The 113,420-nt window shown below is 43.9% G+C and overlaps 1 protein-coding gene across 3 annotated transcripts; it reads left to right on the forward strand.

The window, feature by feature from the left end:
* Positions 1–26,209: 26,209 nt before the first annotated feature.
* Positions 26,210–93,991, forward strand: LOC127567720 (calcium-activated chloride channel regulator 1-like). 3 transcript variants are annotated; one of them, XM_052010688.1, is made up of 15 exons: positions 26,210–26,313; positions 30,608–30,824; positions 31,003–31,146; positions 38,735–38,885; positions 39,305–39,413; positions 40,387–40,552; positions 61,385–61,606; positions 71,491–71,715; positions 71,797–71,974; positions 74,215–74,321; positions 74,409–74,630; positions 77,086–77,347; positions 79,070–79,237; positions 81,157–81,384; positions 93,213–93,991. In XM_052010688.1, coding segments are annotated over exons 1-15 (2,823 nt in total). In that variant the 5' UTR covers positions 26,210–26,311; the 3' UTR covers positions 93,635–93,991. The 3 variants fall into 3 exon arrangements, with proteins under 3 accessions (XP_051866648.1, XP_051866649.1, XP_051866647.1); XM_052010687.1 differs by lacking the exon at positions 26,210–26,313 and adding an exon at positions 26,936–26,988; XM_052010689.1 differs by lacking the exon at positions 30,608–30,824.
* The last annotated feature ends 19,429 nt before the right edge of the window (positions 93,992–113,420 follow it).

The following is a 113,420-nucleotide window of genomic DNA, read 5'->3' on the forward strand; positions in this document are numbered from 1 at the left end:
AAGGAGTTTATACGTTCTCCCTGTGTCTGCGTGGGTTTCCTCTGGGTGCTCGGGTTTCCTCCCACATTCCAAAGACGTACAGGTTAGGAAGTTATGGGCATGCTATGTTGGCACTGGAAGTGTGGCGACACTTGTGGCCTGCCCCCCCCAAAAATCACTATGCAAAAGATATATTTCACTGTGTTTTGATGTACATGACTAATAAACATCTATCTTATCCTGGAGTGGAAAGCCTCATCATGGGAGCAGATAAGCAGAGGCAGAGAAATTGAGAAAAAGGGATCACATCCTTGCAAGAGACAGGGTGGGAGGAGCTGTAATCAAGGTAGCTGTGGGTGTCAGTGGGTTTGTAGAAGATGTCAGTGGATAAGGAATCTCCCGAGATGGAGATGGAAAGATCAAGGAAGGAGAGCAAGGTGTTAGAGATTGTCCAAGTGAATTGGAGAGCAGGGTGAAAATTTGTGGCAAAATTTATGAAACTGTCAAGTTCCACACGGGTCCAAGAGGTGGCACCAATGCAGTCATCGATATAGTGGAGAAAGAGTTGAGGAATGGGGCCGGAGTAGGTTTGGAACAGAGACTGTTCAACATAGCCAACGAAGAGGCAGGCATAGCTGGGGCCCAAGGGAGTGCCCATAGCTATGCCCTTGGTCTGTAGAAAGTGAGAGGAATCAAAAGTGAGGCTATACTGGATCTTGTACTGGAGAATGAGCCTGACCAGGTGACTGACCTTTCAGTGAGTGAACTCTTAGGAAACAGTGATCACAACTCCTTAAACTTCAAGATAGCTGTGAACAAGGATAAGAGTGGACCTTGCAGGAAAGTATTTAAATTGGGGGAGGGCAAATTATGAGGGCATCAGACAGGAGCTGGGGAGAGTTAATTGGGAAGATACATTCTTGGGCAAATCTGGCATGTGGAGTTTATTTAAAGACCAGCTGCACAGAGTTCAGGACTGGTTTATTCCAGTAAGGACAAGGATGGCGAGGTATGGGAACTTTGTATGACAAGAGAAGTAGTTAACTTAAGTCAAGAAAAGAAAGGAAGCATATGCAAGGCTTCAGGCACTTAAGGACCATAAAGGAGCCATAAGGGAACTCAAGAAGGGACTTAGGAGAGTTAGAAGGGGTCATGAAAAGTCCTTGCCAAGTATGATTAAAGAGAATCCCAAGACATTCAACATGTACATCAAGAGCAAGAAGATAACTAGGGAGAGGGTAGGACTGCTCATGGATAAAGGAGGGAACTTGTGCTGAGGCGTAGGATGTATACGAGTTCCTAAATGTGTATTTTGCATCAATATTTGCTGAGGAGAAGGATATAGAGGATAGTGAGATCAGAGTGGAGAATGCCAAGATGCTGGGGCATTTTGATATTAGGAAAGAGATAGCGTTAAGTCTCTTGAAAAACATTTAAGTTGGATAAGTCCCCAGGGCCTGATGGGATATACCTCAGATTATTGAGAGAGGCAAGAGATGAGATTGCTGGGGCCTTGACCAAGATCTTTGTATCTTTGCTAGGCACAGGTGTGGTGCTGACAGGTAGCTAGTGTTATTCCTTTGTTCAAGAAGGGAAATAGAGATAATCCTGGAAATTATAGACCGGTGAACTCATGTCAGTGGTAGGGAAACTAATGGAGAGGATTCTTAGGGATAGGATTTATGAGCATTTGGAGAAGTATGGTCTAATTAGGGACAGTCAGCATTGCTTTGTGCGGGGCAGGTTATGTCTGACTAATCTGAGCTTTTCCGGAGGTGACAAAGGTGATTAATGAAGTAGAGCTGTGGATGTTTTATACATGGATTTTAGTAAGGCATTCAACAAGGTCCCACATGGTAGGTTCATCCAGATGCATGGGATCCATGGTGACTTGGCTGATTGGATCCAAAATTGGCCTGCCCATAGAAGACAGAGGGTAGTAGTGGATGGAGGTCTGTGACTAGTGGTGTTCCACAGGGAGATGAAAATATGGTCGGGTGGGTAAGTTTGCAGACTACACAAAGATTGATGGCATTGTGGATTTCATAGAAGATTGCCAAAGGATCTAGCAAGGTATAGATCAGTTGCAGATATGGGTGGAGAAGTGGCAGATGGAGTTTAATCCAGGCAAGTGTGAGGTGCTGCACTTTCGGAGATCCAACATAAAGGGAGAGTACATAGCTAATGGCAGGATCCTTAACAGCATTGGTGAGCAGAGGGATCTTGGGGTCCAGGTACATGGCTCCCTAGAAGTGGCTGCACAGGGCGACATGCTCGCCTTTCTTAGTCGAGGCACCGAGTTCAAGAGTCAAGTAGTTATGTTGTAGCTTCATAAAACTCTGGTTAGGCTGCATCTGGAGTATTAGATTCAATTCTGGCTGCCTCATTATAGGAAGGATGTGGAGGCTTTGGAGAGGGTGCAGAGGAGGTTTAGCAGGATGCTGCCTGGTTTGGTGGACACGTGCTATGAGAGGTTGGACAAGCTGGGCTGTTTTCTCAAGAGCAGTGGAGGCTTAGGGGAGATTTGATAGATGTTTATAAAATTATGCAAGGCATAGACAGAGTAGACAGCCAGTATCTTTTTCCCCCAGGATTGAAATGTCCAGTACTTGAAGGTACGTATTTAATGCAAAAGGAGGAAAGTACAAAGGAGATGTGTGAGGCAAGCTTTTTTTAAAAACACAGTGGTGGGGGTCTGGAATGTACTGCCAGGGGTGGTGGTAGAGGCAGATAGCATAGGAGCACTTGAGAGTCTTAGATAGGCACATGAATATGCAGAGAAGGGAGGGGTATGTTCAATATGTGGGGAAGATATTAGATTAATTTGGAAACATTGGTTTAATTAGTTCAACACAACATCATGGGCTGAAGGGCCTGTGCTATGCTATGCAGTTCTATGTTTAAGGTGAGAGGGAGGAGGTTTGAAGGGGATCCGAGGGGTACGTTTTCCCCACAGAGCTGTTGGTATTTGGAGAGGAGGTTGTGGAGGCAGGAACAGTAACATTTAAGAGGTATCTGGACAGGTTTTTGAATGAGCAGGGCATAGAGGGGTATGGAATTAATGCAGGCAAATGTGATTAGAATGGATTAGACATGATGGTCAGCATAGAAGTGGTTGACTGAAAGTTCTGTTTCTATGCTGTACAACTGTACGACTCTAATGTGTGGTTTGAGGTTATGGGAGAGGTGAGCAGCAGGAGCAATGTGCAGAAAGCAATTTGCTGACTTTCTCCCATCAGATTATAACTTCATGGCTAAATCATACAAATTCTTCTGTCCTTCAGGCACTTCATGTGTTGAGAATTGTCACAGGACATGCATGAAGGCAATCCTTCTGTGGAACTCTCCCCTACATAAGCACTATCACAAGACGTGAACATACATGCATCCTGGTGGGACTGTTGCAAGAGTCAGGTTCTTGTCTGCTGCCTCAAGCCAGGAGTGAGCAGAAGTAGACACTAGAAGTAGGAAGATCCTGAGAGGCAGGATTTATGAACATTCGGGGAGGTATAATATGACTAGGAATAGTCAGCATGGCCTTGTCAAGGGCAGGTCCTGCCTGGAGTCTGATTGAGTTTTTTTTTTTGAGGATATGACTAAACACATCGATGAAGGGAGAGCAGTAGATGTAGTGTATATGGATTTCAGCAAGGCATTTGGTAAGGTTCCCTATGCAAGGCTTATTGAGAAAGTAAGGAGGCATGGGATCTAAGGGGACATTGCAATGTGGATCCAGAACTGGCTGGCCCACAGAAGGCAAAGAGTGGTTGTTGAAGGGTCATATTCTGCATGGAGGTGGGTGACCAGTGGTGTGCCTCAGGGATCTGTTCTGGGACCCTTACTCTGTGATTTTTATAAAGACCTGGATGAGGAAGTGGAGGGATAGGTTAGTTAGTTTGCAGATGACAAAGGTTGGAGGTGTTGTGGATAGTGTTGCAGGCTGTCAGAGGTTACAGTGGGACATAGATAGGATGCAAAACTGGGCTGAGAAGTGGCAGATGCAGTTCAACCCAGATAAGTGTGAAGTGGTTCATTTTGGTAGGTCAAATATGATGGCAGAACATAGTATTAATGTTAAGACTCTTGGCAGTGTGGAGGATCAGAGGGATCTTGGGGTCTGAGTCCATAGGACACTTAAAGCGGCTGCACAGGTTGACTCTGTGGTTAAGGTGGCATATGGTGTATTGTCCTTCATCAATCAGGGAATTGAATTTAGGAGCCGGGAGGTATTGTTGCAACTGTATTGGTCCCTGGTCAGACCCCACTTGGAGTACTGTGCTCAGTTCTGTTCACCTCACTATAGGAAGGATGTGGAAGCCATAGAAAGGGTGCAGAGGAGATTTACAAGGATGCTGCCTGGAATGCAGAGCATGCCTTATGAAAGCAGGTTGCGGGAACACAGCCTTTTCTCCTTGAAGCAAGAGAGGACGAGGGGGGACTGATGGAGGTGTATAAGATGAGAAGCATTGATTGGGTGGATAGTCAGAGGCTTTTCCCAGGGCTGAAATAGTGGCCACAAGAGGACATAGGTTTAAGGTGCTGGGGGGTAAGTATAGAGGAGATGTCGGGTTAAGTTTGTTTTTATTTACTCAAAGTGGTGAGTGTGTGGAATGGGCTGCCAGCAACAGTGGTGGAGGCAGATATGATAGGGTCTTTTAAGAGACTGTTAGATAGGTACATGAAGCTGAGAAAAATAGAGGGCTATGGGTAAGCCTAGTAATTTCTAGGGGTAGGGACATGTTCGGCACAGCTTTGTGGGCCAAAGGGCCTGAATTGTGCTGTAGGTTTTTCTATGTTTTGTTCTAAGAACTGGAAAGCACATTGAGGCAAGGGATGGGTTGGCTATAAAAACAGAAAAAAGTAGAGATTGAGGCAGTTACTCTGAGTGGCAAGTGATGGTCTGCAAATGGTACACAGAGAAGGGTGTTGGGACCATGATTGTTCACTATTTATAACATAATTTGGGCATATACTTGCTACTTGGGAGGACTGTCACAAAATCAATATATTTGTAGATGTGGAAAAGATAATTGGCAGATAATTCAGTATTGATAGATATGCATCTGATTGTAAGTAAAGAGGCCAAGTACTTCTGGGAGAATAAATGAAAGAAATTCATCTAATTATCACTAACAGGCACAGTTGATACAGTACAAGATGCTTGTTGTCCTCACCTTCTCATATTTGGTTCCATTGACTTCAATGACCAAGAGGTGGGGATTTGTGGAGGTTATAGGGTAAAAGTAGAACACCCCAACACCACAGAACAAAAGTTGGTCCCATTGATTCTGGATCAGGGAGCTTTCTGCCAAAATCTTTACCCTTCATATTTACAGCAGATCTGATACTCAGGTGAGCTCCACTTCCACTGGTTGTCAGGTAGAGAAACCTGGTCAAAGTAGATGCAGTTCCACCAATATTATACCAGTTTGTGACAGAACTGAAACAGAGGGATTCCAAATGTATGTGAAGTCACCGTCCCTCAGTCTGACCCAAAGTCAATGGTTTGATGGAGTCAGGGGCAAATTCTAGCCTCAGGAGACCAACTTTTACTGGCTTGGCAATCAAAATGCTAAGAGCTTTCATGTCATTAATCCCCTCATTGCAATCATTTATATACTTGTGGAAAGGAAGCTCAAATGAGACATACCTACATTTCTAATAAGTAGAATAGAACTACACATTCAGAGGAACATTTAACATATCCTGCTTTACCCATCATCAGAAAGCTTCGGTTCAATCAGAGGACAAGGCATGGTTAGCAAGTTTGCAGATGACACTAAAATAGGTGTCATTTACAATGAAGATGGTTATCAGAGTTACAGAGGAATCAACTGGGTAAGTGGGCCAAGGAATGGCAAATGGAGTTCAATTCAGATAAGTGAGAGGCGTTGCATTTTAGGAAGACAAATGAGGTAGGGCTTTCAGTGATTGGTAGGGAACCATGTAATGTACTTTAGGTCCCTTAAGGGACCTAAAGTACATTACATGGTTCCCTGAAAGTAGTGTCACAGGTAGAAAGGGTGGTGAAGGTGGCTTTTGGCACGCTGGCCTTCAGTCAGGGAATTGAGTGTAGAAGTTGAGATATGTTGCAGTTGTACAAGATGTTGGTGAGGCTGCACTTGGAATATTGTGTTCCGTTTTGGTCACTCTTCTATAGGAAAGGTGCCTATAAGCAGGAAAGAGTGCAGAGGAGATTTACGAGGATGTTGCCGGGACTTGAGAGACTGGGTAAAAGAGATGTTGAGCACCATTGGGACTTTTTTCATTGGAGCATAGGAGAATGATGGGTGATCTTATAGAGATGTGTAAAATCATGAGGGGCATAGATAGGGCCAATGTGCAAGTCTTTTTCCCCATGGTTGGGGAATCAAGAACCAGAGGGCATAGGGTTAAGGTCAGAAGGGAGAGATTTAAATAGGAACTTGGGGGGCAACTTTTCAGCCAGAGGGTGGTCAGTATATAGAATGAGCTGCAAGGAGAACTGGTTGAGGCAGGTACATTGACAACTTAAGGTACTTGGATAGGAAAGGTTTTGAAGGATGTGGGCCAAACACAGGCATAGCATGGATGGGAATCTTGGTCAGCATGGACCAGTTGGGCTGAAAGGCCATTTCCATGCCCTATAAATCACTAGGACATTCAATAATAGCCATCACATTTGAAGTGTCACAAGAAATAATAGGGCTAGTGAACTCCTTTCTGCTGATTTACCTTTGATTAGCAGAACTTTTGCTTCTGCTGCTCAGGATGCTATGATGATTGTTATAACTTCTTTGGTTCCAGGATTCAGAATGCTGCAAATCCAACTTGTAGTCTAGACAAAGAGTCAATGTTATATTTATGACATATAGGAGCTTCCTCAATGACTTGTTTTATATAGTTCAGCAGAGTCCAAATGTTAGGAATAACCAACTGAACTGATCTTAGCCAAGACTCTAAATGTAATCTCGTTGTTACTTGCTGGGCTTTAAAGGAATAACACTTACTCCTGACTGCTGTCCAGCCAACATCACTAGAAATGTTTCACTGTGAAATCAGGTGAACTCAGGAATACTCTTCAAGGCTGAAGACCCATGGCATCATCAAGATGGAATAAAAGTAGCCTTGATCATAGCTAACCTTCAGGGTGCTATCATTCAAAATTAATAATCTTTGCAGCATGAAAAAGGCAAGAAAAAAACAACTGAACAATGTTTTTGTCCATTTACAGGATCTGGCATCACTGGCAAGGTTGACATGTATTTCCTATCCCTGGCTACCCGAGAGAAGGTGATAATGTGCTGTTTCCTTAAACTTTGCAGCATTTCTGTTGGAGATCTTCCAACAGTATACTAAATAAAGTGCCAGGATATAGACTCAATGACAAAGAAGGAATGGTAATATATTTCCAACAAGTCAGGACGTGAGAGACTTGGAGGGAAAACCATAAACTTCCTTTTGTTGATAATATATAAAAAAAACATCTGAAACATTCAACAGGTCACACACCATCTGTGGAAAAAGTTAATGTTTTAGGTCCTTCTTGGTAATAGAGGGTTGCAGATCTGGAGGGCATGGTGATGTCTAGATAGTCTTCACCATCCTAACCCTGCCTCAATGGGACAAACCTATTCAAAACCCTATGCAAGTATTCCTTAAACAACCTCCACATTTCCACTGTGCACTTCCCCCAAGAACATCTGTTCCCAATTTACACTCCCAAGTTCCTGCCTAAAAGCACCATACTTCCCCCTCCTGCAGTTAAATACTTTCCCATATCATCTGCTCCTATCCCTCTCCAAGGCTATGATAAAGGTCAAGGGGTTACCGTCACAATCTTCAAAATGCTCCACCACCAAGAGATCTGAAACCTGATTAGGCTCATTGCCTAGTACCAGGTCTAGTATGGCCTCTCTGCCAGTCAGCCTGTCCACATACTGTGTCAGGAATCCTTCCTGGACACCTAAAATTCTATCCCATTTATCTCCTTTAAACTAAGGAGGTGCCAATCAATATTAAGGAAGTTGAAGTCACCCATGACAACAACCCTGTTATTTTTGCCCCTCTCCGAAATCTGCCTCCTTAGCATCTCTGCTTCTATTGGGGGATCTGTAGAATACTCCCAATAGAGTGATTGCTCCTTTCCTGTTTCTGACTTCTACCCACACTGACTCAGTGGACAATCCCTCCAGGATAGCCTCCCTTTCTACAGCTGTGACACTGTCCCTGATCAGCAAAGCCACTCCCCCACCTCTTTTACCTCCTTCCTGTCCCTTTTGAAACATCTGAAGCCTGGAATATCCAGCAGCCATTCCTACCCTTGCAACAGTCAAGTCTCTATAATGGCCACCACATCATAGTTCCACGCACTTACCTATGCTCTAAGTTCATCAGCCTTGTTCAGGATACTGCCCGCGTTAAAGTAGATACACTTTAGCCCATCTAACTGACTGCAATTTTGTCCTTTCAACTGCCTATCCTTCCTCAGTCTTTCTACACTCTGCATCTACTTGTACACTAGATGAACCTACCTTTGACCTATCACTCTGGTTCTCATCACCCTGCCAAACTAGTTTAAACTCTCCCCAACAGTTCTAGCAAACCTGCCCACAAGAATATTGGTTCCCCCTCCAGTTCAGATGTAACCTGTCCCTTTTGTACAGGTCATTACCTTCCCCAGAAGAGATCCCAATGATCAACAAATCTGAAACCCTGCCCCAATTTCTCAGCCACATATTTATCTGCCAAGTCATCCTATTCTTACCCTCACTGGCAAGTGGCACAGGCAGAAATCCAGAGATTACTACCCTCAAGGTCCTGCTTTTCAGCTTCCTACTTAACTCCCTATATTCCTTCTTCAGGATCTCATATCTTTTCCTACCTACATCATTGGTACTAATATGTACCATGACCTCTGGCTGTTCACCCTCCCCCGTCAGAATGCTGTGTACCCGATCTGAGATGTCCCTGACACCAGAGAGGCAACATACCGTCCGGGAGTGTCTTTCACAGCCACAGAATCTCCTGTCTGCCCCCCTTACTATGGAATCCCCTATCACTACCACCCTCCTCTTCTCCCTCCCCCACCACCACCTTCTGCACCACACAACCTGTTATTGAGGAGAACAGCTACAGGGGTACTCTGCACTACCTGCCTATTCTCAGTCCTCCTCCTAACAGTCACCCAGCTACCTGCCTCCTGCAGCTTCAGAGTGATTGCCCCCCTGTAGCTCTTTATCTATGTACTCCTCATTATCCTGTAGGAGCCAAAGGTCATCCAACTGCATCTCCAGTTCCCTAACATGGTCTGTAAGGAGCTGCAGCTGGATGCACTGCATAAAGATGTAGTTATTAGGGAGACTGGATATCTCCCAGAACTCCCACATCTCACAAGCTGAATGTACCACTGACCCTGGAGCCATTCTCACTACTCTGTCCTGGCACTAAAGGGAACACCAAAGCAAAGAAAGAAAGAAAGGAAGGAAGGAAGGAAGGAACATACCTTCACCTCTTCTCACAGCAGCCTCTTGAACCAAAACCTCAGCTCCCCACTGGCCACCCACACAATGGCCACACTACTTATACCTGCCTTACCTTTATTTGCTGCTGTTAATGAGCCAATCAACTGGTAACAATTTGCAAATGTGCCTTGTTTAAACTCTTGCAAGGTGAAACTCACAAGCTCAGGCACAGAGACTCACCTCTTTTCAAAGGTCCCACTCCAAATCTTTCTTTGAGATACAGCCCACTATGATGGTATGATCTGCAAACTTGTAGATGGAGTTAGGGCAGAATCTGGCTACGTAGTCATGGGTGTATAAGGAGTAGAGTAGGGGGTTGAGGACACAGCCTTGTGGGGTACCAGTGTTGAGAACAGTCTCGCTGGAGGTGTTGCTGCCTATCCTCACTGATTGCCGTCTGTTGGTCAGAAAGTCAAGGATCCAGTTGCAGAGGGAGGTGTTGAGTCCCAGAGTTTGGTGATGAGTTTTCTTGGAATTATAGTATTGAAGGTGGAGCTGTAGTCAATAAACAATAGTCTAACGTAGGTGTCTTTACTGTCCAGATGCTCCACAAATGAGTATGGGGCCAGGGAGATGGTGTCCAATGTAGGCCTGTTTCAGCGGTAGGTGAATTGTAGTGGGTCGAGGTTTTCCAGGAGGATGGAGTTAATGCGTGCCAATGACCAGCCTCCCGAAGCACTTCATGATGGTGGATGTCAGAGCCACCGGTCGGTAGGCATTAAAGCATGTTACCTTGTTTTTCTTAGGTACCGGGATGATAATGGTCTTCTTAAAACGTGTAGGAACCTCAGATTGAAGCAGGGAGAGGTTAAATAAATCTGCAAATACCCCCGCCAGCTGATCAGCACAGTATCTGAGGACACGACCAAGGACACCATCTGGGCCAGATGCTTTCCACAGATTCACTCTCTCGAAGACTAATCTTACGTCCTCAGTGGTGACCACAGGTTGAGGTAAATTGGAGGCTGTCAGGGTAGGTGGTGACAAACCAATCCCCTTCTGTTCAAAACGTGCATAGAATGCTTTAAGCTCATTGGGAAGGGATGCACTGTTGTTTGCGATGCTGCCTGACTTTGTTTTGTAGCCCATTATAGCATGTAAGCCCTCCACAACTGACAGCTGGTCTGGGACTTGATTTTGGATTGGTATTGTCTCTTGGCATCTCTGATAGCTTTCTGGAGGTCGTATCTCAGTTTCATGTAAAGGTCAAGGTCACCTGATTTCAATGCTGCAGTCCTCGACTTCAGTAGGGAGTGGATCTCCCGGTTCATCCATGGTTTCCAGTTTGGGAACACCCGTTTTGTCCTCTTTGGTACACAGTCCTCAACACACTTACTGATGAATGACGTGATGGCGATGACATACTCATCTTAGCTGGCAGCTGACTCTTTGAACATGGATCAGTCCACTGACTCAAAGCATTCTCGTAGAAGCTCATCTGTTTCCTCAGACCAGCACTGTACAATTTTCTGTACTGGTTCCTCCCGTTTCAGCTTCTGTTTGTATGCAGGGAGAAAGAGCACAGCCTGGTGGTCTGATTTCCCAAAGTGAGGGCGGGGAGTGGCTTGGAAGGCAACTTTAATGGTTGTATAGCAACGGTCAAGGGTGTTAGGGCCCCTGGTGGGACAGGAGACGTGCTGGTAATATTCTAGTAACACACTGTTGAGGTTGGCTTGGTTGAAGTCACCAGCAATAATGAAGAGGGCCTCAGGGTATCCTGTTTCAAGGCTGTTGACTACAGAATGTAGTTCATTGAGTGCTGTCTTCATGTCCGTCTGGGGTGGGATGTAGACTACCATCAGGATAGTTGAGGTGAAGTCCCATGGCAGGTAGTATGGGTGACACTTCACCATTAGATATTCCATGCTGGCTAAGCAGGAGCTCGCCAGGACTGTCACATCCGAGCACCACAAGTTATTGATTAAGAAGCAGACCCCTCCACCTCTAACTTTGCCCAAGGACACTGTATGGTTCATTCGGTGGATTAAGAAACCCTTAGGTTGTATGGTGCAGTCAGGTGAAGCAGATGTAAACCACATTTCAGTGAGCATAGCACACAGCAGTCCCTCAGTTCTCTTTGGTCAGTCAATCTTTTCCTGAGTTCATCAACTTTGTCCTCAATGGCCTGGATGTTAGCTAGTAGTATGCTGGGGTGGGGGGTCTTGTACCCACGCTGTTTCAGCCTCACCTGCAACCCAGCCCTCTTACCACGCTTCTGAGGTAAGGGGCTGTGATTCGTCGATCATAGAAATCCTGGAGTGGAGCCACCTGGTAAGTAATTGCTTAAGGACAGACTTGGAAGACCTGGAGTGGACTCCCCCAGACTGGAAGGTAAGCGACTCCTTGAGAACAGACTTGGAAGACCTCACCTGGCCTGTGAGGTAATTTGTTGTTCCTATACAAATCTGAAGGTCCTGAAGAGGAGTGGGCTGCCCCATCAGGTAAGTGGGGGCACCTAGGGGAACCTTGGTGTCGGGACTTGGCTCCAATGCACTGTATGGTCGGGCTTCCAATCCAGAGGGGTTCTGGTGTCGGGCCCCAGCATCGGACGTCCCCACAGGTCAGGCATCGGGGCGGGTCGGGCCTTGGAATTTGGCCTCCGCTGGCCTCCTGCATGGTCTCTAGCTTCTAGAGTGTTGTTCTACCTGCATCCATCCAAGCAAGTGAGGACAATTCCATCATTCTCCTTACTTGTACCTTACAGATGGTGGAAAGGATCTGGGAGTCAGGAGGTGCATTGTGTGCTCAGCGGTTCAAAAACACAAAGTCTGCTGTATAGAATGGAGACATATCTGAATAGAGAATGGATGAGAATGACTTAGGCAATGTAGCCAGAGAAAAAGGTTTGACTGTTGGGTGATAGAATGGTCAGGACACTTGCTGATTTCTATCCAGCCAACATCACTAAACTCCAACCCCATTGCAATGTACCATTTACCTTCTTAATCATTTTCTGCACCTACCTACTGACTTTTTGTGATTTTTGCACAAGAACACACCTAGATCTGTTTTTACATTGCATCTGCAATCTTTCTCCATTTGGATAATAGTCTGCCTTTAGTTCCTTTTATGGAAGTGCAAAACATCGCACTTTCACATATTTAACTCCATAAGCCAAGTTATCACTCACTCCCTCAACTTTTCCATATCCATTTGCAGAATCCTAATATCCTCATTGCAACATGCTCTTCCACCTATTTCCACGTCATCGGCACACTTGGATACCTTACACCCTGCCCCTTCTTCCAAGTCATATTAATATAAATCGTAAATAATTGAGGACCCAGAACTGATTCTTGGGCACACCACTAGTTACATTCTATCAGCCTGAAAAAGACCCATTTATTCCAAATCTGCCTTCTATGCAATAACCAATCTTCAGTCCATGCTAGAGACACAAGGGACTACAGATGCTGGAATCTGGAGCAAAAAACAAAATGCTGGAGGAACTCGGCAGGTTGAGCAGCATCTGTTGGGGGGAGGAGGGAGAGGTAAGGAATTGTCGATGTTTCGGGTTGAGACCCTGCAAGAAGACTGAGGGTGGAGATCGAAGATACCCAGTATAAAGAGGAGAGGTGAGGCAGGTGTCGATAGGTGGACTGAAGAGGGGTGAGGATGATGGGCAGAAAGTGCCAGGTGGGGGATGGGAAGAGGGGTGGGAAGAGACAAGGAAAAAAAAGCAGGTGGAGTCAGGTGGGGGAGGGGATGTTGAAAGTGGAGATAGAAGCTGGAGGGTGATAAGGAAGGACACAAAAGTTGCAGGGGTGAGTGGGACCCTGATCAGCAGAGAGGCCGATGAGAAGTCAAGGGAAAATACTGTACCTAATGAGAGAAAGTTTAGTAGTCAGGATAGCCAGAAACACAGTAAAGGGAGAGGAAAGACCACTGGTTTAAACTACATTTATTTCAATGCAGGAGGCTTAACAGGTAAGGTGGATGAACTCAGGGTGTGGACTGGCTCTGGGGACTGGAGTATTATTGCTATTACAGAAACATGGCTGAGAGAAAGGTAGGACTGGCACTTAATGTTCCGGGATACAAATGTTACAGGCATAACAGAGGTACAGGTAAGAGAGGAGGAAGAGTTGCCTTTTTGATGAGAGAGGACATAACAACAGTGCTTAGAGAGGATATTCCTGGGGGATCATCCAGTGAGGCCATATGGGTAGAACTTAGAAACAAGAAGGGGATGGTCACTTTGATGGGACAGTATTATAGGCTCCCCAATAGTCAGTGGGAATTAAAGGAGCAGATGTGTAGAGAAATTGCAGATAGTTGTAAGAATAATAGAGTCGTATTAGTGGAAGATTTTAACTTTCCTAACATTGACTGGGCCCCCATAGTGCAATAGTTTAGATCTGCATCATGGCTGGAGCAGATATAGTGGGCCAAAGGGCCTGCCTGTGTGCTGTGCTGTTCTATGTTCACACCACCACACCCAACGACAACCTCTCTCTCTCTGATACATTTGTCTTGAAGGGTTTATAGTCTGAATATTAACAGAGCACCAAGAGTTAGCACCATGCCTATAAACTAAGCATTTATTCTTTTGAATGTAATTAACGTACAGTTTTGGAGGCAGAGGCTTTAATGGAAATGAAGCCAAGGTTGATGAATGGAATAAGGATAATAGATCAGCAATCATGTCATTGATCAAAGGTGACTGAGGGGTTGAGTAGCCAATACCTGCTCTGATGTCCCTAGGTGATTCAGTGGCCCAAACCATATTAGACAGCAGTGCAAGCTTATTTAAAGTAATTTGTGCAGTAAATTGAGGTCATATTGTTGTTTAGAGTGAAGTTTGGGGTGAAGTGAAGGTACTGGTCTTTCTCACCACACCCACCATGCTGCATGGTGTGTAGGGTATCTTCATGTGTAAGGTACCGTTCAACAATGATCACATTCACCTACGAAAGAAAATTGCCTGTTTCTGTGTGAAAATTCCTGCACACAGCACAAAAGAACTACCAAGAGCAGAATTGTAAATGTACTAAGTCTGAGAACTTAGAACAAGATTGCCTAAAGGTCCAGTGTCAATCGTGTTCCTCTTCTCCTTATCACTGCTTGACTCTTGCTCCCCCACTTCCCCTTACTGCAAGTCATGGAGTCACATAGCTCAGAAACAGGACCTTCGGCCTAACTGGTCCATACTGACCAAGATGCCCATCCAAGCTAGTCCCATTGCCCACATTTGGCCCAATAACCTTTTAAATCTTTCCTATCCATGTACCTGTCCAACTGTCTTTTAAAAGTTATTTTTGTACCTGCCTCAACCATTTCCACCAGCAGCTCATGCCATATACGCACCAATCTCTGTGTAAAAAAATTTCCCCCTCAAGTTCCTATTAAATCTTTCTCCTCTCACCTTAAACCTTTGATTCCCCACCTCTGGGGGAAAAAGACTGAGCGCATTCACCTTATCTCTGCCCCTCATGATTTTATACACCTCTGTAAGATCATCTCTCAATCTCCTACTCTACAAGCAACCTCTGTACAACCTCTCCCAATAACTCAGTCCCTCGAGTTCTGGCAACATCCTTGTAAATCTTTTCTGCATTCTTTTCAGTTTAATAACATCTTTCCTATAGCAGAGTGACCAAAACTGAACACAATACTCCAAGTGCAGCCTCACCAATGTCTTGTGCAACTGCAGCATAACCTCCCAACTGCTATACTCGGTACCCTGAATGATGAAGGCCAGCATGCCAAAAGCCTTCTTCACCACCCTGTCTACTTGTGACTCCACTTTCAAGGAACCATGTACCTGAACTCCAAGGTTCCTCTGTTCTACAACACTTCCCTGGGCCCTACCATTCATTATGAAAGTCCTACCTTGATTTGACTTTCCAAAATGCAACTCGCACTTATCTGAATTAAACTCCATTTGCCATTCTTCGGCCCAATTACCCGACTGATCAAGATCCCCTTGTAATTTTTGATAATCTTCTTTGCTATTTTAGTGTCTTCTGCAAACTTAATTCCTATGGCTTGTATATTCTAATCCAAATTGTTATTATAGTTGATAAACAACAATGGGCCCAGCACTGAACCCTAAGGCACACCACTAGTCATGGACCTCCAGTCTGAGAAACAACCTTCCACCATCACCCTCTTATGTAAGAAGGTTTTCAGCATGCTGGCCTTTATCAGTCAGGGCATTGAATATAGAAGTTGGAAGTGTTGCCAAACTTCACTTTCTCAATGTTCCTGAATCCTTGAACAGGCTGTCAATCATTCATGGCACAAGTATACAATTCCCCATTGTCCTTGTGGGCCAGATTCTCACTTCTACAGGCTTAAGTATCATATTCACCAATGCCTTCTGTAGCTTATTTCACCATGCCTTCATGCTGCCTAATGTCAAATGCCTTAATCCAACTCTCTGTGTTCTAAGTGAAAGTGTCAATTCCCATTCAATATTCCAAGATCTTGCTTCCATAGTTCTCAAACACAATGAAATGATAAGCTCCATTCCATTGCTCCAAGACACAACACATCCCAGTAATACTGGAACTGAGCCTCGTTTCTTGGCAATGCTCAGGCAGCCCTCAGGCCATAATATGGATAGATCTGTTACGTGCCAGCAACAAAAGAAACACACTGAGTCATGTATCAGTGTTAAAAACTACTTTATTAATAACTACTTATGATAATAAGAAAAATAAAAGTAAAATTGTTAGAATGTTAGAAGTAAAAATGTTAAATCTTAAACATTAACCCCCACAACTAAACTCGTAGTGCGTGTGTGGCAAACTCCCAAACTCCAAGTGCAGGAATAATTCTCAAAGTTCAGTTCAGCAAGCCATAAGGTGAAACGTGAGCAAAGGCTTCTTCAACAACCACCATTGACTGAAGACAAAACGTAGATGTAGAGAGAAAATAGAGAGTAATTACGAAATCCAAATGTTTCACTTTGGAACCCAAACGACACCTCAGTATCTACTCAGCAGTGACCACTCCACCGCATTTGCCTCACCCCGAAAGGCTCTCGAATCGTAGCCGTCCACACAAATACCTGTTTCCCTCTACAGGTTAACGACAAAGTGGACTCCACCGCTTTGTTCCGAAGTATCTGTCACCCCGAAAGGCATTCGAGATGTGGCCGTCCACACAAATACCTGTTTCCCTTTACAGGTTAACAACAAAGTGGACTCCACCGGATTACTCCAAAAATCCATATGTGGATTGTAGTGACAGACACAGTTACTGTTTTTCATCCATTGATAGAGACTAGCAGGCTGGTGTCTCTCTCTCTGTCTCTCTCTGTCTCTCTCTCTCCTCTGACACCAACTGACTGCTTCAAAAATGTCATTACGTCCTTTATCTTCTGCTTTCGTAACCACGCCAACACACACACACACACACACCACTATGCCCTATCTTAAAGGGACATTCACCAATAGTAACCTAGTCCGTAACAAATCTTTGAAACTCACAATCGCTGCTGCAAGAGCATTACAACAGCTCCCAGAGCTGATGGACTTCAAGACATCCCCCAACCACACCATCATTCACAGGGCTGCAGCCACACACATATCTCCTACCATTTCATGCGCATCCACCAACCCACAACCAACTCACCATGGCCTTTCACTGTTGCCAATGCCTGTTCATCCTCCACCAAAGATCAGTGCCAAACCGCAAGGATCATATCCTATTATTGCATCCCTCAATGCTATCAAGTCATAGGCTCACCCAAGGCATTCATTCTCGATTTCAGAGTAGTCTTCTATTACCACTGAAGACTCATTACAGTTCCACAGCCCATTCATCGGTGCTTTCAAACTTGTGTACAGCAGCCTTCAAGGCAGATAAGAGGCAAAAGTCAAATATACAGGTAAAGGAGCATGCACTAATCAAACTGAGTTGAAAAATAAATAAGATTTCAGATGGTTGAATCTGAAATGTAAACATAAATGCTGGAAGAACTCAGCCAATCAAGCAGCATCTGTGGAAAGAGAAACCAATCAAAGTTTCTGGTTACTGATCTTTCCTCAGCTGCTTGACCGGTTGAGTTCTTTCAACATTTTTGTTTTTGTTTCAAAGGCAGTGGGTTACTACTTCATGAAGAAAGCAACAGAGTTGTGGAACTCAGTCTCCAAAGCACCAGCAACAGTTCTAGAATTTGTCTTATTCAGACAAACTCCATTAATTCTAGGATGGCGCCGGAGCATGGCGACTCTTTGTGAGATGGCTTCAACAGATCTATTCATTACATTTATTATAATCATTCTTTTGTGCTACCTCAGTGTTCTTATGTATGGAATGATATGTCTGGATGGCATGCAAGCAAAGCTTGTTACTGTATCTCGGTACATGTGACAATATTGAATCAATTACCAATTAATATACTTGTTCACTTCCAAGAATAAGTTCCATTTTTATTGTCAGTGGGACATTTCCATAACTCTCTGTTGCAGACTGGGAACTGATAGAAAGAAAGTCTGGGAGTTGCTTTTATGCTGGGTCTATCCTCAGAGTTTATCTGCTCCACCACTGGAACTTCAGCACAAAACACACATGTGAATGGGGATTTTGGGGAGGAGTTCCAGTGGTGGAAAACCACTGATAATAGTTTCAGTCTCTCACTCCTCTGTTCTTACCTTCTTATATGACTGAGTAGTTGGTCTCTGAACCAGGTTTGGGTTCAGGTGCCAGGCAGCAGGCAGCAGGATTTTTACATCTGAGAAGGAAGTTGATGTTTTGTATCTTGGTGGAGGTAGGATGAGGAATCAGTCTTCATTTCCCACAAAGCAAACTCAAGATTAAAAGTTAATGCCTGGTTGCATTTTAGTCACCCAGGGAGAGGAAAGAGAACATAAGTATGCCATTAACTCTTACCAAATCCTGAAACTCCAAGCAGTAAAACACAATGTAAATAACATACATGAACTAAACAATGGAAAAAAAATTCATTTCAGATATCACTTCACCTGAATGTTTTCGATAGGATTGGCATTATATTGGATACTAGGATTTATAGCAAGGTCAATGTTTCAATATCCATCATTGACCACTCTTTGTCTGGAACAGTTTAGAATACAAACATTCGGGAGACGGCCGAACAATAAGCCTAGGATTCAGTCAAACATCTTCATTGCACTGAAGCTTTCTCTGCTCAAGAATACTTCCTACAATGCCAGAATTCCTGGGAGTGTACTGAAAAGGATTAGAGGAGGATTGTACTGGTGTACAATACAGATGGGAAACTGGGTGAGAAATTCCAGTCTGTTCCAACTATTTTTCAATTTATTCCTTTTCTCAGGATCTCTGCATCACTGGCAAAGCCAATGTTTATAGCCCATCCTTAATTGTGCTTGAGAAGCTTAAACTGAAAAAGAGTTGCTTCAGATACAGAACTAATAGAATCAATAGAATTTTATGTAAAGTTGTGATTTATTTCAACCTGAAACTGGGGTCTTAAATCTAAAGAAACAACCAGCAAAAAATTAAGGCATGAGTTGGTTGTGGTAGATTGGGAAATAGATATGGTGGTCAAGAAGTAATGGCTAACATTTAAGTAATTAATACATGGTTTACAACAAATATCTATTTCTCTACTTAGAAAAACCAAATGGTAAAAGTGGTCCAGCCACAGTAAACAAGAGAAGTTAAAGATGGTATGAAATCAAAGAGAAAAGCTTATGAAGTTGTTTAAAAAAAAACAATAGGCCGGAGGTTTGGGAATATATTGAGATTCACCAAAGGAAAAGTAGAATACAAGAGTAATCTAGGGAGAAACGTGAAGACAGATTGTAAATGCTTTGATAGGCAAGCAAGCACAAAAAGATGAACAAAAGAGAAAGTGGCTCCTTTACAGATGGAGACAGGTGATATTATATTGAGTAATAAGGAAATGGCAGAGAAGTTAAACAGATATTTTGTGCCTGTCTTCATGGAAGAGGACACAAAAAACCCCAGAAATGATGAAAAACAAAAAGTTGAGAGAGATCGGGGAGTTGAAAGGAACTGGCATTGATTAAAAAGTTAGAGAAATTCATGGGACCAATGACCTGCATCCCAAGGTATGGAAAGAGGCCGCCAAGGAAATAATGGGTGCACTGTTTGATATCTTCCAAAACTACATGGATTTCAGAAAGTTTCCCATGGAATAGAAGGCAGCAAATGTTATGCCACTATTTACAAAAGAAGGATGAAACAAGGAAATGTAAACTGGTCATCCTGATATCAGCAGTGGGTAAAAAGCTGGATGTGGTTAAAAAAGCACTGAGAAAATAATGATAGAATTAAGCAGAGTCAACAAAGGTTTCTGAAAGGAAGCCAATGTTTAATAAATCAGTTAAGGGATTTTTGAGGTTATAATTGGCAGGATTAAGGGGACCTTGTCAAAGGATATGGTGTGTTTTGACATTCAGAAAACTCTAGATAAAGTGCCACTACAAAAGGCTATTTAACAAAGAGAGTGTATGTAATATGCTGGTAAGGATTGGGTAACAGACAGAAAATGAAGAATGGGAATAAATGGAGTTAGAAGGCTGTGACTAGTTCACTAGTGTGGTATTATAGCAATCAGTGTTGGGGCTATATCTATATCAGTGATTTGGAATATCTGTTTGGAATATATATTGTAATATATCTAAATTTGTGAATGATGAAAAGCTGAATAAGAATGTGGTTTGTGGAGAGATACAAGAGGCTTCAGAGAAATGTAGATAGATTAGGTGCATGGATGAGGACAAGACAGATGAAATATAGGCTGGAAAATGTGATGCCATCTATTTTGGTAGTAGGAAACTAGGAGAAGGGGTATTTTTTAAATGGTGAGAGAGTGAAATATGTTGGTGTTCAGAGAGACCTGGGTGTCATTGTTCACGAATCACAAAAAATAATAGACAGATGAAGCAAGCAAATCAGAAGGCAAACAATATTTTGGCCTTATTGCAAAAAGATTTGAGTTCTTTATTACAATTATATAGGGTAATTGGTTTATTATTGTCGAGGTATAGTGAAAAGCTTTGCATGCCATCCAGGCTAGGGCGCTGGTAAGACCACAGCTAGAGTATTATGTTGAGGTCAGGTCTCACTGTATAAAGGGTGAACTATATGAGGTAAAGGGTGTGGAATGAAGATCATGAGAATAATTCCTGGAATGAATGGTAAACCAATGATGAGAGGTTAACTGATCTAGGAGTATATTCCTTAGAATTTAGAATAATATGGGGTGATTTCACTGAAGCATATCAAACTCTGTTGCAGGGATATTTCCCCTATCTAGCTATTTGCAACCAAAGTCCAGTCTCAAGATAAGGGGTTAGGCATTCAGGACAGCAATAGGAAGAAATTTCTTTATCTTGTGGTTTGTCAATATTTTACCAAGGAGGCCTCTGGAGGCTCACTTACTGAGTATATTCACAGCAGAGATCAAAAGATGTTGGATGCTAAAAGAACTATGTAATATGGGGTGTTATGTCAGCACAAATGTTTCTGGTTATGGTTCGGATCTGAATAATATTGGTGAAAAAAACAAACTAGTACAATAGAGATTTACAGCAAATCTCAATTTGTTATAAAAGAAAACAACATTTGCATATAGTCAATAGCAAGAGATAGCTCACATTCTTCCTTTCATTTACAGGACTCCAAAGTGATGGCTTGATGCCCAATCTCAGCTTGCCCAAGTTCCCTGATCATGAATCTAGTTAAAGATTAATTCTAAGAATTGGTTGGATTACCCCATCCTTTATATGTCGAACGATCATGATCACAATGCAAAGGAAACCACTGCTCAGGAAGTCTTTGAAGAATAAAGTAAATCTTAAAAGAATGGTTATGAAAAATCACATGGATGGTGCAACTCTGCGCACACTCAACACATTTTAAATTGTTAGCCTTTGCAAACTGTACAATCCCTCTCAAGTCTGAGTATCATTGCACCATGTGATAGAATAGTGAGAAACGCTTTTCTCTTCATCAGTTGGTGCAAACATGGCACTGAGCAAAAGATTGGCTGTAATCTTATTTATTGAATGGCAGAGCAGGAACAAAGAGCAAAAAAAAACTTTTGCTGATAGTTAATATGATAATTATAATATATAATTTATGTTCTGATGCATCTGTAATGATCAGATATGCAAGAAACAATGACCACAAATTTCCCTTTCAACATAAGATTAAAGCCAAGATCAAGTCCTTCATAAGGCCTAGCACACCAAGTACACTTTTGCACCCATAAGGAACTCTGGAAGAAGCTCTGCAAAACCTTGGCAAGAGCCTGCAAACAATCTTCAGCCCTCTGCTGTTTGAATGTTATGAGTTCTTATATTACAATGCAATCTAAATTTCCTCCCTTTGTAGGAAACGTGGCTTACCCCACCCCTCCCCAACCATCCCCACCCCCTCAGCTGTGGTTGATGGAGCCCTCTCAAGGCTATGGAGATTTTTCACTGAGAGGATTTCACCTTTAGACTGGGATTGTGAGTGGTACTAAGGACCATTACCAGAGAAGATTATCTGTTGCTAGGAGTTCAGAACAGCAGAATGAATGTCACAATTGTTTATTTTGAGAACTGTTTGTTTCTTGGATCAGTTGAGTGGACTTTCCTTTTGAACTGCAGTGACAAGTAGTATTAAGGGCTGTTGATGACTCTTACATTTGCTCTTGCCAGGGGTCTCCATGAGTGAAAGGGCAATGAGAGTTGGCACAAGAGATTCTGCAGGTGCTGGAGCAAGAGAATCTGGAGCAACACACACAAAATGCTGGAGGAACCCAGCAGGTCAGGCAGTATCTATAGAAGGAAATAAACAGTTGACGTTTCAGGTCAAGACCCTTGATCAGGACTGGAAAGGAGGCGGGCAGAACCCTCCCCCACCCTCCTACCTACCCCCTATCACTTGCCAGCTTGTATTCCTCCCCCCTCCCCTGACCTGGAGGGAGAGAGGGAGAGAGGGAGAGAGGGAGAGAGGGAGGGAGGGAGGGAGGGAGGGAGGGAGGGAGGGAGGGAGGGAGAGAGGGAGGGAGGGAGGGAGAGAGAGAGAGAGAGAGAGAGAGAGAGAGAGAGAGAGAGAGAGAGAGAGAGAGAGAGAGAGAGAATGAATTAAGTTGGACAAATGTTACTTACTGCAGTTTGAAGCTTACAAAAGAAAAAAATGCATTGGAAGCTCAAGTTCAGATGTTGAAAAAAGAGGATATGCATTTGCAGAGTTCCAGTGTTGCATTAGCAGAAGTAGCATGAGCTGCTGAAGAGAGTGAAAATGGGGAGGATAATGTGTTCAGTCTAGCTGTTCGATTGGCTACAGTGAAATATAAAAGAACTTGTTAGGGAAAGGTAGTGAACAGTAAACCCGGCAAAGGTGAATGCTGCATTAATAAAAGATCCTGACAAATGGAATGGAGGTATACAGTTAATGGCAGGACTCTTAATAGCATTGATGTACAGTGAGATCTTGGGATCCAAGTCCAGAGCTCACTGAAAATGGCCATGCAAGAAGATAGGGTGGTAAAGAAGGCATATGGCATGCTTACCTTCACTGCTCAGGGCATTGATTATAAGAAGTAAGGGAGACATGTTGTGGCTAAATAAAGCGTTGGTTCGGCCACACTTGAGGTATTGCGTGCAATTCTGGCCGCCCCATTACAGGAAGGATGTGAAGGCTTTGGAAAGGGTGCAGAAAAGTTTACCAGGAACCTGTGTTGTTTTCTCCAGAGCATCGGAGGCTGAGGGGAGACCTGATACAAGTTTAGAAAATTATGAGAATCATAGATAGGGTAGACATTCAGAATCTTTTTCCCAGGGTGGAAATGTCAAGTACTAGAGGATGTGCATTTAAGGTGAGAGGCAGAAAGTTTAAAGGAGATGTACAGGGCAAGTTTTTACACAGAGAGTGGTAGGTGCCTGGAAAAAGCTGCCAGGAGTAGTGGTGGAATCATATAGTGGCGTTTAAGAGGCTGTTAGATAGACTCATTAATAAGCAAGGAATGGAAGGATATATATCATGTAAGGCCAGAAGAGATTTAGTTTAATTCAGCACCGTGTTCGTCGCAGACATTGTGGGCTGTACTGTTCTATGTTTGGGCCTCCTCTTTTGAGGAGGAGAGAATGGACAGAAGGTGAGGAAGAGGAAGAAGTCTGACCCTTAATAATTAACTAAAGCTTAAGGAATGGCAAGATAAAAGCCAGTGCAATCTCAAGCAGAGCATGATTACTCCCAGACGGAATTGCGGGATATAATGAAACAAAATAAGCAACCACCATGGGAAACCTTGGACGCATGGTTAATAAGCCTCTGGGACCAAGGGAAAGATGCTATTTGGCTGGCTAATGATAAGCTGCGGAGGTTAGGAGCGCTCTTCCTGGACTCTATGATAAATCAGGTTTTGTAGACAGCAGCTGGAGAATCTGTGCAGCCCCTATTTAAATGGATGGTAGCTGTTGTTACATATTTATATCCTGATGTTATGGATTGGGAGGAGGAATGCATCCCGTGGCATACAAATGAAGAAGCAAGGCAAAGATTAAGACCACATGTACCATGGAAACATGGAAGAAAAATTGAAGATCCACAGCAGGGAGCGAATGAGAAATTTGAAAAGAATTTACAAATGTACAAACAGCTTCTGAAGTCCTACAAAAACAGTTCACTCCAGTTGAGTTTGCGCAACAGAATAAAGTGAAGCAACATGTTACTGAGAATATGGGAACTGGAATATGTGAAGAGCTTGTTAAAACCCCTGAGGGGCAGAGAGCATAGCAACAACCTGTTCATTCATTGGGTTTGGCAACACAAGTTCTCAAGTACCACCGAAGGATCATACAAAGAAACCAGGGAAGCTGCTACAATCAACCTTGCAAGCACCTTGGTGAAAAATATAATTATTTGTGATGAGCTTGAAGGCATGCAATCAATGCAGCCTGAAACTGAAGAGAACCACCCCATGGCTGAAGAACTGGATGCCACAAGGTATAGTGTTCAGACATCTGTGTGAAGCTTCTCCAGGAGAGCTGCTGGAATAATTGGAGGTTATGGAAACTACTGAAACAGAGGCTGGCAAGGTGTCAGCAACCAATCAAACTGAAACAGAAATAACTAGTCTTACAAGTGAACCACTGAGCACAACTAGTGAAGGTGAAAGTACAAATCTTGGAACAATTGAGTGGACTTCCCTTTTGAACTGTGGTCATGAATGATATTGAGGACTCTTACATTTGACATTACCACTGGTCTCAACTAGCAAAAGGGCTATGAGAGTTGTATTTTCTTCAGTCGGACAAACTGATCTCTCTTTGTGACTAATTGCTTTATAAACAATTTTCTCAAACATGTTGATTGGATCAGAATTATCGTGTAATAAACCAATGTTTTGCAACAGACCTCTGGCATTTTACTCATCCACTCCAGAGTGTTCTGCAGCCACACAATGATATCTTTGACTGTAGCATCAGGGAGGAATCACATCTGTGACTGAAGGAACGCTTGCCTATTCCCTGAACTACAGAACTCCTTCTTACCGTTGGCCTCTTGTCTTCTCTTCACTGCAATTTTCCTCTTGAATTCCTTCTGTCACTCTCAAAGCTGGTTTCAGTCCCCCTTTGCTAATAAACTTTCCAGCAAAACAAATTAGCCTAAATCTCAATCTCAGGCATTTTCTCCCACTTTATAATGAACATAAGAAATAGGAGCAGGAGTAGGCCGTCTGGCCCATCGAGCTTGCTCCGCCATTTAATAAGATCGTGGCTGATCTGGCTGTGGACTCAGCTCCACCCACCTGCCTTTTCCCCATGATTCTTAATTCCCCTACTATGCAAAAATCTATCTAACTGTGTCTTAAATATATTTAAATGAGGTTGCCTCTACTGCTTCCTTAGGCAGAGAATTCCAAACATTGGTCCTTTTTGATAACTCTGCCAAACCTAATTGAATCATGTTCATTACCACGAAAGTGTTCTCCTACTGATACTCTTTCCACCTCCCCAGCCATATTCCCAAAATCTAAACTCAGTATTGCTTCTGCCCCTACGGGCCTCTTCTTGGGATTGCTACCTTCTGGCTAAAGGAAAATTCTTGTCAATACAGTTTAGGAATTCTGTGCCTGTTAATATTAAGCAATTAAGATTCCCACACTATCTCCCTATACAGCTGAGCCACCCAGGCACTCCCCAGAGAATCATCTCCCTCATTGTGCTCGGTACTGAATGTTAGTTAGACAGCAAGATGCCCTGAACTTCCTGCCTGCTCTTTTTTGTCTGTATGAAGTTACTCATTCCTTCTCTGCCTTGCACTCTTTTTTTGCAGGGTGATTACTTTTTGAAACATGCTATCCATGAAACACTCAACCTCACGGATGGACGGCGGTGGCATCAGCTGCTGCTCAAGCTCCAAAACCTGGTGCTCCGGCTTCTCCACCTGATTATACTTTCTGCATATCTGGTTGTCCAGCACACAGGGAGCAACCATGAGTTTCCACATGGCACAGGATGTACATTCCATAGCCCTACCACACTGCTGTTAATCAGATTAATTCACTGTTGGCAAAAGTGTTTGTCACAGTTCTATCATGTGGTGTAATGATACTCTGGCTTCAATGGGTTAATATACAGTGCAAAAGCTGAAAAATAAATATTTGTTGAATGGCTTTGGAATTGTGCCATAAGCACATTTTTTCATTGGGATTATGTCAAGATTACCATATTTTCCATCAGTGTTCTAGGCAGTAATTTCCTTTGCATCGTGATCATATCCATTTGATAGTATAAAGGACAGCTGATGGTTGTAATTCCTCTTTGACAAGGTTTGCAACCGGTGCTAAGGAACTTGGCAAGCAGAGACTGGACATCTAGCCATCGCTCTGGAGTCCTGTGAATGAAGAAGAGATGTGAGCTACTTCTTGTTATTGACTATATGTAATTGTTGCTTGCTTTTATAATAAACTGAGATTTTCTGTAAATTTCCACTGTACTCGTTTCTTCTTTCACCAATATCAATCAGATCTGAACCATAACTAGAAATGTCTGTGCTGACTTAACACTTGGCGGATACGCTGGGATCTGAGTGATATGTGGAAGAAGAAAATATCAGTGGCAACAGTGGAGAAGGAAGGTTCTTATCCGTGGATGCTGCCGGATGAATTTAATTAAGTGGCTAAGTTGTTAATTAAGTTTGGAAAATTGGAAAAATGAAATTGAAAACACCCCTTAGAAATTGTCATGTGTTATTAAAGAGCATTTCGAGGAAGCTTATCTTCTGAACAATCCCAAAGATGTGTTAATCAAGTGCAAAAACAGAAATGCTCAAAAAATCAAGCAGTCAAGCAGCATCTATGGAAAGAGAAATCAGTCAAAGCATCTGGTCAGGGACCCTTGCTCAGAACTGGCTTCTGTTGTACACTTCAAGGTATTGTATATTTATTCGATTAAAAACTAGGGTGTGCTCCATTGATAAGACAAGCTTTACTTCTGGCCAATTTGCCAAATATTTTTCTTTTCCCGTAGGCATTGAAACTATATCCAGAAACATGTTATGGTCTAATGAAGAGTCTTCAACCTGAAATGTTAGTTATGTTTTTCTTTCCACCAATGCGACTTAACTTGTTGAGTGCTTCTAGTTTCACTGTTGCCCTCTAGTACCTCCGTGTGGTCAATATTAATAGATACACCTAGTCAATGAATGTCAATAAGGCACTCACACAACCAAGGCTGATTCTGTTTTATTCGTTGTCCAGGAAAATGAATAGTCCCCAACGTAGTCAGGAACAGTAAGACTAATTAATTTTCATTCAGCCAGACCAAATCTACTAAGTTAGCAGTTTACCAGCCAATGCAGCTGAAAGCAACTAATTCAGCTGAGACTGAAATGAAACCTGGTATCTTCATTATCTCGGTATTCAGCACAGGGGCCAAACTAATTGTCCTCACACAGAGGACACTCTGCACTGTGTCCTGCAGTGTGACCACTGTGCCAAGTAGGAGAAATTAAGGATGGGTCCTGCAGTCCAAAAAAGGGTATCCATAAGCAGGACCATCAAAAGAGAAAAATTAGATACCTCTACAACCTGTAACCTCAAGGCCAAGCATATCTCTCATGCTCTGTTATCAGGGAGGCAGGTGACTAACTCCAGTTCCACAGGGAGTGCAGAAAGGCATTCCAGAGCAGCATCATGCATCTCTCACATAACTTGATGATTGGACATAGATTGGACAGGGTTACATCGATTACTGCATTGGTGCTGCCCTATCACCCATTTTTATTCTCCTCCCGCCTCCCAGTTCCATCCACTCACTACCCACATTTCACACACCAGCTCTCCCCACCTCCCGTCTGGTTCTGGTTCCATCTGCCTTTCACCTCCTTTAATAGTTCCCATTATCACCTTCCTTACTTAACAGATTCCAGCACTGGTGGCCTTTTTGTCCCCACTTATCACCTTCCAGCAGCTGTCTCCACCTCCTCCATTTTCCTCTTATTTTTGTCTGCCTCCATCTATCATCCACTTGCCTCTCTCTCCCAACTCCACCCCCTCACCAATACAGTAATCACCTCTGGCCCCTGTCACACTACTCCCTCCCCACTTTATACTGGCTATCTCTCCTCTCCACTCTTAATCTTGATGCAAGGTTTTGACCCAAAACGTCAACATTTCTCTTCCCCGACAGATGCTGCGCGACCTTCTGAGTTTGACCAGCAGGTTGTTTGTTGCTCCAGATTCCAGCATCTGCAGGCTCTTGTGTCTCCATCAGGAACATACAGTTGGGAAGTAATAAAGATATTTATAGCATTGGAACAGGTCATCCTCCAGCTCAACAATATATTGAAATTGGACCATTTCAACATGTTGCCTGAGGAAGGCAATTTGAATTGCACTATGTGCAACTTGACTTCTATAACCATGCATTTATGGCATAGAAAGAGATTGTTTGGACACAATGTCCATGTTGAGTAAAAACAAATTATCCAGCCTGAGCCAGGATCTTGGTCCTTGGCACATCGAGCAGGTCCTTTAAAATGTGGCATGGGTTACTGCCTCTGCCATACTCTCAAACAGTGACCTCAAGTCCACTCACCATCCACAGCCTGAAAATGTTCTTCGTCAACCCCACTGTCATGTTTTGCAAGGCAGGAACTACTTAAAGTCATGCAAGTCAGAAACAGATCTTTCAGCCCAACTCATCCATGCTGACTAAGATGCCTATCTAAGCTAGTCCCATTTGCCTGCATTTGACCCTCTAAACCTTTTCTATCCATGTTACTGTTCAAATGACTTGTAAGTGTAGTTATTGGTATTGGTATTGGTTTATTATTGTCACTTGTACCGATCGTACAGGTCAATTCATTACGTTGAGTTAGTACAGAGTGCATTGACGTAGTACAGGTTAAAAACAATAACAGTAGAGTAAAGTGTCACAGCTACAGAGAAAGTGCAGTGCAATAAGGTGCAAGGTCACAACAAGGTAGATCATGAGGTCAGAGTCCATCTCATTGTGTAAGGGAACTGTTCAATAGTCTTATCACAGTGGAGTAGAAGCTGTCCTTAAGTCTGGTGGTACGTGCCCTCAGCCTCCTGTATCTTCTACCCGATGGAAGAGGAGAGAAGAGAGAATGTCCTAGGTGGGTGGGGTTTTTGATTATGCTGGCTGCTCCACCAAGACAACGAGAGGTAAAGACAGAGTCCAAGGAGGGGAGGCTGGTGTCTGTGATGCGTTGGGCTGTGTCCACAACTCTCTGCAGTTTCTTGCAGTCCTGGGCAGAGTACCTGCCTCAACCATTTCCTTTGGCAGCTTTTTCCATAAACATGCCATCCTGTGTGGAAAAAGTTGCCCCTCATGTTCCTAAAAAAATTTTTCCCTCTCACCTTAAAACTATGGCCTCTAGATCTTGATTCTCTTTATGCACCTCTATAAGATCACCCCTCAGTTTCCAATGCACCAAGGAATAACATCCTAGCCTGCTCAACCCTTCCCTATAATCCAGCCCCAAGGTCTGGCAACATCCTCGTAAATCTTTTCTGCTCTCTTTCCAGCTAAGTGGCACCTTTCCTATAGCAGGGTGACCAAAACTGAACACAATACACCAAGTGCAGCCTCAACAATGTCTTGTACATCTGCAACACAACATCCCAATTTCTTTACTCAGAGCTCTGACTGGTGAAGGCCAGAGTGCCAAACACCTTCTCACCACCCTGTCTAACTATGATGCCACTTTCAGTGAACTGTGTATTTGTACTCCTAGGTCCTCTGTTTTACAACACTCTACCATTCACTGTGAAAGTTCTCCCCTGGTTTGACTTCCCAGAATACAATAACCTCACATTGATCTGATCTTTGTTGTATTTCATTCCCAGGTTTCAAAATAAAAGGATAATCTAAGCCAAAAATCACTTTTCCACATTGTTGCTCCAGGCAGTGTGGTTGTGCTGGATTACACAATGGTAACCAAACAAGTGTTTGCTCACTATCACAGAATCACTGAATGGTTACAGCACAGATGGAGGCCATTCAACCCTTTGAAAGTGTATTGGGTGTATATAGGAGCAATCTAGTTAGTTCCAGGCTCCTGCCCTCATCCATATCTCTGTAAATTCTTTTCTTTCTGGTAGTGATCCAGCTCCTTTTTGAACTCTGCAATTGAATACCTCCACTTCGACCCCTGGCAGTTCATTCCATTGTGGAAAAAAATTCCTTCATCTCTTTTGGTTCTTCTGTCATTCACTTTTGTTCTTGACACATCTATCAATGGAAACAATTTGTCTCAATCTACTCTGCCTATATTCTTCATGATTGAGACACCTCCATCACATCTCCTCACAAGTTCATCCATTCCAAGGAGAACCACCCCAGTGTCTCCATTCTATCTACGTTACATTCCTCAGACTATCATCATGCCTGACAGGACAGTGCATTAACCCTGATGGGATAAAAGTCACAAATTAAGATGAACCAACTTTGTTCCTCAAAGAAGGGTTTTGGTTGGATTCATTCCAGTGATGAACTCCTATTCATGCAGATCTGGTAGGTTTTGATGCAACTAGATGCTTTAGATGTTTCTGATGCAACTCCTTGTTTTGTTAATATTTTCAAATGCTGAATGTTTGGTACAATTTCTGGTCCAACGTCACACCTCTTTTCTGCTACAAGTATAATCCTTCAGTCATTCTTTTTGATTCATTGGCAAAGGTGGCATTGCAAATACAGGAAGCTATCCAGAGCACAGCAAAGTTTCAGCACAAAAATGGTTCTCCGAAAAACCTTTGGCTTATTGTTCAGCTATCTCCTTTGTGCTTATGTTGAGAGCTGCTCTGGAGTACACGTGGAGGATAATGGATATAAAGACATTGTGATTGCGATTAAACCGAGTATTCCATATAATGGCATGATATCTAAAAAAATCCAGGTGAGATCTGAAGTGAATTTATAGAGCTGCTTTGTGTCAATGTACATCTTTATATCATATTGTATTATCTTGATTTGATGACAGGAGGAAGAGTTAAAAGAATATGTATCCATTATTGCCCCTGTCAAAGTGATTAAAATATAATGAGGCATTGATTTTAAACTTGTGCTCCTTTAAGGAAATGATGAAGGAAGCCTCCTCCTTCCTGCATCGAGCTACCAAAAATCGGCTTTATTTTTCGGATGTAAAAATCCTGCTGCCTTCTACCTGGCCAGTGAATTCCAGCTCCGTTCAGGGATCAACTACTCAATCCTATGAGAAGGTAAGAACAAAGAAATCAGAGAGTGGTGATAAGTGGTTGTTTTTCAGACTGAAAGATGGTAGATAGCAGTGTTCCCCAGGGCTCAGTATGGATTCCAGATGTGGATGTGTAAATCACAAGATCACAAGACAAGGGAGCAGAAGTAGGCCATTTGGCCCATTGAGTCTGCTCCATGAGCTAAAGAAAAAAAAGAAAAAGAAACATTTGCAAATTTATGGATGACACCAAACTTGAAAGAGTGGCAAAGGGTGAAGAAGATGAATGGGCAGCAAGTTACAGATGAAGTGAAGGTATATACAGTATAACACCAATAATCTGCTGTCCAATTATTCAGAAAACCCAATGGTTCAGCATCAGGCTCACTCATGATGTTTCCCACTCTCCCATGAAACTCACTGGGACTCCAGTTTGTGTGCTCATTTTGAACTCACCAGGATCCCCTTTCCTATCTATACTCACTGGAGCCCAATTTCCAATGCTCCCTTTCACTGCACTGAACCCTAGTTCCTGCTCTCACTTTCAACTCACCCAGTCACTGTTCCTGTGCTCCCTTTGAACTCACCCGGTTTCCATTTTACTTGCTCACTTTAAACTCACAGGGCCCCAAGTTCTTGTGCTCCCTTTAAACTCACACAGTCCCTTTTCCTGCACTCTCTTTAAACCCACTGGGCCCAGTTCCTGTGTCCCTTTAAATTCACCGAGGCCCCATATCTTATCCTTCCTTTACATTGATCAGGTTTGTATTTCCTACTTAAATCTGTTGGATTCACTGGAAAACCTATGCCACTGGGTAAAATCTAAAAAATAGTGAATTAAGTGTGCTGGTGTATTAATAGGGATAATATCCAATAGTCTAGAAAATCTGCTGGTCCAGCACCAAAGCCCTCAATGTGCTGGATTATTGGCATTTAATTGTACATGTTTTATTCTGTGAAAAACCTTGTTCATTTCTCAAGTGACTAAAATAGAATGAGGTATTGATTTAAACTTATGCTCTGGTTAGAAAATGATTATTAACATCTCCTCCCACCTGTATCGATCAAATTATAGCTTTATATTTCCAGGCACAAAGTTCTTGTTGCTTTTTACCTTACCTACTACAACACAGAAGGAGGCCATTGGGTCCATGCTGGCTCCCCAAAGGGCAATTCCATTAGACCCATTACCCCTCTCCTTATTTCTTTCACTTGTCCATCAACACCCCTTTGATTCATTTCTGGAGACATCTAACTTTACAAATATTTTCTTTAAGGTGTGATTCACACCAAAAGTTATCCATTACTCATCAGGTTTCCCAAAGTGTTCAGGATTACAAGTCAAATAATACCCTCTTTGACAAAACAAAAGATAATCATACTTTGTAGTGTATAACTATACTGTGGGAATTAGTGTAGTCAGAATGAGACAAGATTTGTTTTATAACAAAGTATTCTAGACTTTGCATTGTGTTTTGAGTTCCACAAATCTGGAAGTAACTTGGTGGTTTACTTGACCATTCAGTATGTTCCTGTTTATGGTTTGTGTCCAGCACATGTTGGATTCAACTGTTTTAATTAGTTTTTTTTAAAAAACATGTATAGTGTTTAATACACCTCAAGTGGCTGCATAAGGAATAGCCACTTCTTAGCTCATTGGTTTGTCCATCAGGTGAATGTGATTTCTCATTGTCTGGTTTGCCCACAGGTGTAATAGGTTTCCTGATTGCACTATTGTTAGCCAAGGAGTACCTCTTATCTCAGGTATAAAAAGTGTCATTTCTCCCCCTTCCCCCCAAGCCCTAACTCATCTTTAGTTCCTTTTGTCTCAGCTCATCTCATCTCCTAGTAGTAAAGCTAGTGCCACGTGCTCTGTGACTTTCTTTGTTTTAAACTTTCCCAATAAAACTTGGTGCTTCACAAAGTTGTTTTCAACTCATTCTTGGACTCCTGAAAGAACCTGAGGATTCAAAAATAACTGGATCCGACACATACAAACACTCATTACTGAGTCAAAGAGCAATACATTCAGAAACAGACCCTTCAGCCCACCTTGTCCAACCTTCCTATCAGGTGCCTATTTACTGATATTTGGTCCGTAGTCTTCTATGCCTTGGCAATGCAAATGTTCATCCAGGTATTTTTAAATGTAGTTCTTTTGGATTCCTTCTCTAGTCCTCCCTGTAATGTTTGTGTCATATATAACTACATTTGTAACTAGGCAATGAATGGGTTCAATGATTTTTTTTTTAAACAGATGTCCATCAGTCGATTTTGTCCACAAGTCAGAAAGTAGATAAAAATCACTTGCTGTGGTAGCATTGCTGCCACAGTATTGTAATGAATGTTATCAAAAGCACACAGGACTGACAAAGGGCATTCTTAATCTGGGGATGGCCTGTATATAGTTGCTGACAGGTTTGTGGGATTCTAAGCATTTAGTGGAGTTGGCATGCTTTCAAAATGCTGGGCAAAAGTTCATAATCTAGCATTAATTGTGGGGGACAGCATTTAACAAGGGCAAGGTGAGGAAATGAATGTGGGTATCTTGCAGTGCTTAGTGCAGTGCTTAGAAGAGGCAGTGTGGCCACATTAGGCAAAGCTCTGAAGTCTGGAAGCAGTAATGAGAGAAGTTGTTGGGAGTGTCTCAGTCTACTTATGATACTTGAAAAATAACCAAACTAGTTAAAGTTAAAACAGTGATAGAAAAGTTTACAGTGTTTGGTCAGCAAGGCACTCTTCCAGAGATAGGTAGGATCTGGCTTATTCTTTGCTGAAAATGATAGCAATATACAAAGAGCAGTGAGTAACAATACAATTCTTAAAGTGGTTTGACCTTGGAATAGCAATGAAAGTTGACAATCAGAATTACACATGACACTTAATATCTGCAGGATCTGAGAGGGGTCAGAAAGAGTTGCATTACAACAGTGCTTCCTAAATTTCAACACTCCTTTGTCTGGACAGCACACTGGAATGTTAGAGGGGTACAGCATGAAACAGGTCATTCTGCTGACCATCAACCACCTGCAAACTAAAGTCCACAAAGTAGAACCATAGAACAGTACAGCACAATACAGGCCCTTTGGCTCACAATGATGTGCCAACCTTTAAACCTCACCTAAGACTATCTAACCCCTTCCTCCCATATATCCCCCTATTTTAAATTCCTCCATATGCTTATCTAACAATCTCTTGAATTTGACCAATGTACCTGCCTCCACCACCACCCCAGGCAGTGCATTCCATGCCCCAACCACCCTCTGGGTAAAAAAAATCCTCCCTCTGATATCTCCCTTGAACTTCCCACCCATTATTTTAAAGCCATACCCTCTTGTATTGTGCATTGGTGCCCTGGGAAAAAGGTGCTGGCTGTCTACTCTATCCATTCCTCTTAATATTTTGTAAAGATCTATCATGTCTCCCCTCATCCTCCTCCTCTCCAAAGAGTAAAGCCCTAGCTCCCTTAGTCTCGCCTCATAATCCATACTCTCCAAACCAGGCAGCATCCTGGTAAATCTCCTCTGCACCCTTTCCAACACTTCCACATCCTTCCTATAATGAGGCGACCAGAACTGGACACAGTGCTCTAAGTGTGGTCTAACCAGAGTTTTGTAGAGCTGCATCATTACCTCGAGGCTCTTAAACTCGATCCCAAGACTTATGAATGCTAACATCCCATAAGCTTTCTTAACTACCTGTCCACCTGTGAGGCAACTTTCAGTGATCTGTAGATATGAACCCCCCAGAACCCTCAGCTCCTCCACACTACCCAGAATCCTGACATTAACTTTGTACTCCACCTTGGAGTTTGTCCTTCCAAAGTGTACCACCTCTCACTTCTCTGGACTGAACTCCATCTGCCACTTCTCAGCCCAGTTCTGCATCCTATCAATATCCCTCTGCAATCTTTGACAGTCCTCCACACTATCCATAACACCACAGACCTTTGTGTCATCTGCAAACTTGCCAACCCACCCTTCTACCCCCTCATCCAAGTCATTAATAAAAAAAAAATCACAAGAAGTAGAGGTCCCAGAACCGAGCCTTGTGGGACACCACTAGTCACAGCCCTCCAATCTGAATGCACTCCCTCCACTACAACCCTCTGCTTTCTACAGAAAAGTAGAGTTTGTTGTCATACAAAAGTACATGTGTGCACAGGTGCAATGAAAAACTTACTTGCAGCAACATCACAGGTATATAGCATCAGATAAGCAACTAAACTGCAGTGATTAACCCAGTTTTACACTAATCCTACCCTAGCCTATTTTCCCCATCAAGATCCCCCAGAATTCACCACTCACCTACACACCAGAGGCAATTTACAGTAGCCAATTAATCTACCAACCCACACATTTTTTGGGATGTGTGAAAAAAACCAGAGAACCTGGGGGAAACCCACGTGGTCATAAGGTCAATGTGCAAACTCCACATGGACAGCACCAGAAGTCAGGGTAGATCTGGCTCACTGGATTTATGCTGTCCTAAAAGAGTCAGAGAATATAGAACAGTATAGCACAGGAACAGGCCCTTCAGGCCACAATGTTGTGCCGAGCTTATTAAACACCTAACTAAACTAATCCCTTCTGTCTACGCAATGTCCATATTCCTCCATTCTCGGCACATTCATGTGCCTATATAAGAGCCTCTTAAACACCTCTCATATCTGCCTGCACTATCATCCTCTGGCAGTGCATTCCAGGCACCTACCACTTAGAAAAACTACCCTGCACATCTTTGAACTTATCCCCTCTCGCCTTAAATACATGCCGTCTAGTATTAGATATTTGGACCCTGGGAAAAAGATGCCGATTGTCTATCTATGCCCTTCATTACTTTTATAAACTTCTATCAGGTCTCCCCTCAGCCTTCGCTGCTCCAGAGAAAACAACCCTAGTTTGTCCAACCTCTCCTTATAGCACATACCCTCTAATCCAGGCAGCATCCTGGTAAACCTCTTCTGCACCCTCTCCATAGCCTCACATCCTTCCTATAATAGGACGACCAGAAAGTGAATGCAATACTCCAGATGCAGCCTAACCAGACTTTTATAAAGCTGCAGCATAATCTCCTGACCCTTGAACTAAATGCCTCAACTAATCAACTCCCTGCACAGGACCTCATCCCCCTCTCTACCCATGTTGTTGGTGCCAATGTGCACCGTGACCTCTGGCTGCTCCCCTTCTCCCATGAGAATGTTCTGCAGCCACTCCGAGACATCCTTGACCCTGGCACCCAGGAGGCAACACACCATCCTGGCATCTCTTTTGTGGCCACAGAATCTCCTGTCCATCTCCCTAACTATCAAGTCTCCTATCACTATTACTCTGCCTGACTTTACCCTTGCCCACTGAGCCAAGATCAGTACTGCTGACCTAGCTGCTGCTACTCTGCCCTGATAGATCATCCCCCTCAGCAATATCCAAGGGGTATACTTATTGCTGAAGGAAATGGCCACAGAGGAACCCTGCACTGTCTGCCTGCTCCCTCTACCTTTCTGGTGTCACCCAACTATCTGCTGCCTGAGCATCAGGTGTAATCACCTTGCTAAAACTCTTATTTACATTGCTGTCAGCATCCTGGATGATCCAGCTCCATTTTCTTAGTGTAGTCAGTCAGGAGCTGCAGCTGGGTGCACTTTCAGGTGAAGTCACCAGGGGCACTGATCTCCCAAATCCTGCAGGAGGAGCATGCCACTGCCCTAACTGCCACCCAAGCTACTCTAATAGAGAGTAATTCTAAGGAAAACCTTACGTGCTCTTACTGTTCCTCTACTCAGCATCCTCACACCGAAGCCTCATGAACCAAAGCGTCAGAACTTATAGTTAAACACAGCACTTACAGCTCAAAAATGGCCACTCCCAAAAACAGCTGCTCCTGAAACTCATGAAATAGTTATCTAATTATACAAATCTTTCTTTGGTCTGTTCCAGTAATTGCACTTCCAACCACAGTCCAGATTTTTCCTGGTTTTGCTGATAGTTCAGCAGAATCTGCCAGCATTTGCCCTTGTAGATGCTTGCAAATCCAGGACTCTCATGAAGATGCAGAAGTTGCAAACTTACTGGCTAACTGCATTGCTGGTAATTGAAATGTAACCACTAATGCCTGGGAATTTTATCAGCTGGCTAAAATTCCCAGGAATCTCCTCTTGGGTCCTACACCAGACCAACCCCATCCATTTCAATGGCAATTATACAGCTACACAGAGGGCAGGCAAAATTAAGCTAAATTAGTTTTTTTTAAAAAATAACTTTTGTTTACCTTTCCAGCCCTGATGAAGGGTCTCGGCCCAAAACGTCAACTGTTTATTTCCCTCCATGGATGCTGCCTGACCTCCAGCACTTTGTGTATTGCTCCAGATTTCAGCATCTGCAGAATTTGTGTCTCCTTGTGTTTACCTTAATGTTATTGATGATGCTCGTTTTAGGTGATTTTCTGACTTCTGCAATGTTTTTTAAAGAAGGATTTTTAAGATATTTCATGGGCAAGAATTGTTCTGCCCCAACTACATCATTCAAAGTCATGGCACCACCCAAGACCTTGCTGCTCAGCTCCAGGATACTCTTAGGCAGTAAATTATACAGACTAGACCAGGTAAATGTGTGTTCATGGCAAATCTGAACAATGGGCTCCACTCAGCAAAATCCACATCTCTGAATGATGTCAGCAAGCTCTACGCACACACTATAGTTACTGAGAGTGTGCTTATTCAATAACTTAATTGATTCCATGTTGATAGTGCATGTCAAAGGTATGGCATTGAACATCTCCAGCAAGAGTCTCACCACTTCAGTGACATTACTATTGTCTTGTCCCTCTCCATCAATGCACTGCAGGTCACCATTCACTAGGAACCAAACCGACTAGCTACATAAATACCACAGCTACAATTGCAGGTTAGATACTGGGTGTCCTGTGTTATGTACACTACCTCATGACACCATGAATGTTTTTTCTCTCTCCCTCTTCCCTCCCCCCCATCTACAAGGTACACAACAGGAGTTGAAGAAACACTGTCCATTTTCCTGGATCAGTGCAGTCCAGCAACTCAAGAAGCTTGACATCATCCAGGACAAAGAAGCCCATCTACCAGCCTAAACATTCATTCCCTCAACTACCAGTGCATATTAACTGCACTGCAAACTATCTGCAAAATTCATTGCCATTACTCATCTAGGCTACTTCAAAAACAATGCCTGAACCACAACCTATACCACCAAGGACAAGCATAACAGCCCATGAGAACACCATTGCTTGCAGGTTCACATCAGGTCACACACCATCCTCACTTGGAAATATATCACTTCCCTCACCATGATTCAGTCCAATACTGCAACTTCCTCCCCAGAGCAGCTACATCAGAAAGGCTGTAGCAATTTAAGGTGGCCTTCACTACCCTATCAAGGGCAATTAGAGTTGGGTAATAAATACTGGCCTTCGGTGATGTCCAAATTTCCCCCCCCCCCCCCAAAAAGAGAGAATAAAGATTAGGAAAATTGCCACAGAATTTCTCCCCCAAAGTCCTTCCATGTTTTTTTATATTAGTCCTAGGCTGCACAATTCTTTGGAGGGATTTACACACAAAAATGTGCAATTGTCTTTCACAGGCAAATGTAATCATTGCTGAACCACACCCTCTGTATGGAGACACCCCGTACACCCTGCAGTATGGAGGATGTGGGGAGAAGGGCCGCTACATTCACCTTACTCCCAACTTCATATTAAACAACAGTCTGGTTCCAGTTTATGGTAAAAGAGGTAAATCATTTTAAGTTAACACCTTTGCAGCATATATTTTGAAGCAGATGAAACTGTCTAGGGAAACTCGGAAACAACTTGGGAAAGGAAAATTGGAGGTATGCAGTTCTGGTGAGAAACTTGTGCATTGTTGGTATGTTAATTAACTACTTACAAATTACCCTTTGTTCAGGAGGGTGACAGGAGAATCAGGGTGGGGGCAAGGGTGTGAATAGGGTACAGGATAAATGGATGGGGAGTGGGACTGACGGCATTAATCTGAGAGCCAGCATAGGCTCAACAGGCCAAATGTCCTCTTCCTATGATATAAAAATAAAAGATATGAGAAATATCATACCAATAGCTAAGCATTCTGAAATGTGATTTTGAACAACAGGAAGTTAATGCATTACATTGAACAAATACCTTTTTTTCTACAGGACAGACATTTGTTCATGAATGGGCCCATCTCCAGTGGGGTGTATTTAATGAATATGATGATCAGTTGCCCTTTTATAGATCTAGTAATGGATCCATTGAGGCAACAAGGTGAGACGCTTCAAATCAAATTATTTTGTTCAGTAGAGAAAGCATTTCAGGGTTTCAAGACAAGGCCACAATATCTGAGAGCTTTCTTTTGTGGTCTGCTACTGTGGATTTGTTAACATTGTTAAGCTGAAAAGTTGACAGGTTTATCATATTATTCCAAGGACAGATCTCAAAAATAAAAGGAAGTGCAGGAATATCTCAACAGGTCTGACAGAACCTACGGAGAGAGAAAAACAGAATTAATGTTTCAGGTTAATGACTTGAAAAAGGCACCATCCAAGACAGAGCAAGTTAGAGCATCTAAGAGGAGTTTTCTGCTATATACCTTACTACTTCCACTATTATACTACCCTCTTTCAGTGAGCAGCAAAGTTCAATTTTTCATGCATTCTCTCATCCCTTCCACCATATTATATACTTTCTAGTATTATATCCCCTTTCCTCCATTTCTTTACCTCTTCCATATCCCTGCTAACATTGTATCATAAAACTTGTTTTATAGTAACATTTTCCATTTCTGATGCGCAAGTTCTCAGTTAACTGAGTCTTTCTCCACATTGCTGCCAGACCCAAGTATCCCTGGCACCTTGTTACAGATTTGGTTTATGGACAAGAACCATTTACGTTTCTAGCAGCAACTGACAACAAAGATGGTGAAATTTTTCCCAGCCTGGCAGAATATTAACTGCTGTAATTAGGGCTTTGTGACCATCTAGCTGTGAAGTACAGAATGACCAGGGCTTTGTTGGACAGTCCATGTGCCCACCTGAATTGGACTCATCATGAGTGCCTGAAGATGTACTTAAATCCCTGTTGTAATTTGGAAGAGTAATTTGCTGTGTACACACTCTACCTAAAAGAAATTTCATTTCTTGGTCTTTTCTAATAAAACTGGTCCAGGCTTGCTCAATGGTTAATTATAAAAATGCCACTCAGAATCAAAACTAATTCATTTTTGTCATTGGACCTTCAGGTGTTCAAAGAAGGTAAAAGGATTTCGTAAATATTGCAAGGGCAATTCCTGTTCAGAATGCAACAACAATGCAAAGACAGGGTTGCCAGATGAAAATTGTAAATTTTATCCAGATGAGAAGCAGACTGTATCTTCTTCAATAATGTATAATCAAGGATTGGAAAAAGTAAGTAGAATCACCAAACTGCACTTTTCTCAGTGATGTGATGTTCCAGCAATTGTTACTCAGCTCATTGTATTAGTCACAGTTCATTGCTGCAGAACATTGGCAAGGCAACATCCTAGACCAAACTACCTTCAGCTGCTTCATCAATGACCATAACCTCACTGTACAATTGCTGATGATCGTACACTGTTCACATGACTGTTCCTCAGCCAATGAAAGCACTCCTGAATGACCTTCAGACATGGACCGATAAATAACATTCCCACCCCAAAAGTGCCAGGCAATGATCATCCCTAACAGAGTTCATCTCATCTTGCAATAGGTCCTGATGAAGGGTCTCGGCCTGAAACAGCAATTGTTCATTTCCCTCCAATAGATGCTGCCTTACCCGCCAAGTTCCTCCAGCATTTCATAAGTGTTGCTCTCATCTTGCCACATGTTCTTATTTATTCATGGGATGTGGTCAAAGCTGGTAATACTGCCATTTGTTGTCTCTATAATTGTCTCTGAACTGGAAAGGCGCTGCCTCATTAAATAGAGTGACCTGGTTTCAATCCTGAGCTCAGGCACCATCTGTGTGGAGCTTGCACATTCTTTGAGACTGCACAGAATTCCTCCAGGTACTCTAGCTTTCTCCACATCCCAAAGGCATATGGGTGGTGGGATGTGAATACAAGAAGAATAAAATGGGATTCATATGGAATTAGTGCTTGATAGTTGACATGGCTGAAGAGCCCATTTTCACACTAACAATGGCTCTGTGATTCTATAAGACAGTTATGAGCAAACCATGTAATGAAATAAGGCATGATGCCAGACTTTTATTTGAAGGATTTTAGTGAACCAGATGGGTTACTACAATAATCCAGGAGCTTCATGATTACTGGTATTAAGACCAGCTCCAATTCCATATTTTTATTTAATTGCTTGAACTTGTATTTCTATTTTGCTATGGGGGGGGGGGGGGGTGGGATTTGAACCCTTATCTCTGGATCAGTTGTGCAGAAGTTGGGCTGAATCACTGAATTTCTCAGGATTCAAGTTGTCATTAACTAGAAACTTGCACAAACCGGCCATATAAACAGAGTGGCAATAACAGGCCAGGGGTTGGGATTTTGCAGTAACTGAATCACTTCCTCTCAAGCTACTGCAGGACAAATCAGGAATGTGATGGAATAGTCTCCAGGTACCCAATTAGACAGCTGTTACAACGTACAAGCAGCTTACTAAATTGTAGTTATTTATTACTGGGTCAAAATCCTAATGTACCAGAAACTGAACTGGAGTAACCCAATGTGGCGACAAGAGCAGGTTAGAGGTCAGGAATCCTGCAGTGAGTAAATCACCTAACTCCCCCAAGCTTGTCCACCATCTTTGTCTCAGGTCAGGAGTGGGGTGGAATACTCTCCACTTGCCTGGCTGAATGTGTATTCAAAAACAATCAAAAAACTCAACACTACATTAGACATACCAGCCCACTTGATAGGCACCCCATCCATAACCATTCATTCACTTCATCACCGATGACAGTAGCAGTTTGTACCATCTACAGGATGCACTGCAGCAACTCACCAAATCTCCTCAGACAGCACCTTCTAAACCCACAACCTATACCAGCTAGAAGGACAAGGGCAGCAAAAACATGGGAACACCACCACCTGGAAGTTGCCCTTCAAGTCACGCACCATCCTGGCTTGGAAATTATCACTGTAACTGGGTCAAGATCCTGGAACTCCCTCCCTCACTGCACAGTGGTTCAAGAAGGCAGCTCACCACTCCCCTTCTCAAGGGTAACGAGGGATGGGCAATTAAATGTTGGTTCAGCCTGTGAAGCCCACATCCCTTGAATGATTTTAAAAAAATCACTTAGATAGCAGTAGTTCAAGGCAGCAACTCCATTAGGACATCACAAGGTATTCAGAGCCAATATAGTACTTCTAACACATGCAGCAGATAGTGCTGCTGCATGTTCCATTGACATGCATTTGATCATGATCCCTGTAGAGTTCCACATTCTCCTTGTGACCACAGCATACTCTGGTTTCCTCCCACATCCCCAAAGTACTGTAAATTATTCCTGATGTTGGTGGATGGCCAGCAAATCTGAGGGGATTTAAGGAGCATGAGATGGAATAGGTTACAAGAAAATAAGTGGGGGAATGGAATTGATGGGATTGTTCTGGAAACCAGCATAGACTTGATGGGCTAAATGGCCTTCTATATTGTAAGGAAATAAAGCATAATCAGTGGTGCAATGTAGGAAATATGGGTGCAAAAGAGAAGGGAGTGTTGCACAATTGATCAGGGAGAGCATAACAGTAGTTCTCAGGGAGATTATCTAAGAGGGATTGGCCAATGAGGCTATAATTTAGGAATAAGAAATGGGCAGTCATTTCATTGGGGTTACATTTTTGGCCTCCCAAGAGTCAGCAGGAGCCAGATGAACATACAATATAGAGGCAGATTGCAGATGGATGTAAAAGCAAAGGGGTTGCAGAAGGGAATTTTAACTTTCCAATATTGACTGGGATTGCCTTAGTGCAAGGGAATCAGTTGGAGATGATTTCAAAGTGCATTCAAGAGGGTTTCTGAATGAAGCAGTATGCAGAACATTTGACGAGGGAGAGGCTGTACTAGACCTTCTTAGTGAATGAGGATGGGCAAGTGATTGAACTGTCTGTGAAGGAGTCCTTTGGAAAGGGTGACCATGGTTTGGGTGAGGTTCAAGGTAGTCATGAAAAAGATAAAGTAGATTCTCAAGTTAGGGCCCCAAGCTGGGAGAAGGCAGATTGCAATAGGACCTGGGAGAGTTTGATTGGAAGCAGCTGCTAGAAGGGAGAAAAACATCTGATAAGTGGGAGGAGTTTAAAAACAAGGCAGTAAGAGTTCAGAGTCAGCATGGGTAAGAGGCGAAGGTGGCATGTTTAGGGAATTCTGATTAATGAGGATAATGAAGGTTTGATCAGGGAAAAGAAAGAAGCACATGTCAGACATAGGAAATTGCTACCAAATGAGTCACTTGAGATTTAGTGGATAAACCACACAGAAAACTTGAGAAAGAAATTAGGAGGGCAAAAAGGGGTTACAAAATGACATTGGCAAGTAGGATTAAGGAAAATCCCTAAAAAACTTAAGTATACTGGAAGCAAAAGAGTAGCCAAGGAAGGAATAAGTCCCCGCAGGGACCTGAGGGGTATGCATAGAGCCAGACGATATGAGTGAGATCCTAAAAGAATACTCATTCACCTAGCCGAAGAAAGTGGAAGCTGGAAAGTTAAGGGAGGGATACACTAGTATTCTGGAACACATCCATATCAGGAAGGAGAATCCCTAGAAGTATTGGAACACATTAGGGTAATTAAATATCAAGGATCTGATGGGATCTATCCCAGGATACCAAAGGAAGAAAGAGGAGGTTGCTAGGGTTCTAACAGACACTTTTGCATCTTCATTAGCCATGGGAAAGGTTGCAAATGACTGGAGATAGCCAATGTTGTTCTCTTATTATAGGGGCAGAGCAATACAGCACAGATACAGGCCCATCAGCACAATCAGTCTATGCTGACCCAGCTAGTCCCAATTTCCTGCATTTGGCCCATGTCCCTCTAAGCCCCACCCCTCCATGTACCTATCCAAGTGCTTCTTAAATGATGCTATTGTACCTGCCTCAACCATTTTCTCTGGCAGCTCGTTCCATATACTCAGCACCCTCTGTGGGAAAGTTATCCCTCAGGTCCTTTTTTCTTTCAAATCTTTCCCCTCTCACCCTAAATCTATGCTTCCTCGTTTTGGACTCCCCCTGCCCTGGGGAAAAGACCATTACCATCTACCTTATCAATGCCTCTTACAATTTTAAAGATTTCTACAAGGTCACCCCTCATTCTCCCACGCTCCGAGGAATAAAGACCTAACCTGGCCAACTTCTCCCTATAACTCAGGCCCTCTAGTCTTGGCAACATCTTCATAAATCTTTTCTGCACTCTTTCCAATTCAACCACATCTTTCCTATAACAGGGTGATCAAAACTGTACACAGTACTCCAAGTGCAGCCTCACCAACAACTTGTACAACTGCAACATAATGTCCCAATTCCTATACTTAATGCCCTGATTGAAGGCCAGTGTGCTAAACACCTTTTCACTACCCTGTCTACCTGTGACACTGCTTTCAACAAACTATGCATTTGTACTCCTAGGTCCCTCTATTCCATACACTCTAGTACCCTACCAATCATGGTACAAATCCTACACTGGCTTGACTTTCCAAAATGCATCACCTCACACTTCTCTTGAAATCCATTTGCCACTCCTCAGCCCACTTCCCTAACTGATCAAGATCCCCCTGTAATCTACAATAACCTTCAACAACCCTTCCTAATTTTGTCTCATCTGCAAATTTACTGATCAAGCCTTGTGCATTCACATCCAAATCACTTCTATAAATGACAAGTAGCAAGGGTCCCAACACTAACCCCCTGCATCACACCACTAGTCACCAGCCTCCATTCCAAGAAACAACTTTCAACAATTACTCTGCTTCCTACCTGAGGAAATTTTCAATCCACCCAACTAGCTCTTTCTAGGTTCCATGGGACCTAACCTTTCAGACCAGCCAACCACATGGGCCATTGTCAAAGGCCTTGCTAAATTCCAAATAGACGACATCCACTGCCCTACCCTCATCTACCTTTTTGGTTACCTCTTCAAAGAACTCAAAAGTTCATCAAGCAAGACTTCTCATGCACAAATCCATCTGGCTCCACCAAATCAGACTGTATCCAAATGCTGGTAGATCTTGTCCCTCAGAATTCCATCTAGTAACTACCCCACTACTGAGGTCAGGTTAACTGGCCTGTAGTTCCCTGGCTTGCTGTTGCTACCCTTCTTAAAAGAATACTAGCCACTTCCAGTCCTTGAACTTCACTAGTAACTAATGAAGCAGCAAATATCTCTACAAGGGCCTCTTTTCTAGCCTTCCACAAAGTCAGAGGATGTACTTGGTCAGGCCCTGGAGATATAGCCACCTTAATGTGCTGCAAGCCTGCAAATACCTCCTCCTTGGTCATATGAATTCCCTCCAAAACATCTCCACTAGTTGTCCGTCTCTTGAGCAGGATGGTTTTCTCCTCAGTAAACATGGAGGAGAAATATTCATTAAAAATCCCACTCATCTCCTGTAGCTCAAGACACAGGAGGCCCTGCTGATCACCAAGGGGATCTACTCTCTCCTTAGCCACAGTTTTACTCTTGATATGGCTATAGAAACTCTTGGGATTTCCCTTAACCTTACCTGCCAGATCTATATCATGCCCTCTTTGCCTATCGATTTCCCTCTTGAGTATTCATTTTAGTCATCAAGGGATTCACTCGTCCCAAGCCTCCTAAACACAATGCATGCTTCCTTCTTTTTCTTGAAGAGAGCCTCAATAGATCTTGTCAGCCAAGGTTCCCTAAACTTGCCAGGTTTAGGCTTCACCTTAACAGGAACATACTTCTCCTGGACTCAATATCACACTCTTAAAAGCCTCCCATTTGCTATTAGTTCCTTTCAGGCAGGCTTACCCAATTGACCTCTGCTAGATCCTGCTTAATTTCCCCAAAATTAGCCCTGCTCCAGTTTAGGACCCTAAGCTGTGGGCCTGTCGTATCCCTTTCCATCACTATCTTAAAACTAATAGAATTATGATCACTGGAGTGAAACTGCTGCCTGACTGCCAGTTCTGTTACTTGCCCTACCTCATTCCCCAAAAGGAGGTCCAGTATTTTACCTGCCTGAATAGGGCCCTCTGCATATTGAATCAGGAAACTTTCCTGGACACTTCACAAATTTGACCTAGTCCAGGCCCTTAACACTTTGGGTAGTCCAGTCAATACCAGGGAAATTAAAATCTCCCACTAATACAACCCTATTATTCTTACAACTATGAACAGTTTCTATATACACCTGCTCCTGTTTTTGATGACTACTGGGGTGGGGGGGGGGGGGTGTGGTTTATAATACAGCTCCAATAGAGTGACCCTCCCCTTCTTGTTTCTGAGTTCTACCCATCTGGCCCCACTGGGTGAACCCCCAGAATGTCGTCTCTAAGCACTGCTGTTACAGCCTCCCTTATCAAGGAGGCAATACCTCCTCCTTGCTTACTTGTATCTCTTGCATGCATGTGGCATCTGATTCCTGGAACATTAGGCTGCGAGTCCTGCCCTTTTCCCAGCCATGTTTCTGTTATGGCTATAACATCCTAGTCCCCAGAGGCGATCCTTTCTCTAAGTTCATCCGCCTTACCTGTTAAGCCTCGCGCACTGAAATAAATGCAGTTTAACAGAGTATTCTTTACATCCTTTACTGTGCCCCTTGGATATCCTGGTTACTGAACTTGCTCACACTGGCTACTGCTTTATGCATAACTTGCTCCTGCTAAGAGTCCCACCCATCAATCTAGTTTAAACCTTTGTGTAGGACTAGCAAATTTCCCTGCAAGGATATTTGTCTCTTTCCAGTTCAAGTGCAACCCATCCCTCTTGTACAGGCTGCCTCTACCCCAGAAAAGATCCCAATCGTTCAAGAACCCAATTTCCTGCCCCTAATCACAAATTCATATGGCCTATCCTTCTATTTCTAACCTCACTAGCACGTGGCACTGGGAGTAATCTGGAGATCACTACCCTTGAAGTCCTGCTTCTTAACTTCTTACATAACTCCCTATACTCATTCTGCAGGACCTCACCCCTTGTTCTACCCATGTCATTTGTACCAACATGTACAATGACCTCTGGCTGTTCACTCTCCCCCTTGAGAATTTTCTGCAGCTGCTCAGAGACATCCTTGACACTGGCACCCAGGAGGCAACATCATCCTGGCATCTATTCTGCAGTCAAAGAATCTCCTGTCTGCCCCCCTCATTATCAAGTCTTCTATCACTATCACCCTGTCTGACTGCACCCTTTCCCTCTGAGCCTTAGCTGGTCACAGTGCTAAAAACCTGACTACTGCTGCTAGCCCTAAAAGGGCATCCCCTTCAACAGTATCCAAAGAGGTATACCTGTTAGTGAGGGGAAATGGCCACAGGGAACCTTACACTTACTGCCTACTCCTTTCACTTTTCCTGGTGGCTAACCATCTATCTGAAGCCTGTACCTTGGTTGTGACTACTTCCATAAAAGTCTCATCATAATGTTCTCAGATGATCCTGAGTACATCCAGCTCCAGTTCCTTGACCCAGTTTGTCAGGAGCTCCAGCTGGGTGCACTTCCTACAGATGTAGTCATCAGGGAAATTGGGAGGTTCCCTGACTTCCCACATTGTGCAGGAGGAGCATGCCACTGCCATCATGCCAACACCAAATCAAGTAGTGAGCATCAGCAACAAAATAAAACCTTGCCTGTTCTTATCTATGCCTCCTCACTGAAGCCTTTTTAAAGATACACTCTCACTCCCAACACCTGGGCCAGTTACTCAGCCTCTTCATGCTTAAGCTCAGCTCTCCACTCCTACACTGACCCACTCTCACGATGGCTACTCTACTTGACCCTACCTTCTTTTTATTGGCTGCCGTTAATTAGCTAATTAGTCAATCAACTGTTAACTAACAATTTGCAAACTTGCATCTTTTAGAGACCTGTAAAGTGAAACTCACAGCAAGCCCCGAGACCTACCTCTTAAACTCTCCTGCTCTGGCTGAAAAAGGGCAGTTTGGATAAGCCTGGAAACTACAGGCTAGTGAGCCTTACGTCAGTTGTTGGGAAGTTGTCGGAGTAGATTCTGAGGACAGAATTTATGTTTACTCAGAAAGGCAGGGACTGATTAGGAGGATTCAGCATGGTTTTGTGGAGGGAAGATTGTGTCTCACAAATCTGGGTTTTTTGAGGTGGTAACTAAGGAAATTGATGAAGGCAGAGTGGTAACCATGGTTTAGATTGACTAGAGTAAGACTTTTGATAAGGTCCTGCATGGTGAATTGGGATTGGTTTATTATTTATTATCAAGGTATAGTGAAAAGCTTGTCCTGCATACCATTTATACAGATCAATACATTACAACAGTGCATTGAGATAGTACAATATAAAACAATAAAGAGTGCAGAATAAAGTGTAACAGCTACAGAAAAAGTGCAGTGCAGATAGACAATAAGGTGCAAGGTCGTAATGAAGTAGATTGTGAGGTCAAGAGTCCATCTTATTGTACCAGGGGATTGTTCAATAGTCTTATAACAGTGGGATGGAAGCTGTTCTTGAGTCTGGTGGTACGTGCTTTCAGGCTTTTGTATCTTCTGCCTGATGGGAGAGGGGTGTCCGGGATGGGTGGGGACTTTAATTATGTTGGCTGCATAATCTCACTGAGGCAGTGAGAAGTGTAGACAGAGTCCATGGAGGGGAGGCTGGTTTCCATGATGTGCTGAGCTGTGTCCACAACTCTCTGCAGTATCTTGCTGTCACGGGCAGAGCAGTTGCCATGATGCATCCAGATAGGATACTGTCTATGGTGCATTGATTAAAAAAATTGGTGAGGGTTGATGGAGACATGCAAAATTTCTTTAGCCTTATGAGGAAGTTGAGGCACTAGTGAGCTTTCTTGGCCATGGTGACTACATGATTGGACTACGACAGGCTATTGGTAATGTTCACTCCAGAGAACTTGAAACTCTCAACCCTCTTGACCTCCGCATCGTTGTTGTAGACAGGAGCATGTGCACCACCCCCCTTCCTGAGGTCAATGACCAGCTGTTTTGTTTTGCTGACATTGAGGGAAAGGTTGTTGTCATGACACCATGTCACTAAACTCTTTATCTGCTTCCTGTACTCCGACTCATCGTTATTTGATAATGACAGATGGCAGCAAGGAGGCATACAGGAGTGAGATAGATTGGCTGGTTGAGTGGTGTCGTAACAACAACCTCGCACTCAATGTCAGCAAGACAAGGAATTGATTGTGGACTTCAGGAAGGAGAAGTCAGGAGAACACACACCAGTCCTCATTGAGGGGACAGTGGTGGAAAGGGTGAGCACCTTTAAGTTCCTGATTGTCAACAATTTGGAGGATCTGTCCTGGCCCAACACATTGATGCAGTCACGATGAAGACATGCCAGTGGCTGTACTCCATTAAGAGTTTGAGGGGATTTGGTATGTCACCAAATACTCTTGCAAATTTCTATAGATGTACGGTGGAGAGCATTCTGACTGGTTGAATCACAGCCTGGTATGGAAGCTCCAATGTACAGGATTGCAAGAAGCTGCAGAGGGTTATAGATTTAGCCAGCTCTATCACAGGCACAACCCCCCCCCCCCCCACCATCATTGGGGACATCTTCAAGAGGCGGTGCCTCAAGAAGGTGACATCCATCATTAAGGACCCTCAACAATCTGGGACGTGTCTTCTTCTCGTTACTACCATCAGAGAGGAGGTACAGGAGCCTGAAGATTCACACATAATGATTCATAAACAGCTTCTTACTCTCTGAACGGTCCATGAACCAATAAACACTACCTCGTTATTCCTTTTTTGCACTATTTATTTATTTTGTAATTTATAGTAATTGTATGATTTTGCTGCAAAACAACAAATTTGCCATCATAAGACAGTGATAATAAATCTGATTCTGATTCTTTGAGATATGACCCACTGCGGTGGTATCATCTGCAACTTGCAGATGGAATTAGAACAGAATCTGGCCACACAGTCATGAGTGTAAAGGGAGTAGGGTGCTGAGGATGCAGCCTTCTGGAGCACCAGTGTTGACAATAATCATAGGCTGTTCCAGAAGGTTAAGGCACAAGGGGTTTTTGGCAAACAGGATCCAAAATTGCCTTGGCGATAGGGTAGTGGTGGTGGTGGATGGGTGTGTTTCCTAGCTAGCAGTCTGTGACCAGTGGTATACTTTAGACATCAGTGCTGGGGCCTTTGTTACGGTATTTGTGATATATATAAATGACTTGAATGAGAATGTAAGTGCTCCAATTAGTAAGTTTGCAGATGGCACAAAAATTGGTAGAGCCATAGGTAGTGAAGAAGGTTGTCGTAGGATACAGAAGGGCATAGATTAGCTGGAAAATTGGGTGGACCAATGGCAGATGGAATTTAATCCAGACAAGTGTGAGGTAATGTGCTTTGGGAAGTCCATTTCTAGTAGTACATATAGAGTAAATGGCAGGGTCCTTAAGAGTGTTGATGTACAGAGAGATCATGGGGTGCAAATCCATTGTTCCCTGAAAGTGACGATACATGCAGATTGGTTACTGAAAAATGTGTTTGGTATGCTTGCCTTCAAAGGCCGAGGCATTGAGTATAAGAGTCAGGACATCATATTACAGTTGTATCAAACTTTGGTTAGACCACACATACAGTATTGTGTACAGTTCTGGTCATTAGACTACAGAAAGGATGTGGTAGTAGGAGAGTGAATGCAGAAGAGATTCACCAAGATTTTGCCTGGATGAATGTTGATATTTGTAAGGAGAGATTGGAGAGGCTGGGTTTATTCTCTCCAGAATGTAGGAGGCTGAAAGTTTATAAAATTATGAAGGGCAAAGACAGGATAGATAGAATCGTTCTCACAGGCAGCGGAGTATAGAATAAAGAAGGCACAGGTTTTAAGTGAGAGGGGAGAGATTTAAGGGAGATCTGTGGAGTAAGTTTTTCATACAGAGAGTGATGGTATCTGGAACAAGCTGCCAGAGGAGGTAGTGGAGACAGATACAATTACAATGTTTAAAAGGCATTTGGACAGGTTCTTGACTGGGAAAGGCATAAGGGACTAATGTGGGCAAATGGGATTAGTGTAGATTGGCATCACGGTCATTATGGATGAGGTGGGCCAAGAGGGCCTGTTTCTGTGTTTTAAATTTCTGTGATGATTTGTGCACAACAAGCTCTCACAAACAACAATGTGAGAATGACCATTTCATTTGTTTTGGTGACATTGGATTGAAGGATAAATATTGGCTATTACTGGAAATAATTCCCTAGCTATTCTGTGAACCATGAGGGAATACAGAACTAAATTGTACCAATTTTAATGCAAGGAGACTTGCTTGTAAAGTAGGTGAACTTAAAACTTTAACATGTGGGACTATGATATTGAAGCATGGTTGAAAGATGGGCAGACTGGCAGCTCAGAATCTCAGGGTACAGAATTTTCAGGTGAGACAGAGGGGGATGTAAAAGAAGAGGTGGCATTGCACTGTTAGTTAACGACTATATTCCTTCAGTATTGAGGAGCCTAGTCGGCTCCTTAAGTGAGGCCATATGGGTAGAAATTAGGAACAAAAAACTTACTTTGCTGGTATTGTATTACAGACCACCCAACAAATATTTTGGAAAATAGCAGAGACTTGTGATAAAAATAGGGTTATAATGCAAGGGAATTTCAATTTCATAGTACATAGAACAGTACAGCACAGGAACAGGCCCTTCAGCCCACAATGTCTGCACTGAACACGATGCCGAATTAAACTAAATCTCTTCTGCCTGTACATAATCCATATTGCTCCATTCCCTGCATATTCATTATCTAACAGCCTCTTAAATGCCACTATTGTATCTGCTTCCACCACTACCCCTGGCAGCCCATTCCAGGCAAAAATCTTGCCCTGCACATCTCCTTTAAACTTTCCCCCACTCACCTAAAATGCATGACATTTCTACCCTGGGAAAAAGATTCTGACGGTCTACCCTATCTATGCTTCTCATAATTTTATGGACTTCCATCAGGTCTCCCCTCACCCTCTAACACTCCAGAGAAAACAGCTCGTTTATCCAACCTCTTATCATAGCTCATTCCCTCAAATCGGGACGATGAAGGGTCACGACCCGAAATGTTGACTGTTCATTTCCCTCCGTAGATGCTGCCTGACCTGCTGTGTTCCTCCTGCATTTTGTGTGTATTGCTCTGGATTTCAGCATCTGCATAATCTCTTGTGTGCAACCTAACCATCTACATTTTCATCCAAATCATTTATATATATCACAAACAACAGAGGGCCTAGCGCCAATCCCTGAAGGATCAAATTTTTACAGTGTGCCCTAGAGAGATTTTTGACACTGTATGTCAATAGACCAATAAGAGAAGGAGCAATACTGGACGGATCTTGGGGAATGTAGCCAGTGAAATGGAGGGAGTGTTAGGGGAGCATTTTGGGGATAATGACCATAACCATTAAAATGGTTATGGAAAAAGATAAGGATAGATCAGGAATAGAAGTCTTAAATTGTGGTAAGGCCATTCTTATTAAAATTAGACAGAAGCTGACAAAGGTAGACTGGGAGTATCTAATTGCAGAGAGTCTTCAACTTCACAATGGGAAGCATTCAATGGAGGAATAACAAGGCTCAGGGCCATCATGTTCCTGTAAGGGTGAAAGCCAAGGGTAACAAGTATGAGGAACCCTGGCTGTCTAGGGATATTGAGGATTGGATAAAGAGAAAAAGGAAGCATATAGCAGGTACGGAGGGCTAAAGAAAGTGGGGGTGGGATGGGGGTGTTGGGGCATCGGAAGTTTAAAAATCATAGGGAGATGCTTAAAAAGGAAATGAGGAAGGCAAAAAGGAGTAACGAAATATCACTGGCGGTATTAAGGTTAATCCAAAGGCATTTTATAAGTGTATCAAGGACTAAAGAATAACCAGGAAAAGAGTAGGGCTCATTCGGGACAACAGGGACAATCTGTGCGAGGAACCAGAAGTAGAGGTGAGGTCCTAAATTAATACTTTTCGTCTGTATTCATAAAGGGAACAGAACTTGTAGTTGGAGAACTCAGCGAAGGAGAAGGTGAAATTCTTGTGCAAGTCTCCATGAATAAAGAGGAAGTACTCCATGCCTTACTGAGATTAAAGGTGGATAAATCCCCAGGATTTATTGGAAAAGATTTAGAGGGACAAGATTAATGATCACTTGGAAAAGCAGGAAAAACAGAGATAGACGACATGGCTTTGTCAAGGGGAGATCCTGCCTGACCAATCTGATTGGATTTTTTAAGGAAATAATAAAGTGTATTGACGAGGTCAGTGCAATAGATGTGACTTACTTGGACTTCAGTAAGGCCTTCAACAAGGTCCCACATGGGATACTGGTTCAAAAGGTTAGGGCCTATGGGATCTAGGGAAATTTGGAAAATTGAATCCAAAATTGGTCTGGCATTAGGAGATAGAGGGTGATGGTAGAAGGTTATTTTGTGATTAGATGTGGATGTTGGAGACATGATTAGTAAGTTTGCAGATGACACGAAGGTTGGTGGAGTTGTTGACAGTGCGGAGAGTAGTCTCAGACTGCACAGTGATTGATGCTGAAAAGGGCTAAGAAATAGTAGACAAAATTTATCCTGATAAATATGAGCGTTTGCATTTTGGGACTACTAATGAGACTAGGACATATACCATGAATGGTAGGGTCCTAGGGAATACTGAGGAGCAGAGAGAGTACATCCATAGATCCTTGAAGGTGGCAGGGCAGATAGATAATGTGGTGAAGAAGGTTTATGGATGGGATACTGGACTTCATTAGTCAGGGTACTGCATACACGGGTAAGGAGGTTATGCTCCAACTTTATAAAATATTGGTCAGATCTCACCTGGAGTATTGGTTGCAGGTCTGGTTACCACACTAATAGGAAAGCTGTGATAATGCTGGAGAGAGTGCAGAGGAGGTTCTTCAAGATGTTGCCTGTGATGGATCATTTTAGTTACAGTATACGAAGTGACTGGACAAACTAGGTCTGTTTTCTCTGAAACAGTGGCGGTTAAGAGGGAATCTAATTGATGTAAATAAAATTGAGGATTATAGATAGGGTAGACTTCAGAAAAGTTTCCCCTTATCAGAGGTGTATAAGACTGGAGGACATAAAGTTAGGGTAAGGGATAAGAGATTTAGGTGGGATCTGAAGAGGGTGTTTTTTACACAGAGTGGTGAGTACCTAGAATGCACTGCTGGAGAGAGTGGTGGAAGCAGAATTGCTGACAGCATTTAAGCAGTGTCCAGACAAATACTTAAATTGCCTGGGCAGAGGAGGCTACGGGACAAGTGCTGGAAGATAAAATTACTATGGATGGAAGCCCACTGGTTGGTGTCGACATGGTGGGCTGAATGGTCTGTTTCCATGCTGTATGACTCTGTCTGTGTCAGGTAGGAGGAAGTGTTAGAGATATTGGCACATATTAAGGTGGATAAGTCCACAGGGCCTGACATAATCTATCCTAGGATGTCATGGAAAGCAAGGGAGAAGATTGCTGGAGCTCAGAGGTTTTTGAATCTTTGTTAGCCATGGGTGAGGTACTAGAAGACTGAACGATAGCTAGTGTCTCCTTGTTCAAAATGTGCAGTAGGGATAAAGCCAGGAAACTACAGACTGGTGAGCCTTATATCAATGCTAAAGAAGTTATTGGAAAAAATTCTAAGGGACAGGATTTACATTCACTTGGAAAGGCATGGACTGATTAGGAGGAGTCAATATGGTTTTATGCAGAGGAAATATGATTGAATTTTTGAGGAAGTAACTAAGAAAGTTGATTAGGCAGGGTGGTAGATGTGGTTTACAGGCACTTTAGTAAGGCTTTTGATAAAGTCCCGCACAGCAAGCATGTCCAGAAAGTTAGGGCACATGGAACCTAAGGTGTATTGGCAAAGTTGATTCAAAATTGGTTCGGTGATAGGAGGCAAAGGGTAATGGTGAAGTGTTTTTCTGACTGGAAGTCTGTAAGCAGTGTGGTGTAACTGTTGCCACCTTTGTTTGTTTTATATTTATAAATGACTTAGATGAGAATTTAGGTGGACTAATTAGTAAGTTTGCTGATAACACAAAAATTGGTGGAGTAGGAGATAGTAACAAAGGTTGGGAAAGGATACAGAGGGATGTAGATCAGTTGGAAAGTTGGACGGAGCAGTGGGAGATGGAATTTAATCCAGACAGGTGTGAGGTGATTCATTTGATATGTCAAATAATAACAGGACATATTGAATAAATGGCAGAGACAGGAGTGTTGATGCACAGGGGTACCTTGGGATAGAAGTTCATAGTTCTCTGGAAATGGCAACACAGTAGATAGGGTAGTGAAGAAGGTATTCTGCATGCTTGACTGCATTGGCTGAAGCATTGAATATAAGAGTTGGGAGATCATGTTGCAGATTTACAAGTCATTTGTCAGGCTGCCCCTTGGAGTGTTATGTGCAGGTCTGGCGCCATACTACAGGAAGGCTGTGGTACATTAGAAAGAATGCAGAAGAGATTCACCAGGATGTTGCTTGGAATGGAGGGCTTAATTTATAAGGAGAATTTAATCGAATGTGGCTTCCTTGACACATGTTTTGGTCCTGTCCTCTTTTGGAAAAATATTGGAAAGATATTTTTAACATTATTTCAAATGTATTGAAGATTGCTTTACAATCTCATCCTATCACTGCAATTTTTGGTTTACCAAGGATAGAATCTGGCCATCTATCTGCCTCCGCTAACCATATGATTCCCTTTGTTACATTAATGGACAAACGATCCATTTTGCTTAAATGGAAGGATCCAATACCCCCTTCAATGGTTCTCTCAAACTATATCATGTTTAAACTTGGAAAAAATTAGGAGTGGTACTGTTGATCCTTCACTTAAATTTGAGGAAGTTTGGAGTCCATTTATTCAATATTTTCATATGTTATAGATCCCCTTAAAATAACCTTTTGTGGCGACTCACCGTCTAGTCGGCCGAACCGGCTCGGCAGTCGGGTCGCGCAGCGTCGGAGCGACGAGGCCCAAGATGGCGGCGGGCCTCGTCTTTCCGAGCGACGGGGAGAACCCGCGCGCGGGAAAGTCCTGATGACGTAGGACTTACGTCATTACCGGTTGTTTTGGGTGGGAACATTCTCCCTTAAAGGGCCCGCGCAAGGCTGGAAAATAAACCAGTTCTGTTTGGCAATCCTCCGAGTAGAGTCTTGTTTTATTCAGCGGTAGCAACCGCTACATTGGTGACCCCGACGGTCCAAACGGTTTTTGGACCCGCGAAATGAACGACAGCGCAGCAGCCAACGCAGTGGCCCTCAAGCTGCCCACCTTTTGGACACTTCGGCCCAGCGTCTGGTTTGACCAGGCCGAAGCGCAATTCTACCTTCGGCAGATCACCTCCGACTCCACGAAGTACTACCATGTGGTTAGCTCTCTGGACCAGGAGACAGCCGCCCAGGTTGGAGACTTCATCCAGTCGCCTCCGGAGGAAGATAAGTACCCGGCTTTCAAAGACCTTTTGATTCGGACCTTCGGCCTCTCCCGTCGTGAGCGCGCCGCCCGCCTGCTTCATCTGGACGGCCTGGGGGACAGATCCCCATCCGCCCTAATGAATGAGATGCTGGCAATGGCCGAGGGACACAAGCCATGCCTGATGTTCGAACAGGCCTTCCTCGAACAGCTCCCCGATGACATCCACCTGTTGTTAGCTGACGCCGACTTCAGCAACCCCCGTGAGGTGGCCGCCCGGGCAGATGTCCTGTGGAGGGCCAAGCGCGAGAGCGGCTCGTCCGTCAGTCAAATCACCAGGCCGCGAGCCCAACGCCCGCCTCGCCCGGCCCCAGCAACCGAGCAACCACGCCCCAGGAACGCAGACGACGACACGGGTGACCAGCTGTGCTTCTAGCATCAGAGGTGGGGTGCGGAGGCCCGTCGATGCCACCCATCCTGCAAGTTTCAGGGAAACGCCAGGGCCAGCTGCCGCTGATGGCTACGGCGGCTGGCCGCCGACAGAGCCTCCTATTCGTTCAGGACAAAAAATCTGGACGGCGTTTCCTCGTTGATACTGGAGCGGAGGTCAGTATTTTGCCCCCGACAGGCCGCGACACTCGTGACAGGCCACCAGGTCCTCTACTCAATGCCGCCAACAGTACAACGATACAGTCTTTCGGCACCTGTACGCTTCAATTACACTTTGGCGGCAGCCGTTTTACCTGGACCTTTACCCTTGCCACCGTCGCCCGACCACTCCTAGGAGCCGATTTCCTTCGGGCCCACAACCTGTTAGTCGACCTGCGAAGGAAACGGTTAGTCCACTCTAGCACTCTCCGGACCTATCCCCTGGGAGAAATCAGCCCACCAGCCCCGCGCCTGGACTCCATTTCCCTTTCTGGCGACGATTTCGCCAAGCTCCTAGCCGAATTCCCATCGATTTTGGCACCTTTGTTTACAAATTCTAGGCCCACACACGGGGTACGACACCACATCATTACCACAGGGCCACCCCTTCATGCCCGAGCACGACGATTACCTCCAGACAAACTCCGCCTGGCAAAGGAAGAGTTCCGTCACATGGAGGAGCTGGGGATTGTTCGCAGATCAGACAGCTCCTCGGCCTCCCCCCTGCACATGGTCCCCAAAGCCACCGGAGGGTGGAGGCCCTGCGGCGACTACCGCAGGTTGAATGACGCCACCACCCCGGACCGCTATCCCATCCCTCACATCCAGGACTTGGCAGCGAACTTACACGGGGCCCGCATCTTTTCCAAAGTGGACCTCGTTAGGGGATACCACCAAATCCCGGTCCATCCGGATGACGTCCCCAAAACTGCGATTATCACCCCATTTGGCCTGTTCGAATTCCTTCGGATGCCATTCGGCCTTAAGAACGCCGCGCAGACCTTCCAGCGGCTGATGGACGCGGTAGGCCGAGACCTGGACTTCGTGTTCATTTACTTGGACGCCATACTGATCGCCAGCCGTAACCGCCAGGAACACCTTTCCCACCTCCGCCAGCTGTATTCCCGCCTCCGCGATTTCGGCCTCACGATCAACCCGTCCAAGTGCCAATTCGGACTTGACTCTATCGATTTCCTCGGCCACAGAATCACCAGCGACGGGACAACACCCCGACCCGCCAAGGTGGATGCTATCCGCCATTTTGCCCGCCCCGACACAGTCAAAGGCCTACAGGAATTCCTGGGGGTGGTCAACTTTTACTATCGTTTCATCCCTGCAGCAGCCCGTATCATGCGCCCTCTGTTCTCGCTGCTGGCTGGTAAGGGCAAGGACATCACCTGGACTGACGAGGCTGCGGCTGCTTTCGTTAAGGCCAAAGACGCTCTGGCAGACGCCACGATGCTGGTACACCCCAGGACTGACGTCCCAACTGCCCTCACGGTAGACGTGTCCAACACCGCGGTGGGTGGGGTACTGGAACAGCTACTCGAAGGCCGCTGGTAACCCTTGGCATTTTTCAGCAAGCACCTTAGACTGCCCGAACTGAAGTACAGCGCTTTTGATCGGGAACTTCAAGCACTGTATCTGGCGGTCCGGCATTTCCGATACTTTCTGGAGGGCAGGCCTTTCACCGCTTTCACCGATCATAAGCCTCTGTCCTTTGCCTTCTCCAAAGTCTCCGATCCCTGGTCAGCTCATCAGCAGAGACATTTATCCTACATTTCCGAGTTCACAACTGACATCCAACGTGTCTCCGGAAAGGATAATGTCGTTGCAGACCAACCATCCACAACCTGTCCTTGGGTGTCGACTACACGGCCCTAGCTGACACACAGCAAGCCGACGACGAACTGCCCAGCTACAGAACTGCAGTCTCGGGTCTGCAGCTCCGAGATTTCTTGGTTGGTCCAGGTCAGCAGACCCTACTTTGCGACGTTGCGACTGGTCAGCCCCGCCCTATAGTCCCTGCAGCCTGGCGGAGACGCGTTTTTGACTCGGTACATGGGTTGGTGCACCCGTCCATCAGATCTACTGTCCGACTGGTCGCCAGCAAGTTTGTCTGGCATGGCCTGCGCAAACAGGTCAGTGAGTGGGCCAGGACTTGTCCGCACTGCCAGACGTCAAAAATCCAGCGACACACCAAGGTCCCACCACAGCAGTTCGAGCCTACCCGTAGGAGGTTCGACCACATACACGTCGACCTCGTGGGCCCTCTGCCGGTTTCAAGAGGAGCCCGGTACCTCCTTACCATCGTGGACCAGTTCACGAGGTGGCCTGAGGCAACCCCCCTGACTGACATCACCACTGATTCCTGCGCCCAGGCGCTGCTCACAACTTTGGTCTCACGTTTTGGCGTTCCGGCCCACATCACTTCAGACAGAGGCACCCAATTCACTTCCAGTCTCTGGGCTGCATTAGCGAACCTGCTAGGGACGCAGCTGCACACCACCATGGCCTACCATCCTCAATCAAATGGGTTGGTGGAACGTTTTCACCGCCATCTGAAATCGGCCTTGATGGCCCGCCTGAAGGGTCCTAACTGGGTTGACGAGCTGCCTTGGGTCCTGCTCGGCATACGCACTGCCCCCAAAGAAGACCTCCGCACTTCGTCAGCTGAGCTTGTATACGGGGCGCCACTAGTTGTCCCCGGGGATTTCATACCTGCCCTTCGGGACCAAGAGGAACAACCCCCAGCAGTCCTACAAAGACTGCGCGAGAAGCTTGGTGACTTGGCCCCGATTCCCACCTCACGGCACGGTCAAGCCCCATCCTGCCAGCCCAAGGAACTGCGGGACTGTAAGTTTGTTTTCGTTCGCAGGGGCACACCTCAGGCGCCATTGCAACGACCATATGAGGGACCGTTCCGAGTCATACGGAATAACGGATCCACTTTTATTTTGGACATTGGAGGCAGGGAACAGTTTTTCACGGCGGACCGCCTCAAACCGGCCCATTTGGATCTGCAACAGCCTGTCGAGGTTGCCACGCCGCGACGCAGAGGCCGCCCCCCTAAGCGGCAGCTGGCACAGCCCACGGACCTTGGGCCGGTTCTGGGGGGGGTTGTGTGGCGACTCACCGTCTAGTCGGCCGAACCGGCTCGGCAGTCGGGTCGCGCGGCGTCGGAGCGACGAGGCCCAAGATGGCGGCGGGCCTCGTCTTTCCCAGCGACGGGGAGAACCCGCGCGCGGGAAAGTCCTGATGACGTAGGACTTACGTCATTACCGGTTGTTTTGGGCGGGAACATTCTCCCTTAAAGGGCCCGCACAAGGCGGGAAAATAAACCAGTTCTGTTTGGCAATCCTCCGAGTAGAGTCTTGTTTTATTCCGCGGTAGCAACCGCTACACTTTCAATTTAGAGGAACGAAGTTGACGACATAATATTGCCCTGTTTCTATTGAGAAATTTTAGTCCAGTTTCTTTTTACTGGTTTTGTTTTAGTTTTGTTTTCTTTTGCTTAGTTTGGTTTGATATATTGTTTATAATTTTTCTTATTGTTTTGTTTTTTTTCTTTATATTTTATAATAAATCTTTCTTTTATATTATATTCATTCACTAACAGATCGTTGGAACTACAGATTTTTTTATACTTTATTGTTCTTTATGATTATCCATGTCATGATTGTTCTCCTGATCTCTTTGTATTACATGTATAAACATTGATATATTAATCTGTATTAATTTGAAAACTAATAAAAAGATTGGAAAAAAAATTTATAAGGAGAATTTGGGCCGGCTGGGTTTATTTCCGCTCGAACATAGGAGGCTGATGGGTAAGGATTTTCAAAGTATGAGCAGCATAAACAGAATGGATGGTCGTTTTCCCAGAATCCAAATATAAAGAGTACAGGTTTAAGGTGAGAGGGAAGAAATTTAAAGGATATGTAAGTTTTTCAGGCAGAGAGTGGTAGAGGAGATGGTGGTGCCAGATATGTTTACATTGAACATTTGGACAGGTACATGGATAGGAAAGCATATAAGGATGCAGGCCTGAGGCAAGCGAATAGGATTAGCATTGACATGGATGAGGTGGGTCGAAGGGCCTGTTTCTGTGCTGTACAACTCTATGATTCTATAACTGAGGTTCTAGAAGCTCTAAGAGATCAGTTGTAATCTTCTGGCAAGGATCTCCTTTTAGCTACTCATCTGTTTGACTCATGGCATTTTTTCCTAAATTTCTAGGTGGCTGTATTCTGTAATGATAAGATCCACAATACTGAAGCACCCAACAGGCAGAACACAATGTGCAATTACAGAAGCACTTGGGATGTGATCAGCAAGTCTGAAGATTTCAGAAACATTTCCTCATCCTGCACTAGTCCAGTCATCCCAACATTCACACTTCTGCAAGCCAAGGACCGCGTGCTTTGTTTAGTCCTTGATGTTTCGGGGAGCATGACATTGGTAAGGTCTTTTATGAAGCCATTCAATGATATGTGCAGACAGGGTGACAAGGGAGGTCTGAAAGAGGTTTGCCTGAAATTTTTTTGTCTATAACATTTCTCTTTCATTTATTGTACGTGTGTAGAAACAGACACATGGTCAGCACGTGGTTCAAATTTGTGCAAAATGCAGAAGAGGGTTTAACATTCCTGTTGAACTAGGAGATAACATTCACTCAGGGATGGACTGAGGTTTTGGCTGATGCATGTAAAGTGATCAGTTAGGGGCTTTACCATTGCACGATCTTGTTATATGAGCTGATGTTATTTCTTCCTGCCCTCCACTTCTTCAAGTCTATAATCTTTAGTACGACTCAGAGAAAGCACATAATGCAGGACCATCCCTTGGACCTGAATGGTCAGTGACACTTTATAGTCAAATGGTAGACAATGGTAGAATAGAGTTGTGGAGATGAAGACGTTCTGATGTTTAGCAAACCAGCCATGAATAATACAGAGACTTAAAGTATTTAGATACCTAGGACACTGTAATTACCTTTATGATGCTGAGGACACATCTTTAGACATTCTAAACAGTCACACTGGTGAATTTACCCAACCTGATCCCTCAACTAGAAGCCGAGATGCTTGGATAAAATGGACAGCTTTCTGTGTTGCCTTGCCAGCCCTTTAATGTGTAATAGTGTGGATATCACCAAGTTTCAGAGACTATCCAGTATTTGGAGAAGAAACTATTAGGATGTTTAAGGTCACCTAGAGGCCTACAATCTGTTATTTACATCCCTTCTACCGGAGAAGATAATTTTTTTGGCCAATTCTCTATCTTCCACAACATTTTGGTTATAGTATTTAATGTAATAACATTGAGATGCTAATTATCAGCACTCTGTTAAATCACTGAGATTCTCTGGACACAGTAGAGGTGACCTACTAGCAGGGTGACACAATATGCAGAGTATGATGTGATTCATTGAAGGGAGTCGCAGGCATTCTGACTTCCTGACCTAACCAAACTCTTTGTATGGCAGTTCCTCCAGCATTCTGTCTGTGTTGCTCCAGATTCCAGCATCTGCAGAATCTCTTGCGTCTGTGTGTGAAGCCATGTGTTAGGTGTGGAGACATTAATCAGAACATTTCTCTGAATGGACCCCTGATAAAAGTATTTGATTAATTTGAATTGAATGACCCCACTGGGTATGCTGAGAAATCCTTACGAACACAGTAGCTCCATGGCATCTTACAGTAAATCAAAAGTATTGGGATTGAGTGGCTGCCTGAGGCAGAGAAATCTACAGTATAAGGGAATGATGTACTCCATTGTGTCAATGTTCAACAGTACCAGAGACCCAAGTTCAATCCTGACCTCAGGTGATATTGGTGTGGAGTTTGCACATTTGCTTTTTGACTGCGTGGGTTTTCTTCAGCTGCTAAGGCTTCCTCCCACATCCCATAGGTGTGTGGGTTGATAGGTTTAAATTGCTCCACTGTAAATTGCTCCAAGTGTGCAGATGAATGGCAGAACCTGGGGGTCATTGATGAGACCATGGGTAGAATAAACGGAGGGATTACAGGAGGATTAATGTAAATGGGTGGTTAATGGTTGGGGCCGACAGGGAGGGCTGAAGGGCCTGTTTCCATGCTATCTCTCTCTATGACTCCATGACTCAATACGTTGATGACTGCTGAAAATTCAGAAAGTGTAGACTTCCTAAGGATAAAGGAGCAGTAGGATCTTGCCAGGAAACAGGGCATTCACTATTGTTATGATCTGTGACAACCTATATATTGAAGAGTAGAAGCCCTTTGAATTATTTGAAAGATCCATTGTTCAAGGGAAAGAACATGAGTGCAGTTGATGGTATTGGTATTGGTTTATTATTGTCACTTGTACTGAGGTACAGTGAAAAACTTGTCTTGCATACCGTTCGTACAGGTCAATTCATTACACAGTGCAGTTACATTGAGTTAGTACAGAGTACATTGATGTAGTACAGGTAAAAACAATAACAGTACAGGTAAAAACAATAACAGTACAGAGTAAAGTGTCACAACTACAGAGAAAGTGCAGTGCAATAAGGTGCAAGGTCACAACAAGGTAGATTGTGAGGTCAGAGCCCAGCTCATCCTATAAGGGAACCATTCAATAGTCTTATCACAGTGGAGTAGAAGCTGTCCTTAAGTCTGGTGGTACATGCCCTCAGGCTCCTGTATCTTCTACCTGATGGAAGAGGAGAGAAGAGAGAATGATCCGGGTGGGTGGGGTCTTTGATTATGCTGGCTGCTTCACCAAGACAGTGAGAGGTAAAGACAGAGTCCAAGGAGGGGAAGCTGGTGTCCGTGATGCGCTGGGCTGTGTCCACAACTCTCTGCAGTTTCTTGCGGCCCTGGGCAGAGCAGTTGCTGTACCAAGCTGTGATGCATCCAGATAGGATGTTTTCTGTGGTGCATTGATAAAAGTTGGTGAACATCAAAGGGGACAAACCGAATTTCTTTAGCTTCCTGAGGAAGTAGAGGTGCTGGTGAGCTTTCTTGGCCATGGCATCTATGTGATTTGACCAGGACAGGCTGTTGGTGATGTTCACTCCCAGGAACTTGAAGCTCTCAACCCTCTCGACCTCAGCACCGTTGATGTAGACAAGTACGTTACACTGCCCCCTTTCCTGAAGTCAATGACCAGCTCTTAAGTGTTGTGATCATATCTGCTTCCTCCATTCCTCCCAGCAGCCCATTCCAGGCACCTACCATTCTATGTAAAAAAAAACTTGCCCTGTATATCTCCTTTAAACTTTCCACCTCTCACTTTAAATGCATATCGTCTGGTACTTGACATTTCCATCCTGGGAAAAAGATTCTGTCTACCCTATCTATGCCTCTCATAATCTTATATACTTCTATCAGCTGTCCCCTCAGCTTCTGACACTCCAGAGAAAACAGCCCAAGTTTGTCCAACCTCTCCTTTTAATTTATACCCTCTTATCCAGACAGCATCGTGGTAAGCCTCACCTTCACCCTTTCCAAAGCCTCCACATCCTTCCTACAATGGGTCAACCAGAACTGCACAGAATCCTCCAAGTGCGGCCTAACTAAAGTTTTATATCTTCGTCATCTCCTCAAAAAAACTCAATCAAATTTGTGACAGCTCTGTGCTGACTATTGTGCCAAATTAGACTGCCTGCACATGGTCTAAATACCTCCATTCTCTGCCTGTCCATGTGCCTGTTCTGTCAAAATGCCTCTTAAATGTTGTTCTTGTATCTGCTCCCACCACTTTCCATGGCAGTGCGTTCCAGGTACCTACCACTTTCTATGTAAAGAAACTTGCCTTGTAAACCTCCTTTAATGTTTCCCCCTCTCAACTTAAATCTATGCAATCTTTTATTTGACATTTCCACCCTGGAATAAAGATTCTATCTACCCTAGCTAGGTTAGATAGGATCTAGGTAGGGTGGATTGGGATAAGTTACTTTCTGGCAAGGATGTGCTCAGTAAATGGAAAGCCTTCAAAGACGAAATTTTGAGAGTGCAGAGTTTGTATGTTCCCGTCAGGATTAAAGGCAAGGGTAACAAGCATAGGGAACCTTGGTTTTCAAGGGATATTCGTTAGCTGGTTAAGAAAAAGAGAGAGGTGTATAGCAGGTACAGACAACTAGGAACGGATGAGGTACTTGAAGAGTATAGGAAATGTAAGAAAATACTAAAAAACGAAATCAGGAAGGCAAAAAGACATGAGACTGCTTTGGCAGATGATGTGAAGGTAAACCCAAAGGGTTTCTACAGGTATATTAAGAGCAAAAGGATAGTAAGAGACAGAATTGGTTCCCTAGAAGATCAGAGTGGTCGTATATGTGTGGAGCCTCAGGAGATGGAGGAGATCTTAAACAGTTTATTTGCATCAGTATTTACTCAGGAAACTGGCATCGTGGATATGGAAGGAGGGGAAACAAGCACTAGTGTCATGGAACATATAGAGATTATAAAGGAGGAGGTACTTGATGCTTTACAGTGAATAGAGGTAGATAAATCCCCAGGCCCTGACAAGATATTTCCTCGGACCTTGAGAGAGACTAGTGTAGAAATTGCAGGGGCCCTAGCAGATATATTTAAAATGTCCTTAGCCATGGGTGTGGTGCCAGAGGACTGGAGGATAGCTCATGTTTGTTCCATTGTTTACGAAAGGCTCGAAGAGTAAACCAGGTAATTACAGGCCAGTGAGCCTGACATCAGTAGTGGGTAAATTATTGGAAGGTGTTCTGAGAGATAGGACATAGAAGTATTTGGACAGCCAAGGGTTGATTAAGGATAGTCAGCATGGCTTTGTGTGTGGTAGATCGTGTTTAACGTATCTTGTGGAGTTTTTTGAGGAGGTCACTAAGAAAGTAGATGAAGGTAAGGCTGTGGATGTTGTCTACATGGACTTTAGTAAGGCCTTTGACAAGGTCCCACATGGGAGATTAGTTCAGAAGGTTCAGTCAATGGGTATCCATGGAAAGGCTGTAAACTGGATTCGAAATTGGCTGAGTGGGAGAAGACAGAGAGTGGTTGTGGATGGTTGTTTCTCAGATTGGAGGCCTGTGACTAGTGGTGTGCCTCAGGGATCTGTGTTGGGGCCATTGTTGTTTGTTGTATATATCAATGATCTAGACGATAATGTGGTAAATTGGATTAGTAAGTTTGTGGATGACACTAAGATTGCAGGTGTAGTGGACAGTGAGGAAGGCTTTCAAAGCTTGCAGAGGGATCTGGACCAAATGGAAAAATGGTCCAGAAAATGGCAGATGGAATTTAATGCAGACAAGTGTGAGGTGTTGCATTTTGGAAGGACAAATCAAGGGAGGACATACACAGTAAATGGTAGGGCACTGAGGAGTGTGGAGGAACAAAGGGATCTGGGAGTTCAGATACATAATTCCTTGAAAGTAGAGTCACAGATAGACAGGGTTGTAAAAAAGGCTTTTGGCATCCTGGCATTTATAAATCAAAGTATTGAGTATAGGAGTTGGAATGTTTTGGTGAGGTTGTATAAGTCATTGGTGAGACCAAATTTAGAACATTGTGTACAGTTCTGGTCACTGAACTACAGGAAGGATGTCAGTAAGATTGAAAGAGTGCAGAGGAGATTTACAAGAATGTTGCTGGGTCTTCAGGAGTTGAGTTATAAGGAAAGATTGAGCATGTTAGGACTTTATTCCTTGGAGCGGAGAAGAATGAGGGAAGATATGATAGACGTTTATAAAATGATGAGGGGCATAGACAGGGTTAATGCAAGTATGCTCTTTCCACCTAGATTAGGAGAGATAAGTACCAGAGGGCATGGCTTTAGGGTGAAGGGGGAAAGGTTTAGGGGGAACATTAGAGGGAACTTCTTCACTCAAAGAGTGGTGGGAGTGTGGAATAGGCTGCCATCTGATGTGGTAAATGCGGGCTAGCTCTTAGCTTTTAAGAGTAAATTGGATAGATACATGGACAAGAGAGGTCTGGAGGGGTATGGGCTGGGGGCAGGTAAATGGGACTAGCAGAATAATGTTTTGGCGCAGACTAGAAGGGTCAAATGGCCTGTTTTCTGTGCTGTAGTTTTCTATGGTTCTATGGTTCTAAGACAGATCAGGTAATAAGGATCATGAGACTGATCATTTGGGGAGATATTTTAAAGAAATGGGGTGAGAAAGGGCTGAAGCATGATATAGGCAACCCCCGTGTTCCAGAGGGTTTGTGTTCCTGGAAAAACGTCTGTACCGCAATTTTCTGTTACAGAACAGGCACATCATCTGCACATTCACCAAGAAATACGAGCTAAATATAAAATACAGATTGACACACAGGTTCCACGAGAGCAAGTTTTATTCTGTATCTCAGATTTTTGGGACTGATTTGTGAATTCTATTAGGGCAAATTTCTGTAACTCAAGTGACTGTGAGATGGGAGCTGCCTGTAATGGGAGACAATGAGAAAGCAGTTTACCTGAAGCTGGAAAATTTAATGTTCATTCCGTCAGGTTGCAATGTGCCCAGACGGAAGATAAGATGTTGTTCTTCCAGTTTAAGTTACACACCACTCAGTCGGTGGAGGAAGCTGCCGACAGACAGGTTGGAATGAGAGTGGAGACATGAGACTGCATACTGGAATCTGGAGCAACACACAAAACACTGGAGGAATTCAACAGGTCAGGCAGCATCTATTGGTGGGAAGTGGACAGGCGACATTTTAGAGCGAGACCCTTTATCTGGTCTGAATCTAGATGAAGGGTCTCGACCCGAAAAGTCAACTGTCCATTTCCATCCATAGATGCAGCGAGCCCTGCTGAGTCCCACCAGTGTTTTGTGTGGGGAATGAGAGTGGGATTGATTTATATTGGTGCAGGATGAAACATGTGTGTCCAATAATTGTGGGCATTGGGTATGTGTCTGACTCGAGGAAGTTAGTTGTCAGATGTGCTAACCCAATGCTACCAGAAATGCTCGCTCCAATTTCATTCTTGCTGCAACAGCCCCAGAAATGATCGCTTGCTCCAGGTGACCCAATTTTAATTGCAGACAGCAGTAGGACCATGGAAGATGGTGCCAAATGAACATCCCACACCTGGAGCATGTGATAATCATTTAACATCTGGTAATGTGAGGCTGAATTTCAACAACAGCTTGATTCCATAAGATCAGTCTTCTGGAGTGTGAACCCACGGAAAGCATCGGGCCCAGATGATGACCTTGGCCATGTACTTAGATCCTGTGCAGATCAGCTGGCGGGAGTATTTGCAGACATTTTTAAGCTCTCCCTGCTTCAATCTGAGGTTCCCACCTGCTTTAAGAAGACACTATCATTCCAGTACCTAAGAAAACCAAGGTAACATGCCTTAATGACTACCGCCCAGTGGCTCTAACATCCACCATCATGAAGTGCTTCAGATGCTGGTTATGGCATGGATTAACTCCAGCCTCCCAGAAAACCTCGACCCACTGGAATTCTCCTACTGCCGAAACAGATCTACAGAGGACGCCATCTCCCTGACCCTACACTCATCTCTGGAGCATCTGTACAGTAAAGTCACCTAAGTTAGAATATTGTTTATTGACTACAGTTCCACCTTCAATATTATAAGCAAACTCATCACCAAACTCCGAGAGCTGGGACTTAAAACCTCCCTTGACTTTATGGGTTTTGGAGCCATTAGGCAGGATTTTGCAGTGGTTGATAGGGTGAGATTGTTTGCTGCGAAAGGAGCATCTGCCAAGTAAGAGGCCTTTAAAAGTGTGATGTCAAGGGTTCAGGGCCTGCGTGCTCCTGTTAGAGTGAAGGGCAAGGCTGGCAGGTTTCAGGAACCCAAATGACAAGAGATATTGAGGTTCTGGTTAAGCAAAAGAAGGAGGCATACACTGTGCATTAGCAATTGGGAACTAGTGAATCTCTTGATGACCACTAGGAGTGCACTTAAGAGAGAAGTTAGGAGGGCAAAAAGAGGATAGGAGAGGGATCTGGCAGGCAAGGTGAGGCAAAATCCCAAGAAATTCGATAGATATATGAAGAGTAAAAGGGTGGCTAGGGAGAGAATAAGTCTTCTTAAAGATCAGCATGGCCAGCTGTGTGTGGAACCAAGGGAAATGGGGGAGATCTTTAAAGAATTTTCTCTTCAGTTTTTACTGTGGAGAAAACAATGGAAGCTAAAGAAATGGGGGAAGTGAGTGGTTTGTTTTGGACCACATACAAATTCGCAGGGAGGAGGTGTTGGAGGGCTTAAAGTGCATTAAGGTGGATAAATCCCCAGGGCCTGACCTGGCACATTCTCAGACCTTGTGGGAAGCTAGAGAAGAAATTGCAGAAGCCCAGGTGAGGTTCTGGAGAATTGGAAAGTGGCTAATGTGGTACCATTGTTTAAAAAGGGTAGCAAAAACAAGCCAGGAAACTACAGGCCAGTGAGTCTGACATCAGTGGTGGGTAAATTGCTGGAGGAGATTCTGGGGGACAGGATCTACCAATATTTGGAGAGACAGGGTCTGATTCGGGACAGTCAGCATGGCTTTGTGCATGGGAAGTCATGTGTGACAAATCTCTTGGAGTTCGAGTTTAGCAAGGCCCTTGACAAAGTCCCACATGGCAGGCTAGTGTGAAAGGTTAGATTGGGTGAGATCCAAGGGGAGATAGTGGATTGGATTCATATTTGGCTCAGTGGTAGGAAGCAGAGTGTGATGGTCAAGGGTTGTTTCTCAGACTGGAAGCCTGTGTCTAGTGGTGTGCCACAGGGGTTGGTGCTGGGACCTTTGTTGTTTGTAATTTATATAAACAATTTGGAAGTTTGCAGATGATACTAAAATAAGTGGTGGTGTAGATAGTATAGAAGGTTATGAAAAATTACAGAGGGATCTTGATCAGCTGGGTATGTGGGCTGAGGATTGGCAAGTGGCTTTCAATCCAGATAAATGTGAGGTATTGCATTTTGGGAGTATAGGACTTATACAGTGAATGGTAGGACCCTGGAGATTCTTATGGAACAGAGGGAACGAGGAGTGTAAGTACATAATTTGCTGAAAGCAGCATCACAGGTAGATAGGGAGGTGAAAAAGGTGTTTGGCACTCTGGCCTTCAGCAGTCAAGACACTGAGTATTGAAGTTGGGAAGTTATGTTGCTGTTATATAAGACATTGGTGAGGCCTCACTTGCAGTACTGTATACCGTTTTGGTCACCCTGTTATAGGAAAGATGTTATTAAATTAGAAAGAGTGCAGAAAAGATTTTTGAGGATGTTGTCTGGACTTGGGGGCCTGAGTTACAATGAGAGGTTGTGTAGACTAGGACTTTATTCCCTTGAACGTAGGAGATTGAGGTATGACTTGATAGAGGTATGTAAGACCATGAGGGGCATAGACAGGGTCAAAGCAGAGATTTTTTCCCCCAGGGAGGGGATGCTAAAAACAAGAGGGCATAGGTTTAAGATCAGAGGCAAGAGGTTTAAAAGGGACATCAGGGGCAGCTTCTTCATGCAAAGGGTTGTGTGTATTTGGGATCAGCTGCCAGAAATAGTGATTGAGGCAGGCACATTAGTAACATTTAAAAGCCATCTAGATGAGTACATGGATAGAGGTCTATGGGCCAAACACGAGCAGATGGGACTAGCTCGCTTGGGCAACACATTTGACATGGACCAGTTGGGCCGAAGGGCCTGTTTCCGTGCTGTATGACACTATGATTCTGTGACTCAATGTTGTTCTTCTAGTTTAAGTTGTGCCTCACTTAGGCAGTGGAGGAAACTGCAGACAGACAGGTCAGAATGAGAGTGGAGACAGTGAGAGTACAGATGCTGGAATCCAGAATAACATACAAAACGCTGGAGGAACTCAGCGGGTCAGGCAGCATCTGTGGAGGAAAATGGACAGTCGATGTTCTGGGTCGAGACCCTTCATCAAGACCCAGGTCCTGCTGAATTCTTCCAGCATTTTGTATGATGCAGAATGAGAGTGGGATTGATTTATATTGGTGCAGGATTAAAGATATGTTGTCGATGATTGAGGGCATTGGGTATGTGTCTGACTCCGGGAAGTTGTCAGATGCACCAACCCGGACTGCTACCGGAAATGCTCGTTCCAATTTCACTGTTGCTGCAACAGTCTCAGAAATGATCACTAGCTCCAGGTGATCCAATTTTAGATGCAGACAGCAGTAGGACCATGGAAAATGGGGCCGAATGAACATCCCACACCCAGAACATATGATGATCACTTACCCGGCCATTAATGTGGGGATGAATTTCAACAACAGCTTGATTCCAGCAGAATGATTGCAATTTCGTGATTTACATCTAAAAGCATTAAGGTTCAGTTGTACCCAGCACAGTCTGATCCATTAAACAGGGCTGCGTTTAACCTTACATCCTTGTTTGTGCTTTTTGTTGGTAAACAGGAGAATCGCATTCTGAGGCTCCAACAAGCAGCCAAGATATTCTTGCTGCAGGTTGTGGAAACAAGATCACAAGTTGGAATTGTCACTTTTAGCTCCGATGCAGAGATTAAAACACAATTAAAAAAGATTGATGATGACCAAATGAGAAATGAACTTGTCCAGCTGCTACCAATGTCAGCAAATGGGGGAACAAACATCTGTGCAGGGGTCCGGTCTGGCTTTGAGGTAGGTCTGGAAAGCTTCATTAATACATTACTTTCAGGGATTACATTTAACCCACCTTGTTGATAACTCATTGCCTTGCAGGTACTTCGTGGTGATGACGGAGCTACAAGTGGCGATGAAATTGTTTTGTTGACAGATGGGGAGGATGACAAGATTAGTGATTGCTTCACAGAGGTGGAACACAGTGGAGCTATTATCCACACCATTGCATTAGGGCCAACTGCAGCCAAAGAACTAGAGCAGCTCTCAGTGAAGACAGGTAACCAGCATCAAATAAATTGGTTTATTATTGTCACGTGTACTGAGGTACAGTGAAAAACTTTGTTTTGCACGCCATCCATACAAATCATTTCATCACATCAGTACATCGAGGTACTACAAAAAAAAGCACAATGACAGAATGCAGAATACAGTGTTACAGTTACAGAGAAAGAGCAGGCAGGCAGACAATAAGGTGCAAGGCCATGATGAGGTAAATTGTGAGATCAAGAGTCCATCTTATCGTACTAGGGGACCGTTCAATAGTCTTATAACAGTAGGATAAGAAGCTGTCCTTGAACCTGGAGGTACGTGCTTTCAGGCTTTTGTATCTTCTGCCAAATGGGAGGGGGGAGAAGAGAGAATGTCCGGGGTGGGTGGGGTCTTTGATTATGTTGGCTGCTTTACTGAGGCAGTGTGACAATACTTCTTGGCACTGGAGAGGGTGCAGAGGCAATTCACCAGGATGTTGCTTGGGATGGAGTGCTTCAGCTATGAAGAGCAACTGTGTCTGATATCCTTGGAGCAGAGGGGTGACCTGATAGAGTCAGACAAAATTAGGAGGGGCACAGATAGGGTAGACAATAGGAAACTATTCCCCACCACAGAGGTATCTATAACCAGAGGGCATAGGCCTATGGTAAGGGGGAAGATGTTGAGCGGGGATCTGAAGAGGAAATTTTTTCAGCCGGTGGGTGGTCAGAATCTGGAATGCACTGCCTGAGGGGATGGGCCTGAGGCAAAGACTCTCACAACACTTGAATCGCCAGGTATAGAGGGCTACAGACCAAGTGCTGGTAAATGGAATGTGTGTGGATGGGTACTTGATGGTCAGTATGGCGTGATGGGCTGAAGAGACTGTTCCTGTGTTATATAACTCTATGATTCTTACGTTGTTTCAAGTTCTCTGGTCTTTTTGTAATACAAACATTACCACATATAAGGTAAATTGGCCTGGGTATTAAATGAGATTGTGGATAGATGAATGTATGCTGATTCTTGAGTCAAATATCAACAGGATGTTGGCAGGTTGTTGTTCTCAGAATTTAGAACATAAGAACATTAGAAAATAGGAGCAGGAATTGGCTGCTCGTTTCTTGAAGTCTGCCCCGCCATTCAATATGATCATGTCTGAGTTGCCCCAGGTTCAACTCCTCTTCCCATAGCCCTCAAGTTCCTGATGTTTCAAAAATGTATCTACTTCCTCTTTAAATCCCTCCAATGTTTGAGCTTCCACAACACCCCAGGGTAGAGAATTCCAGTGAGTCACCACCCTCTGTGAGAAGATGTCCCAGTGCAACTCTGTTTTAAGTGACCGGCCCCTAATCTTGTTTCTGTTGATGCAGTTTCCTGAGCTGCTTCTGACAGGACAACCCTCTCATCCTACAAATTAACCTAGTCAATCTTTTTTGGACTGTCTCTAATGCCACTATATTCTTTATTAAATAAAAAGACCAGAACTGTGTATAGATGTGGCCTCACCAGTACCCTGTACACACTGTAACAGTACTTCCCTATTTCTAAACTCCAACCCTCTTGCAATAAAGGCAAATGTGCCATTTGCCTTTCTAAATACTTCCTGCACCAGCCTGCTGACTTCTTGTGATTCGTACACAAAAACACCCAGATCCCGCTGTACTTATCTCATCTGCAATCTATCTCCATTTAGATAATAGTCTGCCTTTAGATTCCACTCACCAAAGCGCACGACCTATATTTTCCTATATTGAACTCCATTTGCCAAGTTTTTGCCCACTCACTCAATATTCTGTCACAGAGTCCAAAGCTCCCCATTGCAATGTGCCCTTCCCTCCATTTTCATGTCACTGACTAACTTGGATACTTTATACTCTGCCCCCTCCTCTGGGTCATGAACCTAAATCAAAATAATTGAAGGCCACCAACTGATCCTTGGCACACTGCCTAGTTACATCCCTCCAGCCTGAAAAAGGCCCATTTATTCCACTTATGTCTTCTATGCAATAACTAATCTTCAGTCCATGCAAGCACACTACCCCTTAAACTCTTGTTTGACCCACAGAAGGGTTTTGAAGAGAATGATAGACATCATCACCACCAGTGTTGAAATCAATCTATTTTGCAGTTTTATTTCAACTTTTTCAGTGGGCTGCAGTGGTCACATTACAGGAATTTGTGAGGTCTGTTTTTTAAGTTAGTTTTGAATTGGCATTGACCATGGATAATATCTGAGTTAAGAATTATTTTCCTTTCCATTAATAGAAGGTCTACGGTTTGCAGCCACTGATAAAGTGGACACAAATGGACTAATTGATGCTTTCACTGGATTAGTATCAGGAAATGGTGACATCAGCCAACAGTCAATCCAGGTTTGATTACTTAGAGAACTATTTTCCAATTATTCTTATGTTATCAAGTGCTTTGAAATTAAAATATGTCTATTTCCTTGATCCAAGCTTGAAAGCTCAGGAAGGAGTGTCGATGGAGGCAGTTGGTTTAATGGTACAGTTGCTATCGATAAAACGGTTGGAAACAACACACATTTTGTGCTCACATGGGAGGACCGTATACCAGATGTGTTTGTACGTGACCCCATTGGGAAGATATACAGTAATAGTGACTTTGACATAGATGAGACTGTACACACAGTGCGGCTTGAGATTAACGGCACTGCACAGGTATGCTCCAATGCACCTGAAACATTACCTCTGTTTCTCTCTCCACACATGCTGAGGGACCTGCCTGGTTTCCCCAGTGTTTTACATTTTTTCTTTCTATTAACTTTACAATCAATTGCTTATTATTTGGACTCATTTCTTTAAGGTGTATTGACTGTCTGCAGTCTGTCTACTGCCATTCACCCTCTATTATGACAGGTCCCTATTCAACACAGCAAGCTGCCTGTTATTGACCTGTTCTGTAAATGGGATGAAGCAAATGGTTTGTCTTCCTGCCTATTGCAGCACTGTGAGAGTTAACAGTTGTTCTTTGGGAGAATGCTCTGAGGGAGGTACAAGGAAGCAATCTGAATGACAGCCATGGGACTTCAATCATTCAAAGTCCCGCAGTTAAATACCATTAACGGAAGGATGTGGAGGCTTTGGAGAGGGTACAGAAAAGGTTTACCAGGATGCTGTCTGGATTAGAGGTCATGTGCTATAAGGAGAGGTTGGACAAACTTGGGTTGTTTTCTCTGGAGCAGTGGAGGCTGAGGTGAGACCTGATAGAGGTTTATAAGATTATGAGAGACACAGATAGAGTGGACAGCCATTACCTTTCTCCCAGGGGTGAAATGTCTAATACTCGAGAGCATGCATTTAAGGTGAGGGGGGGTAAGTTCAAAGGAGATGTGCAGCGTAAGTTTTTTACACAGAGAGTGGTGGGTGCCTGGAATGTGCTGCCAGGGGTGGTGCTGGAGGCAAGTACAACAGAGGCATTTAAGAGGCTCTTAGATAGGCACATGAATGCGCAGAGAATGGAGGGATATGGATTTCATGAAGACAGAAGGGATTAATTTAGTTAGGCATTCAATTACTAGTTTAATTAGTTCGGCACAACATCGTGGGCTGAAGGGCCTATTCCTGCGCTGTACTGTTCTATGTTCTATGTTCCATAGGCCGGTGAGCCTAACATCAGTCGTGGGAAAGTTACTGGAGGGGATTCTGAGAGACAGGATCTATCTGCATTTGGAAAGGAAAGGACTGATTAGGGATGGTCAGCGTGGCTTTGTATGTGGGAAATCATGTCTTAGGAATTTGATTGTTTTTTGAAGAGGTGACCAAGAGGATTGACGAGGGCAAGGTGGTAAAAATTGTCTACGTGGACTTTAGCAAGGCTTTTCACAAGTTCCCACATGATAGGCTGGTCCGGAACGATGACGTGGGATTCAGGGTGAGTTAGCCACTTGAATACAAAATTACCTTGATGGAAGGAGACAGAGGGTATTAGTGGAGGGTTGTTTTACAGATTGGAAGCCTGTAACCAGTGATGTGGCACAGGGATTGATGCTGGATCCACTGTTATTTGTCATATTTATTAACAATTTGGATGAGAATGCAGGTGGCATGGTTAGTAAATGATTACAAATTGTCCCTGAATCAAGAGAGCTTTGGACAATGTCATCAGGTCATCTGTGAAATTTGTCCCAACTTACTTCAAAGCAGTGAAATCAGAACAATTTGGCATCTTGTTCTTCCAGATAGTAAATTCCTTGGGATTGTGAGGTCCTGTTGAAGGAGCCTTGACAAGTTGTTGCATTTTGTAGATGGCACAGGCAGCAGTCAAAGTGTGCCTGTGGTGGAGGGAGTACATGTCTAGGGTGGCATTTTGGGCGTATTCTTTGTATGACATGGTGTTGAGCTTTTTAACTGGTGCTGCAGTCACTGTGGGAAGCAGAGTGCATATATTACCCATTTTTTAATCATTTACAAATGTCCACCTCTAAGTGTCAGTGCAAGAAACAAACTGCTGGAAGAACTCAGCGGGTCAAGCAGCATCTGTGGAGGCAAATCGATAGTCGATGTTTTGAGTTGAGACCCTGCATCAGGACTGGGAGTGTAGAGAGAAGATAGCCAGTACATAGAAGTCAGAGGGAGGTGTGAGACAGAGGCTGGTAGGTGATAGGTGGAACCAGGTGAGGAGGAGGGGGCTGATGGGCAAATGGAGCCAAGTGGGGAAGGGCAGGAGGAAGGGTAGGGACTAGGTCTCCGTGCTCTTCCAATGTTCCAGCCTCTCGCTGTTTGGACTTGCACTTCATGCACTTCAGCAACTCTACAAGGCTATTTCAATAGCATCTAATAAACCCACAACTTTCACCACTGAAGTCGGCAAAAGTATCAGATGCATGGAAATTCCTTCACCTTTAAGTTATCCTCTATTCAAGCTGGACATTTATTGTTGTTCCTCCTTCATCACAAGATCTTGGAGCTTTCTGTCTAGACTGAGACGAGGGAGCATCTTAACCACTCTGTGGTATTCAAGATAAAGGCTCACTTCCACTTTCTCAAGGGACCCTACACTAGATCATCATTCGTCCCATGTCTCAAGCATTAATTATTTTAAATATCACTGAGAATTTAATCCTGCCTATGGTTATCATTGTCCTCGGAATAACCCTGAATATTTATCTCCCAGTCAGGAACTTGGACTTACAGTATCATGAATCCCGGAAATACACAGAAAGTAACAATTACAGTAACATCCCGAGCAGCGGATGAGAAAGTTCCCCCTGTCACAGTCAACGCAAAAATCACCAGGAAGGATTCCACTGGCCCAATGATTATTTATGTGGAAGTCTCCCAAGGATTTTTGCCAGTCTTATTTGCGAAAGTGACAATCATTGCTGAGCTTCCCAACGGTCAGACGGGTGAACATGAGCTTTTGGATAATGGTTCAGGTAAGTTACATAAAATTGTCTTTGAGAAATAAAATTGGAGCTTTTGTGAAACTACCAATGGTGCAGTGAATATAAGTGAAAGTTTGGGGGAGATGCGTTGACGTGGAGTGAACTGGGTGGGTAAAGGAACATTTACCATTTGTTGCAGCCAGGAGAACTAGTTAACCCACAGGCAGCCTGAACAAATCGTAACCAGATTTCCTTGGGCTGTGGTACTGGCTGATCAGTTATTTGGCCTCGGGATGCCCCAGACTTACACTAACATGTGGTCAAATGTGAAGACCCAAGGTCAGATCCTCAGACTGTCCACCTCCTCGCTACACTCAGTAGTGAGTCTAGAGCTGGACTCAGTGGTGAGTTTACGATGAAGCAATGACTCACCGCACCGAGCGCCCAACCCAATGCCAGAGAGGACATTGAGAGAATGAGAACTCCATCTATTTGAATGGGGTCACAAATTCTCTGGAAAAATGTAAAGATAGGTAAGGACTAATTTTTTTACTTTGTTTTAATGTTATGATTACGTGCCAGTCAAAGGCTATCAGGACATAATGAGGGACAGGCCTCAGGCGGTCCCTGAAGCCAACCTGTTGTACAGTGCCTGCTCCATCCTGTAGGACAGCTGCCGGGATACAGCTTCCATATCCAGAGACAGTAAGTCTGGGTGCACAGCAAGTCTGGGCAAGGTGGCCAAGTCCAGAACAATCCTGCCCATTGGAGTGTGACATTCTAACAAAGTGACGACTGAAACAGGAAGAATATTTAATCTGTTGCAATAGATTGTCAACTGGGCTGTTTACAGTATTTAAGGAAGATGGGTGGAATTTATTTATTTAACACACAAAAGGACTTGACATCTCCAGTAATTCAGTGGATTCTTGTTGCAAATTTCTGATGACGCTGGCAGGGACAGGAGAAGGCAATTCCCAGCAGGAAACAAAATGTACCTTTACGTAACTCGATTGAAACATCCACAAAGGGAACAGGGCTACCTGCATCTGTATCCAAATAGAAATGTGTCTGCCAACTGCTGGATGTGGGATCTCCTTGAGAGTCCAAGCCTGGATCTAAGATGTGGAGTTGGAAGCACTGAAGTAGGGTGGGGTGTGGTGGGAGTTGGAGGACAGGCTGGTGGCTGCCATCAGGGTGGACAACATTTTCATTACATTTTTGTCTTTTCAGTGGGTGTGTTTTCAATAGAAACATTTCTATGGATTATGTTTGCCTGATTCAAAGGTTCAAAGCCTACTGGTGTTTGGAAGCTTTCTCATTAATCCATCCAAGGAGTTTAAGAAATGACTTCTAACCTTGTGTAGTAAATTAGTTATTGAACTTGGCCGATGATGATTATTCGAGGTAGCCGTGGGCCTTTATGCTGTAAACCCATGGTGTCAATGTTGGAGCCCTTTGTGACCCATTCAGATGTGACAGCTTCAGTGGACATGATGGAAAAGAGCAATTAACTAAAAAAAATACACATTGATGAACACTACTTTAAAAGTGTTGCTGCTCAATGCATCACACATTTGGCAGTCCACACAACAATGGAAATATTTAAAATTTGAAATTAGTTGTTGACCTGTTCATTTTACTGAGGACATCAGATTGGACCACCAGTGGGATGGGAGTAGGAACCTTCCATGTGCAGCATTTAACCTAAATGCAGTATTAGTGTTGCATTCTCTCCTCAGCCTACAACCACATGCTTTTACTTGCTTTTAGGTGCTGATAATATCAAGAATGATGGGGTTTACTCTAAGTATTTCCTGAACACTACTGAACATGGAAGATACAACTTCAAGGTGCGAGTAGAGGGAAAGGAAGGGTCCGCTAAGATGGCAAACGGAACAAATGGGAATGCCATGTACATACCAGGATACACAATAAATGGTAATAAATGTTTGGCAATGCAAAAGAAGACAATGCAGAGATGCCATTGCTGTGGTTTGTGAGGTATTGCAAGGATAGGTTTGCTTTAGGAACTGAGGCCATCTCTCCAGGTTCTTACCTGTGTTTGTCTAGACACCAGTCAGGCACTTATCACCAGGAAAAACATAACCCCACACACCACCTGTACCATTGAAAGGGATTGGTTGCAGGTAAGTTGCTGCCTGTGTACAGAGTGTGGGCTGGTGTGGGTTTCTGACTGGTGTCTCCAGATTTAGTTACACATTGTGAAGTCTATATTATTCCCAGACATTGGTTACTACAGTAAAACTCTGAACATCCTTTATCTGGCTCACCAGGTGACACTTGTTGCAATCCCTACCCACTCGCTGGACCCTGGGTTCCATATTCCCCATTCATTCACTGGGGCCTCAGTTCCCACGTTCCCTGTGCACTCACCAGGTCCCTGGTTCCTGAACTCGTGTCAGGTCTCCAGTTCTTGTGCATCCCATCCACTCACCACGTCCCTCCCTTTAAATTCACCTGGTTCCATTGGCTGTTTTTCCTTGAAACTTACTTGGTTTCTCAGGCTCCCTTTAAAGTTACTGGAGCCTTGTTTGCCATGCATCCTTTAAACTTCCTAGGTTCACTGGAAAATATGGTATGTTACTGCATGACATCTAATAAAAATAGTGAAGTGTGTTCAAGAGTTCATAGAATAATATCTGATGGTCTTGAAAATTTGCTAGTCCAGCACCATCTAAATCCTGAGTGTGCTGGATTAACAAAGTGTCATTGAAATTGCCCCAGGACCGTCACGATGGGGAGAAAGTGGTGCACAGGGCAAGGAAACGTGCCAGAGGAGAGAGGAGGTTACTTAGGGACCAGTACCCCACATGCATTTCATTCAGGAATAATGAGGTAACTCCACTTCAGTAAAGAGATCCTGCCGCACTCTGGTGGAGAGCAGGGCCAGAACTGCATTGCCAGTGGCTGTTGTCATTGTATCTGGAATTTATTCTCCATCATTAACTGATCTCTGAACTAAATGGCTTCCTGCATCATTTCAGACAGAATTTGAGAGACAAACACAGTGCTGAGTCTGGAGTCACGTGTAGGCCAGACCACACAAGGATGGCAGATTTCCTCCCCTGAAGGACATTAATGAAGCACATAAGTTTTATGATCATCTACCAGCTTCATATTTACCATTAATGAGACTCATCTTTTATTCCAAATTTAAGTGTAATTAAATGCAATGGGATTTGTACATGTCTCCGGATCAATAGTCAAGGATGTCATACCCAGTAATCCCATCAGGCAGGTGGTACCTCTGACAGAACAGCATTCCGTCAGTTCTGCATTAAAGTGTCAACTTACATCCTTGTGCCCAAGCCTCTTGAGGTGGTTTATAACCTTGAGGCAAGATCAAGCCATAAATGGAGAATGGAATTATAAGACAACAGGGGGAAAGGAGAGGGCAGGAAAAGAAAATGAAACAAGTAGAAGAAATTCCGGGTAGGTCAAGAGAAGGAGAAAAGAACAGAATGCTGTAAGGACTCAGCAGTTCAAGCAACATCTGCAGAGAGAGATACTGTGCTAACATCCCTGGCTGATGATCAGAACACATTGCTTGCTCTTTTGAGTGTCTTCCAATGTTTTCTGCATCCAACATCCATCATACTTAGTTTTTGACAAAGGAAATCAGAGAGAAAGTGTCAGAATAAAATATCATTGAGCCTGTATGTCTTCTATTCCTCAACAGCAAGAGGAACTCAGAGGGCTGTCAAAGTAATGAGCTTCAACTCTCCACCTCATCCACAACATCAGGAATACAAGTGGGAGCTGGAGGGCATACATATTCAGCGATGGTTTGCTCTGTATGTTCTGGATCCTAGACGTGTATCTTTCCTTCCACATAGGCATTATTCATACAAATCCGCCAAGGCCTCCAGTCAGTGATGAAGATTCTGTGGCTCAGATAGGAGATTTCAGCAGGGTCAAATCAGGAGGAGCGCTTTCAATTCCCCCAGGTACACCTGTTGTCAACTTTGCACCGTGCAGAGTCACAGACCTTCAAGCAACAATACTTAACGATGAAATTGAGCTGCAATGGACAGCGCCAGGAGCAGACTTGGATCAAGGGACAGGTAAACGTTCCTGCATTTAAATAGCTGGCAGAGAATTTCTCTTCCCAGCAGAATCCAGAGATCTTGGAGTCCAAGTCCATAGCTCCCTGAAAGTGGTCACACAAGTCTATAGGGTGATAAAGAAGGTGTATGGCATGTTTGTCAAGTCATTGAGTTCAAGAGTCAGGAAGTTATGTTGTAGCTTTATGTTGTAGCTTTGTAGCTGTTGTAGCTTGGGACACAGATGTTAGGCCACAATTCTGATCATCCCACTATAGGAAGGATGTGGACATTATGGAGAGGGTGCAGAAGAGGTTTACCAGGTATCTGCCTGGATTAGAGGACATGTGTTATAAGGAGAGGTTGGACAAACTTGTGTTGTTTTCTCTGGAGTGGAGGAGGCTGAGGGGAGACCTGATAGAAGTTTATAAGTTTATGAAGGGCATAGGTGGAATAGACAGCCAGTAGCTTTGAAATGTCTAATAATAGATGGCATGCATGTGAGGTGAGAGGGGCAAGTTCAAAGGAGATGTGCAGGGCAAGCTTTTTTTAACACAGTTGTGGGTGCCTGGAATGCCCTGCCAGGGATGCTGGTGGTGGCAGATATGGAAGAGGCATTTAGTAGGCTCTTAAATAGGTTCATGAATGACCAGAGAATGTAGGGATATGGACTTGTGTCGGTGGAAGCTGAGGGGAGACCTGATAGGAGTTTATAAAATTGTGAGAGGCATTTATGATAGTGAAGGTTATTGTAGATTACAGTGGGGTCTTGATCTATTAGGGAAGTGGGCTGAGGAGTCGCAAATGAATTTCAATACAGTTAAGAGTGAGGTGAAGCATTTTGGAAAGTCAAACCAGTGTAGAACTTGTACTATGAATGATAGGGCTTGTGCTGGAGGCAGATACAATAGAGGTATTTAAGAGGCTCTTAGATAGGCACATTAATATGCAGAGAATGGAGGGATATGGACATTGTGCAGGCAGAAGGGATTAGGTGTCATGAGTTTAATTAGTTCAGCACAACATCATGGGCTGAAGGGCCTGTTCCTCTGCTGTACTGTTCTGTGTTCTGTGTTATGTGATCAAATAATTGGGGAAATCTGCTGACCAGCTGATGTATGACACAATGAAAGCACTTTTCCTAGGAAGAAAGAACAGGGAAAGGTGAAGGCCATGGCAGGCCTCGGTGAATTACTTGTAGATTCAGAGTTACACAACATTCAACAATTCCACCCACTGAGTCCATGTCAACTTGTTCATTCTAATCCCATTTTATTCTTCCCACATTCCAATTCAGTTCAACCACCTATCTACACATTAGGCGCAATTTACAGTGACCAATTAATCCCAATTTGCATGCTCTTGGCACATGACAGGAAACAGGAGTAACTAGGAAGACCCACGCAGTCACAGGGAGAATTTGCAAACCCTACACAGATGGCACTGGAAGTCAGGATTGATCTTGGGTCACTGGAGCTGTGAAGCAGCAGCTCTACATGTGTCCATTTATAGTGCAGAGAAAGGGTTGAGAGTGTCCCAGGTAGAACAAATCTTTCTGAAGTGAGGTCAGCAAAGAATCTTTGAGAAACATTGGTTTATGATCTATAATGTGAGCAACATGTCTGCTATATTGGAGTGAAATCAATTATCAGTTTTGATTGTGCAAGGATAAATATTGGTCAGGACATCCAGGGAATTCCAATGTTCTTTGACAAATTTTTTGTAATTTTTTTTAAGTCTCATTTGAAAAATAAGTTTGATTGACATCGTAGCACTCAAAATATCAGCCCAGGCCAGAAGCCAGTTCTGTGATGAGGTGAGGAGGATCTCACAACTTCCTATTTTAGTCAGTAAGTCAGGCTTCCTTTCAAAACAGCCGGCACCACAAAATACTGTCCTCCAAAGTCCTCAGCTCAGGCTGCAAGATGTCAATTCAGATTACTTTTATTATTAGGCCATCATGAATATTAACTCATGACCAAGAGGTCAGAAACTGAATTAGAATCAGTTATGTTAATCTGATTGACAATGTAGTGACCCAAAATATCAGCCGAGGGCAGAAGCCGGACCTGTGATGAGGTGGGGAGGATCCATATAAAAGGGCAGTAAATGAAGTCTTGAACAGAAGCTCTGACTAGGAATTTTTAGTAACTAACAAAGGGAAAACAGAATTCCTTATTCTGTGATCAAATATCTTCATTTGAGATTGATAGATTATAGAAATCTTTATACAACAGCTGACTTTGTGAAACATCCCTTTCTCTCCACCCTGGAAGCTGAATCTTGCATGGTTCGAAACATAGAATAGTATAGAACTTGAAGGCCATTCAGCCCATGATGTAGTGCTGATCTTGATGCCAATTTATACTAAATGTCCTCTTCCCATGTATCATCCATATCCTTCCATTCCCTTCATATTCATGTGTCTATCTAAAAGCCTATTAAACTCCATCAAAATACTTGCTTCCACTACTACCCCAGTAACCCATTCCAGGCACCTATTACTCTGTAAAAAAAAAAGTGCCCCTTATGTCACCTTTATATTTTTTCCCCCCCACCCTCCAACTTAAAAGCATGTCCTCTGGTGTTTGACATTTCAACCTTAGGGAAAAGATTCTGACTGTCTACCCTATCTATGCTTTTCATAATTTTAAAAACCTCTATCAGGTCTCAGCTCAGCCTCCAATGCTCTAGAGAGAACAACCCAAGTTTGTCCAACTTTCCCTTATAGCTCATACTCTCTAATCCAGGCAGCACCTTGGTAAACCTCTTCTGCATCCTTTCCTTCCTATAGTGGGGCAACCAGAACTGCACACAATACTCCAAGTGCGGTCTGAATAAAGTTTTATATAGCTGCAGTGACTTCCTTATTTTTTGACTCAACACCCCTACCAATTAAGGCTGGCACGCCGTATGCCTTCTGACCACCTTATCCACTTGTATAGCCACTTTTAGGAACTATCTACTTGGACCCCAAGATCCGTCTGTACTTCAATGCTGTTATGGGGCCTACCATTAATTGTATACTTTCTCCCAAAGTGCAACACCTCACACTTGCCTGGATTGAACTCCATCTGCCACTTCTCCGCCCATATCTGTAACTGATCTATATCCCGCTGTATTCTTTGATAATCTTTTACTCTTCCCACAACTCCACCAATCTTGGTGTTATCCACAAACTTGCAAATCCACCCACTACATTTTCATTCAAATCATTGATATACATCACAAACAGAGGACTCAGCACCAATCCTTGACGAATACCACTGGTCACAGAACTCCAGCCAGAATAACAGACTTCCACCCTTACTGTCTTCTATGGGCAAGTCAGTTCCGAATCCAAACTTGCAATTCACCCTGGATCCCATGCATCTTTATCTTCTGAATCAACCTACCATGAGGGACCTTATCAAATGCCTCGCTAAAGTCCATATAGATAATGTTCACTGCCTTACCCTCATCAAGCACCTTTGTCACCTCCTCAGTCAAGTTTGTAAGGCATGAACTTGCCTTACACAATTTCATGCTGGCTGTCCCCAAGCAGGCCATGCCTTTCCAAGTGCACGCAAATCCTATCCCTCAGTATCCTCTCCAATAGATTCCCCACCACTGACATGAGGCTCACTGGCCTATCCCCATTTCCCTTCTTGAACAAAGACAACATTTGCTACTCTCCAGTCCTCGAGGACTTCATCTGTTGCAAGTGAGGACACAAAGATCTTTGTGAAAGCCACATCAGTCTCCTCACTTGCTTCTTAAGATAAGATATTTTTGTTAGTCACATGTACATCGAAACACACACTGAAATGCATCTTTTTTGAGTAGTGTTCTGGGGCAGCCTGCAAGTGTCACCACGCTTCCGGCGCCGACATAGCGTGCCCACAACTTCCTAACCTGTACATCTTTGGAATGTGGGAGGAAACCAGAGCACCCAGAGGAAACCCACGCAGACACGGGGAGAACGTACAAACTCCTTACAGACAGTGGCTGGAATTGAACCCGGGTCACTGGCATCAGGCCCTGGGGAGTTATTCATCTTAATGACTTTCAGAGGGCCCAGCACTACTTCCTCCTTAATCTCAAAATGTCCCAGCACATTAGCATGCCTCACTCTGCTTTCACTATCCTCCAAATCCTTCTTTGTAAATACCGACGTAAAGTACTCATTTAGCACCTCAGCCACTTGCTGACTCCAAGCACAAATTCCCTCCTTTATTCTTGAGTTGACCCACCCTTTCCTTAGTCATCCTCTTTTTCTTAATGCAAGTATAAAATCTCTCAGGATTCCCCAACAAGCAGGATCAAGGAGAATCACGGCACTTTATATTTGCAGTAAGAAAAAGTGGATGACTTTTGGCCTTCCTAATCACCCGCTTGAGCATTTTCTTGTTATCGTTATATTTCACAAGGACCCAGTATGATTTTAGCTTCCTAAACCTTACATATACTTTTTTCTTTCCTGACTGAATTTAGGACCTCTCGGGTCACCCAAGATTTCCTTACGTTACCATCTTTGTCCTTACCAAGAGATCCCAATCCTGAACTCTGATCAGCTTGTCTTTAAACAACTCCCACACATCAGACGTGGGCTTGTCCAACAGCAGCTGCTCCCAATCAATGCCTCTTAGCTCCGCTCTTACCCTGTCATAATTTGCCCTCCCCCAATTTAAACCTTCCTGCAAGATCCAATTTTATCCTTACTCATAGCTATCTTAATACATGAGTTGTGATCACTTTTCCCAAAATGTTCACCCACTGTCAGGTCTGTCACCTGGCCTGGCTCATTTCCCAAAACTAGGTCCAGTACATTCTCTCCTCTAGTTAGACTTCCCACATACTGTTTCAAGAATCCCTCTTGGATGCACTGAAGAAATCCTGCCCCATCTAAGCTTCTTTTATTAAGGAAGTTCCAATCAATACTGGGGAAGTTAAAGCCCCCCACTATGACAACACTGTTGTTTCCGTACCTTTCCATAATCTGTCTACATATCTGTTCCTCCATCTCCCAGCGGCCATTGGAGGGCCTGTAGTATAATGCCATTAGCATAATTGCACCTTTTTTATTTTTGAGCTTCACCCAAATTGCCTCTGTGGATGAACCCTCCTGTATGTCCTGAGTACTGCTGTGACATTCTCCCTTATCAGTAATGCAATCCCTCCACCTCTTTTACCCCCTCTCTATCACATCTAAAACAATATAACCCAGGAATGTTGAGCTGCCAATCCTGTCCCTCATGCAACCAGGTCTCTGTAATGGCAACAACATTTAATTCCATGTACTGACCCGGACTCTAAGTTAATCCTCCATACCCATAATACTCCTAGCATTGAAATAAGCACATTTCAGTACATCAGTCCCACCATATTTATTAGCCTGTCCCTTGCTGTCCCTTCCTTTCAATCTTATTTGTCAAACCATATTTCTTGCCCTCAACCCTACCACCTGTTGTCCTGCTGCTGTTGTTCCCATCCCCCTATCACTCTAGCTTAAACCCTCCTGAGTAGCGCTAGTAAACCTCCTGGTGAGGATATTGGTTCCCCTCCAGTTCAGATGCAAACCATCTTGCTTGTGCAGGACCCACCTGCCCTGGAAGAGAGCCAATAATCCATAAATCTGAAGCCTTCCTTCATGCACCAACTCCTTCACCTCTTATTGAACTGCATCTATTTCTCACCTCTCTGGCATGTGGCACAAGTAATAATCCTCAGATTGCAACCTTGGAAGTCATACTTTTTAACTTTCTACCTAGCTCCTTAAAATCACTTTGGAGGACCTCATCCCTGCTCCTGCCTATGTCATTGGTACGAATATAGACCACGACCTCTGGCTGTTCACTGTGCCCTCTCAGAATGTCCTGTACCCACTGCAAGACATCCTTGACCCTGGCACCAGGGAGGCAACACACCATCCTGGAGTCTCAATTGCAGCCACAGAAACAGGTATCTGCACCCCTTACTAACCACTATCGCCCTGCCTGATTTCACCCTTCTTTTCTTTGCCTCAGAGAGAGGCATGGTGCCACTGACCCAGCTACTGCTGCTGACATCTGAAAAGTCATTCTCCCCAACAGTATCCAATGGGGTATATCTGTTACTGAGGGAATGGCCCCAGGGGAACCTTGCACTGTCTGCCTACTCCCCTTAATTCTTCTGGTGGTCACTCATCTATCTGTAGCCTGCACCTTAGCTGTGACCACCTCACTAAAACTCTCATCTACGATGTCCTCAGCAACCCAGGTGATCCTGAGTACATCCAACTGCATCTCCAGTTCCTTGATCCCATTTGTCAGCTGGGTGTACTTCCCACAGACATAGTCATCAGGGAGACCATGAGGTTCCCTGACTCCCTACGTCTTGCAGGAGGAGCATTCCACTGTCCTGACTGCCATTTTGTCTACACAGAGTCAAAGATTAACAAGAAAATGAAAACCTTACCTGCTCCTCACCTGTGCCTCCTCACCAAAACCTCAGAAATCCAATTCCTGCACTGGCCCACTGTCAAAATGATCACTCCACTTTCCCTTACCTTCCTTTACTGGCTGAGTTGCCACACACTTAGCCAATCAGAAACAACTTCTAAAAAAAGCTTCTGGATCCTCCTCTCTGCTGCTGTGGCTGCTGCATCTGGAAAAATTGGACATTCTGGGAGTCACACTAATGATCATTCCAAATGGGGCACAACTTCCAGTGACTGAGCAGTTTGCCCTTCCACAACTGCAGTGTCTTTATGACTTACAGTTCTAACCTTCAACGTAAAACCCAGCAGCTGTAATTGCAGCTTCCTTTTTGATCTAAGACTAAGTTTCACTTTAACCCTTTCCTGCTGTCCTGAGCAAACAGTGCTTCATTTGTCCCCCCTCCGCCTGTAAGCTGTATAAGCTGTTTTAAAAAGAGTTTAATGTTACTGAAATCATAATTCTGAATTACATTCCCTGTGGTCAAATACAATTTCAGTGGTTATATTTATGTACACTCCAGAGGCACTTCAGTTGAGAAGACAGTTTAAAGGGTTTCACATATTAACCATGGGATACATTCCAGGCGGAGAAATAAGAGGTTTTAAAACTTCCCAGCACCTGATGTTCATGCACACAGCTTCAATATGGCAACTTTGTTTGGTTGCATATCTGTAGTGGTCTTTCCAAGGGCTTTTACCATCAGCTCCTGACTCAATACCTTTTGATTATTGGAGCCTATTTTATGACAGTATTGTGAGTATTGAAGCTCCACAGATGGTCAAAGACCACAGGGAATGAGATACATGTCTCCCCCTTTCATCTTAACATCTTTTATATTTCATGAAGCCTTCATTCTCTCTGATCCCACTGGGACACTACAGTTCCAGAAATTGAGGAGCACAAACTACCTTGTACTGTACCACCACCAGTACACCTTTACTCCCACACAATGGCCTAGTCATGTTAAGGTAGGTACAGATGGCCTCTCCTCCTGCTGGAAGCGTTACAGTCCAGGCACTCTCCATGTCATACAGCCTTTTTATTGGGATATCATCATGGAATATACTGAACTGGACTGGAACTAATTGAGCAGATGCATGTTCAAAATAAAAATCCATCACATTGTTCTGATTTGTAGCGACTTCATTCAAATGTAAAGTGTCCAAAGGTGTTTGCCAGGACTGAAATAGAACAAAATTTAATAGAGGCCTAAATCTCATTTCTCATGTTTCTGTATGACATCGTTGCAATCACTGAGTCATGGCTTCATGATGGATGTGATTGGGAACTGAATGTCAAGGGGTATACAGTGTATAGGAAGGATAGGCGGGTAGGCAGAGGGGGAGGTGTGGCCATGATGGTTAGTAGCGATATAAAATCAATAGAAAGGAAGGACATTGGGTCAGAGGAGGTGGAATCCTTACGGGTGGAGCTAAGAAATAGCAAGGGTAAAAGGACAATGGTAGCAGTCATATATAGGCCCCCAAACAGCAGTCAGGAAGTGGACCATAAGTTGCAGATTGAGATAGAAAAAGCGTGCCAGAGTGACAATGTGAAGATAATTATGGGGGATTTTAACATGAAGGTGGACTGGGAAATCCAGCAAGGCGGTAGTACTCAGGAGAGTGAGTTTGTGGAATGTCTAAGGGATGTTTTTCTGGAGCAACTTATTGAGGAGCCCACCAGGGGATCGGCTGTTTTGGATTGGGTGCTGTGTAGTGAACCCGAGGTGATTAGGGAACTAAAGGTAAAGGAACCACTGGGAACAAGTGATCACAATATGATTGAGTTTAATTTCAAGTTTGAGAAGGAGAAGCTGATAACTGGTGTATCGATATTTCAGTGGAATAAGGGAAATTACAAAGGTATGAGAGAAGAGTCGGCCCAAATTGATTGGAGGAGTAAGTTAGCTGGAGGGACGGCAGAGGAGAAATGGAAGAAATTTCTACAGGAAATAAGGACAATGCAGGACAGATATATTCCAAGAAAAAAGAAGGTTTTGAATGGAAAAAAGGCACAGATGTGGATAACGAGGGAGGTGAAGGATAAAATAAAAGCAAAAGGGGCGGCGTACAAAGTAGCAAAAATTAGTGGGAAAACAGAAGATTGGAACGTTTTTAAAAATCTGCAGAGAGAAACTACGAAGGTCATTAGGAAAGCAAAGATGAGTTACGAAAGGAAGCTGGCGGACAACATTCGGAAGGATTCTAAGAGTTTTTTTAAATACATAAGGAATAAAAGAGAGACACGGGTTGACATAGGACCAATTGATAATGGTGCAGGAGGTATTATAATGGATGATAGTGAGATGGCAAGGGAATTGAATGAATATTTTGCATCGGTCTTCACCGTGGAGGACATAAGCAATGTGCCCGTTAGTCAGGAGTCTCACGAATTGGAACTGAGTTCAGTTGAGATTAATAGGGAGAAGGTGCTAGGAAAACTAAAGGGGCTTAAGACTGATAAGTCTCCCGGACTGGATGAGGTGCATCCCCGGGTTCTGAAGGAGGTGGCTGTAGAGATAGCGGAGGCATTGGCGATTATTTTTCAGGAATCGATAGATTCTGGCATGGTTCCGGAGGACTGGAGGGTAGCGAATGTAGTTCCGTTGTATAAGAAAGGTGGGAGGCAGCACAAAGGCAATTACAGACCTATTAGTCTGACATCAGTGGTGGGAAAATTATTGGAATCTATCCTCAAGGAGGTGGTTACCGAATACCTAGAGGCGCAAGGCAAGATTGGACCTAGTCAACATGGTTTTGTGAAAGGGAGGTCCTGTCTGACCAACCTATTGGAGTTTTTTGAAGAAATCACAGGTAGGGTGGATAAGGGAGAGGCGGTAGATGTTGTGTATTTAGACTTTCAAAAGGCCTTCGATAAGGTGCCTCACAAGAGACTGATTAATAAGATGAGAGGTCATGGAATTACGGGTAGGGTAACAGAATGGGTGGAGCATTGGCTGGTTGGCAGGAAGCAAAGGGTGGAAATAAAAGGATCTCATTCTGGTTGGTTACTGGTTACTAGTGGTGTGCCGCAGGGGTCGGTGTTGGGGCCGCTCCTTTTTACCTTGTACATCAATGATTTGGATGATGGAATAAATGGTTGTGTGGCTAAGTTTGCGGATGACACCAAGATAAGTGGAGGAGTAGGGAGCATAGAGGAAATAGAAAGGATGCAGAGGGACCTAGACAGTTTAGGAGAATGGGCAAGGAAATGGCAGATGAAATTCAATGTTGAGAAATGTGCAGTTGTACACTTTGGAAGCAGAAATAAGCGGGTAGATTATTATCTAGAAGGAGAGAAGATTGATAGTACGGTAGTACAAAGGGACTTGGGGGTACTCGTACAAGATACCTTAAAAGTTAACCACCAGGTTGGATCGGTGGTTAAGAAAGCGAATGCTATGTTGGCATTCATCTCGAGAGGTATAGTGTATAAAAGTAAGGAAGTGTTGATGAGGCTCTACGGGGCGCTAGTGAGGCCTCATTTGGAATACTGTGCGCAGTTTGGGCCCCACATCTTAGGAAGGATGTGCTGACGTTGGAGAGGGTTCAGAGGAGATTTACGAGAATGATTCTGGGAATGAAAGGGCTTAAGCATGATGAGCGTTTGTCGGCTCTTGGACTGTACTCACCGGAGTACAGAAGGATGAGAGGGGACCTCGTAGCGACATTTAAAATGTTGACAGGTAAGGATAGAGTAGATGTGGCTAGGCTGTTTCCCTTGGTGGGCGAGTCCAGGACCAGAGGGCACAATCTTAGAATTAGAGGGTACAGTTTCAAGACAGAGATGAGGAGAAATTTCTTTACCCAGAGGGTGGTGAAATTGTGGAACTCCTTGCCACGCACAGCAGTGGAGGCCAGATCAGTGGGGGTGTTCAAGGAGGAGATAGACAGATATCTAAATAGTCAGGGTATCAAGGGATATGGGGATAAGGCTGGAAAATGGGATTAGAATAGATTTTTTTTCTTTCTTTTCTTTTTTTTTTCCCACCCCATTTCTTTTTCTCTTTTCCTTGGAGCAGACTCGATGGGCCGAATGGCCTGCTTCTGCTCCCTTGTCTTGTGATCTTGTGATTGAAGTAGGCCATTCAACCCATCCAGTCTATGGTGGCTCTCAGTAGTCCCATCATCCCATTCTCCCATTCATTTCCTGTCAGCTATTACCCCACCATCTCCCTCTGATTTCCCAGCCATCCATCTGTCCTGGGGTCAATACACAACAGCCAATTAACCTCCCAACTTGCAGCTTTGGGATGTGGGAGAAAACCAGAGCACTGGTGAGCAAGACAAGCAGCCAAAGGGAGCACATGCAAACTCCACACAGACAGCACCCCAGGGTTAGGATTGAACCTGAGTTACTGGAGCAGAGCTGGTGTTTTTATTGAACAGTTCAGAAGCACATTTTTACTCCAACCTGCTATAATGTTAGTTATAATTGACATTAAAGTTCTTGTGAACTTACCTTCAGTTGTAAAATCTTTTCCTTTACTTCCATAATATAATGAAACATTAAGAGCACTGTCACAAATATGAATTTCAAACAAAAATACATGCATTATAAAATTTCCATGGTTCTTTATAGAGAATATTATGCTGGTGTCTCTTTTTAATTTTTTTTTTGCATTTACAGTTAAATCCCTGGATTAGTCAGTCATATCTAACAGGTTAAAAAAAAACAGGTAAAATATAAAAATAAATACTTCCTACACAGTGGAAGTTCCTAGAAGTTTCTATGAACACTAAAGTCGCAAGTGCAAGTAGAAACACCAAACTGCTATTGACAATGCTGAGATTTGGTTTACACATACTAGATAATGTTATGTACAATAGACATAATTCAGAATTCCACAGTAATCCCTGTTGCTGATCAGATCACATTGTTATAGTTCTGGCTATTTAACAATTTATCTTTCAATGCCATGGGCACTAGTTACATCAGGTTATTTTGACTCTGAGTTTTGGAAGTTGTGTGAAGTTGACAATTTCTGAGCTGGGGAAATGCAGTGAAATTAAAACACAAAGATTATGTCATGACATCCATCAGAAAGAACAAACTCAACACTGTGTCGATACTGAAGTTCTGTCAACCTTGGTCGAAAAGGTAGGTTCTAAGTAGGAGAGAGGTGAGAGGTAAAGAGGTTTTGCAACAGCAGACACAAGGATGCTGGCAATGCTGTCATTCTGTTCAATCTCCACTCAATCCATTCCCATCTATAAAAGCTGATATCCTGAGCTGGACAAACTACTGAAGATGTCTCAACTAGAATTTACCATAATTTAGCAAAACATCTTTCATTTTGAGCTCCAAACTCCTTTTTTATAAAGTCAAGTATCTGAATATTTTTTCAGCTGTATGTCAATGCAATCATTTATTTCCTTTCTTCATTAGCATCCTACTATGAGATGAGAATGAGTGACAAACTGCTGCAGCTACGGGACAGTTTCTCAGGAGCTGAACTGGTTAATTTGACAAACTTGAAACCACAACCGTTTGGTTCCAAGGAAACATTTACAATTGTCGCTGAAAATGCAGGGCTTCGAAACAGAATAACGCTCTACTTCGCTCTCCGTGCTTATGATGAAAAGAATCTGTCTTCTGAGATGTCCAACGTTGCCAGTATTTCTGTCTTTGTGCCTTTGCCTGAGAAACTGGAAGGCAGGAACAAATCAAAGAGTATTTGGATTGCAGTAGTAGTTGCAGTTATTGTATGTTTGATTGTTGGCATTTCTAATCATGTTGTGCGGAAGAAATGCAAAAGTAAGACATTGCCAGAAGCAAAGGCAGTATACAGACAGGTTGCACCTATTTAGATTATTAATCCAAGCACTTACTTTATTCTGATTTATTATTGCTGCTGGTGGTGTTGGAGACTAAAGGGATTCTCCGATATTTTTCTGAAACTTCTATAGTCCTTCCCAGACAATTGGAAGAACTCCCTTGGAAATTTAGCCCTAATTACTTGCGTATCCTCTTGGGGTAGGTCGGAAGATTGCATGGTTTTGACTGGTGACACCACAGTGATGACCCTGGACCAATTCTGGGGGTTCAAACACTGTCTCTCTCTAATCTGTGTCTAAATTTACTGCTTTTTGGAGGATGTGGTTCTTACTGGGGTGGAATTTGTATCATTGAATAATTTTAATGTAGCTCTGTACCAATAAACAACAATATTTTCTGAAATGGTAGCATTATTGTTCATTTTCTGATACCACCATATAGGAGTTCATAATGAGGGTCCTCGGAACTTGGTTATTTTTGCTTAGAGAGGATCTTCCCCACAGAAACTTCAGATACCAGGGTTTTATGCTTAGTATGTTCCATCTTTGCCACCAGTAACAGCAATAACTTATAATTAAGTAGAGCTACTTAAAGTAACAAGATGTAACAATGAGTCGATACAGAGTCGATATAGGCCCTTCGGCCCAACCAGTTCATGCTGTCAATGTTGCCCACCAAGCAAATCCCAATTTCCTGTGTTCGGCCCAAATCCCTCCAAGCCCCAACCCTCCATGTACCTATTCAAGTGCTTCTTAAATGCTACTATTGTACCTGCCTCAACCACTTCCTCTGGCAGGTCATTCCATATACTAACCACCCTCTGCGTGGAAAAAGTTGTCCCTCAGATCCCTTTTAACTCTTTCCCCTCTCACCATAAACCTACACCTCCCAGTTTTGGACTCCTCTACCCTAGGAAAAAGATGGTTACCATCCACCTTATCTATGCCTCTCATAATTTTAAACATTTCTATGAGGCCACCCCTCACTCTGCTATGTTCCAACAAATAAAGACCTGAACTTATAACTCAGGCCCTCTAGTCCTGGCAACATCTTCGAAAATCTTCTCTACATTCCCTCCGGTCTAACCACATCTTTCCTGTAACAGGGTGACCAAAACTGTACACAGTTCTCCAAGTGTGGTCTCACTAACAACTTGTACAACTGCAACATAATGTCCCAACTCCTGTACTTAATGCCCTGACTGATGAAGGGCAGCATGCTAAATGCCTTTTTCACCACCCTGTCTATCTGTGATGCCACTATCATTGGTGACTGGCAACGGGGAAATGCAGATAGCGGTTACCCAAACAGTCCTTTCAGATGAGTCAGAATTTCACCTGCACCCCCCCTTAATATCATCTACTGCATTTGGTGCTCCAAATGTGGCCTCCTCTACATTGGTGAGACCAAAAACAGACTAGGTGACCATTTCGCAGAACAACTGCATTCCATCCGTAACCGCGATCTGCATCTCCCCATTGCCAGTCACTTCAACTCCCCCTCCCACACTATCACTGATATGTCAGTCCTCGGCCTCCTCCACTGCCGGGAGAAGTCCAAGCGCAAACTGGAGGAACAGCACCTTATTTTTCGTCTTGGCATGAACATTGGATTCTCCTACTTTAAATAATCCCCACACCTCTTTCTGACAACAACTCCCCCCCCACCCCCCGGCCAACTATGCTCCTTTTCTTCCCTTTCCTAGCCTATATCTTTTTTATCTATCCCCTTTTTCATATTTTTTTTCTCTCTTTACCTTTGACCCATCCCAGTGGATCTGCTCTCCCCTCCTCCCCTGCACCTGCCTATCACTATCTCTTACCAGCATCTACCTATCACCACCTTGTGCCCACCCTGCCTCCCCTCTTTTGTTCACCTATCACTGCTCTGCTTTTCCCTCCTATATATCGGGCTTCCCCTTTTCGTATCTTCAGACCTCAAGAAGGGTCCTGATCCGAAACGTTGACCGCCTGCTTTTCTCCACAGATGCTGCCCAGCCTCCCGAGTTCCTCCAGCATCATGGTCTTTATCTGCTCTGTTCCCAGCCATGTTTCTGTTATGGCTATAACACCCTGGTCTCCAGAGGCAATCCTTGCTCTGAGTTCATCTGCCTCATCTGTTAAGCCTCGTATATTGAAATAAATGCAGTTTAACCAAGTATCCTTTCCCTCCTTTACTGTGTCCCTTGGATATCCTGGTTACTGAACTTGCTCACACTTTATGCATAACTTGCTCCTGCTATGAATCCAACTCACCTGCCAATCTAGTTTAAACCCCACTGTGTAGAACTAGCAAATTTTCCTGCGAGGATATTGGTCTCTCTACGGTTCAAATGCAACCCGTCCCTCTTGTACAGGTTGCCTCTACCCCAGAAGAGATCCCAATGGTCCAAGAACCTGAATCCCTGCCCCCCTGCACCAGCTCCTGAGCCATGCATTCATCTGGCCTACCTTTCTGTTTCTGACCTGACTAGCATGTGGCACCGGGAGTAATCTGGAGAACACTACTCTCGAGGTCCTGCTTAACTTCTTACCTAACTCCCTATACTCATTCCGTAGGATCTTCTCCCTTGTTCTACCAATGTGTACAACACATTGTTTGTACCTGCATGTACAACAACCACTGGCTATTCACCGTCCCCCTCGAGAATGTTCTGCGACTGCTCAGAGACATCCTTGACCCTGGCTCCTGGGAGGCAACACACCATCCTTGCGTCTCTTCCACAGCCACAGTATCCCCAGTCTCTGCCCCTCACTATCAAGTCTCCTATCACTATCGTCCTCTGAGCCTCAGAGCCGGTCATGGTGCCAGAGACCTGACTGCTGCTGCTCACACCTGAAAGATCATCCCCCCCAACAGTATCAAAGAGGTACACCTGTTAGTGAGGGGAATTGTCACGGGAGAACCTTGCACTGTCTGTTTACACCCCCTAATTTTCCTGATGGTCACCCATCTATCTGAAGCCTGCACCTTGGGTGTGACCATCTCAGTAAAAGTCTCATCTATGATGCTCTCAGCATCCTGGATGATCCTGAGTACATCCAACTCCAGCTCCAGTTCCTTGACCTGGTCAGTCAGGAGCTGAAGCTGGGTGTACTTCCCACAGACGTAGTCATCAGGGAGACCGTGAGGTTCCCTGAGTTCCCACATCTTGCAGGAGGAGCATTCCACTGCTCTAACTGCCATCGTGCCTACACTGAGTCAAATACTAAAGGTGAACAGGAAAATAAAACCCTTCCTGTGCCTCCTCAGAGTGCAGGAAACATTTATGAGGATGTTGCCAGGACATAAGGGCCTGAGTATAGGGAGAGGTTGGCCATGCTAGGTCTTTATTCCTTAGAGCGTAGGAGAATGAGAGGTGACCTTATAGAGGTTTATAAAATCATGAGGGGCATAGATAAGGTGGATGGTAGCAGTCTTTTCCCAAGGGTAGGGATGTCCAGAAATAGGGAGTATAGCTTCTAGGGTGAGAGGGGAAATATTTAAAAGGGACCTGAGGAGCAACTTCTTCACACACAGTGTGGTAAGTACTTGGAACCAGCTGCCAGAGGAAGTGGTTGAGACAGGTACAACAGTATCACTTAAGAAGCACTTGGATAGGTACATGCAGGGGTGGGGCTTAGAGGGATTTGGGCCAAACGCAGGAAATTGGCATTAGATGAGTGGGCACCATGGTCAGTATGGACTCATTGGGCCGAAAGGCCTGTACCTCTGCGATATTGCTCTATGTCTGTATGACTCCTCACCTAAGCTTCTTGAGCCAAAACCTCACTTCCCACTGGCCACACCTCACCTTCCTTTTATTGGTTAAAGTGCCCTCCAATTAGCCAATCAATGAGACTTGCCTTTTTAGAGCTTCCCGCTCTCACTCTCTCCGATTCAAGAAGAGCAGCAAAGGTGGATAAGGTGGCTGAGCAGTGGATAGAAAGATTAGGTGACCACAAGTCTGGTCAGGGATAAGCATCTTGAGAAGCTTTACAGCAAAGACATGAATAAACCAGCGATAACTCTGTGAAGAAGGTAGGAATGAAATCACAATCTGAGGCCAAAAGTATAATTTTGGGATGGGAGAAGAGTGGTAAAGGAAGGGAGGACAGGATGTTGGAGGAGTTAAGGGTGGTGTGGTTGGGTTGGTGGTGGCGGGTGGGAGGGGTTGCGTGTTACAGGGGAGGAAACAAGCCAATATAAAAGAGTGGGAATGGGTGGATAGGGTTTGCTAACATTACAGGTGGTCCCATTGTGGATGAGAGAAAGCCACAGAGAAGGGAGTTGTAATAATCATGTCTAGAGGTAACGGAGACAATAATATGACTGCGAATATGGAGGGGCTTAGAGGTGGACATCATGGGGGTGGGGGCGGGCTGGTGGGTGGAGCGGCTTGGTGTTGAGTAGGGTCCTGGGAGTAATGCCAGTGCAGAGTTGAACAGAGTGCTGAGTTTCTCCTGGTCTGGTTCAACCAGAGCAAGTGACCAGATAAGGGTGAAAGAAACCACAGTGTCAGAGAACCACCCTTGGGTGAGTGATTTGAGGTACCCATTCCAGCTAGCCTTGCTGGTAATACCGTGTCCCATGAATAAAGAATCAAATAAAACTAAATAACTTTTATCCAGCTGCTTTTCACCTGTTGGATTACTTGAGAATATTCCAGTCACAACATTTCCCACCAAGTCCTTTCCATCACAATATAATTTCCATCACTGTACAATTTATTATCCAAGGCTTTTTCCTGAATTGTTCAAAAATATTCCACTGGTCCAGCTGGTGGAGCTCCTGCCTCACTGCTCCAGCGACCAGGCTCAATCCTGACCTTCAGTGTGGAGCTTCTACGTTCCTTCTGTGACTGTGTGGGTTTCCTCTGGGTGCTCGGGTTTCCTCCCACATCCCAAAGACGTGCAGGTTGGTAGCTGAACTGGCCACTGTAAATTGCCTCTAATGTGTTGGTGAGTGGTAGAATGTGAGGGGAGTTAATGGGAATGTGGGGACAATAGAATGGGTTAGGGTAGGATCAGGGTAATAATGGATGCTTGATGGTCAGTGCGGACTCTGGGCAGAAAGGTCTGTTTCCATGCTGTATCTATGAATCTGTGACATTGACAATTAGTAACAGAAACTGGTGGCTTAAAAATCACAGTATCTTTTCCTTAAATAACAACACAATATTTCACACAGATATAACTTTTATTAAAAAAGTATAAAAATATTACCCCATTAGGTCTTTTCAAAGAATCAGATATCCACAGTATCACTAGTAAGAATCTAGAACATAGAACAGTAACAGGCCCTTCAACCCACAATGTTGTGCCAAACTAATTAAGCTAGTAATTAAAAGCCTACTAAACTGGTCCCTCTGCCGACACATCCATATCCCTACATTCTCTGCATATTCATGAACCTATTAAATGCCTCTCTCGTATCTGCCTCCACCAACACCCCTGGCAGGACATTCCAGGCACCCACAACTCTGTGTAAAAAAAAACTTGCCCCGCACATCTCCTTTGAATTTACCCCCCTCATCTTAAATGCATGCTATCTATTATTAGACATTTCAACTCTGGGGAAAAGAAACTGACTGTCTATTCCAAGTATGCCCTTCATAATCTTATAAACTTCTATTAGGTCTCCCCTCAGCCTCCTCCACTCCAGAGAAAACAACACAAGTCTGTCCAACCTCTCCTTATAACACATGCCCTAGAATCCAGGCAGCATCCTGGTAAACCTCTTCTGTGCCCTCTTCAAAGCCTCCACATCCTTCCTATAATGGGGCAACCAGAACTGAATGTAATACTCCAGATGCAGCCTATCCAGAGTTTTATAAAGCTGCAACATAACTTCCTGATTCTTGAACTCAGTGCCTTGACTAATAAAGACAAGCAAGGGGCGTGTCTCTTTACTACCCTATCAAATTGTGCAGCCACTTTCAGGGAACTATGGACTTGGACCCCAAGATCCCTCTGACCATCAGAACTTCTATCCTGATTAGCACTTTTCATTTCAATTAAAGAAGAGCATGTCTGAAAAGCTCTTCATTCGGACCATCAAGTCTGTGGTATCCTTTAACAGGACAATCTGGTCAGTCCCATTTCCCTTCTCTTGACCCATAGCCTTTCAGTTCTCTTTGAAAGTTGCTCTTTAATTTGCTTCTAACACCTTTTCAGGTGGGGACTTCCAAATGGCAACAACTGTTGTGCAAAAGAAAGTTCCCCTTTGGTTCTTATACCGATTAAAACTGATTACCAATCTTCATGCTGGTATAAAGTTTCCCTTTAATTACTTTTTCAAAACCCATTTTAATCTGCTTCACACACAAGGTGCAAATTATCACTGCCCTGCTTGTATTTCCAGCCTGTCTGATTGGCAGGTTTTGCAGATATGGGTCCTCCAGCAAGGTTTATCGTCCTACTCTGCAATCTACCGGTATGGAGCAGTAACGTTCCAAGGACCACGATCTTGGGATAAAGGGAGGGAAATGGTGTCTCACGGATTTTCAGTTTTTTCATGCACCAATCAGGCGACAGGGATCATAGCGTATAGTGGAATATAAACTAGGTGATGGATAACCATGCATTCAATTCATTAGCAAATAATCTAATGCTTCTCGAAAAGGCAACCAGGCTGCGATGTTTGTGGTTTAAGTTTGTCTCATTTCTGATACCAATAAAAATCATGGTCTGATACCAAAGCTACATCCTAATAACTAACAGCTCCTTCCTGTCAATCACAACTGGCAAGACAGTGCAGGGGTATATTGAGCATTGAAAGTGGCAATCATTTCAGCTTATTAACTCATACTATTTTCTTTTGCCTACCATGACTACGTTTCAAAAATATTTCACTGAAAATAAAGTGATTTGGAACAACCTGAGGCCCTGCAAGGTTCCATGTGAATGTAAATTTTCCTTCCTCCCTCCTTCCCTCCCTTCCTCCCTCCTTTCTCATTCATTCTCTATTTTTTTTCGTCACATTCTTTCTTTCCCTTGCCAGTTATTCTTTATAAACTTGAAAGAAAGAAAACTGAGAGGTGATCTGATGAATCTCCCTACAAGTATGTAGATTGTGTAGAGGATCAATGAGGTTAATGCGGAAAATCTAGGGTAGAACGTTGTCCTCACTCGCTAGCACTGAATGAGTGATGGGTACAACTGAGGATATGTTTTCTGCTGTCTCTTGTGTTTCCACTGTACACGCTGTCACAGGTTAAGAAGGCAGCTCACCATCACCTTTTGAAGGCTAATTAAGGGGTAGACAATAAACAGTGGCCTTGTCAGCAACAGACACAGCCAACGAGAGACATACAAAAAAAGCCCAGGCAGGAAATCAATCTACTGCCTAGAGGAGGCCCCCGAGTGCGAGTGTAAAACATCCCATTGATGCTACCAAAGAACAAGAAGAATTGAAGAGGGAGTTCAAAAGTACTGACAGAACCCAAAGGTAAGGTACATTCTTCCTCTGAAAAGTCCTGGCCAAAACAAAGGTCTTTGGTCTGAAAACCTCGGAGCCTGAAATGGAGGGAATGGGAAGGTCTGAACCATCCTTGCCATCCATTCAGATACCTATGGCGTGTCAAATTCAGTCACCACCGGACATGCTGTTCAATGATATATCTTGGTGATGGGCATGAAATGGGTGAAGTAAACATGAAGATTCCAGCACAAACAGTACTGGGCGAATATGTCCCAATCCCTGCACAGAGGCACTGTAACTTACAATGTCCCTGAGCCATTGGTAGCACAGGGGGATGTAAATGTTGTTGGGTGGATCTCTGTTGCCGTTGTATTACTGAAGTGCCACATATATCTGTTGAGCTGCTTCGTGCACTCATGCACATTTGTGATTCATCTTTTCACTTCTGCCTTGCTGCAGCCAGTGCCTTTGAGATTGCTGTCATGGTACATTAATGATCGACCACTTCAATGTCGTTGTCTTCTACTCGTGCTTCTTTCAAGTCACGCAGCTAATCTTCAGTCAGGTGGATTTTGTTTCTCCAAGTTTATTTCCAAGTTAGAAGGCTTCAGATACCAGGTCTTGGTCAGGGAACACCTCACTGCCCAAGGTTGATCCCAGCAGACCTTGGTGAAACACATACTGTATGATCTGGGCTGTAAGCACAAGAAATTTGTTTGGCACAATGGTGCAACCGTACCTCAGTCTGCTCTTGATGCTGAACCAATCAGAGCACAGCTGACTGTGTCCAGGTGAAGCCTCTTCACTAATTATTGTGATAGTCCAGTGGTTGACAATGCAAATATAATTGCATGTGTAGAATGTCTAATCATTTTACAGTATCGATGGAACTCAATTACTTTGGCTTCAATGCAGGCAACTAAATTTAAATATCTTTGCCACACTGAGCCCAGAAACAAAATAAGAAAGGTAAAAAGATTGCTATTTTTGCACTTCTTCAGGACTTCTTCCTGTAGATGGTTTGAATAATTTAACTTTTAATTATTGGAACACCTTCCAGACCTTGTAGTTGCACCAAAATACTGCACAGAATTTGACAATTCAGAAGCAGTCATCAACACTAGTGTTAACATGAATGGAATAGTATTCTTTAATGAGGCCCTTGAGATTGGGTTACATGCTGGGCCTCTGGCAGACTTATACACGACAAGTCTTTGCATGATCCCAATGGAAATGCATTGATCCATTTTAAGATCCATAGTACCTTGCACATAGTGTATTTAAACTGGTAAGGAATGTCTTGTTGCATTGAGAGAAAGCCAGAATTTTGTGTAACTGCATTTAATTAGGTTCAGCATCAGAAAAGCCAGTTGTTTAATTTAGAGGAATTCTGTTGTAGAACTATAAAGGATCCTTCATGTCTCACTTGATAACATACTCAGGGCAAAAATTAATCTGTTTTGCTTTCCAAATTCTGATCATTGCACTGAAACTGATATCTTCACCACTGATGACCATAAGACCAAAAGACATAGGGGCAGAATTAGGCCATTCAGCCCATCAAGTCTGCTCTGCCATTCAATCATGGCTGATTTATTTTTCCCTCTCAACCCTATTCTCCTGCCTTCTCCCTGTAACCTTTGACACCCTTACTAATCAACCTCCACTTTAATTACACCCAATGACTTGGCCTCCACATCAGGATGAAAAGGCATTAATTTGAAACAGTAATTCTCTTTCTCTTTCTCCCTCCACAGATGCTGCCTGACCTGCTGAGCATTTCCAGTATTATCAGTATTGCAGCGAATACAGTATTTTGCTTTTGAAGGATACATATCACCAAAGCAAACTCACCAATGCAAATGTTTAAGAATATTTCACAGACTTTCCATGCTCAGTTAATTAACACCCCTGCATTACAGAATGGATAATTACAGCCACAGGAGGATAAACCTGTCTTTGAGTTGTGCAACCTAGGTGTGGTCATAGAACATAAATTATTAACACATGTGAAAAGACTAAGGGACACTGAGATGCTTCAGCAAAGCAATCAGATGCAAATGCACACATTTTAAGTATTCCTTATGGTGAGACAACCTCTCTGGAGTCATGGCTTTCAGCAAGAATGCATGACTCATGGTAAATCAACGTGAATCTAAAATTGACTGAAATTCCTGCCCCTAAACACTGTGGGGTACCCATTGTCAGCACTGAATTTCTCAAATGGCTGTACATGGAAATGGAAATCCTGGAGATTATTTTTTTATACAAACCCAGGCGTTCTTCTGGACTCTTGCCCTATGACAATGTCACCAAATGTTACAAGTTATCACATGGCTTCAGTATGGCCGAGTCTGTTTTCAACAAGTACTTGACCGTCTTAACACCAGGGAAAGAATTGTTAACTACTTTCAGACTGCTGATAAACTCAAATATCTTCCCCATCAAAGCATTTTTGTTGGCCTAATAGTTGGACATCAAACTTTCCTACATTGAACAATTCATGGTCTTGCACCAAGCTAACTGGATGAAGATGGGGCAATCGAGAGGGAAGGTTGCTGCAATCAAATTGCCACTCGAATGATTTTTGAATTGTAAGGTAAGCAGGGCACAAGGAAGAGGGGAATAACTCACCGGAAACTGTGGACAGCACCATCCCACAATCTGAGTGGTCATCAGGGTGAGCTCTGTCTAAGACCATCGATGGTTAAAGTGAGCAATATTTAAAGTTAAAGCATACCTTGCCAGGAACCTGCAAGCACTTGTACAGAAAGTGAGAGGGGCTTGTATGTGTGTGTGTATGCACTAAGTGTTCTCTTAGCAGTGAGGAGGAACAGAGGGATCTTGGGGTCCATGTCCATAGATCCCTCAAGGTTGCCACCCAGGTCGATAGGGTTGTTAAGAAGGTGTATGGAGTGTTGGCCTTCATTAGTCGGGGTACTGAGTTCAAGAGCCGCGAGGTGATGTTGCAGCCCTATAGAACTCTGGTCAGACCACACTTGGAGTATTGTATTCAGTTCTGGTCGCCTCATAATAGAAAGGATGTGGAAACTTTAGAGAGGGTGCAGAGGAGATTTACCAGGATGTTGCCTGGATTGGAGAGCATGTCTTACGAGGATAGGTTGAATGAGTTAGGGCTTTTCTCTTTGGAGAGGAGGATGAGAGGTGACTTGATAGAGGTGTACAAGATGATAAGAGGCGCAGATCAAGTGGACAGTCAGAGACATAATTTTAAGGTGATTGGAGGCAGGTATGGGGGGACGTCAGGGGTAAATTTTTTTACACAGAGAGTGGTGGGTGGGTGGAACGCACTGCCGGCAGAGGTTGTGGGGGCAGATACATTAGGGACATTGGGTAGGGAAGGAGTGAGGAGGGCACTTGTGATGGGGGACTCTATAGTTAGGTGGGCAGACAAGCGATTCTGTGGACGCAGGAAAGAAACTCAGAAGGTAGTTTGCCTCCCAGGTGCCAGGGTCCGGGATGTTTTTGACCGCGTCCAAGATATCCTGAAGGGGGAGGGAGAACAGCCAGAGGTCGTGGTACATATTGGTATTGGGGGAGGGAAAGGAATGAGGTCCTGAAAAGAGACTATAGAGAATTAGGAAGGAAGTTGAGAAGCAGGACCTCAAAGGTAGTCATTTCCGGATTACTGCCTGTGCTAAGTGACAGTGGGTACAGGAACAGAATGAGGAGGAGGTTAAATGCGTGGTTGAGGGACTCAGTGATTCAGATTTCTGGATCACTGGGGCCTCTTTTGGGACAGGTATGACCTGTTCAAAGAGGATAGGTTGCACTTGAATCCCAGGGGTCCAACATACTGGCACGGAGGTTTGCTAAGGCTACTGGGGAGAGTTTAAACTAGAATTGTTGGGGGGTGGGATCCGTACTGGAGGGACTGAGGAAGAGGTGTTTGGCTCTCAAATAGAGGCTAGGAGTAAGTACCATAGGCAGGTGATAGAGAAGGGAAGTGTTCAGACAGGCTTGAGGTGTGTCTATTTTAACACAAGGAGTGTTGTAAACAAGGCGGATGAGCTTAGAGCTTGGATCGATACTTGGAGCTATGATGTGGTGGCCAATACGGAGACTTGGATGGCTCCGGGGCTGGAATGGTTGATTCAAGTGCCGGGTTTTAGATGTTTCAGGAAGGACAGGGAGGGAGGCAAGAGAGGTGGGGGAGTGGCACTGTTGATCAGAGATAGTGTCACGGCTGTGGAAAAGGTGGACGTTGTGGAGGAATTGTCTACGGAGTCTCTGTGGGTGGAGGTTAGGAACAGGAAGGGGTCGATAATGGTGCTGGGTGTTTTTTATAGGCCGCCCAATAGTGACAGGGTTATTGAGGAGCAGATAGGGAAGCAGATCCTAGAAAGGTGTGAGAATAACAGAGTTGTTGTGATGGGGGATTTTAATTTCCCAAACATCGACTGGCATCTCCAGACAATGAGGGGTTTAGATGGGGTGGAGTTTGTTAGGTGTGTTCAGGAAGGGTTCTTGACACAGTATGTAGATAGACCTACAAGAGGAGAGGCTGTGCTTGATGTGATATTGGATAATGAGCCTGGTGAGGTGTCAGATGTCTCAGTGGGTGAACATTTTGGTGATAGTGATCATAATTCTACCTCCTTTACGTTAGCACTGGAGAGGGATAGGAACAGACAGGCTAGAAACGCGTTTACTTGGAGTAAAGGGAATTATGAGGATCTCAGGCAGGAAATTGGAAGATTAAATTGGGAACAGATGTTCTCTGGGAAAAGTACGGAAGATATGTGGCAAATATTCAGGGGATATTTGTGTGGAGCTCTGCACAGACATGTTTTGATGAGACAGGATACAGGAATCGTGGAGTACGAAGGCTATAATAAATCACGTCAAAAGGAAAAGAAAAGCATACAAAAGGTACAGAAAGCTAGGTAATGTAAGAGATCTGGAGGAGTACAAGGCTAAAAGGAAGGAACTTAAGAAAGAGATTAGGAGAGCCAGAAGGAGACATGAGAAGGCCTTGGCGGGCAGGATTAAGGACAACCCCAAGGCATTCTACAAGTATGTGAAGAGTAAGAGGATGAGATGCGAAAGGATAGGGCCTATCAAGTGCAGTAGTGGGAAAATGTGTATGGATCTGGAAGAAATAGCGGAGGTACTTAATGAATACCTTACGTCAGTATTCACCACAGTAAACGATCTGGGGGATTGTAGTGGGGACTTGCAGTGGCCTGAAAAGCTTGAGCATGTCGATATTAGAAAAGAGGTGGTGCTGAAACTTTTGGAAAGCATCAAGTTAGATAAGTCACCAGGACCGGATGAGATGTACCCCAGGTTACTGTGGGAGGTGAGGGAGGAGATTGCAGAGCCTCTGACGACAATCTTTGTGTCATCCATGGAGACGGGAGAGGTTCCGGAAGATTGGAGGGTTGCGGATGTTGTTCCCTTATTCATGAAGGGGAGTAGGGATAGCCCAGGAAATTATAGACCGTTGAGTCTTACCTCAGTGGTTGGTAAGTTGATGGAGAAGATCCTGAGAGGCAGGATTTATGAACATTTGGAGAGGTATAATATGATTGGGAATAGTCAGCATGGCTTTGTCAAGGGCAGGTCCTGCCTTACGAGCCTGATTGAATTTTTTGAGGATGTGACTAAGAACATCGATGAAGGGAGAGTAGTAGATGTAGCGTATATGGATTTCAGCAAGGCATTCAATAAGGTACCCCATGCGAGGCTTATGGAGAAGATGAGGAGACATGGGATCCAAGGGGACATTGCTGTGTGGATTCGGAACTGGCTGGCCCACAGAAGGCAAAGTGTGGTTGTTGAAGGGTCATATTCTGTGTGGAGGTCGGTGACCAGCGGTGTACCTCAGGGATCCGTACTGGGACCCCTACTATTTGTGACTTTTATAAATGACCTGGATGACGAAGTGGAGGGGTGGGTTAGTAAGTTTGCAGATTACACGAAGGTTGGGGGTGCTGTGGATAGTTTGGATGGCTGTCAGAAGGACATAGATAGGATGCAGAGTTGGGCTGAGAAGTGGCAGATGCAGTTCAACCCAGATAAGTGTGAAGTGGTTCATTTTGGTAGGTCAAATATGCTGGCGGAATATGGAATTAATGGTAGGACTCTTGGCTGTGTGGAGTGTCAGAGGGATCTTGGGGTCCGAGTCCATAGGATGCTCAAAGTGGCTGCGCAGGTTGACTCTGTGGTTAAGAAGGCATATGGTGTATTGTCCTTCATCAATCTTGGAATTGAATTTAGGAGCCGTGAGGTATTGTTGCAGCTATATAGGAGCCTGGTCAGATCCCACTTGGAGTATTGTGCTCAGTTCTGGTCGTCTCACCACAGGAAAGATGTGGAAGCCATAGAGAGGATGCAGAGGAGATTTACAAGGATGCTGCCTGGAATGCAGAGCATGCCTTATGAAAGCAGGTTGAGGGAACTCGGCCTTTTCTCCTTGCAGAGACAGAGGATGAAGGGGGACCTGATTGAGGTGTATAAGATGATGAGAGGTATTGATAGGGTAGATAGTCAGAGGCTTTTCCCCAGGGCTGAATTGGTGGCCACAAGAGGACATAGGTTTAAGGTGCTGGGGAGCAGATATAGAGGAAATGTCAGGGGTAAGTATTTTACTCAGAGAGTGGTGAGTGCGTGGAATGGGCTGCCGGAAACGGTGGTGGAGGCTGATACGATAGGGTCTTTCAAGATACTGTTAGATAGGTATATGGAGCTGAGTAAAATAGAGGGCTATGGGTAAGCCTAGTAATTTCTAGGGTAGGGACATGTTCGGCACAGCTTTGTGGGCTGAAGGGCCTGAATTGTGCTGTAATTGTTCTACATTCTATGTTCTATTTAAGAGACTCTTAGATAGACACATGAATGATAGAAAAATAGGGGGCTATGTGGGAGGGAAGGGTTAGATAGGTCTTAGAGCAGGATAAAATGTCGGCTCAACATTGTGAGCCAAAGGGCCTGTACTGTGCTGCAGTGTTCTATGTTCTATGAAGTTACAGTTAGGGGATCTTATATCCTACTATTAGTGGTGTTTGCCTTATTTGTGGCTTTAATAAACGTTTCAAATTTTTTCTAGGTTGAGCTGCTTTGCGGACCTTGGACAGTTTAAATGGGTTCAGACTAACCTCAGAAATAGGTGAAAGAGGAACTATCTTCACAGTGTCCCCTTTCTCATGATGAGTCAATGTGCAACTGGTGCAGTGATATTATTCAAGTAGAATATCCCCCGTTGGGTTATAAAATAAGTATATGATACTGAAAAATCAGGACATTGACCACCACACCTAATGCCCCAGTTGGTGCTGACATTGCACTTGACTCTTTCTCTTTCTCAGCTATCACTGTACTCTGCATGACTAGAAGATGAAAATGAGATATCATTAGACGGTGCAATGTGTTGCAATTGTAACTGATATATGAAGAAACGTCCATTTGCTTCTCTTTATAGCAGCAAAATCAGTTGTACCTTCAAATGTTTCAAATAATCCCCATACTTTACCCCACTTTAATCTATGGTTTCAAGTTGTTCTCTTGAACCAGTTGCTGAAGGAATTTCTCTTCTTAATCAGTACATTTCCTTTGATTGAGCTTTTCCTTTATCTCTTGGCAACCCTGCAGAATCCTCATGTCGCTCTGTCAAAGTTTGAAAAATGGTAAAAATGTTAAACTCCGAATGGACATCCTTCTGCTTTTTTCAATCCATTCCCAAGCCTCAATCGGTTGCTACAGCAGAGGAACAGGCCCTTTGGCCCATGATGACTGTGCTGACCATGATGCCAAATTAAACAAATCCCATCTGCCTGCATATGGTCCATATCCCTCCATTCCCTGCCTGTTCGTGCCCCTGTCTAAATGCCTCTTAAAGGTTGCTATTACATTTGCTTCCGCCACTTCACCCTCAGCCTCCAATGCTCTCGAGAGAACAACCCAAGTTTGTCCAACTTCTCCTTATAGCTAATACTCTCTAAACCAGGCAACATCCTGATGAACCTCTTCTGTACCCTCTCCAAAGCCTCCATATCCTTCCTGTAATCAAACCAAAGTTTTATATGTTAATTCATCTAATGAGAGGAAACCACAATAACATTTTCTTAAAACAAAGATGTCCCAATTTCATGATGCTTTTGCAACCTGCCTCAATGACTACAGCCCAGTAGCACTTACATCAACTGTAATGAAGTGCCTCGAGAGGTTGGTTTTGGCACAAATCAACTCCTGCCTTTGTCACTTCTTTTTGCACTACTTCAGACTGCACTACAATCTCTGCACCATTCTGCTGTTTTGTCCTCATCGCTGTATTTGTTGTTGTATTTATTATTACCATGTTTACTGTTTACTCTGTGAGCTTCAGGCTAACAAGGAACTTCATTGCACCCTGGTGTATATGACAATAAGCTAATCTATCTATCTGAGGCAACAGGTTTTGGAGGTATCTAATTTGCTCTGTTGATGGTCCTCAGTTGCTTATAGATACTCTTTTTTGGATTTCGGGACCCATTTTTAATTTCTCCTACTTGGCACAGTGGTCATGCCACATGACACAGTGCAGGGTGTCGTCTGTGTGAGGACAGGGTTTGGTCTCTGTGCTGAAGGTACCATGCTTCATTTTACTCTCGGCTGAATTAGTACCTCCATGTGATCAATATTAATGTGTATTTAGGCAATGAATGTCAACAAGGCTCTCAAACGGCCAAGGCTGATCCTGCCTTCATCATCGTCCATGCAGATGAATAGTCCCCAACATGGTGGTCAGGAACACTACCACTGATCACTTTACTTTTCATTCACCCAGACCAAATCTACTGAGGCAGCAGTTTACCAGCCAACACAGCTGAAAGCAACTATTTCAACCGAGGCTGAAATCAAACCTGGTAAATTAGCACAGGGACCAAACCCTGTCCTCACACAGAGGGCCCTCTGCACTGTGTCAGGTGGCATGACCACTGTGCCAAGTAGGAGAAATTATAAATGGGTCTTGGTCCAAAAAGGGCATCTATAAGCAACTGAGGACCATCAAAAGAGCAAAGTTAGATACCTCTCCAACCTGCAACTGCATGGCCAAGCATATCTCTCATCTTCCATTGTCAGGGAGGCAGGTGACTAACTCCAGTTCAACAGGGAGTGCAGAAAGGCATTGCAGAGCAGCATCATGTATCCTTGGAATAACCTGGTGAGATTGGTCATGGTGTTACATGTTAAATAGGGTTAGCAGCATAGATTGGACAGGGTTGATTGATCCCACTAGCGATCTAGGTGGAAGTGATGGTACAAGAAGGCTCAATGGATATCTCCATCCTCAATGACGACAGCGTGCGAGTGTGAATGTCTTGGAAACAGGAGACACATGAAGAGCTGCTAAACTGTAATCTAATAACAATAATGGTGAAGAGACATTGTTGCACTGTTTGCACGTGACTTCACTGTGACAAAGGTGATGCGGAGTTCTACTTCACTAACCAAAGTTTTGTACATTGTTTCTTCATGAAGATAGCCATTCTTTGTTGCCAGTGTGAGCTTGCAACACGATACATGGTCTGCCATACCGATTGATCCCTTTCTTAGTGAAGGACTCTGTTCGGTTCCAGCTGATCAGAATTTAGAATATGGATTTGTTCTTATTATAAATGAGTTACACTGTGAAGGCTTAAAGATTGTTAGAGTCTTACAACGGACTCATTTAAAAAAATAAAGGATTAGTTTTAGTACTGACTCACTTAATTACATAAAAATCATGGAATTCTTCCAAGGGAATAGATGTTCTTTTCCACTTTCAATCAGCTTCAATCAAATTTGAAACGATTCACGGAATCAGACTTTCTGTCACCTGGTTCAATATCTATATGCACTGCACAACTGAAATTGGAGATTTACAATGTGGATCCCAAAGTTCACGGTCTTCCTCCCAGTCCTCCTTGTGCACGGCAGAAAGTCACCAGGCTATGAGTAAAAATGCAACGCACAACTGGCCATTATTTATATATGCACGGCCAATGGATGACAAGTGACATTGACACAAAAGGTGGGTTCACTTCAACTTTAAAAACTTACCTCTCTTGGCTGATCTTCCTTGGACACCCCATCATTATTTGTTCTCCAAGTCCTCCGATGGTTGACTGCAGTCTCAAACAGCCATCTCCCCCCAGGAGCTGATCATGACTCCAAAGCCTCAGCATCCAATCACAAACCTGCCCAACTAATACCCTGACTCAACTCTCAGGGACACAATGCCCCAGGACTGATGCCCCAACCCTTCCCACCTCCACTGGGCCTTCCTGAAGCCTTGACCCTTTTAGTATACTCCTTTTCCTCCAGGCCATCGTCAATGAACATGCAGACGAAAAGCTTTTGACTGCATTAAGTGTGTAAGGCCAATGTTACTGTGTGTGAAGCCTCAGGGCTTCATGTAGAAGAGAACTCGCTGGAAGAGGTAAAAATGGAAATGGGGTGTAAAGGTTGGAAGGGATTTGAAAATAACTGGAGGTTGCAGAGGTACGTCCTGAGGAGAGATTAACAGGGTTGTTGGTGGACTGTGCGAATGGGAGCAATGGGCTAACAGGAATGCATTACAGAATACAGGTTAGGTCTTTGCAATGAATTGGAACCTGAGGAGAAAAGAAAGGAGGCATTAGGCTAAATGAGTTGGGAGATAGTAAAGGTATATATAGCATAGGAACAGGTCATTCTGGGGATTCTGAGGGACAGAATCTACCAGCATTTGGATAGACAAGGACTAATTGAGGGTAGTTAGCATTGCTTTATCCATGGGAAATAGCGTCTGACAAATCTGTTAGAGTTCTTTTGAAGAGGTAACCAAGAGGATAGATGAGAGCAGGGTGATGGACATTTTCTATATGGACTTTAGCAAAGCCTTTGACAAGGTCCTGCATGGTAGGCTAGTCTGGAAGGTTAGATCACATGGGATCCAGAGAGAGTTAGCTAACTGGACTCATAATTAGCTCGATGGTAGGAAGCAGAGGGAGATAGTGGAAGGTTGTTTCTCAGACTGGAGGCCTCTGACTAGTGGTGTGTTCACAGGGATCAGTGCTGCCATTCGGTGTATACCTACTTCTTCTTTTGGGGCAGGCACGGTACTGCAGTGGTTAGCGTAACACTATTACAGTGCCAGCGACCCGAGTTCAATTCCGGCTGCTGTCTGAAGGAGTTTGTACGTTATCCCTGTGCCTCCGTGGGTTTCCTCCAGGTGCTCTGGTTTGCTCCGACATTCCAAAGACGTACGGGTTAGGAAGTTGTGGGCATGCCATGTTGGTACTGGAAGCGTGGCAACACTTGCGGGCTGCCCCCAGAACACTCTACACAAAGATGCATTTCACTGTGTGTTTCAATGTACATGTGACTAATAAAAAAATCTTATCTTCTCTTATCTTATCTTATGTTACTTTTGTTGCTCGTTATAAATGATTTGGATGAGAATGTACAAGACATGGTTAGTAAGTTTGTGGATGACACTAAAATAGATGGTGTTCTAGACAGTCAAGTTAGTTAACAAGAATTACGGTAGGACCTTAATCAGCTGAGAAAGTGGACCAAGGATTGGCAAATGACTTTCAATCCAGATAAATGTGAGGTATGCATTTTGGGAGATCAAACTAGGGTAGGACTTGTACTGTGAATGGTCGGGCTCTGGGAAGTGTTGTAGAACAGAAGGACCTAGGAGAGCAACTGCATAGTTTGCTAAAAGCAATGTCATAGGTAGATAAGGTGGTGAAGAAGGTATTTGGCACGCTGGCCTTCATCAGTCAGGGCATTAAGTATAGGATCTGAGGCATGTTGCAGCTGTGCAAGACTTGCAATATTGTGTACAGTTTTGGTCGCCCTGCTATAGGAAGGATAAGAATTCTTTATTAGTCACATGTACATCGAAACACACAGTGAAATACATTTCTTGCGCTTCTGGCGCCAACATAGCATGCCAACAACTTCCTAACCCGTATGTCTTTGGAATGTGGGAGGAAATCGGAGCACCCGGAGGAAACCCACGCAGACACTGGGAAAATGTACAAACTCCTTATAGACAGTGGCTGGACTTGAACCCAGGTCGCTGGTGCTGTAATAGCGTTACGCTAACTGCTAAATGTAGACAACACTGACATTCCTCTTGGTCACTTCTTCAAAAAACTCATATTCAGCTTGGGTAGCTTACAACCCAATGGTATGAACATAGAATTTTCAAACTTCAGGTAACACACTCACCTGTCCACCAGATACATTAGGGACATTTTAAGAGACTCTTAGACAGACACATGAATGATAGAGAAATGGGGAACTATGTGGGAGGGAAGGGTTAGATAGATCTTAGAGCAGGATAAATGTCAGCACAATTTTGTGGGCCGAAGGGCCTGTACTGTGCAGCGATGTTATACAGCATGTTCTATGACCTATTCCTGCTCCTATTTCTTAGGT

This window comes from Pristis pectinata, chromosome 3, assembly GCF_009764475.1.
Source record: "Pristis pectinata isolate sPriPec2 chromosome 3, sPriPec2.1.pri, whole genome shotgun sequence".
NCBI lineage: Eukaryota > Metazoa > Chordata > Chondrichthyes > Rhinopristiformes > Pristidae > Pristis > Pristis pectinata.

Excerpts from the sequence above, each read along its gene's own strand:
- LOC127567720 (XM_052010687.1), top strand. The coding sequence starts at position 26,966 with ATGAAGAGTCTTCAACCTGAAAT. Across the intron at positions 38,886-39,304 it reads TCCAGTTTATGGTAAAAGAG|GACAGACATTTGTTCATGAA; the intron begins GTAAATCATTTT and ends TTTTTTCTACAG. Across the intron at positions 61,607-71,490 it reads TTTCGGGGAGCATGACATTG|GAGAATCGCATTCTGAGGCT; the intron begins GTAAGGTCTTTT and ends GTTGGTAAACAG.